Below are 144,179 nucleotides of genomic sequence, written 5' to 3' on the forward strand. Positions count from 1 at the left end.
ATAATCTGCCATTTTACTCATGATTTGTGTGAAAGGGAATAAAAGTAAGTTGTAAAAGAAAACGTTTTTGTAGTGCCTCTATTGTTCATTTCACCAGGAAAGTGCAGTGATACAAACAACAATCAACATAAAAATTATTTAGCAAATGTTGTTATAGTAATGTGGTTATTTGAGACCAAGTTGTTATAAACAGTCCATAAAAATGAGTGAGCTGACCTTTAGACCTTTTCATTTCTGTTCTTCATGGATATCAATTCAGTTCAAGCTGTCATGCACTATGAAAAATTATTTAACAGACCACTGTCATAAAATGCCCATCATCCAATGTGCAAAGACTTTTGTCATAGTGTGATAGTGTCCAGTGTTGTTAAAATGTAGAACAACTATCATATCCCATTATTTAAACCAATTGTTGTCTAATAGCTACCAATTACTCCATCCCAAACCCTTATAAACTGTAACTGCTGTTTCTTTTTTTTTTTTTAGAGTTTCATTGTACCTTCAACAATTTTATGTCAGTCTATTACAGTTCTACAGTTTTGTTTTTGCTACACTATAAATTAATTGGGTACTAACAATAAAAAAAATCAAGGTTATTTCATAGATTGGTTCAACATGGGTATCATATGTTTTATGTAGCTGATATTTTATCTTCACAAGTTCAATTTGATTGTTTGCCTACATACTGGAACCATTATTGTTTTCCACCTCAAGTTTACATTCTTGCAGAATTTCTGCACTGTTGCTGAGCACAGATGGTAGTTTAGAATGAAGCTAGATGTCTTTTGTTGCTGGGTATGATCGGAAAAGAGGTGGAGTTTCTCTTTAGATGCTCAGGCAAAAGGACCCCCTCTCATTGCAAAACAAACAAACTAACAAACAAACAAACTCTTAGATCATCATGGGTTTGTACTACACATTTGGTAGTGGAAACCACCGGACAGTTGTTGTTGTTTACTTTATTTGTACCCGTAGGTAAATTTGTTTTACAGTGCAATGACATTCTATGGCATCCAATACAAAAAACACAAAACACAGGACACTACACTACACATAAGGACAGATAAATAAATACTCATAAACTTAGTGAAGTGCTCTCATAAAAGAAAGAAAGAAAGTGCTCTCAAGAGCATTTCATATGATCTTTTTAACGTCTTAAAATCATAAGACCCCTAGTACATGTCTGAAAAACACCTCTACAATTTGTTAAGCATATCAATCGCATTTGTTACGAAGCTGCATTTATATCTTTTCGTTCTACACCTAGGGACTTTATACCTCCTCGCAGACGGTAATAACTGAAACTCATTTCGCAGAGGGTGAGAGTCATCATTTAAAATTGAAAGGGCCATCCTTTGTAATTGTTTGGCATATAGTGATGCCACTCCTGGTTTTGACTCGCCTATCAAACGGCCAGACCATTTTACTATCTGGTCTAGCTGATTTTTTGCCTTTAAGGATATATGACCGCATCCATACTAAAATGGAAAATGACAAAACAGATTCTATAAAAGCATGATAAAACATCTTCATTATTGTTTTATCAAGATTGAATGCAGATAATCTCCTTAGGCAGTACAAACGCTGGTGCCCCTTTTTGTTCAGAGCCTCACAATTCTCTTCAAATTTTAGTTTCTCATCAATTATGGTCCCAAGGTATTTGTATGATTGTACATACTCTATTTTTTGGCCTTTAATTAAAGTAGGATCACTTGGATGAGTACTTTTCCTAAAATCGATGAGCATATCTTTGGTCTTTAATATATTTAACTGTAAATAAGATTCATCAAACCAGTTGACAAAATGCTCAATAATTGGACCATGTGAGGTCTCATTCTCCTTAAGTAAACTCAAAATTACTGAGTCATCCGCATATTTTATAATAAATCTGTTCTCATACATGCTTTGACACATGTTAGTATATAAAATAAATAAAAGTGGGGACAGCACACATCCTTGAGGAGACCCTGTAGAGGAACTCATCTGTTTAGATAAGACACCATTAACTTTTACTCTTTGTGTTCTATTAGTTAAGAAATTCAAAATCCAACCAATCAAATTATTGCTTAACACAAACTGATCTAAAAGCCTCTTAATTAAAATGTGTGGTTGAATTGTATTGAACGGCGAAGAAAAGTCAACGAATAAAAGTCTAGCATGTGTCCTCTGTCCATCCAAGTGTCCTAATAGCAAATTTAACATTGTGACTGCAGCATCCTGTACTCCTCTGTGAGGTCTATATGCAAACTGCATAGGGTCCAATTGATATTCTGTCCACCTCAAAATCTCAGACCGTACTAATTTCTCAAGGATTTTCATTAAAACGAAGTCAAAGCTGACCGCCTAAAATCATTTATCATCTTAGGGCCTCTACATTTAGGGACAGGAATGACCACCGCATCCTTCCAAAGGATCGGTACATGTTGTGTTTTCAGAGACTTATTATAAATTTCATGAAATACAGGGCTCAATTCTTTTGCACATGACTTTAATAGTCTGCCACAAATGCTATCAGGACCTGGGCTTTTATTTGCCTTAACATGTCTGAAAGCTTTTTCAACATCCTGAAGGTCAATGTTAAAATGCTGATCATCCATTAACTTAACGCTCAATTCCTGGATTTCTTTACTAAAATTCAAATTGTCAAAACGACAGTAAAAATAGTTTAGTGCATTTGCTAGTTCCAAATCAGAACTAAAACCATTTAAAATAATCTGATTCTGATTACTGCAGTTTGAGTTTTGAAGGCCTACTATGGTTTTCGTATTTGCCCATGCTGAGCCAGGATTTTTGGATGCCATCTTATTTTCTAGTTTTTCCTTATAGCTTTGTTTAGCTTTAAGAATTTCAATCTTCAAATCCTTAGTAGCCACATGTAAGTCCATAGTTGTTCCGTGTTTAAATGCAATTTTTTCCTTTGTAAACAGGACTTTACTGATTTAGTAACCCAGGGCTTATTGTTCGAATAGATTTTTACCTTTTTACATGGAATTATCATGTCCCTGCAAAAAGCCATATATGAACATGTAACATCAACCACTGAGTCCAAATCGTCACCACAGTCCTGTTTAAAAATGTTCCAGTCTGTGCAGCTATAACAATCTTGTAGACAGGACACAGCATCTTCTGACCACACTCTGATGTCCTTGGTCACAGTTTTCTCCCTTTTTAAAACAGTCTTATATGTAGGCAGCAAATGTACACAATTGTGATCTGACGAGCCCAAGGGCAGTGGTTGGGATATGCTTGTACATATAATTAGTTAAACCATACTGTTGTCAGTCGTACATATTCACGTTTATACAGATACAGACAAATCACGAAGCATGACATTTCTGCAGGAATTTGCAAGTCTGATTATTTTGATAAGGATGTGTCATGCCTTTTATCCGTCTCACATTCACATTTGTGTATGTACAGGTGTTTTTAAGAAATTCTGTGATGTGATTCTGCAGTTCATTTTGTTTTTTGCAGAATGTTGAATAAATTTGGTTTGATATCAGTTTCATCTGAACACATGAAACTAACGTTTAAAACAGATTGAAATATTCTACTGGATGTTCTTTACAGTCATTAAAAAATAAAAAATAGTTATTTACTTTTTTTTGTAAAAGACACAATCAAGTATTTAAAATTATTAGTTTAATAACACTACATTGCAATGTAACAATGTTACACATGCTACACATTGCTATTATCAATATAAAAAAACATTGTGCAATGAATCACAACAAAATAATTATGTATTAAGTGGACTACATGTTCTCAGATAATCAGATCACTCTAAAGTGTGACTGAAAAATTAATCAATGCACAATTATTAGGCAATACTCTATTGGTTAAATGCATTGTAAAACAAAATAGACAATGACAGAAAATTGTTATATAAAATGTAGTCTATAAAAAGTGCTTCATAGTGTAACAATAGAAGAAATTGCAGCTTTAAAGAGGTTATCATATTTGAAGGGTTTATAACTTAGTGTTTCACAGTGGATTACCTTCATATTTGCTATAAAGTAATACTTTGGTTTTGTTGTGCCTTATGTTCACATCATAAAACAAAAATGTAATCTAATCATATACTACACATACCCATCACCAGTCATATAGGCTTAACTACATACTGTATATACAGTCCTATGTTACAATTATCAACTTATTTTAAGATTGATGCTTTACATCACCATTTATTACACTCTCCATTTGCATGTAGAGGCAAAAGAGTACATGATACCTCCAAAAACATTCATAATGAAAGAATGATCTAAACTTGACCTAGAATGAGCAAAACAGTGATGAGATAATTCACATTCATGCTGTTTCACTGGGATGGACAGTGTTCATAGTTCATTGGCAGGGATCCGGGATGTCGTAGAACAGTCAGATTTACCTGCAAGTAATTTAAGTAACATAATGTAATTTATCTGATTACATTGTCTAAAAAGCATTACTTTGCTACGGCTCATGATCCTACCTTATCCGTGCTCAGCTTTTTTAGGTATGTGTGTATCTCCTCCACTGTGTCTATTAACAGGCCATTGAAGGCCAATATCTGATCCCCCTTGTGGAATGGACATGAGTTGTCAATCTGCTTGCACTCAGACACACTGGAGAGGAAGAGGATGAGAGATGAAAAACATATGTGTAATGCATTTTAATTGGTTGATTTGTACACTGTCAGGATACATAATAGATGGTAAAGTTCTTAATTATGAGAGTTGTACCATGGTTTGCCTTCTTCCTGTGTGAAGATCAAGCTGTTTTTCAGATCATTTTGACTTATGAAGATCTCCTTCTCAACAGGTGTGTGTGTTTCACTACAAAATAAAAATATACAGTACATTCAAAACACATTATATTTTTACAGTTAAAAATTCAAACCACATTTTCTGCAATCAATTCGTAGTTTTAAACATCACTGACAATCAGATTGCACAGTTTAAATTAGGTCAAAGACATAATTACACTGAGAAACTTGTGTGTGTGTGTGTGTGGGTCCATACTCTAAGTCTATACAATGCAAGTGAACTTTGAATCTCCAAAAATCACATAGTATGAATGTATTATAATGTTATAATTGTATTGCATTTAGAGAACCAGTGCAGTGCATTTCATGTTTCACTAGGCCAGTTAAGTGTGAAGAGTCATTATAATGTTAAAATACTTCAATTATCCCAACAAAATACACAGATACAACTATAAACAAGCCATTTGTAAGGAGAATACCCTGAAAAGTATAAATACTGTGGCTCTTTGGCTCTATCAAGAAATTTCTCTGTTTGTTTCAACATCTCAACCAGCCTAGCACCTACTCAAAGTTCTGGCCACCATTCACTTGCATTGTATGGACCTACAGAGCTGAGATATTATCCTTAAAATCTTCATTGAGTTCTGCAGAAGATTGAAAATCATACACATCTGGGATGGCATGAGGGTGAGTAAATGATGAGAATTTTCATTTTTGGGTGAACAATCAATTTAAGAATCAGCCATTCAAAAAGCATAGCGTTTGACCCCTAATCTGAATATCCCATTGTCAATGGTGAATAAAGCTTTAATTGAAATAACTAGTTTTGTATTTTAGTGTGACATATGAATACATATCATTCTTTGTTGCTAAATGATCATTGCAAGTTTTACCATTCTGATTTATCGTTCTTATCCAGGTTGTCTGCAGCATCACACATATCGTGGGAAGAACTGGTGGAAGAGCTGAAAAAACGAAAAAACAAAACAAAGATGAACTTTGTTTTTAAAGTAAAAGGCATCAAGAATCAAGACAATTTTAGTGCTGAACAAGGGTCAAACCACAATATAACACGATATCTCAACTCAAAACAACTCTAGAGAGTGATCATGTTGTCAGTGATGACTGTATCTCTCAGGTATCAGGATGCTAAAACCATGCCAAGTGTTTGCTTTAATCTCAACAATCATCTATGACTACACCAGACCAGTTTAGCAAGACTAGCATTATTGGAATGTCTTTCTCCAAACAACAAAACAGACTGTTCTGCAATGCTAAGATAAAAACAATGTTGTTTTGCAGTCTTTATATAAACAAAGATCATGACTATGTTTAGCAACTGGGGCATGGCAAGGAATAAACGTAACCAGTGAATATGGTAATTACAGAGTAATATGGCTGCGTGCACTGATAACAGGAAGTTTATATTGTTCTGTAGTTCATCATATTTGACCTTTGTTCAGGCGATTTCTGCTCTTCAAAGTCAGTGGATGATATCTGATGAGTCCTCAGATTTTCAGTGCGCTCAGATTCTGTTTTTGTAACACAATCCGACAGCCTGTCCACAGGAGCAGCACAGATCTCTCTGTCCCTTCAGAAACAAATTATTTAAGATGCAGTACAAATCATCTAACACCACACATCTAATAATCAGTCTTTATACATGTTTGATCATGTAGGCTGAAAATGGGGTATCAATGTCAAGTATAATAAGGAAGCAATGATATTTAGCACACATTGATGATTAATGTGTAAAATGTAACAAACTAATAATAGAGAAATCTCATGAGTTAAACAATAGTGTATCAAAGAGTTAAAAATTACTTTGTCTGAAAGCATGCAATGTCCTCCTCCTCCTGGGATTGTTGATATACAAGTTGCCTAACCAAGAAAGAAAAATAATTAAAATTGTATATTTCTTAGTACATTCATCAATAATGTGTCACTAGGCCAATTAAATGTGAAGTGTCATTTTAATGTTAAAATACTCCCATTATCTTAATATGCAGAGACAACTATATACAAGCCATTTGTAAGTTGACTCCATTGAAAAGTGTAAACACTTTGGCTCTGTGGCACCATCAAGACTGGCCCTGTTTTTTGTACATGCTGACCAGCCTAGCACATAAAATTTGGCTTAACTAATAGTGTGAGTTTAAGCAGGGCTATTTGTATGTCCCAGCATAGGTGGTTGTGTCGTAAACGTGCTTAAAAATAAATTCAATTCAGTTTGGTGACTCACACTTCACCTTTAAGGGGACACGTGGTCTCAATACACTGCTACGCAAACAGAGAATAGGCTTACACTAATGACAAAGGCATGTATTCGCTGTTGCCTTCATCCTCATCATCACTCTCTGGAATCTGTAAGATATAGGTTTGAGTTTCTGTTTTATTTGTTTGCATATAGACATTCAAGAGCAATTGCATGCATACAGTATGCGAATGAAACAGTATGTGTGTGCTTGATTGCGTAAAACCTTGATTGATGCTGGCATTGCATCAACGCGTAACTTGCAAGGATAACAGTGGTCGTTCTTTAGTGGCACTGAAGTCCACAAACCTGGAGGTGCAGACTGTCTCACTTGGGGCCAATAGGGGCAATGATTAGTTACAATCTGCAATCATAAAGAGATGTACCATAGTATTCAAATAGATTGATCATGGGATGGTTGAGTATATGCCTTTTTACATTGCCAACATAAATAAACAATATATATTCCTGTATGCAAAATGCAGGATTTCACCTACCTTTCTATTACGAAATTGAGAGTTGGATTCTGAACTGATAGTAGGTGCAGATTTTGATCTAAATCTACTTTGCTGTAAAACAAAAAAGAAAACTACATTAATATAACAAGTGAAAACCAGTCTAAAGTTGTGACGAATGAGAGCGGATCTAGATGCAAACTTACTTTATTGACTTAGACACTCAACAAACACAAAGGAAAACCCTCAATGGGGGACGGACGGACGGACACACACACACACACACACACACACACACACACACACACACACACACACACACACACACACACACACACCAGGCTAACAACATTCAACGATATGATGGAATCACAACAATATGAATTTTATAAAGAGCTACTGTCATCATCCACCAAATTTAGCTAACAGCTTTTTATAAAGCTGGCTAGCTAGCTAACGCCAACATAGGCTATTGTGTAAATGCAGTCAATGTATCATGCAAAGAAAAGTGATTAATTCAAACTACAGTCTTGCATAGTCAGACCTATATCCACACTTTGTTTTAGCCCTGTTCCAGTACTGGAGACTCAAATATAATATACAGTCTCAAAGTTTGTAGTAAAACAATCATAACTGTGTAATTTTAATTATGCTGCCTCATCTGTCAGCATGATGCCATGCCTGCTTCCCTATGGAGTGTGTGTGCGAGCACGAGCAACAGGCTTTAGTTCACTTAATGGCAAAGGTGTCATTAATAACAAGGGTTTCTGAATCTTACATACTGCACCTTTAAATAACACAAATGGAAAAATGATAACAAAATAATAGTTATTATTTATTTATTTCATTTTCAAAGTAGCCACCATTTGCTTTAAGCTCAGCATTCTTAGTATGCACACTACATGAATGAGGTATCCACTTGGGATGCTTTCTTTCTTTCATGAGTCCAAACTTGGTATGGACTGATACTGTGCATGTGTATGAGTTTGTGTTCACGTGTGTGTGTGTGTGTGTGTGTGTGTGTGTGTGTGTGTGTGTGTGTGTGTGTGTGTATGTGTGTGATTGAGAGAGAGATAGATTTCAATGGTTGTTTACCAACTGAAGTATATCTTCTGGTACTCGCAGATTGTATTGTAGTTTCTCGGTCTCCAGAACCTTGACTAAAGCACTGCACAAACCATCCACCTCATCTCTAAATAAAAAATAAATAAATAAATAAATAAATAACAAAAAACAAGAACATTCACAAATCTGGTCATTTTAAAATCAAAATGAATTAGTTTTTTGCCTGCTAGCTGAGTTTCATGGAACTACTATGGTGTGACATCAATGATACAGAATATGCTCAAAATAGTTATGACAAACCTGTTTTCTCCAATGAGGAAATAGTCTCTTGCATATTTTAAAACAATGTCTTCCACCCTCAAGAACAGCACAGAAGATGGAGGACACTTGAAGTTTTTCTGGATCCATTCACACATGTGATGGTTCTCAGGGCCAGTAATGAGGCAGCTGATCCTTTAAAATAGGAAGACTTTCTCATTACACAATGAATATACTTTATATTTTTATGCAATGAGACTTCTATGGCCTTTTACTTACTTTGAAATGTCTATTTCTCCACACTTGGCCCTTCTTTCATGGTTTTTAAAATATGCCAGTTGATAGGTCCCTTCAGCTATCTTGGAGAGCACAAAGAAACGGCGCTTCCATGATTTCTGCTGTGGACAGTAAACTGCTTAAATACACATTTTAAGGGGCTATATAGTCTAAATGCATGACATTAATAATTTTTGTCTTTGAAAATATGCATGAAAATGGCAAAGAAATGTATTAGGCAAATGTATTGCTTGTAAAGTTTGTAAAACTTATTTACACTACAAATGTACATTATATTTAATATATTCATATTTATGTACTGTCGAAAATATAGGTTTTTGAAAATATATTTAATTTTAATAAAAAATATTTATTAGTAAATTTCATTTTTGTGTTGAAATGCAATAGTAAGCGTACCAAGCCTTTTGATAATCTGAACAAATCAGGGGACTTGTGCAGGAAACCAGTGTAAAACTCCTCAACTTTTGCTGGTTCATTGTAAAACTTAGCTGTTGGTGCTGCAGAAATAAGCCATCAACATCAATTATGTCATTAGACTAATCAAAAAGGTTGTTCCTTGATTCTGCAATTTCCCCTAATAGACTCTAGACTTACTTGGTTTACTTCTGAACATTTGAATGCTGTTGCTGTACTGTAGTGCTACAATAGATGTGAAATTGTTTGTAAGTTGTCGTCTTACTATTAGCCACTGATACACATCAGATGCAAACAAATATAAGCAACGATTGACACTCATACAAGAATAATATTCAGTGCAGTGTAAGTGCAATAATTGTAATAAAATAAAGTTATCAGCATAATTTCTTTAGATGTTCCATGCATCATACAGCCATCAAATAAACCACATTATAAATGCATTACCTTAGTAGGTGTCACAGTAAAATCAGTGTCCTCTGTTAAGTTATCCTACACTCACAATGTGCATGTCATGATGATAGTTTAGAAGGAAGCTTGAGGTCATTTGTTTCTTCCAGAGAGCAATGCTGGTAAGAGGAGGAGATGTTTCTCGTTGAGCTCAGGTTTAACGTCCCTACCCTTTGATTGTGTCAATCATTATGTTGTGGAAATTACCAGAAATATTATGCTGGCTTAAATAGTTTGTGAGGTTGTGCAAATGTGTGAAATGTCAAGAAGAGATTTAACTTCTGCACATTAGAAGGAAAAAGCTTTATCTTAATAAATGTTTTGAAGTCCTTTTATAGATACTTTTATTGCTTTTCTTTTGATCAGATTGCAGTGATTTTGCAGTTAAAACCTCTTGGTTTCTGTCAGGAACATAAGACATAAGTGTGTGTGTGTGTGTGTTACTTATTAATTTACCTTGCCTAACATCCTTTTTGTCTTGACATCCAGCTGGGGATTTAAGGGGAAATTCTTGATCCGGATCTATGTAATGTACTCTTTAATAATAATTGTTTTTCCTCAACCCCTTTTCCCTGGATTTGTTCCAAGTGTAACAGTTTTTTAATAGGTATTGTTACATGGCTAGAGATTTCAAACATCAATGATGGCATTTCATTTTGGTGTTTTGTCTCAAAGTCTTAAATAAATAAATGGCTAGCATTTAATATAAAATACAGTCTAATATATTGGTAGCAATTTACAATAAGGTTACATTTATTAACATGATTTATTAACATGACAACATTAGTTAACATGAACTAACAATCAACAATAATTTTACAGCATTTATTAATCTTGGTTAATGTTAATTTCAACATATAGAAATACACTTTTGAAATTAAACGTTCTGTATGTTAACATTAGTTGCACTATGAACTAACATGAACTATAAATTAAAAATTATATTTTGATTAACTAACATTTACAAAGATTAATTAATGCTGTAAACAATATGCAGTATTTTAATTGTTTGATTGACCAATAGATTGGAAGTCCATAAAGGTACTTCAGGGGAAGATCCCAGGGGAGAAAATAAAACACTGTAATTTCTTTTACTAAGCATTACATAATATAATAATGGTATTGTTGGTAGTGAAAGTATTTATAATATTTGAGAAAGTCTAGTTTTTCTATGTTGGGGTTCCTGGGTTGGGTGAATTTGGGTGGTGTCAATGTGTCTGTAACAGTTGAAACTTCTGCTTTAAAAAGTCATTGAAGGTTGTAAACAGTGTGCACTTTGCTCTATATATTTTCATGTCAACACACATATCTCATAGGAAAACAACATAATGTACACTCAATAGGCAGGAGAGTGAGGCTACATTCTTACACCTACCTTTCTGGGAAATATTTTTTCTTTTTTCTTTTTTCTTTTTTGAACTTACATTACTCCTTACTCCTCACTAAATCTTACTCCCATAGAGTGTGCACTAACTCTAAGTGGACTGAACAAGAAGAGCTCTCACATTAAAGGGTTAAATTATTTTACAAATGAAAAGTAATCAACATTTCTAAAATGAGCAAACAAGTTTTTCTGAAGGAAAAGAGGCAGATTGTTTTCAGCTTGTTTGACAAGATTCATACTGTAGCCTATCTTGCATCACCTTTTGTTGGGTCTCCCATTTCCTTGGGTAACTACAAATTATTTTCTAAAATGGTTAGGAAAGTACATTGCACTGCTACTGGATTAAAAAACAGGCCACTGTAACAAATCATAAAACCTGCCCCCTACCACATGCCACCACACCTGGTTAATGTCTGGATTACTGGATTACTGATGTCTCTGAATGTCCCAAACTCCTGCATGAGCGATATTTAATTTAGATTCATCAGAAAGAAACATTGTTACACTATGAATACAACATTAAAGAAACACATTTTCAGCTCTTTTTTCAATGAAAGTGAATGGAGACTGAGGCTGTCAATCCCTAATATTCTGCTTAACGTGTTCAATTGATGAAAGAAATTTGTACGGGTCCAGAACAACATGAGGGTGAGTAAATGATGATGCATTTCTGTAAACGTCACCACAGTCACTTTAAAATTATATTAAGATCCAAAATTGGTAAAGTATTGGCTTAAAAGTAAAGCATTCCTGTCATTAAAAATACAGGCAAACTTCCTTTGCTGATTTGCTGCTGATTTACTGATTTATCTCTTTGTTTCTAATTACATCAAAAAACATTTAGACATTGATTGTTTGTTGAATAGATTCAAAATCTTTTAGGTTTGATTTTGAGAAAAAAAATATGGAACATATCAACAAGTTTTGTTTTTCAAACAGAAAATCTTTTTAATCATTGCATAATGTACAGAATCAAAAGGTTACACATCCACAGGCTACATGCAATATAAAATACACAATTTAAAAAAAAATGTAATTTACAAATAATAGGCTGACATAAACTTAGTAACTTACATGCTTTAAAAAGTCTTGTATATTGAAACCATTAAATGGATGCAATAAATCATTTATCAAAAAGCAAATAATAACATTGAAATTTTTTCCTTTGCTGGCATTTTCATACCAAGGCAATTTACATGAAAGCACATTTGTTTTTGAAACATGTTGTAAAATAGAGTACATACAGTATTTTCATTATGAGGTATTGTTTTAGATTTCTTAAAATAGGCTACATTTTCTGAAATTATAGTCTGCTGGTCAAATGCTTTAATCGATGCCTATTGTGGTTCTTCTAATTATGAAATTCAGTTTTGGTGTCCAATATGATCTATAGTATGTTAAAAAAAACATTATGCTTGTGCCAGTTTAATGCAATTCTATAAAACTGAAAATCACTTGATCTACCGTAGTATATCAAACATAGTATCTTAGAAATTTTATTTAACATATAACTTGATTAACTATATATACAACTTATTTGTTTCCAAACAATTGTAATCTGACAATTACCTCTCAACAAAACAAGGTACAAAGAATCAGAAATTCAGGATTAAAGCTTAACAGTTCTTATTAATTTTGACATTTAATCTGTGTCGATGTAGTCAATGATGCAATCCAGCGATCCTTTGTGTTTTGTTTCTGCAATCTGTTCTGTCTCACTGCCATAAGAACAAAATGAATCAAAAAGTGAGTAAGATCAGATAAGTGTGTGCATGTACATTTGCATTGCCTCTTGTGGTGTTAACATGTATGGCATCTACCTGATTTCTTTTGCAGTTTACAGGACAGGCGTAGACAGGCTCATGGATCACAGATGATGGCAGCTCATGCGTAATACATTTTGTAAGACTCAGCTCCCACTCGGCTCTCTGTCATAAGCACAATACAGATGATAAGCTATCTTTTTACATGATTGCACAGCAACAAATTAAGTCCATTAATAATTCGAAAGTCAAACATCTTATAAAAGGTGGGATCGAGTAATGCCTGTATCTCTAAAAAACGATTTCAGCTGTCACCAGAATGCAATTACATTTAGAAATTAATAAATAAAACAGCATACAATACTGTCAAAGCCAACATGTTAAACAATCTGTGTGCACTTTGAAAACAAGGTTAAAATCTGTGTGTTCTTACAGGAAGTTTTCCCTTGCATTGTTGCCTGGGCTTGATCAATGAGGGTTTTAAGGCACAATTCCTTGTAAAGTTGCTTTTGAACATATATGCAAATAAATTACTCCTCACTAAATCTTACTCCCATAGAGTGTGCACTAACTCTAAGTGGACTGAACAAGAAGAGCTCTCACATTAAAAGGTTAAATTATTTTACAAAAAAAACAAAACAAGTAAGCAACATTTCTAAAATTAGCAAACCAGTTTTTCTGAAGGAAAAGAGGCAGATTGTTTTCAGCTTGTTTGACAAGATTCATACTGTAGCCTATCTTGCATCACCTTTTGTTGGGTCTCCCATTTCCTTGGGTAACTACAAATTATTTTCTAAAATGGTTAGGAAAGTACATTGCACTGCTACTGGATTAAAAAAAACAAAAACAAAAACAAAAACACACCTCATTGCTGTAACAGATCATAAAACCTGCCCCCTACCACATGCCAACACACCTGGTTAATGTCATTTTCCGATTGTGAAGGATTACTGATGTCTCTGAATGTCCCAAACTCCTGCATGAGTGATATTTAATTTAGATTTATCAGAAAGAAAACATTGTTACACTATGAATACAACATTAAAGAAACACATTTTCAGGTAAGAAATGTAAAAACATCACCTTGGGATCCAGTAGCCTGTGTGGACGATTATTTAAGGCATCAAATAAAGTAGTGAACCATTTGTCCATGTCCCCACTGCACAATAACATATATTTCACGTTACAGTATATTGGAGAAAAATATATTTTCAAGCCTGCTTAACACCGCACTGTGCTCAACAACAAACTAACCATTCAGCATTCTTAAAATTAAATAAATTGTCAATATAAACACGTTTAATCAGCCTCATGTTGCTCCAATCACGTATACATTTCTATCTTCCATGGAAAACAAAAGGAGAAATTCAAAAGAATCTTGACACTGCTCTTTTTTCCATACAATGATAGTGAATGGAGACTGAGGCTGTCAATACCTAATATTCTACTTAACGTGTTCAATTGATGAAAGAAAATCGTGCGGGTCCGGAAAAACATGAGGGAGTAAATGATGATGCATTTCTGTAAAAGTCACCACAGCCACTTTAAAATTATTTTAAAATCCAAAATGGCACATGAAATATAACATTTTACACATTTAATTTCACTACATTTCAAGTTTTCCTATTCAGTTTATGGAATGAAAAAAACAACACATCACTTCCACAAAAAAAGTATTTAGGGCAAACCTGTTTTCTCCAATAAGGAAGTAGTCTCTTTCTGGTACTTTAAGAAACAGTACACAAGAAGGAGAACATCTGAAATGATTTTGAATCCATTTCCACATAGAGTGAATCTCAGGGCGCAAGAACATGAAGGTAATCCTGAAAAAAAGAGACAGAAAAAACAACTGTTCTCTTTCTATGCAGCAAGAATGTACAATCATTTATTTATTAATGTGCAATTATTGTGCATACATACGCAGACAAGTCTATGACTCCCAGTGACTTGTTCTTGTTCTCACTTTTGAAGTATTTAAGCTGGAACGTGTGGTCACTGTACTTTAGAAGCACAAAATACCTCCGCTTCCATGATTTCTGCAAAACAATGCGACACACAAGAAATTAACAGAGATTAACAGAGGGATAGTTCATGCAAAAATTTAAAATCTGTCATCATTACTACTGTAACTCTCATATCCTTCCAAACCCATGTGACTTTCTTTCTTCTGTAGTAAACAAAGGTAGATGTCAGGCAGGTAATCTCAACACAATGAAAGTGAATGGTGACTGAGGCTGCAATTTTCGCAACATCTCCTTCCATGTTCCACGGAAAAAAGAAAGTAGGTTTGAATCCAGGTTTGAAACATCATGAAGGTGCTTAATGATGACAGAATTTTCACTTTTGGGTGAACTATCCCTTAAAGAACAGCTATAAAACAGACAAAATCTGTTCTGCTCTGGAAGAGAAACCTACCTGGTTCTTGAACTGATTCCCTGGGGGAGATTTGTAAAGGTATCCAGCACACATTTGCTCCTCAGCCCCATGTATGTAAAATGTATAGTTTGAATCTGCAGAGCCACACCCACAGAAGCCACATGCTAACTTCAACTTCATTTCTAGTTAATGTAAATCATAAAACTTTAAAAAGACTTACCTGCCATTTTACAGTTGTGGTAATTAATGGAACGCTGTGAATGTGAACCTGAGAAAACAACCAGCTGTTTCAATAAATTGAGTGTATTTAAAAAAATGAATACATTTAAATTCAAGAAGCTTGAATCTCAGTTACACTGGGCATCTGTGTCAAAATATTATGTACTTTGCATTCACAGTACATACAAACAACAATGTCTATCAACAAAAACTTGCTAGTCTGCAAGTGACAGCATTCAATGATCCAAACAATAGATACAATTTTGGGCAGTACAATTAAGGAAACAAAAACATTAAAAAGAGAAAAGACACTGAAAAGAAACCTAAATATTGCTTTGTTATTTAAAATGTTACAGTAAATGGATAAATAAGAGTTATTGCTCTATTGTAATTGTAACCCCCACCCCACACACACACACACACACCTACACACACATGCACGTGCAAACACAGGCACTACTTGACACACGTAAATCCCAAACTTGAAATATACTTCATTCCAATAGTAGTCAGAAACCTGTACACACCTAAAACCTGCAAAGTTCAACACCACCAGGAGTTAACTGACAATGAAATAAATTATTAAATATTGCAATTCACTATCATCAACCTTGTCAGTGTGTTACATAATGTAAATCATTCAGCACAATTGCATTACCTCCCTCTGCTACATCAATCACAAGTATGCATATAATTTACATATATAGTTTTAATAATTAAAAAGTATATGTAATATTCCCGTTTGACTGAAAAATATTGTCACTGTACCTGATATGGATGATTTCTGTCTGTAAGGACACAAACTGTAGTTAAAATACAAGGAAGTTTACACCAAAGGTAAAAACCCTTGGAGGTGATGTCAAAAGAAGGGCGGTATTTTAAGACATATTTTGTTATGCACTGCCAGCATCTGTGAGGATTTCACATATATACGTGGGAACTGATCTTGTTGCTTTTTATAAAAATGACGGCAACAACAATAAAATAAAAACACTAATGAATATTTTCATAAATATTTTAATTTAGGCAAGGCAAGTTCATTTCTATAGCACATTTCATACACAATGGCAATTCAAAGTGCTTTACATAAAATGATAAAGAAAACTTTAACCATTTAAGAACAAGAAATACAAATAAAATGTAAAAAAAAACACTTAAAAAAGTGTAGCAAAAAAATTGCATACAGAAATAAATGCAATCAGTGCAGCACAGTGCTCAGTGAATAAATGCACAGCTAAAAAGATGTGTTTTCAATCTGGACTTGTATATTGCTACTGTTGGAGCACACCTGATCTCTTCTGGAAGCTGGTTCCAGCTGCTGGTGGCATACTAACTAAATGCTGTCTCACCTTGTTTTGAGTGAACCCTTGGAATTTCTAACTGACTTGATCCTAATGATCTAAAGAGGTATGTTAGGTTTATATTCAAAAAGCATATCTGAAATGTATTTAGGTCCTAGGCCACTGAGTGATTTATAAATGAGAAATAGTACTTTAAAATCTATTCTAAATGTAACTGGAAGTCAGTTTAAAGTGGACTGGAATAACATACTCAGATTTTTGGTTTGGGTGAGAATCCTGGCAGCAGCATTCTGAATGAGCTGCAGGTGTCTAATGGACTTTTTGGAAGGCCGGTGAGGAATCCATTGCAGTAGTCCACCCTACTGGTGATGAATGCTTGAAAAAGTTTCTCTAAGTCTTAACTGGATAAAAAAAACATAATTCTTTTTATATTTTTGAGATGATAGTAGGCTGATTTAGTTATTGCTTTGATGTACTGAAACTAAGGTCTGAATCCAAAATTAAACCAAGATTATTTGTCAAGGTATGTGTAAACCTTGGAAATTTCGACATTGTTGCCAAATACAATTACCATTCTCTTGTTGTAGTTTAACTGATGGAAGTTTCGGCACATCCAACTGTAAATTGCATCAATGCACTGGGACAGAGAGTCTATGGGGCTGTAGTCATTTGGTGATATGGCTAGGTAAATATGGGTGTCCTCTGCATAGCTTTGGTACCTAAATTGGTTATTTTTCATAATTTGGCATAGTGGGAGCATAATTATACTGATTGAACTGTGTGGTGCAAAAATGTATCTTTTTGAGACTCCACACATCATGGATGTCCACTCAGATTCATAGTTGCCTATGTTTACATACTAACCCCTCCCTTCTAGATATGGCCTGAACCAGCTGTGGACTGTCCCATAAAGCCCTAGTTTTCTGTCTAGGAGAATGTTGTGGTGAACAGTGCCAATGGCAGCACTGAGATCTAATAATAACAGCAGTGATATTTTGCCTGAATCAGTATTTAGCCGAATATCATGAAATATCTTTATAAGCTCTGTTTCTGTGCTGTGATGCAGTCGGAACCAGATTGGAATTTGTCCAAGTAGCCATTCGAGTTTAAGAATGAAAACAACCTTTTCAATGATCTTGCCTATGAAAGGAAGATTTGAGATTGGTCTGTATTTGTTTAATATAGACTTAGTTAATATAGAGAGTCCAGATTGAAGGGGATTGACAACTACAGTTTTCAGGGACTTAGGAAACGTGCCTGAAATGAGTGAGGCATTGACTGTTTCTAACAGATCTTTTTCTAGACAGTTAAACACATTGTTGAAAAATGATGTGGGGAGTGTATCAAGACAGTAGGTCGACATTTTAAGATTTCTTCCAGGAATTTGCCATCAAGTGCCTCAAAATTAGACATAGTGACTAATTTCGGAAGTTTTTCTAGTAGGTGCTGTCAGACCTCAGTGCAACATGAGGACGAGATGATCACTATTCGAATATCATTAATCTTCTTCATGAAAATTGCTGTCAGAGAGCGTTGCACAGGGAACCTGTGTTGGGGTGTTAGTTAGTCTCTCTACAGCAGCAAAGTGCAGGTGTTGTTTATATTGCAGTTTAATAATGATAATAATAGAAATAATGTATATATATATATATATATATATATATATATATATATATATATATATATGGCAGAATATAGCTGCCAGAGAGCTGGGGACAGTTATCCCATTGACGTGCGATACCAGGATGTCTTTCGCAGTTGCGCGTTGCATCCGTGTTTATATCTGCATCTTCCACTGAACACATTTAGATAAGCTGGATAATATGGAATAGCCTTTCTGTGAACCCCCCCAATCTGGGCCCCCATCAGGCCTGGGACAAGTTCCAAGTTCCAACAAGTCCCCCCCTCTACCCTGTCTTCTTTCTGTACTCACAATTTAGGTATTGTGACAGTAATTGAAATATTACACAAGACATCTTTCACAGTAAACAGCAATCATAGATACAGCTCAGCGGATTTACAACACCAAACAATGTTAGTATCAAGTAAATTGCAACATGTAAAATAACCAAGAAGTTAATCTAAAACCAGTTTTACACACTTATCAGCTTCATTATCAGGATTAACATGGCCTATGTGCATTTTTTTGTCTTGCTAGATTTACAATCAGACAATTGATGCATACAAATATATTTGGCTTGTGTACCAACTAAAGAAAGACATATTAAACACCTGCTCTAATTTCAAAACATCTTTCAAATGTCTTGTGTCAATCAAAAAGCCATTAAGCTGCTGGCTCACTTCAGGCTTCCTGCATGCCACCTCACCCAGTGATGTTAAACTTAACAATTGTTGCTCAATGACACTGTGATTGGAACCTGCCAGGGCTGTAGAAAGACAAACAGCAGCTGCATGTGGTTTGGCACAGGACTCAATCCAAGCGTTCCTAAGCACACGCCACGTGCAGAATTTGCATCAGTCATTGCAAGGGCTAACAGGGTCAAGGCTGATGCCTATAATTGGTGCTTCATGCTCCGTAAGTCTTTCTGAAGTATTTAGAATTTGTCCCAGTTGTGACATAGATGTAATTGCGCAGAGGTTGGTCTTTCATAACTCATGAGACTTAAAGGGATAGTTCACCCAAAAATGAAAATTCTGTCATAATTAACTCATCTTCATGTTGTTCCAACCCCTATGAGTTACATTCTTCCATGAAACACAATAGGAGATGATAGGCAGTATGCTAGTCTCAGTGACCATTTAGTTTCATTGCATTGTTTTTATACTATAAAAGTGAACACTGACCAGTTTTGGGTGTAATTTCATTACTCTAATCAAATTACTTTATTTAGTCAAAAATTAGTGTAAGACATATTTTAAATTATAGTAATCAGATTACAGTTACCGCATTTCCGGCAACTGAATTACCTTGGTCATTGTAAGGGAGAAATATGGTGCTGAGTGCGAAAATGAATAAAGTTGGAAATATAGACATTATTTTGAATTCTTTAAGCAAAAAACAAATGTGTTGTAGAAAGTAACTTAAAAGAAAAGGAATTAGTAGTGTGATTGATTTTTCGATGCAGTAATCTGTAAAGTAATCTGAATTCATATTAATATAAATAATTAGTTCTTTGTAGTGGATTGCTTTTAAAAGTTACTTACCCAACAATGATGGTCACCATGGACAGAGCTGCTTGGACATTCTGAGATTATTAGGGTTTTTATTTCAGGAGAAACATCTGAGAAGCAGGAGACTTGATCAAGAACCTCCATTGCTTTCCATTCCATCTAATGGCTGTCTTGTAGAAATATTATAAAGATCTCCGGACCCATTTTATATTATGTGGCCTTAACTATTATGTACTTAAACATTTAATACAATGTACTTATTATGTCCATACATGTTGTTGCATTGTAATTACATTTAAAGTACCTGCATTTAATTACATTTGTTGTTTCATAGTTAAATTTACCCATAACCCTAACCCAACCCTTACCCCAAAACCTAACTCTAAACCCTAATCCTAACCCTAACCCAATCCTTACACCTAAACCTACCCATACCTCAACCTCAGTAGCAGCAAATGTGGATATTTTGCAGAACAATATGTAGTTACACAGTAAATACAGTCTTGTATGTATTTTATGTTAGTACATAGTATTTAAGTCCACCTAATATAAAGTGTGACCAGATCTCCATTTTTATCTTTGTTGCCAATGGGAACGCACACACACACGCACGCATGTACGCACACACACACACACACACACACACACACACACACACACATACACAACCAGACATAAGGTCCTTTTCCAATGAAGGTACTAAAGCCCTTTTAAGCTACTTTTCCCAAAGACTAGAACTGTTCGTCGCTTTCAGTATCACAGTATGACGCACAAGTCGGCAGTCATCATTTGTAAAAAAAAAACTTGTAGCTGCTAGCCTGCTACTCAGAAGATTGTGCTAATTTTTCAATTCCCTTAAAATAAATAACATAAAACCATCCAAAGAGGATAACCAGTTTCACGTGTGTGTGTGCAAGAGGTGAGCAGAGCTGCTGAGACGTGGCTTGAATTTTCATCCCATCTGTACTGTTTGTACTGTGTGAATATAGAGACAATAAAATAATTTCTGGATTACTCCATAACATTTTTCCGGGGATGACGGATATAAATAATAAGATGTTTATCAAATGTGGGTAATTGAACTCTAATACATGTATACTAACCCATCATTAAATCTAGTATACACGAGGGAAGTATTGAGTGCCTGTTAACACGTGGTTCACATGCATCAAGATGTCTTTTTTAAGTAAATGAGTGAGTATTTCAGTACAGTAATTTATGTTGAGTCATAAAAGCCTTTATTGAAAAAAGATTGTATTGACAAATAGGTTTATAGTGCATTTTCAACATGTTGTCCACTAAGTTAAGGGTGTGCTGTGTAGTTAAAGAGCACTCAGCCACCTTGTATCATCTCTCGCTCCGGCTTTATGGACAGCACATGCACGGCTCACGCACCCAGTGTGAACTGTAACCTGAAAACACAGGCTGCATCTGAAAACTGGAAAATGCTGCCTTCTGAGGCTGTATTAGAAGATAGGATGAAATAAGATGCTTTTTAAACTGTTTTGAGGCCAGTTTCCTTAAGAGTTCCATTCATCCAAAAATGCTGTCATTTAAACCATTAACTGATAATTCAGCAAAGCAGCTGCCTAAGTTTTCAGGTGCAACCAAAGTTTGTGTAAAATGTGTAGCTTCGATCCTGGCGTCCTCAGTCTGTGTTGTTGATTTTGTTGTAGTTGTTGCTATTTAATCACGCTTGTGAACAATGGTCGATACTAGATGACGTCACTACGGGGGTTACTTTTGTGAGTGTGAATGCAGGAGAGGAAAAGCATTCTTGGGTGTCCCGTTCCTCTTAATGGTTCTCATCTAGAAGTTACTAAGGAAAAGTAAATGGTCTGTAGATGGGAAAGGGCCTACAGTACTATAAGGACTCAAACACAGTTGAAATGTTCCTCACTGTTTAAACAATTAAACTGAACACCCTTTTTTAAATATCCAAAAATTTGTTGTGACACATGCATTAAAGCTTTCAAAGTCTTTCATGCGAGAGGGGGATATTAATAGAGTGCTGCTTCTCCTCTCTTTTTGGCACATTGTGATCAGACTGCAGCAGGCCCAGAACAGCTCCTTCAGTCCTGAGGTGTCATGCCTTTTCCTGTTCACCCCGGCCAGATTTACAGACACCAGTTGTACACTGTGAATGCTTCCCAGGGCACAGGAACAACAAATAGGCCATAATAGTCACACCAATCCCCATCACCCCTCCCCATACTTTGCATCTTAACACTACAGTATAAAGCCAGAAGTTTGGGAACTGGGCTAGTCGTTTGCTAGTGGAGTAAGAGATTGGAAAGGCAGGAATAGAAGACCACACCTTTTACCGAATCCAGTTAAGAAATGGCATTAGTTCGGATTAGAGTTGGGGAGTCAATCATGAAGACCCAAACCCAGGTAAAGATTAAATGAATATGGATTCTCATCCAGTTTAGCAACTTGTTATTCATTATTTAGCAACTTACATTTTTTAATGATACAGTAGCTTTAGAATTCTCTTTTTAAGTGTGATGATGTGTATGTAATTCATGCTGCAGAACATAATGTGAATATATATATATACAGTATATAATGCTTTTCTAAAGACCCATTGGAACATCTAGAGGGTACCCATGGCTCGAAAATACTAATTATTTTTCGGGTTTTAGGACTACAAACTGAACAGCTCTATTGTAAAATGCATATTTGACCCTAGGAAAACATCACATTCAAGAAGTGCTGTAACTACCCCTTGCAATTTTTAGAATAGTGATTGAACAAAATTGATTTTTAAATGACTAATTCTTTATTATTATTATTATTATTATTTTTGTTTCCTCTAAACTTAAACATTTTGTCACATCTTTGGATACAAGGACACCCCAATAAAACTTCAGGAGACCCTGAAGCGACAAAGAGACATTCTGGCATTCCGAATGAAAAAACTGTCATCAAAACAATCTGACTTTAATGTAAGTTGGCAAACTCCCACAAATGTCTATAGATACAATAAATGCAATGCTTTGAGTGCTACAGAAAACAATCATGATGCACTAATAAAATGGCACATGACTTTGTTGTATTATGTTGCATGTAGATTACTCTTTGCTCATTCCACACAGAGCAAAACTGCAAAACTTAAAGAGAAGATTATGAAGAAATATGATGACATGAAAAGGGTTTTGGATGAAGACTTGCAAATTACACTGTGCCAACTGGACACCGAGGCAGAGGCCATGGAGAGAGCTGTTGAGGACAACATTGAGAAGAGCTACTGCCTCACAAAGGAAATTGACCAACAGTTGGCTGAACTGTCTGCACAGTTGGAGAAGGATAAACAACAGAGCCAAGAGAAGGTGCAACCAAAAAGTTAGAATGAGTCATTCATAAGCTGCCACCATTGTGTATATATACACACACCTGGACACATTATTAGTAACACTATGGTACTACTAAAGTGCCCGACGTTGTCTTCTGCTGTTGTAGCCCATCTGCCTCAAGGTTCGATGTGTTGTGCATTCTGAGATGCTATTCTGTTCATTACCATAGCCTTTCTGCCAGCTCGAACCAGTCTGGTCATTCTCCATTGACCTCTCTCATCCGCAGAACTGCCGCTCGCTGGATGTTTTTGTGTTTGGCTCCATTCGGAGGAAACCTTAGAAATTGTTGTGCGTGAAAATCTAAGGAGATCTGCAGTTACAGAAATACTCAAACCAGCCTGTCTGGCACCAAGAATTAGGCCACGGTCTATCACATTTTTTTCCACATTCTGATGGTTGATTATTAACATCAGATGATCAGAACATTAACAAAAGTTTCTGAACCGTATCTGCATGATTTTAAGCATTGCACTGCTGCAACATGATTGGCTGATTAGATAATCACATGAATACGTAGGTGTACAGCTGTACCTAATAAAAAGCTCAGTGAGTGTATATATATATATTTATGTGGAAGTGTTGTGCAAATATCTTGTATAGGTCTCTTCATTACCCATGACTCTCTCTCTCTCTCTTTCCTTTTCTTACAGATGTCAGAGATGAAGGTAAGGTAAGTCGTGTTGCAGTTAAGTGAACATTTTTATATTTGATGTAAGTACCTTGATGGATTTTCTGTATGTCCAAGATCAGCTTGAGTTTATTAAAGAAGCTTGTGGCAGATCTCTTGCTACTTTGTGAAGGAGGAAGCGAGAGCCGGGTAAACAATCCATGTAAGCTTTTTATTACACACACTTTTTGTCTAATACACACTGTTTGCTTTTCAGCAACACACACACAAGACTCTTCTGCGTGACTCTCTCTATCTCTCCTCCGGTGGTCTGGGCTCCCATTTTATCCCTCTCCAGCTCTCATTGTAACACAAAACAGCAGTTAGTGATAATTTCTCACAGGTGTCAATCCTTACCGTTATTCCTCTGCTGACCTCGCTGTCCACAGATTTCACTCGGCCACTCCTACATCACTACAAAGCTGTAGGTGATTGTTTTTTATGAAATGGCAAGCAGAAAATTCCCTGTTCCCTGAAAGATATAATTTCATTGTCTTACCTGTGACACTAAAATGCTCTCATTCTCCATCTTAAAGTTGTCTCCAAGAGTCTCTAAATGTATATGTGCATGTTTTTTTTTTTGTAAAGGGGTGTGTGTTTTATTCAGTATTGGCGGACATTCTAGAATTAGGCTACTTCTTGCTTGGTGTGCGGCATGAGCCTTTTTGTCCACATCTGCTTCTTTGTCCGTAGGATAATGGAGACACTGAAGAAGACAGATCCAGAGTTAATACAGATGGATGAGTTTAAGAACAAGCAGCTACTCGGTTTAACCATCAACCTGTTGCTGTTCATTCGCTCACAGGTTCCTGTCACCAAGAAACTTTTTCAAAGCTGTAAGCATCTTCACAATTTTACGACTATTGTCCCATTGTGTTTAAGAGATTAGGTTGGAACCAGCCATGCAGAACACCCTAGCAACCACCTAGCAATGTTATAGCAACCTCACAGAATACCCCATTAACCTCCCACAATGCTCTAGAAAACAGCTGGAACACCTTAGCAACTGCCTAGCAACCAGTCAGAACACGCTAGCAACTACCCAACAATGCCTTAGGTATATAATGCAATACAATACAATCAACTGTTTCAGAGCACTTGTGCCAAAATATTAAATATGATCATATATTGTTTTCAATAATCTTTTTATAGTTTGGTTTTAATTAAAATGTATATCTAGCAGTGCCCTAATAAACACACAGAACACCTTCAGAACAATCAAGAACACTCTAGTGACCAGTCAGAACACATTAGCAACAACCTAACAACCACATAAGACACCTAGCAATGCCACAGCAACCAGCCAGAACACACTAGTATCCTCCTAGCAATACTCTAGCAACTAGCTACAAAGACTGCCCCTTAAAGGGGTCAAGAAATGCAGTTTTTTATCATTTGAGATGTTTCAGCAGGGTGCTAACTATAAATGCTCTTTTTAGATTGGGGAGGACGTTTTGAGTTATGAAATTACAGTATATTTTAATAGTACAGTTACCTCTTATATGTCTAAATATCAAGGAAAACTTGATTCTCTATTTCATGACCTTTTTAACAACCACCTTCATCCCTTCAAACAGCCAATGCATTCAAACTATGCAAACTAAACTATTTATATAACATTTTAAAGTGACCTTCATACTGTTGTAAGCTTCCCAGCAAGACAATGTTCAAAGTTTGTCTTCACAAACTTTCCTTTTCACATAACACTTTCTAATTCGATGATGTTTTTGATACTTTCCTTCCCTCAGATGCCCAAGAAGTTGTTCTGGATCCTGACTCAGCTCATCCAAAGCTTATTATATCCCCAGCAGGCGACTCAGTCACTTATACCAACACCTGGCAGGAAGTTCCTGAAAATCCCTCTCGCTTCGACACCACCCTGAACGTGATTAGCCGAAAGTTCTTCCAGAATGTTCGTAACTACTGGGAGGTGCAGGTCACTGGCAAGACATACTGGGAGCTAGGGCTCACATACCCCAACATCCCCAGGAAGGGGCGAGAGGAAAACTGCTGGCTGGGCCGGTGCCCAAAGTCCTGGTGCATTGAGTATTTTAATGGTGATTACACAGCCTGGCACAATGGCATTCCCCATGAGCTCACTCATGTATCTGGAAGAACATTTGAGCGCATTGGCATCTTCTCCAGCTCAGAAGGAGGTTTCGTTTGTTTCTTGGGGGCCGACACCATGATGCCCTTGTATAGCTTTTGTGCAGGAACCTTCACAGATTCATTATACCAAGCTGTCTGTCCTGGTCACGACAACCAGGGTACAAACGGCAAGCCACTATTGATTTGTGATGCTTCGAAATACACCCATATCTTGTGATGGACAACCAATAAGAACAAAAGTCAAAGTCAGGATTACACTTAGATCTGTTTAGCTGTGATGTCAATTTATAGACGAATGGATTTTCATATGAGTTTATATAGCAGGGATTTTCACCTTATGAGTAAAAACATTACTTGACGGTACATGGATTGTTTGTTCTATAACTTATATTACACACTTTCATACCTTAAACGCATTTTTAAGCTACCTTATTTAAAAAAAAAAAAGTATGGAATTCAATATGGCTTCAAAATTCATGTTTGAGGTATGTGTGTTATGTAGGTGTGTTTTGTAGAACAAAATGTCCATGTATCATCAAGAAAAGTTTACCAGACTTTTTTTACTCATAAGTTGAAAAACCCCTTTATAAAAACCCATAGGAAATCCAGAGGGAACTCATGGTGAAATCTCTTTAGGGTTTTTGGACTACAACCTGAACAGCTCTATTGACTGTTTTAGGCACTTATTTCAATAACTTATTTGTTTAAACAGTGCATACTGTAAAGTGGATTTTACTGTATTTATTTCTGTTTTGAGGACTCCAGTGTGAAGTATGAATTGTATGTTTACTAAACGTTTATTCATGTATAACTGACAAAAATGACAGAGTTCAATAAAGTAGTTTAATACAACACAATAAGGCTTACAGATGCATTCATTTGATGCGAAGTAATTTAAACAAAATTCAGCCCCACTTTGTACAATATAATGCTACTACAATACAAAAAACTTTGCACGGCATTTGTGCCAAAAATATCAAATATTATCATATTCTTTTCATTTCAATAATTTGTAATGATTTCAATAAACATTTATATTATCACTGTAAAGCATTTAAAATAATTTACAATAAAATATGAAATATTGTTTCCCCCCTTCAATTCCATTTCAAAACAAGTGGAGCAAACAGTTCCTTTTATATAGTCATAGCACTTCACTAATAATCCATGCAGAGGAGAGAGCCTTATCGGTGCATTTAGTTGGTGCACAGGCTGGAAGATTCAGTGCGTGATTTGGATGAATAGTATACAGTTTATATGAGGATGAAAAATACAAAAACACAACCGGCTCACAAACACAGCCAACACATCAGAGCCTTTCATTAAAGCAATAGTTTACATAAAAAAGAAATTCTGTATTTACTCATCTTCATGTTGCTCCAAACCTATATGCTGTTATTTTTTATGAACACAAAAGGACAAATTTTAAACAATGTTTAAGCAGCTCTTTTCAACTACAACTAGAGAGATCCAGTGTAAGGGAATTTTGTTTTTCAGTGAATTCGGTGAAAAGCTATAGTATTGCTTCAGAAGACCAGAAATATAGTTCACAAGTCATATAGAATACTTTTATTTCTTTATTGGTGTTTTTGGTCCTTTTTGGAGCTTGCCAGCAGTGGTCACTATGCAGTATAGATAACGGCTGCATGAAGATTCTTGAAAATGTTTCCTTTTGTGTTACACGCTAAAAAATAACAGCACACAAGATGAGTCAAATAATTATAGAATTTTCATATTTGGGTGAACTATTTCTTTAAAGTTGAAATAGCAGATCAGGTCAGCTGGGACAGATGATAAATGGTTAAACTGGTCACCAGTGGTACATTAGCTGCCTATGAACTCAATACAAAACATCAGATAAATTTAAAGCTACACTGTGCTTAAAAATTACAAGTTGAATACATGGGGTATTGTTTTTTTTTTTTTGGTGAACGCAAACTAACTAGTGAGGGATGAATGAATAGCCTCTAAAACAGGCAGGTGTCAGCATTACTTCAGTATTTGCCACTCCATTTCCATTCAATCCCTTTCTTTGACCCCCTTTAAAGAGCATTCTGGACTAGGAACCAAGCCAAACCAAACTGAAATGCTACAAATGGCCATTTAGGCTTAGAATTGTATAGCTGAAAATGCAATACAAAAGATATTATGACTGTTATAATTATTAATATAAAAAGGCAGGTGGAATTAACATGTAATATGCATTGACAGAAAAATGTGAAAGAACCATTCAGTACCTTTGCTGGCCAAACTTAAGGACTTATGGAAATTAAAAAAAGGAATCACAGACTGCTTGGCTGAAGCTATGATGAAAAGCAATAAAAATTACCGTTGCTTTTGGTGGCACAGTAAGACAGAAAAATAAAGTTTACTGTAGTGATGAGGTTCAGTCGTTCTATGGATTTTCAAAGAGCATTAATGACAGATGAGATACTGACAACAGATAAACGTTTTTAACAGCTACAAAAATGAATCTTTGAAATGCTGATCATGGCAGGAACTTAATATTAGTAGACTGATTTTCCAAAAGAGCAGACGCCTTTGAGCCATATAAAGCCACTGCCATTTTATTGAGAAAGTTGGCAGCAAACTTTCAAAGTTGGCAAAGTAACATGGATATTTTACACTGCCAGTTGACAATGATCAGATCATATGTGACATCAACATTCCCTGGAATAAAACGAGGAAGTGAATTCGAACCACCAAAACTTGAACATGTAAAAAAAAACTTTTCCGGTGTCCGTATGCCCAGCATATAAAACGTAAAAAATTGCTTTCACACACACACAACAACTCTTCCAGCTGGGTTTAGATTATCCCTGAATTTTGTGACCGATTGGTCGAGTGAAGTCAGTCAGTGAGTCAGTCAGTTGTCAGTCCCACACTGCTTGATAACCAGATATGTAGACCGTTTGACAATTTCTTGCTTAAAATAACTGTAACAAATATTTTGCTCAAGTATTAGATTGAGGTTTCCCTCTGTATGGCGATTAATGACAAAAATAATAAAAATTTGGTGAAAAAGATCACAAATTATATGTGCTACTGTTTAAGACATAGTTCACATTTAGAATTGAAAATTATGCTACTATTTACTCAACCTAATGCCACTCTAAACACGTGGCTTCCTTTCTTCCAATTACCTTTGCTGTGCTTTTATTGTCCTTTTTCAAGACTGACAGACCAGAGTTACTATTCATTACATGGCAAATAAACCCTGAGATGACCTTTTAAAAATTACCCTTTTGTGTTCCACGGAAGAAATACATACAGGTTTGGAGTGACATTAGGGTGAGTATATGATGACGAAATGTTAATTTTTTGGGTGAACTATTTCTTTAAGTCCTTGGCAAGAAAATCTGTGTTCTGAAAAAAGGCAGATGGAGCAAAGCATGTGAAGTGGACTATTCAGCTATTCAGATCAGTTGAAGTAGAGCTCTTTAGTCAACATCGAGACCACACAGGGTATTTGTTTCTTCTCGCTAAAACGAGGGTCCTCTGACCAGGACTCAAAGCTGGTGGCCACCATGTAGTTGACCCGTGTGAGGATCTGCATGATCTCAAGTTGTTTGCCAAACTCATTGAGAACATTACAGAGGGCCTGGACAAACCAGGACCCTCTGCCCGGATTCCTCCAGGAGTAATAACCTGTGAGAGCAAACATGTAAAATTGTTACGATACTGTAAAGTCATATCACTAAGATGACATCATTGTTATATAACAGATAGTTATGATCCTAAACTCTGATTGGAGGAGCTGTGTTTGAAGACGTTGTAAAATAACTATGAACCCACACCTGTGACAGGGTTCCTATACTTCAAAGTTCAAATCAGACATCGCTATGGCTTGTAAGCAAGTTTTACTTCATATCTAGTATTAAAAAAATTCAGAGAGGAAAACGAAAATGTATATTCAGTATAGAAATTTCTTACATTTTTTGAAGATACTATCTATTTCCATTAATTTCTAGATTCTCTGACAGGTTTTCCATGACCATGGTAACCCTGAAGTAAGAGCACATTCTGACACGTAATGAACTATAATGAATTATAATACTTGGTGAAAGAATTGTTTATTCTGATTATCAATATTTTTCCTGGTAAATTTAACTGTTTATTGAACTTTGTGTCTTTTATCATATTGCTGCCACTTTATAAAAGCAATAAGTCCACTTCATGTTATGTACAAACACCCTTTACCCATGGTAAAATCACTGTTAGGCCTCTCGTGTCTTTATGCTGTAATACACCATCAAAGAGCAGTAAGAAAGACCACAGAAATCTCTGGAACAAAACTTCCTAAAGGCCTCATTGCCATAATTAATCCCACAGAAGCAGAAGTTAGCGAGAAAATAATACTGAAGAGTCTACATTACCTGGAACAGTAGAGTATGCAAACAAGAAGTCTGCCTCTACTGGAATCTTGTGACTTGGATTGGCATCTGTCTCTATCGTGTCATTGGGCGGTCCTGAGTCTGTCTGTATGCCATCATCAAACTCTGAACCTCGACAAGCCTGCCAGCAAAAAACCCGTGACCATGTCAACATCCAATTGAAGTGTACCTCATAAGCATTCGACCTCCACAGCGAATTTAATAGCATTAAAAACTATAGACACCGTTGTGTGTAGGTGCTCCTGTCTTTCCTCCTTCTCCTCCTCCTCCTCCTCCTCCTCCTTCTCTCTCCTTCTATAATCCTCCTGTTGCCCTGCTCCTCTTACCTGGATGAAAAAGAGCTTGGGCTTTCCAACAAGGCTCTTGCACATGTCTCCTCTGAAGAGTGAGGTCATGCTCTTGATGGGCATGGCTCCATCCGTGCCGTAAATCATGCCCTCCTCGCCGTGGCTCAACAGGATACAGGCGAAGCAGGAGCTGTCACTGTGGTCCTCTTCTGAGGCTAACAGACATGTATAAAAGACAAGAGGGGAAATAGATAAAAGTTTCAGAGGCTCAAGTAAATAAGTACTGTAAAGTATGTAATAAACTTCAGCTAAACAGCTAGAAAATTCTATTGTTGTGAGGACAAAAAATATATTTTTAAATAAAAATCAGGCAAAAAATATTTCTCTCAATTCAGTCGCCATTGGCAGGTTCATTTTGGACCTTTGACTGAAGGTTTGCAAACAGCAGGGGGTGCAAAAGTACAGCAGACCCTCTAAACAACACAAAAGTAATTTGGGCTTCTAAACTGTAAAGAGACTTAAAGTTAGAACCAGTGACATGAATGTAATGTATGACAAACTGAATAAATTAAGTTGAGACCAATAAAATGACAAAACTTTGCTTCAAGACATTTCTGTTTCCAAGAGGAAAAAACGAAATGTTTTGAACACTTAAAAATTGTCTAACCCCAATATATCCAATACACACAGAAAAATAATAAAAACAACAAATGTCATGATGCAATCTTTTAATAACCACATGCTACAAATGTTCCATGGCATGGTTTTAGATATGTTCCAACTGATATACCAGTACTTTCAGAAACAACAGCCCCTAGCAGATTACTATAAGTCTTATTTGCATGAATCCACGAAATATTTTAATGCTGCGGGTAAAGATAAATATTATTGTCACTCACCCTCTATAAGAAGCCGTTCCATATTCTTACAGGTCTGGTCATTGTAGATGAAAACTTCAAAGCCCAAGTTTTTAAAGCATTTAAACAGCTCTCCTGCATCACGATCTGTGCCATTGCGTACATTCATCCCTTAAACACAGAGCATGAAGCACGCAGCATTAGCCAAACTGAGCATTTAACATCACTGTTATTAATTTTTGTTAACATTGCAAATTTTTTCAAAGTTTAATTAACACAATGACTTCAGACTTACTGTAAGTCAAATAATTTTTCATTGGAGAATGTGAACATTATATGTTATTACACGCAGTGAGCTATTAAAAATACAGCTTGAGCAAATAAATACTGGTTCTGCAATATGATAGACGTATCTCAGAGGAAAATTTGAGTGCTCAAAGTTGACTCTTTTATAGCTTAGGAAGCTTTATGAGTTTTAAATTATATTTTATTTATTGTAAGTAGGCTATTGACGTTGACTCAGTTGATTCTTCTAAAACTGATTATGATAAATAAAAATAGAATTAAATGAAACACATGTTGACATACAGAGATATAAGTCTAGAGCTATAAAATTAAAGGAATATTCAAGGTTCAATACAAGTTTAGTTTAAAAAAGCAAAAATCTTATAATGGAAGTGAATGTGGGTCAATCCGTAAAAATTTAAATACTCGCTGTTTCAAAATTCTAGCCACAAGACATAAACAATATGCATGTAAACATGATTTTAGTGTGATAAAATCATTCACTTACCTTTTCTGAGTAAAATTATAGCCAATTTTACAACTGCAAGAAACCCTAAGAGACTAAAAAGGACTGTAAAATTGACAATATAAACAACTTTACAGCTCAAATAATAATAAGTCTTAATAGCAGAATTAATGGAAGCGCTTTTATAAAATTATAAGCTTCACATTTCTGCCTTTAAACCCTCAATAATTGTCCCCATTCAATTGCATTGTAAGTGCCTCACTGTAACCTCGATTTTTGCTCTTTTTATTTATAAGAAAAGGAGGGACGAATCAAAATAAATCTTTGTGGTAATTAAAATTATGCCACTATAGCTGTTGATTGAGCTTAACTAGCATTGAACCAAGAATATTCCATTAATGTGGATAGTATTGCTGAGATCATTGTTTCATTTGATGAGCAATGTTCCAGTTTGAGACAATGATGAGATCTCTTCTAAACCTAAGACATGTGAGATTACTGGGATCTTTTTCTCAGAAAGCAATATACTAGTTTTTACCCTCCAATTAATGTCATTGCTGTCTAGGAAAAGCAATTGAGATATTAATGCGATCTCACTTCTAATTTTTCTTTCCTATACTCACCTGTCTTTTCATCAAAGTTCTTGTTGTTGATGATGATGCACTTGCCCACGCGCTGGTGGCTCATCTTATACTGGAATGTTGGTGAAACAATCCTGTAATGGCTTTCAGAAGATTGCTTTTTTTCCTGCAACTTGCCATCCTTCTTACTGAGAGACAGAGATGGACAGTTAACCAATCTATTACATGATGACTTTATGACAGAAATGATCTATGATCCCACATTCATCATATACTATCAACAAGTACACAGTATGCAATAAGCAAAATAATGGAAAAAGTTATACTGGGTCTTCTAAGAGACATTTGAACAGAGTAGACATAAGCAGACAGACAATAAAAACTCAATGAAAATACAACCATGCATGTGAGAAAAAAATGATTAAATCCCCTGATCATTCATAATATTTGTTGTTCTAAACCTACATACTGTCCCCAAGAGATAATATTCCACATGCCTGAAGGAAAACTTCTCACAGATGTCTCATATCGTCATTGTCAAATTTCCAAAGAATCTGTCCAGATTGGTAGGCCATTGTGGCCAATGTATGTATATATAATATGTGCCTGTTTTCCAGAAGAGCTTAGTCATCACGTTACTCAACCATAACAATGGGTTCCTGCCTTTACAGAGTCTCTCTCAAACACACTGTTCCACAGATGTCCCATGTGATCTGGGGCAGCAAGCTAACAGAGCCCCCCCCCTCTTTACTAGACACTAGCTTCCCTCCCTACCTCATATCCCATCTGAGCACTCTCCTACCTGGCCTCTTCATTAAATGGTACGCCACTCTGCATTGAAACGTGTTGCTCCTCTCTCTAACTCTGCTGAATTTGTCCCAAATTTTGTTTTTTTGGGTGGATTTTTTCCTTGTCGTGTGATGTGGTGTGTGCTAGGATCCTGGCATGCTCTATACTCTATAAAGAGTGAAGTGGTGGCTCCGCTGGGCAGGGGAGGTACACGCTACCTGAGTCAGCACCCACGCTACCCCCAGGGCTTTCGAAAGGCCTATTCAAACCCCTCCACTAGGGTCATACAGGACATTAGCAGACCTCTACTGACAAACATCCAATTAAGCACAGGCGTAAGATACACACTAGCCCAGTTAGGCAGAGCAAGGTAGTCAAACTGGTCATGAATAATTCTAATATAGTAACAAAAATATAATTTTCATTATGAAGAGCTATAAAGAAAGACATTAAGAGCATCTAAAAACATAAACACTACTGTTAAGCAGATCAGTGAATTTCATTTCAGGCTTTCATTTGAGTACATTCATATATGAAAACACCCATTCCTAGTCACTAATAAATAGGCATATCCTAATGTTTATTATGCACGTTTGGTCTGGCTTACTACAGTTTATTGACTGACCATGTCATATATGATGCGGACTGTGGTGCCATCTAGTGAAGGACAGGTCTGAAGACTAAGCTTGTGTAGTTAATGTGAAATATGATTGTGAAGCTGAACAGTGGCATTCTATACTCTAGCTTAAACAACTTTAAACAGCATTTGGTTTATTCTTTTATCATTATTATGCATGCAACTTACATGACCTTATATTAAAAGAATATTCCGGGTTCAATACAAGTTAAATTCAGTCGATAGCATTTGTGGCACAATGTTGATTACCACAAAAAATGTATCTGACTCATCCCTACTTGACTTAAAAAAAAAAGCTAAATCGAGTTTACAGTGAGACGCTTACAATGAAAGTGAATGGGGCCAAATTTTGGAGGGTTCAAAGGCAGAACTGTGAAGCTTATAATTTTATAAAAGCACTAACATAAATTCTTCTATTAAAACAAATGTATTATTTGAGCTCTAAAGTTGTTTAAATCATAATTTTTACTTTCATTTAAGGGTTTTAGGGTTGACGTTGTCATGGCAACGAAGTTGTAAAATTGGCTATAACTTTACCCAGAAAAGTTCAGTAAGTGATTTTATGACACTGAAATCATGTTCACACATATTGTTTATGTCTTGTGGATATACTTTTGAGTATGTGTATAAGTATGTATAACAGTGAGTATTTTAACATTTACAGACTGGCTTCATTCACTTCCATTGTAAATGCCTCACTGTAACCCAGCTTTGTGCCTTTTTTTAAAGAAATTTTTGTGGTAATCAATATTATGCCACAAATGCTGTCAATTGAGCTTAACTTGAACACAGAATATTTCTTTAATTGAGAGACAATGTTTTATTGTATATTGTATTATTTGTTATGTATGCATTACATTTTTAGTAAACCTGTATATTATAGATGAAAGATGTATAGATGTATTATACAGTCTCACCTGCCAAAAAGGATAAATCTCCCTTTCCGGTCAGGTTTTGCATCTGTCACATCCCCTTCTGCATATTTCTCTTGGTCCTCCTCTGTCACCTGACTCTCAGCGACCAGAGTTTCCTTATCAATTCTGAAGACAAGAATGAAAGCTGTTAATTCACTCAACCTATGCAAATTCCTGAAGCTAAAAGAAACCTAATTCAGGAGGTTACCTTTCATATTCAGATGAACAGGTTATATGTGGCTAAATAAACCCAGTCAGATTGATTGCTAGGTGGGCTGGCTGAGAGTTTGATGGTGTGACCTGATCAGTAACGAGAGGTCTGTAACCCGCACACACAAACACAAGACGAGACAGTCACAATGTCGGAGAAAATTGCTTTCTTCCAACAAAGCAGGCAACAGTACAAAAACAGGGCAAATCCAGTGAAGAATGGTCAGGGTGAGCGTTAAATCGAAGCCGGGGAATCAAGATAGGGTAAAGGGGCAAATCCAGGAGAGAGTGGTCAACGAGAGCGTAGGGGGTCAAAGCCGGGGTAATCAGAATAAGAATAACAAGTGGGAGCAAAAGACAGGGGAACAAGGGGAGCTGGCAAGCTAAGAGGTGAATGAGAGGAGGTCAAAACTAGACGAGACTAGCGGGGGCAAAGACACGGGAAACTAAATACAATAACCAACACCCGTGAAACGGATGTGCTGTGGTATTTATAGGGGAAGGTGCAGGTGTAAACAATGAAAGGTGATGAGACGAGTGCAGGTGAAACGAATAATGGGGTGATTGAGACGAGTGCAGGTGGTCATAATGTTTTGGCCATAGGAGCGTGCATGTGAGCCCGAGGAGAGAGACCTGCTTACGAGCAGGAGATCTCGAGGGAGCAAAACGAGCGTGAGAGCTCGAGGGGGGCGGAACGAGCATGCGAGCTCGAGGGGGCGGAACAAGCGTGCGAGCTTGAGGAGTGAGTGTGTGTGCGACGAAGCGGGGATGGGGCAGAGGAGCGGGGTTCGTGACAGTACTCCACCCTCTAAAACGGACGGCTCCTGACGGCCGCGCTCGGGTGCGAGGAAGTGGTGCTGTACGATCCCAACAAACAAAAAAACCCTGAACAGACAACCCACAAAACACACAAACAAAATTGAGGGCAGTCCAAGGGGCACAGAGGGAAATGAGACAGTCCATGGGGTCAATGGGCAGTTTCAAGGCAAGGTCAGGGGGAACATAGCGGACAGGCGGGTGGTCGGGAGATCTAGGGGGCAGCCATAGGGCAGAGGCTGGGTCAGGAGGTCTGGAAGGCGACTGGAGGACAGGGACTGGGTCCGGGGGTCTGGAAGGTGACCACCGGACAGGAACAGGGTCAGGAGGCCAGGGAAGAGGCCACAGGACAGGGAGAGTGTCAGGAGGCCACCGGACAGGGTCAGGGGGCCAGGGAAGAGCCGTGAAAGGCGGTGCCGTCAGAGGCGGCACTGCAGGCGCCTCTGGAGGTGGGGTTCTGGAAGGCTCTGGAGGTGGAGCCGAAGGAGGCTTTAGGGGCGAAGGCCTGAAAGGCTCAGGAGGTGGAGACAATGGAGGTGGCGCCGTGGGAGGTGGCGCCGTGGGAGGTTCCCGAGGCGACGACCTGGCAGGCTCTGTAGTCTCGGGGGGTAGAGCCACAGGAGGCCCGAGAGGCAGAGCCATAGAAAGCTCTGGAGTCTTTGGGAGCAGAGCTATGAGGGGCTCGGGAGGTGGAGCCGTAGGAGGCTCGGGAGGCGGAGCCCTAGGAAGCTCTGGAGTCTCTGGGAGTAGAGCCGTGAGAGGCTCGGGGAAAAAGGTCGTGGAAGACTCGAGAGGCTCTAGAGGAGGAGCCCTGGAAGACTCGAGAGACGAAGCCCTGAGAGGCTTGGAAGGGGGTGGAGCCCTGAAAGACTCGAGAGGAGAAGCTCTGAGAGGCTTGAGGGGAGGAGGAGCCCTGAGAGACTCGAGAGGTGAAGCCGTGAGAGGCTTAAGGGGTGGAGCCATGAAAGACTCGAGGGACGGAGCCCTGAGAGGCTCGAGGGGTGGAGCCATGAAAGACTCGAGGGACGGAGCCCTGAGAGGCTCGAGGGGAGGAGGAGCCCTGAAAGACTCGAGAGTTGAAGCCCTGAGAGGCTTGAGGGGGGGAGGAGCCCTGAGAGACTCGAGAGGAGAAGCCCTGAGAGGCTTGGGAGGGGGAGCCCTGAAAGACTCGAGAGGAGAAGCCCTGAGAGGCTTGGGAGGGGGAGCCCTGAAAGACTCGAGAGGAGAAGCCCTGAGAGGCTCGAGAGGAGGAGCCCTGGGAGGCTTGGGAGGAGGAGCCTTGGAAGGCTTGAGAAGAGGAGCCCTGGGAGGCTTGGGAGGAGGAGCCTTGAAAGACTCGGGAGGAGAAGCCCTGAGAGGCGGCGCTCTGGGAGGCTCGAGAGACTTGAAAGGCAGAACCCTGGGGGGCTTGGGAGGTAGAGCTCTGGGAGGCTCGAGAGGAGGAGCCTTAGGAGGCTCGAGAGGAAGAGCCCTGGGAGGCTTGAGAGGAGCCCTGGGAGGCTTGGGAGGAGGAGCCTTGGGAGACTCAAGAGGCGGAGGCCGCGAGGGCTCTGAGGGGCAAGCAGAGGCTGGCAGAGCCGTGGAAGACTCTGAGAGCGGAGCAGAACCCGGCAGAGCCGTGGAAGACTCTGGGGGCGGAGCAGAACCTGGCAGAGCCGTGGAAGACTCTGGGGACGGAGCAGAACCCGGCAGAGCCGTGGAAGACTCTGGGGGCGGAGCAGAGGTCGGTAGAGCTGTGGAAGACTCTGAGGGAACCTCTGCGGTCTTGAGCACAAGACGAGACTGGGGAGAAGGGGCCCTCTTCCTTCTCTTGCGTCCTCGGCCAACAGGGGACGTGGCCATGGGGACGGTCGAGGCTACAGGCGCTGGCTCGCCGACCGTGGCGGGCATGGGCGCTGGCTCGTTGGCCGTGGCGGGCATGGGCGCTGGCTCGTTGGCCGTGGCGGGCACGGGCACTGGCTCGTTGGCCATGGCAGGCATGGGCGCTGACTCTCTGGCCGTGGCAGGCATGGGCGTTGACTCTCTGGCCGTGCCAGGCTTCGAGACTGGGGCCGTGACAGGCTTCGGGACTGGGGCCGTGACAGGCCTCAGGACTGGGGCCGTGTCAGGCTTCGGGACTGGGGCCGTGTAAGGCTTCGGGGCTAGGGCCGTTTCAGGCTTCGGGGCTAGGGCCGTGTCAGGCTTCGGGGCTAGGGCCACGACAGGCTTCGGGCTGGCTCATTCAGTCCAAATTGAAAAATGTCTTTCAGAGCCACCTCATCAAAATTCACCTGGTACGCCAGGGCACAAAAATCCATAATATAAGCCTCCAAGGGTTGGCTCCCCTGGCGCAAACCCAAGAGTCGGGCTGCTGGCTCCATAATGTCAAGGACGGGGTTATGAGTTACATAACCACTGCCTTGCACGGAAAACCCTTGGTTCGCGTCCGATGAGCCATAAAACCTCTCCGGGGATGGAGAGCATACGGCGCTCAGCGGATGCGTGGAAAGCATCAACGGGCTCAGGGGCAGACACAGGTGAAACAGGGTGGAAAATTTCAGACATAGAACATAACTGCTGCCCCTGGGCGTGGCGCTTGGTCAAGTTTCCACACCGTAGCTCCTCGGCTGAATGTGACGTGTTCCTCCGCTCTAGTGAGCTCGCGCGAATCCTCAGCGTGACGCATTGTGACTGTCTTCGGTGAGGTTGGTTATTTTGTAACCCGCACACACAAACACAAGACGAGACAGTCACAATGTCGGAGAAAACTGCTTTATTCCAACAAAGCAGGCAACAGTACAAAAACAGGGCAAATCCAGTGAAGAATGGTCAGGGTGAGCGTTAAATCGAAGCCGGGGAATCAAGATAGGGTAAAGGGGCAAATCCAGGAGACAGTGGTCAACGAGAGCGTAGGTGGTCAAAGCCAGGGTAATCAGAATAAGAATAACAAGTGGGAGCAAAAGACAGGGGAACAAGGGGAGCTGGCAAGCTAAGAGGTGAACGAGAGGAGGTCAAAACTAGACGAGACTAGCGGGGGCAAAGACACGGGAAACTAAATACAATAACCAACACCCGTGAAACGGATGTGCTGTGGTATTTATAGGGGAAGGTGCAGGTGTAAACAATGAAAGGTGATGAGACGAGTGCAGGTGAAACGAATAATGGGGTGATTGAGACGAGTGCAGGTGGTCATAATGTTTTGGCCATAGGAGCGTGCATGTGAGCCCGAGGAGAGAGACCTGCTAACGAGCAGGAGATCTCGAGGGAGCAAAACGAGCGTGAGAGCTCGAGGGGGGGCGGAACGAGCGTGCGAGCTCGAGGGGGCGGAACGAGCGTGCGAGCTTGAGGAGTGAGTATGTGTGCGACGAAGCGGGGATGGGGCAGAGGAGCAGGGTTCGTGACAAGGTCACTTTGGAGGAAATAAATCTGAGAAACAATAATGCTGCTTGACAGGGGGGAACCACATCCTTTACTAGGTTATAATAATAATGAACTTGACATGTTGTCACACACATACCCTTACTAAAATGTACCCTGGTAACCATAGTTTCTGCTACAACACCATAGTTAGTTCTTACAACAATACAACAGTGGTTACTTCATTTTGTTTCCCACTGACATACAAATAAGAAATTACAATAACAGAAAGATTCTGAAAGGCTACTACACTCTTTGAAGGTGATCCATATTAATTTATTAGGATTTTACAAAAGTAACAATAAGCAGTATTTTAGAGGAAACTATGATTGGTTGCGTGGTACATTTGTGTAAGGGGCTGCCCTTTCAACTGTCTTAAGTCCTTTTTAAACAGAGCACTTTTCTTTTGCTCGTTACTCTAACGTGTAAATTACCTAAAACCCCACAACTTTTGCTTTCACTTTTTGTAATGCCATTTTAACTGATTATTTATTTATTTATTCATTAAACTCTTTACTTATTTTTTGGCTCAAGGGGGAAATGAAACACCTGTGTTTTTCTATATTTAGTTGAGTCTAAAGGTAGCTGTTAAACTAAAGCCTTACACAGTGTTTTACGAAATCACAAAGGTTCACCACTTCCTCTTTTAACACCCACAGACAACAAGCCTATTGCAATGTTAAATATAACCTACAATTACATTAGCATTAGTAATGAATGATTCTAGTAGCCTATATTATTACAGGGTATTCCACCATAAGAACATGTGTAATGTGTTTTAAAAGTTAAATTGACTAAATGGAGGCGTCTGAAGCTCACGTTTATTTACTGACTGCTTGTTTTGTTGGCATAATTGTTTTTTCGCATTTGAAAATGTTCATTATCCATTTAAACCTGTTTACAACCCTAAATACTTAATCAATAAATAAATGCATTTATTTGAAAAATACAGTAAAGTTGATTTCGTAAACGCTCAATTGCGTGATGTTACCACTACAACACAACATTTGATACAGTTAGTAGCTAATGTAAAATTAAAACGTTTAGCTTAGGTAGATGTTTTCATAACATTACAGTATCTTTACAGTCAAAACTTACATTGCGGACATATCAGCCTATGTTCTGTGAGAAATGTTCTTCCAAGAAACAGCTCTGAATCCTAACATTGAAAACGAAACTACTTCCAAACTGTCTGAGTTTCCGAGTGTGCTGCTTTCTTTAAAGAAACAGAGACACTTAGGAGAGAGGTAAAACAAAAAAAAAAAACGCATTTCCTGTTTATTTATAATATGTAATGGCATTGTTCTTAAACTGAAACACGTTAAATCAGTCAGAATGACTAATGGTTTTCCTGTTCCTGTTTATATATATATATATATATATATATATATATATATATATATATATATATATATATATATATATATATATATATATATATATATATATAATATATTATTATTTATTTTAATATGTATTAGGCTAAATAATATTAATAATTATTATTATTATTATAACTGTATCATAATACAGACGTTATTATTTTCATTATTAACGTGCTATAATATGTAAAATATACATAGAATAATTATTATATTTGTACTATGATTATTCAGTACAATCATATAATGAAACTGAAACATGTGAACATAATCAGTCAGAAATAATTATATAATTCTTTTCCTGGTAAACGTTTTTTTTCCCTCTAGATTTTATAGATATACATTTTTAAATCTAGGTTTAATATTAATTATCAATTTTAAAACGTAGTTCTCTAAATAATAATAATAATAATTATAACTGTATTATAATGCAGACATTTTTATTATCATTATTATGTAATAATATGTATAATATACATAAAATAATTATAATAATTATACAGTATATAATACAATAATTTCATATTTTTGTAAAAAAAAAAAAAATATATATATATATATATATATATATATATATATATATATATATATATATATATATATATATATGCTGTATTCTGTAAATTCTTGGATAACTTTATAACACATTTCTTAATTTTAATAAGTAATCAACAAACATCATTGGATGCTTCTTAAACTTCAGGTCATTTCATATCCCAGGAGTTCATTTTCATCGAGGTGAACAGTTCTAGAACTTTTCTTATATGAGGGTCTCATTAAAGCTGAATCTGAACATTTTTACTAGGCCTTCATCTTTTATATTTTGGTACTTTTCAAATGCCTTATATAAATAGATGTTATTGTTTCAATACTTTCAATATTGAAATTTGAAAATGCATTATAAAAATTTAAATTGTTACATGTCTAAATCGACGATAATCTAAAAAAAAAGAGTGAAATAAGCATAGAACATTTGAATATTTATTGTGTAAAAAACTTTTTTATATATATATTTTTTAAATTACGACTGACCCACAGTTTTGGCATAATTTCCACCACACTAAACAATTTTGGCCCTATTTCTTTTCTTTTCTAAAGTTAGTCTGCTTGTTAATCGAGTCACCAAAAGTGTCAGTGAAGAGCTTGCTTGAGATAAAAAATGAGACAAATGATGTTTGAAGAAAACAAAGAAAGTTCAAGGTACTGTAAATATCACAGTTTTTATAGGCCATTATTTTAAATCAAACAGTATTTTTGCCAATTTACACAACAAGTTTGAAAATACAATGTATTTATTTATAACATAAAATATTATAAGTGTAAAACTAGGGGAAAGAGTAAGTAAGGATGTAATGCATTTCATTATAAGTGCAATGACAAATCTAGCCTTGACTTCATGCACCTATTTAGAGCAAGTTTGAAGCCTCTGACTAATCTACTCAAAGTGAACAACACCATGGTCACAATTTAGTTACATCTCTCTCCCCTTTAAAGTAACAGACAGCTGGACAGCCAGTCAGCTGACTGGCAACAGCCAAAGAGGGGTGGAACACTGCACCCACTGACATGTAAGAGACAGGGTCTCTGTCAGGGACCAGATCTAAGTTTAACACAGGACAGAGACTGAGACACAAGTGGGAACGAGGGACTGTCTGGGATGCCTTGCTTTCCCTGTACTGACTCTCTATATACGTTTTCATTTTTAACTGGAATTGCAGTTTTAATTGGACAAGAACATGAATGTTCAAAAGTGTGCCAGGTGTGGATTCGTGGTTTACCCAGCAGAGAAGATAAATCTTATTAGTCAGGTAAGCTTGTACACTTATAATGTCTCATTGATCTTACACATTTGAACAACAGTCCATAGATAATCACAGTGAGTGTATTTTGTAGTTGTCTAGCAGTATTGTTGTACCTACAGTATGTTGTAAGCAGCACTACTTTGGACCAATTACTGTAGGTTGAACAGATTTTCATGTGTCTCCTCCTACAGTATTTAGAGGAACTGAACTGAGATGCTTTCAAAATCCCTTTTTTCTTCTTCTTAATTTAACACTGTTTGTTTCCCACTCTTTTCTCTTTTAGAACTGGCATAAATCATGTTTTCACTGTGAGGTCTGTAAGATGGTTTTGACGGCGAATAATTATGTCAGCCATCAGAAAATGCCATACTGCCAAGTGTAAGTTTTGGGCAATTTTTGGCTTAGATATATACATTTTTAATAACATTAAGTATTAAAACACATTACCTAAATAAGGCTCAGTGTTTTAGTGGCATTGCATTTCATTGCAATCCAATGCCTCATGGTTAAATGTATCATTTATCAAATTTGGCAACAATGTGTTGAATATATTTTTGTTGTCTCTTATAGGCACAATCCAAAGAACAACACTTTCACTAGTGTCTATGAGACTCCAATCAACATCAATGCGAAGAAGCAGGCTGAGGCAGTCAGTGAGGTGAGTTTTTGATAATGCCACAGACACAAAAACACAACCAAACTTTGCCAGTGCTGTACATCTGTCACAGTACTATAGTAAAGAAAGTAAATACATTCTACACTCAAGATTTTTGCTACTTGTTCAATTTACTTAATTAGAATGAGCTAAAGCAAAACAATTCTAGAACATTTTGTCACACTTGATTTCATTGCGTTCTATCCATTTAAATTTGTTAAAAGGAAGTTTGCTTAATCCATTTGAGTTGAAACTACATGAATCATTTTCAAAAAGTGTAGCATTGATGGGCAGGGGATTTCCATTTCCCATCATGCTTTGCATGCAATTAAATTAAATGTGTCTTTGTGCATGATGAATTTAAAGGGGGGATGTTAGTGTTTAATATTTCATTATGTTGAGATTTAGAAGAGTTTCTGTTATGTTGGAGTTTTGGGGTTAAGTGGATCTTGAGCTAACGATGAGGAAAGGTAAATGTCGCACATGGAATTGATTGCTCACTCCATTGCGCAAATGTTGTGCTAACCATTGCATAGTTACTAAATGACACTCAATAATTAATCCAGCATGTATTTAGCATACTAACATTCACTTGCACTAATTAGTATACAAAGAAATAAAAGTGATTTATTTTGAGTTATATTGACATGTCATATTTTGTTGGGTTTACTCAATTCCACTAGGTTTTTCTACACAACGTGTTTGTGTTGAGATTACAAAGCCATTTTAAGTTACGAAATCTTATTTCAAACAAGTGGAACCACTGTCAATGGCTGAATCAAGTTCAGCCAAAGAGCTATTCGTTTGAGTGTAGAATGAAAAGATGAGGTTAATATCTAAATATCAAGTGGTAGTGGTTTTCTATAACATTATTTGATTATTTTATAAGTTCAAAGAATTTTCAAATGAATGAATGTTCAAAGCTGTTACAACTTTAGTTATGACATTTCGGAGGACATGAACATGGAACGCGGGCATGTGGGTAAAACCTTTTCTTAAAATAAATGATACAGATAGACAAACTTTGATGATGGGCTGTTAAATATGTCTGGTGCTGAACTATAGGATTGATCAGTGTATTTATTGTCTGAAAATAACTAGCTGATTTGCAAGCAAAGTAATTAAATAATTGAACAGGGGTCATTTTCTCTTGTAATATCTCTGTATCCCCCTATATGAGTTAGGTAATAGTGTTGTTTTTGGGAGAGTTCTAAGACTCCAGTGACAGAATACCGGTTTGGAATGAGAACTGCATCTCTCCAAGTTATTTCTGTAGTGTGACATGATACCCCTCTCTAGCCCTCTTTATGCATGTGCTGTTTAAATTTATACCACATCCCACCTATATTCCTTCCTTGCTTCGTTTCCTTCACTCTCTTTCTCTGTATCCTCTCTCTCTCTCTCTCTCTCTCTCTCTCTCTCTCTCTCTCTCTCTCTCTCTCTCTCTCTCTCTGTGGGACCCCCAGCTGCCCCTGTTTGTCAGTGAGCTCTGTAGCTGTCTTCATGGAGGGTGACAGTGTGCAGATCACCTTACTTCAGTTTCACATGTAGAATTTCCTTTCTTGCCAGAAAAATCACCAAAAGACAGAGAAAAAAATAGCACTCATTAGACCTACTTATGTTGCAAACCTTTGGATTTGTATTTCTATGTGGTATTCCATATTATTAATTTCTGCATTGTTAGTGAACTGTATGTTTTTCAATGCACCTCGGAACACTGAAGTGTGAGCTTGGATGGATGTGCTCTGACAGCTCTGTTAACCTCTCTTTGGTTTTTAGAATAAATATCGGGAGGAAGGGGATCGTTTCATGTCCACTTTCCACTATGACATGAGATCAAAAGAAATTGAAATGGCTCAAAAGGCTAGCCAGCTTGCCAGCCAGGTGACAAACTAAACTAAATAATAGTAACCCAAAAACTATTAATAAGTCACACTTAAAAATGTATCAATTTCCCTGGGAAATTGGAATGACATTTTAAAACAATAGATATGCTGTTCAAAATAAAGATGAAAAGAATTATTGTGACACTTTCTGATTGTCAGATGTTCGTAGGATATGTCCATAGTGATGAGCTTATGTGGTTACTCACTTTGGACATCTGTATGGACTTGAGGATGAGTTGACTTAATAAATGCATTCAAAATCACATTGACACCAGTTTTGAAATATGGCAAAATAAAGCTAATTTAAAAAAAAAAAAACCTCTATCATCATTTTCAGACGACACTTGTTTTAATATTTTGTTATCTAATTAGGCGATTTTGAAACTGAATCCTGTTTTGGGGGATTTTGATTGATCTTTGGAATCTGCTCACTAATAAGATTCATTCAGTCACCATTTCAGCATATACCTTTCACCAGTAAATGGAGATAAATGAGTGTTTTTTATATGTGTCATCTGAGTCATTGAATCATTTATTCACTGAAACGACTCATGACACAGTCATTATTGACTGAAACAATAGATAGGAACAGGAATGATTTGTTCACTTAAAAGATTCATTCAAAACACTGATTCATTCACAAGTGAAACTATTGTTTTAGGCAAAAAAGTTTGGTTAAAATTATGGAAGTATAATGAACAGTACAAAAAATATGGATTCACATGTATCATTGTAACGTTTGGTGCCCAAGGAGTGGAAGAGGAGATGCAGGAGTCTTTTAATTACAAACACAGGTGTAGGACATTCACTCGAGTGGAAACAAACGCTTTAACAAACATATCCATTCAAACGTCACAATTCAAGGACTGACAAAACATGAACAAAACTAGAGGGTTTATATACACATGGACACTAATGAGGGAATGGCATACAAGTGTGAATAACAATTAAGTGATTGGGGCAGTGGATTCTGGGAAACATAGTGCTGGGGAAAACTTCAAAATAAGAGTCCTTGAAATCAGTGGAGACAAACTGTGACAGTCATGCTAAATAAAGGACCATGACCACAGAGTGTTATATTTATAGAGTGCAAATGACAGTTTAAAACCTGCAAATCTAATAAGACACAATCAAACCAAAGCTCTACGTTCAGGCTTCCACAGTAGAAAGTCAGTATTGACAAACCAAAAACAATGGCCAGCCAAACCACAGAGTGAAGCAACATTTTCCATACACAAGTATCGTTTACATTTATTGTCAGTGGAGATGGAGTCAGGTATTGAATCAAGGCATTACAGTATGTGCTCTCAAAAAAAGTCTCAATCTTCACACTGAATAATGTAAGATAATGTCTGGATATTTTATGAATGGTATGCGTATAGTGTGCCAATCCTTACTTATAAAATATGTGTCGTGTAGTATGCCAAGAGTGAAAGGTTTAAAACTACTGCTCTAATGTGGCATTCAGACATTTTTAAGTGTGACTTTTGATCCAAATATTTTTGGGGGCCACTGTAGCTGTGTTTATAAAACCAAAGATTGTTTTCCAATTATTAACTGATTTCAAATCCTTCTAAAATCAGCAGGGCTACCAAACTGAGATTGTAGGCCAACAGTCCTGGCACTCGGGCAGTGTTACCAGCCAGGAAATTGTACGTGTGAGCCAGGCACAGAAGACCTTCAGTGATGTGAGTGATCTGGTTTAGAATCTGTTGGGAAATCTTTTTAAGCCTGATGACTTCAAATATCTTTTGCTGCACAAATAATCAAATTAACTGTGTAATAATGGATTACAAAGAATGAGCTGTACTAATATTTGGGCTATAGGTAGAATACAAGCGAGGCCATGAGGAGCGTGTCACACAGTTTACCTCTGTGGTAGACACACCTGAAATCATACATGCCAAGACTGGAGTCTCATTGGCCAGTGATGTAAGAGCACATTCAACATTTGAACACAACACAAACTGAAATGGCATGAATGGCTTTAAATATTCAATCTACAAACAGGCAATAAAATGTTGCTTGCTGTACTGGGCCCCTTGTTTATGTTATAATCAGTTATTGAATACTTATATGGTATCTGATATGCTTCATGTTTGTTTACAGGTGAAATACTCAGAAGAATATCAGCAGTCTAAAGGAAAGGGCAGCTTTCCTGTCATGATAACTCCAGGATATGAGATGGCAAAGAAAGCCAACACATTGGCTAGCAATGTAAGTAAAAAAAGACCCTGTTAAAACGAATGCATTCTCTGTTTAATTACTATTATTGTGACAAACATAACCACATTTAAAATGAGCTTTTATTTTCCATGATTTTCTTCTCAGTTAGAGTATAGGAAAGGACATGAAGAAAGAATGTCAAAGTACACCACTCTGACGGATACTCCTGACGTACTTCTAGCTAAAAACCAAGGGAAGATTGCTAGTGATGTAAGCATTAACTCACAAATAAAGCAATTTGCTCTTTATTTGATCTGAATGTGGCTGAAAATTGTCCATATATGTTGATCCTGCATCTTGTTCACTGAAAACAGTATGTGTACACTGAGGAGTATGAACAGCAAAGGGGCAAAGGCAGTTTCCCAGCACACTTCACTCCTGGATACCAGGTGGCCAAAAAAGCAGGCGAGATGGCCAGCAAAGTAAGTGCATTACTCATACAGTGACCTCCAAAAGCATTTGGACACTGAAGCCACACTTTAAAATGTATGGATGTCATTGCATTAGAAAACAAAATATCAAAGCTGGTGTCAGGTTTTTTCTTTTTAAAGATAGCACAAGCACACTTTTCAAGCTAATAAATGTAGAAAAAGAAGATTTGAAATCATAAAACAGTTATAGGCTACTGTTTACAATGAAAAAAGCTATTAGGACACTTTTTGGATATGAAACGTTAGCGGAAAATTTCCATAGTTAAAATAATGAACTTTACATGTTGTTAGTTACTCAACTAAACGTGTGTGAACCTAAGGAGAACTGATATTATAAATCTACTAAAAATAACCTTAGGACTAATTGGTTAAAAGTCATTGCAAAAATGGTTCAGAAGGTTTTTCTGAGAAAAGTCTAGAATCAAATGTTTGCAGACAATTGCTATAAGGTTTGTGTTCCCATGCAATGACTTTCAGACAGTATTAAGTATGAGTTAAAGAGGTCATGACTTGCCTTTTTATTATTATTATTATTTTATTTCCTTGAGGTTCACTTTTAATATCAGAAATTTTTTTGCTAAAAAAAAAAAGTTTAATATAAAAAAAGTCATATATTTGTAAAACAAGATCATATTCTACCCTCATTCTGACCATCTGTCAGAAACAAACGGTTTTAGTGACACTTCTCTTTTAAGACTTGACAGTAAAAGCCTACTTTTATGACTGGCTCTCTGCTCTTGACTGTCTTGCTCTCTACTTACCATCTAACTGCTCACTGGAACTTGGTGGGCTATGGAAGTGATAAGGTAAAGAAGGTGATGTGTTGCTGTGGAGGTGGTCAGATGCAAATGTCAACCACAGTGTTACAAAAGATTAAGGACATTATATTCTTCATGTCATGACCCCTTTAAAAATTCAATGGCCACTATTTATTAGCTCTACACAACTGGTGGTTATACTGTAAAACCAGTGTTGTTTGTATGCAGGTGAAGTATCAACAGAAATATGAGCAGGAGATTAAGGGGAAGGCCAGCACTAATGCTGGGGCTGCAGAGTCTGCTCTGGCCAAAGAGAACGCAGAGCACTTCAGTCATGTAAGACTGCTGGACACTTTCTGTTTCACATTCATTCAGGGTTTCCACAGTAATCAGTTCCCTGTAAATATTAGGGAATTTAAAAATTGTGATTGACAGGCCTGAAATAGTCATACAAATGAATGACATTTTAAAAACCAATGGTAATTTCTACAGTGAATGTATATTTTTTTATGGTCATACATAAAATATTTTATTGGCTAGAAATTGCTCTTTGTTAGTGCAGTCTCTATAGATTTATCTAAAAAAAGTAGTATCCTGTAATCACAAACAACTGGAAAATGTATAGAAATTCTTTGGTCAAAAGGAGCCCTGTACAGTGGTTGGGATGAATGTAAAATCTAATGTACATTTTTTTATTTACACCAAACAAACATTGAGTCTCTAATTCCTTTAGCATGCCTACACTGAGGAATATGAACAGCAAAAAGGCAAAGGCAGCTTTCCTGCCATGATAACTCCTGGATACCTGATGGCCAAGAAAGCCCATGACATGGCCAGTGATGTAAGCATCAGCACTACTGTGGTCTGTTTTAATTGAACACTGTTATAAATTTGAGATGTTTCATATTTCAGTGTGAGAATTGGAAACAGGTGACTGGAAAGAAAATTATACATGTTAGTCCTGTTGCATGTGTTTTGTAAGCTTAGCCCATCAGCACTGTTATAACATTTACATTTTCCCCCATGACTCCCATGAAGAATCGCATCAAGAGGACATATTTATACACATTGACTGCATGAATTATTGAATGTGTATGGTCTCTCACGCCACAGGAATTCATCCTGACAGATCAGACATCTTGGACAGTACAGTTGATTGAGCACTTTCTTGTATTGTTATGTTTGAATAACACTTACCTTATCCCCCTCCCCATTTTAAACTGTAGCTGAAATATAAGAAGGACCTGAACATGATGAAGGGATCTTCTGCATACCATGCTGTAAACCCTGATGACAACCTGACTCTGAAAAGTGCACGCAAGATCAACAAGCTCATGAGCGAGGTGAGCAGATTTCCTGTACATTAGTTGAGAAATTTTACATTTAAAATAAAAGAGCCTCTCGTTCTGGGATAGTATCAGGCTGATGCTCTCACTGGCTAGTGGTGCAGCTAAAATGCATGATTGCAAATCTGCTGTAAACTGTTGACATTTTTTATTGTTTTTAGGTGTAGTATCACAAATTGTTCCCTAAAACGGCATCTCTTTCTTAGTTACTGTAGTTTACAACCGATAATTTGGGGCAGGGCTGTCCACAGAGTTAAAAAAAAACTGCATACAAAATTATATTTATCTACCTGATTCATTATTAAAGAGTCTAATGGCAGTTGCAAGTGTTCAATGTCTCAGATGTTCTGTTCTAACTGCAGTGCATGTCAGTTGATTTTTATTCCTGAGGACTCTCCATGCAATATTAATAGTAATGATTTCCATAGCAAGACATGCACCAATAAATACGTTTTGTTTTTTTGCCATGTAAAACAATCTTTAAAAAATTGCATTGAAAGTCTGCATTTTGCTATAGTGCAAAGAGAAAGAGATAGACAGTGATAAACACTCATCAGGTCAGCCAGACATAAAGTCTCCACACCTGCATTCTCCATGTCTCTTCAATGAGCTCCCCTGCTGAGTCCAGCCACCCACAGATATAAACAAAGAGAGCATACAAGCCAGGAGGACGACATCATCATTCTATTCTGATCCTGTCTGCATGCCACAGCTTATACCTGATATGCTACAAACAATAATGTATCATCATTCTGCCAAGTATTAAAAGCAACTTTTAAAAAGGCACAGGATAGAGTTTTAAAATTCCAAAATATCACCTGACTAACACTTCCACCGTTTATACAGGTTGAATACAGGAAGGACCATGAAGCCACCAAAGGCCATAGTATCAACTATTGCGAAACACCACAGTTCAAGAATGTGTCAAAGATTGCCAAGTATACCAGCGATGTGAGTGCTTCATCAGTGAATGACTGCTATATGCAAAGAATGACAGCATATTCTATATTTAAGGTGTTACTTTGCAGTGTAACTTGTGTGCAAGCATATTCACTCAATGATGTGAACAATGGGTAAAAAATAGTTGACTTTCTATATACAGTAAATGGAAAACTTGGTCGTGTGAACCTTTCAAGTGAAATGAGAATACTGTTGGTGTGGCATCATTGTTTTCCCTGTATTTTTGTTGGATCACAGAATAAATACAAAGAGAATTACACCAATCACATGAAGGGGCACTATGAGGGGGGAGGCATCGACAAGAAGACCATGCACGCCATGAATGTCAGAAAGCTGGCCAGTAATGTAAGATTAAATCGTTTTTCCAAATATCAAAAATATGCTAAATTCATGTAATAAATATTAATTCATAATTGGTCCCATCTGATTTTAGATTGCATACAAATCAGAGTATGAGCAGGAGAAGAATGTGCAGGGTGAGTACAACTACCCAGCCACCATTACACCATCCTACCAGACACAGAAAAAACTGGAGCCTCTCAAGGATGTAAGTCTGTCATGCTTTTTACTGGTCTTAATCTAAAACCATCTGTATAGGGTTTTCTGTTGTAAAAAAAAAACTTGTGAAAAGTTAATTGTTTTTCAATAATTATGCCAGTCTTAATTGCTTGCATAGTGCTACTTAAGTCCTACAATTTAACTTCACACTTTAAACTTACAAGCTTAGTCTGAAAATGAATGCTCTTTTTTGCTCACACAGAAAAACTATAGACAACATATCGACAGACTGAAATTCTGCCAAGTTACGGACACTCCTGAAATTGTGCAAGCTAGAATCAATGCCCATCAACTCAGTAATGTAAGCAAAAATGTATTTCTCATTGCGTGTTTGTGTGCAATTAAATCTAGCATATCTATATTAACCTAATATATAATATCTCACTATACAGCTGAACTACAAAGCTAACTATGAGAAGACAAAAACACAGTATACAATATCTCAAGATACACCAGAAATAAAGAAGGCCAAAGCCAATGCAGAACTCATCAGTGATGTAAGCCTATACTCACACATACCAGAGCTTTGGCACATTGTTTGTCAATCATATTTATAGTTCACAGGTGTTGATTACATTGTTAAGTGATCTCTCTACACATTCACAGATCAAATACAAAGAGAACTGGGAGAAGAATAAATCCAAAGCATGTGATATCGGCCTGGACACACTAACATTCAAAGCAGCCAAAGCTTCTCGAGATCTTGCTAGTGATGTAAGAATGTGTTCAAATGTAACATTTAATTGACATTCATGTCATTCAACTCTAAAATATGAATTAAAAACATATTTTAAATGATGAGCTGATATGATTACTCAAAATAAATAAATAATATATATATATATATATATATATATATATATATATATATATATATATATATATATATATGTGTGTGTGTGTGTGTATATATATATAAACCGATCAGCCACAAAATTAAAACCACCTGCCTAATAGGTCCACCATTTGCTGCCAAAACAGTGCAAACACACATCTCAGAATAGCCTTCTGAGATGTTATTCTTGTCACCACAATTGTACAGTGCAGTTATCTGAGTTACCATAGACTTTGTCAGTTCAAACCAGTCTGGCCTTTCTATGTTGACCTCTCTCATCAAAAAGGCATGTCCTTCCACAGTCCTGCCACTCACAGGATGTTTTTGTTTTTGGCACCATTCTGAGTAAATTTTAGAGACTGTTGTGTGTGAAAATCCCAGGAAATCTCAGCGGAATCACAGCAGTTACAGAAATACTCAAACCAGCTCATCTGGCACCAACAATCATGCCACGCTCCTAATCACTGAGATCCCCATTCTGATGGTTGATGTGAAAATTAACTGAAGCTCCTGACCTGTATCTGTATGATTATATGCACTGCACTGCTGCCACACAATTGGCTGATTAGATAATCACATGGATGATTGTTGGTGCAAGACGGGCTGGTTTGAGTATTTCTGTAACTTCTGATCTCCGGGGATTTTCACTCATAACAGCCTGTAGAATTTACCAAAAACTGAATGGTGCCAAAAACAAAAAAACATCCCGTGAGTGGCAGTTCTGTGGACAGAAATACCTTGTTGATGAGAGAGGTCAATGAAGAATGGCCAACATGTCCAACCTTGAGGATGGATGGGCTACAAATGCCATGTCAGGAACTTTATTAGGACTATATATACATATATTATTTGTGCAAACATTTGTACAGGAAGCATTTATTTTCTTAGCAGATAACGTTCTGATTTTCTTGTAGCAACAACAGTGTAATCTTAATCATCTTTGATTGTACAGATCAAATACAAGGAGTTATATACAAAGAACAAGGACAAAGCCATTGGAATGGATGTGAGTGACTCCAAAACACTTCATTCCCTTCAGGTGGCCAAGCTGAGCAGTGAGGTAATTCCTTCTACCAAAGTCTGTATAAGATAACCAATCGTGAATTGTTCTCACTAACATAAGAACTCATTCTCAAATTCATAATGTGCAAATACTAGCCAATCACTCTCAGAGCACCAAACTAATCAATCACATTTCTTTGCTATAGGTTGCTTATAAAAAGAGTTCTAAGGAGACTCAATCCAAGTGCCACCTGCCCCTGGACATGGTGAATCTAAGCCATGCTAAGAAGGCTCAAGCCTTGGCCAGTGATTTGGACTACAGGAAGAAGTTGCACGATTATACTGTCCTGCCTGATGACATGAAAGTGCAGCAAGCTAAGAAAGCCTACCAATTGCAGAGTGATGTAAGTGGAAGACAGCATGTGTTATAAGACAAGAATAGAATGATAAGTACACATAATCTCCTTTTATATACTGTATACTATATGGATATTGATTTGGTTCCTTTAGAACCAGTACCGATCAGACCTGACATGGATGAAGGGAGTAGGCTGGGAGGCTGATGGCTGCCTGGATGTGGAACAGGCCAAGAAAGCAGGAGATATTGTCAGTGAGGTTGGTCTTTGGAAAATGTGTATTCTATGCTAAAAAGACTAGAATACAGTGGCTGTGTAGCATGGGATGGTGTTCCTCCAGGCTTCTTAAAGGGATAGTTCACCCTAAATTAAAATTCTGTCAAAATTTACTCGCCCTCATTTTGTTCCAAACCTGTATGAATTTCTTTCTTCCATGGAGCACAAAAGTAAAAGTTAGGCAGCATGTTAGCCTAAGTGACCATTCACTGTAATTGCATCTTTTTTTCCATACAATGAAAGTGAATTGTGACTCAGTCCCAGTCCCTAAAACAACTTCATACAGGTCTTGAACGACATGAGGATGAGTAAATGATGACAGAATTGACTTTTTCTAGTGAACCCCATGGCTATGTTGGTCAATCAGGTAGACCAGCTCCAGACCAGCACTAACCAGCATAAACCTGCCTGGCCAAGCATTGAAATTCATGCTGGTCTAAGATTGCCTTGAGGGTGGGTAAGGGTTTTTGTATATTTGTTTGTTCTTTTAGTCATTATAATTATTTGTTTTGCACTTTATTCAGAAAAAGTATCGTCAAAAAGTGGACCATGTGAAATTCACACAAGTGGCAGACACTCCTTCCATCATACACGCCAAGAAGAGTCAGGAACTACAAAGTGGGGTAAGATATTTCTTCACTTAAGATCCATTTGATCTCATTTTTCTGATGCACACATTTGATTGGTCAGACCCTATCCAACATGTTGATTAATTGGCCTTTTCATGTCCTCAGCTGGCATATAAGGCAGGCACTGAACAGACAATGCACCAGTACACTATGAGCAAAGATGAGCCTCTCTTCAAGCAAGCCAAAGCTAATGCAGAACTTCTCAGTGGGGTATGAACTAGATCAAAGGTTGCACCAATGCATATGCATATGTTGCACCAATAACCTGCACAGTAGTTAACAACCCTCCACCTGGTTTGAGTCAATGTCTTTAATTGGTGCTTTTCAGAAAACATATAAGAGTAGCTGGGACGATGTGAGGGAGAAGGGTTTTGAGCTAGGCATGGACACACTTTCGATTCTCAATGCTAGAACAACAAGAGATCTCGCCAGTAATGTGAGTGACCAAACACCCTGCTAATACACATGACTCACATGGCTCTCAAAGTAGATGCTGGAATCTCAGATATTGTGACGGAGAATGTAATGTAACATTCCTGATTTTCCATTTACATGATCTAGGTGAAGTACAAGCAAGAATATGAGATGGCAAAAGGGAAGATGATTGGTGTGAAGACCGTGTCAGGTGATTCTCAGATGGCGCATTCGGCCCAGGCCACCAAACTCCAGAGTAACAGGCAATATAAGAAAGAATATGAGGATACCAAGACCAAATACAGTGCCTTACTTGATATGATGAACCTCACGCATGCCAAAAAAGCCCAGGAACTGGCTACTGAGACAAACTACAAAACGTTCTTACACAAGTACACCAGCCTACCCACTGATATGAAAATGGAATGGGCCAAGAAGGCCTACGGCCTACAAAGTGATGTAAGACTCAGATATGGGAACTGTCCCAATATGCAATTTAACTGGATAGTTCACCAAAAAATGAAACCTGTCTAATTTAACCTCTTGAGATCTGAGCATGACTGTTGTGGGCATTTCCCTTTTTGATTTGTAACTAGTAGCACCAAATAAACATGCAATAAACAAAATCAATAAATACAAATTCTAGAGAAAACAGTTTTCCAAAAAATGTATGTCAACATATGTGGACAGCGGGACTAAGTTGTGAAATTACCAAGCTACCAATAGTCAGATTTTTTATTTTTTTTTTACAAATAGTTTATTATGTTTCCAGGAGTGTTGGCTATTCGTGATTTTGAGACGTTACAGGCATTACATAAGAAATTAGCATAATTAATTCTGATTCAAAGTAATTGCCAGCATCATCCAATCACTTCCAACCATGTAAAAAAAACTAATATACATAATAAATTCAAAATCTATGTACTGATTATAATTGTTCCATATCCGCCAAACATGTTGAGTGGCCCAAACATTATCTCCAGCCTGAAACTGAACTTTTGATAGGAAGTTTGAACTGAATGCACTTGGCTGCATAGAGAGCTATAGGATGCTCCCTATTTAGTGAATAACTTAACCTCCTGTGCTGTCTGTCTGCACTTGTCTCAGAACAGTTCAAACTGCACCTTATTTTTATCCTAATTATCTCCATAAAAAAGCCTCTTAAAAGCAAAGATTTTCAGCTTTTGGATGAACCCATTGATTCTCAATGTGACATAGTGAAAGTGAATATAGTATTTCTACGGAAAATATGCACCAGTGCACACATTAGTGTACATTGTGTTTAACAGCGTGGCGTTTTGCGATAAATTGCTCAAATTAAAAAAAATGACATATCGGATGAAATTAGAGAGACTCAAAGAGGTTTCAATGCAAAAACTTCCAGTACTCTGGTTACTTACCGGATGTAGTTTTGTTGCCGTTATCCCCAAAGACAAACTTTGCTGTGATCGGAGCTATGTTGTTTGGTCACATGACTCCATGTGTCGAAAGTTTAACTCTTTATTGACAGCAGAGTCAGTAGAGTTCTCCTGAACTAAGATCAATCAGTTAAAATTAATTTAAATTATGCTTTGCGTATAGTGAAGCCAAAATACAACGTCCACGCATGTTTGACCTTCTTTATTCTGCGAAACACAAAATGAGATATTAGAAAGAATGTTGCTATCCCTGATTTTCATAAAAGGAAATTGGATACAGTAGTTAGGCTACTCACTTAAAATATTTTAAAAGGTATCCAAAGGTGTTATAAAAGTAGTCCATAAGACACTTTTAGGTTCTTTTGCAAGCCTAAAAATGAGTCAGCGCTATGTGCGTAAGTAAATAATGACAGAAATTTCATTTTTAGGTGAACCAGCCCATTTATACCATGGCTCCAATTAAACTGTTCACTTCTTACACCAAAAATGCACAAAGTAAGAACATAACATTTTGAATCAGGATTAAACTTGGTTTTCTTTGCAGAAACGTTATCGTTCTGACCTGAATTGGATGAAGGGAGTAGGCTGGGAGACCACCGGATCCCTTGATGTACTACAGGCCAGAAAGGCTACAGATTTAGTCAGTGAGGTACAGATTAAATCTCAAATGAAAACAACATACCACACTGGTATTTGTTTAGTAGATGCCAAAGTAACTTCTATTGCATTCAACTTACACATTTTATCAGTATGTGTATTCCTTGGGATTGAACCCATAACCTTGGCATTGCTAACATCATGCTCTATAAATTAAGCTATCAAAACTCCATATGCTAAATGCCATGGATTTTCATCCTTTCAGCTTTTAAAATTAAGTAATTTGAGGAGTCAACATGATTTTTTTAGGACATCGATGGCATGTCTAGAAATGTCAGGATCAGAGGACCAGTTGCTTGTAAATAGCTTACATGATAGGTTAATGACTGGAGTTTTATTTAGCAGGGATAAGAATAGGTATGAAATATTTGCTCAATTCATCAGCACCTTGTGTAGATTTAACACAGCTGAGAAATGAGTATTATATGTTCAACACATTTTTATTTCAGTTATTTTACTGAGCTAGTTGATGTATATTAAATAGAGAGAGTTCAAACTGTATCATACTATACCATGCATGTTTGTAATTGCATAGATGGCTCATAGATGACAGCCATGACTGCTATTAGATGCACTTCATTTTGAGTACTGATGTTACAAAAAGTAAGCTGAAATAAAAAAGCACATGCCAGGAGTTAACATTTAATTCATGCATTTTTCACATGTTAAAGAGTATGTTTTGAATGTAACAAATGTTTGAATTTATCATCCATGAAATAAAAGTATTTGGGGTGTACATGCATAAATAATCAAGAAAATAAATTCCAATATCTTTCAGCATAGAAAATGGATATATTTGGAATGAAAGTGAGTAAATCTTTGCCATCCCTTGTGTATGTTCCAGAAAAAATACAGACAGGATGCGAGTGCTCTGAAGTTCACCAGCGTGGAGGACACGCCAGAGATGGTTCAGGCCAAAATCAGCAGCAAACTGGTGCTTGATGTACGTAAACTGATTCATTTCATTTTATACATGCATTCATAGAAGGACATTCTGTGGATTAAACTAGATTGTAGAACTAGATCAAAAGCATGAATTGTATCATAATTTACTCACCCTCATGTTGTTCCAACCATGTTTTACTCTTTTTTTTTTTTGGAACAAAAAAGGTGTTAGGCAGAATGAAAGACTCAGTCACCATTCACATTCATTGTATAGAAAAAAGATGCAATGAAAGTGAATAGTGACTGAGAATAACGTACTGCCTTTTGTGTTCCAAGGAAGAAGAAAAGTTCAGTCATGACAACTCTCGGAAAGATTTAGCTATGTTAGTTAATGTGGGTATTAAATATTGTGAACTAGATCTGTTCTAGCTGCCACAGAGCAAGTACAGAGACTTGCAACTGCTAGAACATACACAGAAACACTGAGTTAATCATATGGAAATTCTTCTGCTGCTGCACAATTAGGAAAAAGCAAGACATTCTGCATTAAGCATGTATGACATCCTGCTGCACAAATAGACAATTACAAGCCCTATATATCAGATCTAGACATGTGGAGGTGGAGGGATTTAGAGAAAACTCTTGCAGCATGCTGCAATGAAACTGGCTTTAAATGTTAGGTAAAGAGAGAGAGTACAAGTTGGTTAGCTGCCTGATTCCACGTCAAAGGACCTATCAGTTATGCCATGTGCTCACAGACTAGCTTGACATATCACATGTGAATGAATTGATTGGCTTACAGACAAAGAGCCTATCAGCTTGCAACCATTCAGAGTTTCATTCATGAACTTAGTCTTTCATATGAGTTTGGATTAACATGAGTGTGAGTAAATGATGACAGAATTTTCATTTGGGTGAACTTTCCATTTTTAAGAGAGAGGGGAAAATATTAGTTTGATTGATATACCATATTACTGTCACTGGATGTAATATTTCTTGTAATCTTGATGTTGAACAGAGATTGTACAGAGAGAAAGGAGAGAGTGAAATGCACAAGTACACACTGAAGGGAGATATTCCAGAGCATGTGCAGGCTAAGATCAATGCCACTAACCTCAGTGAGGTGAGAATCAATCACACACACACACACACACACACACACACACACACACACACACACACACACACACACACACACACACACACACACACACACACATGTTGTGTTTCCATGTTTTATGGGGACTTTCCATAGACATAATGGTTTTTATACTGTACAAACTTTATATTCTATCCCCTAAACCTAACCCTACCCCTAAACCTAACCCTCACAGAAAACTTTCTGCATTTTTACATTTTCAAAAAACATAATTTAGTATGATTTATAAGCTGTTTTCCTCATGGGGACCGACAAAATGTCCCCACAAGGTCAAACATTTCGGGCTTTACTATCCTTATGGGGACATTTGGTCCCCACAAAGTGATAAATACACGCTCACACACACACACACACTCAGCCATTTCATTTCAGAAGCTATTAAACACATGCACAGGCAATTTAATTTTCACACCAAATTATTAAAATGAGAACTCTTTTGTGTAAAGTCACGTTACAAAGAGTCCTGGACAAAGATCAGAGATGCTGGCTACAAGTTGCGCTTGGATGCTATTCCATTCCAAGCAGCCAAATCTTCTACAGAAATCCTCAGTAATGTAAGTATATTTAGTATGCTACAGGAACTACAGTTTCTTTTTGTTTATCTGGTTATCTGTCTGATTATCTTTTCTAACTGTATAACTTTTCACCCACAGCAAAAGTACAAGGCACAGTTTGAGAAGACAAAGGGGAAGATGATTGGGCTGAAGGGACTACAGGATGACATAAACATTGCACACTCTGTGTATGCCTCAAAGATACAGAGTGATGTGAGTATTCCTGCGGATCAAAATGGGGTTTGAGGATGTGTAGTTAAATGAAGTACAAAAAGTCTGGGTGAACATGTGATACTCTTTCTCTCTTCTTAGGTGAAATACAAAAAAGAATCTTCTAAGTTGCATTCTGAGTTCCATCTGCCAATGGACATGTTGGAGGTGATTCATGCTAAGAATGCTCAGAATCTGATCAGTGATCAGGACTACAGACTTACGTTGCACAAGTACACAACACTGCCTGATGACCTCAAAGTGCAGGCTGCCAAGAAAGCATATAACCTGCAAAGTGAGGTAAAGCCTTTTCAATACACATGCACTGAACCCCTATGGTTACTTCTACTCATTGCTGAACAGAATACCTCTGAAAGTTGGGTGATCTTTAACTTGCTGTGTTTGTACAACAGAAACTGTACCGTTCTGATCTAAATTACCTCCGTGGTGCAGCCTGGATTGCCACAGGTGCTCTACAGATTGAAGGATCCAAACGAGCCACAGATCTAATCAGTGAGGTATGACTGGTTACTTAACACTTGCTCCGTCCTGGTTATATTTATATTTAATATTGTATATATATATAATTTAACATAAGTATGATATGTTAAAGGAATAGTTCACCCAAAAATAAAACTTCTCTCATCATTTACTCACCCTAATACCAGATGTGTATGACTTTCTCTCTTCTGCTGAACATGTAGAAGAATATCTCAGCTTTGTTGGTCCATTCGATGCAAGTGAATGGATACCAACACTTTTATGCTGCCTTTAAGTGCTTCATGAGCTTCAATGTAATCCATACGACTCCAGAGGTGAAATCCATATTTTGAAAAGCAATATGATGTGTGTGGGTGAGAAACAGATTTACTTCCGCTTTCATTTTTGGCAATTCACATAATTTATACATAACACCACCTACTGGGCAGGGTGGACTTAAATATTGATCCATTTCTCACCTAGACCTATGGTATGGCTTCTGAACATATGTATTTCACCACTGGAGTCTTATGGATTACTTTCATGCTACCTTTATGTGCTATTTGGAGCTTAACTTTTTTTTACCCATTCACTTGCATTATGAGGACCTACAGAAGTTAAATATTCCTCTAAAAATCTTCGTTTGAGCTCAGCAGATGAAACAAAGTCATACACATCTGGGATGGTATTTGGGTGAGTAAATCATTTTCATTTTTGAGTGAACTATCCCTTAATGCAGGTATATATTTATTTTTCCTTACAGAAAAAGTATCGCCAACAACCCTACGCTTTTAAACACACATCCATTACGGATTCTCCAGATATCGTTCATGCTAAGCTCAGTAACAAGATCACTAATGAGGTAAGAGGATATTCCCAACATCATCTCTGTGTTTGTTGATTTGTGTACAAGGATAATGATGTCTTGTGTTCTGCTCTTTTTTTTAGCGCTTGTACAAAGAAAAGGGAGAGAACCTTAGGCACAACTACACCATTACAGCAGAGAGACCTGAAATCACCCAGGCTAAGATTAACGCTGCTAACTTCAGTGATGTAAGATGAGCCTTCCAAGTCTATTTTTGTGTTTACAGATATTGCTACATCATAAAATACAATATTCTAAACTGAAGTTGATAGATTGTTTCCAATATATTCTATAAAGGATGTGATTAAAATTAAATTACATACATGACATTTAGTGAGAATGTTTAAATGCTCAGATTTTGAACATTTGTTGTTAAATTTCAGGTTAAGTACAAGGAGTCATGGCATGTGCTCAGAGCTCAGGGTTACAAACTCACCATGAAGGATATCCCCTTCCAAGCTGCTAAAGCTTCCACCAGCATTGCGAGTGATGTAAGAATACCCTCACAATATTTTTACACATTAACATCTATGGGCAAAAACAAGTCTGATAAACTAATGTCCTAACAGGGATAGTTTGCCCAAAAAAGAAAATTCTCTCACCATTTACTCACCCTCATGCCATCCCTAATGTATTTGACTTTCTTTTTTCTGCTGAACACAAAGAAAGATTTTTAGAAAGATATGTCAGCTCTGAGGCGGCACGGTGGTGCAGCGGTTAGCACTGTCGCCTCACAGCAAGAAGGTTGTGGGTTCAAACCCTGATTGCCCTGGCCTTTCTGTGTGGAGTTTGCATGTTCTCCCCATGTCTGCGTGGGTTCTCTCCGGGTACTCCGGCTTCCTCCCACCATCCAAAAGACATGCAGGCTAGGTTAATTGGTGTCTCCAAAAAAATTGCCCTAGATGTGGATGTGGATGTGGATGTGGATGTGGAGGTGAGTGTGAGTGTATGTCTGTCTATGTGTGGCCCTGCGATGGACTGGTGACCTGTCCAGGGTGTCCCCCGCCTTTCGCCCAATGTTAGCTGGGATAGGCTCCAGCCCCCCGTGACCCTGTACACAGGATAAGCGGTTGACGATGGATGGATGGATGTCAGCTCTGTAAATCATACCGTACAAAGAATGGTGGCCAGACCTTTGATGGTTCAAAATGCGCATAAAAGTAATCCATAGATTTTGATAGGTGTGGGGAAGAAACAGATCAATATTTAAATCCTTATATACAATAAATATTCACTTTCATTTTCACTTTCACTTTTTCTTTTGTTTTTGGCTATTCACATTCTTCATGCATATTGCCACTTATTGGGCAGGGAGGAGGATTTGTAATAAAAAATGACTTAAATATTGATCTCTTTCTCACCTACATGTATCACATATCACTTCTGAAGATATGAATTTAACCACCGGATTCGTATGGATTACTTTTACGCTGCCTTTATATGCTTTTTAGGGCCTTCAAAGTTGTGGCCACCATTCACTTGCAGAGATGAGATATTTTTCATTCGTGTTCAGCAGAAGAATGAAAGTCAAACAAGTTTGAGATTGAGTAAATAATAAGAACATTTAAATTTTTGGGTGAACTATCCCTTTAAACTTTATAGAAGATTCCCTATTTTCCAGTGGATTTTGTTCACCTCCTTTGCTTTGACAGAACCAGTACAAACACAACCATCTGTTGGAGAAGGGAAAGCACATTGGATCTCGCAGTGTCCTGGAGGACTCAAACCTAATGCACTGCATGGAGATGGGTCGTCTACAGAGCAACAAGTACTATCGCAAAGACGCCATGTCTACCAGCGGCCAGTATCACCTGCCTCTGGACATGGTTAACCTTGTTCATGCCAAGAATGCCCAGGCCTTAGCCAGCGACCAGGATTACAAAACCCACATACACTCTTACACGGTCCTACCTGATGATATGAAGGTGCAGTGGGCCAAGAAGGCATACGACCTGCAGAGCCAGGTGAGAAAGAGAGAGACCATAGAGCAGTGATTCTCAACTGGTGGGTCAAGACCCAAAAATGGGTTACATGTCTGTTCTGATAGCGTTGTGGGCTGTAGGTATAAAACAGTGCTAAATGCAAATAATAATAATAATAAACATATAATTGTGCTAAGTTATGATAGCAAAATTAATAGGCTTATCTTTTGGTGTTAATGTCAAAGGCTGTGCATCCTTGGTAGAAGCAACAGTAACCAAGTTAGTCAGATGGCAACATGGACAGGTTGCATGATACACACTTATGCAATTTAAGTGAAAGTATGAACCAGAATACATGGAATATGGTTTAACTTGCAATGAGCACATGCCTTGTGCCATCAGAATTCAATTTTGTGCACCATTGGTACTGTCTAATAATTTTGGTGTCAACAATTTATCAATCTGGCACCTGGAGCAAAACCAGCTAAGAACCACTGCAAAAGAAGATAAAAGATAATACGTTTTGGCTTCATACCATAAAGAAGTGCAATCACAGTGCAATCACTATAATAGTATAGTGTCCCTACATATATTTAGCAATTGTTTCCTCTTCTTCAATTTTTCAAAGAATATATACAAATCAGATCTGAACTTCATGAAGGGGGTGGCCTGGGACTCAGTGGGCGCACCCCAGCTGGAGTCTGCAAAGAAAGCTGGAGAGCTCATTAGTGACGTAAGTAGCATTTAACAGTCATCATTTTTCAGGCATACTGTAATTCATTGTGCTAACACCATTGCAGTCTGACCAGATGTCTATGAATTAATGTTACCTTGGAATTATAATTGTACCACATGAAATCATTGTAATAATAAATGTTTTGCTCTTTTCTTAACTTCTGAAGAAGAAGTACCGTCAACACCCTGACAGCCTGAAGTTCACCCAAGTGGCTGATTCACCAGATATTGTCCATGCAAAGAATAGTTACATGCAGTGTAGTGAGGTAAAGTTTACCAAGCATGCTCATTAATCAATATCTCTTTCAAATATGTGTAGGCAGTGATTGCTTTGCTGATGTGAATGACAAAGCATTTGTCATTTTTTCAGAGGTTGTATAAGTCTGGAGATTCCGAGTCCATGCACAAATTCACTTTGCCACCTGATCATCCTGACTTCATCAGAGCAAAGATCAACGCTCAGCAAATTAGCAATGTAAGACTGGTGTTGTCATATACTATAACAGGAATAAATGTAGTTCTTATGACATCCTCTAAGATTGTCTAACTTCCATTTTTGCTTTCACTTTCACAGAAAGTTTATAAAATGTCAGGTGAGCAGGTGAAGTCAGCAGGCTTCGACCTCAGGTTAGATGCCATTCCCTTCCAGACCGCCAAGGCCTCCAGAGAAATTGCTAGTGATGTAAGCCAAAAGGGATATTTTATTAAATGGATAGTTCACCCAAAAATGAAAATACTTTCATCATTTACTCACCCTCATGCCATCCCAGAAGTGTATGACTTTCTTTCTTCTGCTGAACACAAAGATTTTTAGAAGAATATCTCAGCTCTAATAAAAGCAATCCATCAGACTCCAGTGGTATAATCAATGTCTTCTGAAGCGTTCCAGTTGCTTTTGGGTGAGAACAGACCAAAATATAACTCCTTTTTCACTGTACATTTTGTCATTGCAGTCTCTAGGGATGATTGTGACTTCAAGCTTGATTATACTGCAAGTGCTTGATGCATGCGCAGAGCGCAAGATGGCGCTATAGGAAGTGTAATCGAGCTTGAAATCATGATCGCCAAGGAGACTGCTGTCAAGATGTAGAGTGAAAAAGGAGTCTGTCCTCACCCAAAACCAACTGAATTTCTTCAGAAGACATGGATTAAACCACTGGAGTTTTATGGATCAATTTTATGCTGACTTTATCTCCTTTTGGAGCATTTGGAATTCTGGTCACCATTTACCTGCATTGTATGGACCAACAGAGCTGAGATATTCTTTTAATATAAAAATTGTATTTGTGTTCAGCAGAAGATAGAAAGTCAAACATATCTGGGATGGCAAGAGGGTGCATAAATGATAAGATAATTTTAATTTGTGGGTGAACTAACCCTTTAAAGCTAAAGTGTGTAATTTCTGTGCCACTAGCATCACCAAATAGAATTGCAAAAGTAGATAGTCCTGCCTCAAACTCACACCATTGTTTTTAAAGCAGCACAGAGCCACAGTGTAGGAGAAAGTATTTTAACAGCTGAAAAACAAATTGCACACTTTAGCTTAAATAAAAATATATAGTTTATAACCCTACTTGTACAGCATTTAATGTATTTTGTACCTTCTCAGTTTCGCTATAAGGAGGCATTTGTGAAGGACAAAGGCCACCAGGTGGGCCTCCTTAGCGTTGAGGATGACCCCAAGATGAGACACTCGCTGGCTGTGGGGAAGCTCCAGAGCAATAATGAGTACAGGAAGAAGTTCCAGGAGACATGCTCTCAGTTTAAAATCCATGCTGACCAACCTGAGTTCCTGAATGCAAAAAAGAGCCAGGCTCAACTCAGCAACCTCAACTATCGCCAGCAGATCCATGGCTACACATATCCTGATCAGCTCAATGTCAATCATGCTAAACAGGCCTACCAACTGCATAGTGATGTGAGTTTGAGATTAGTCTTTTATTAAGCAATTTGTTGATACCTTTGTATTCTAATATTTATCAGAGGTATTAAGGATTTTAAGGGACACAGCAACTCTGACAAAAATAATGTGTTAGTGACCAACATATATCTGTTGAAAATAAAATTCTACTATTTGAGTGTGAAAGTGACCTTAAGTGAAAAAGCTTAGACAAGCCTAAGGTGGCTTGATGGACTTACCATGTGTGGGTGGTCTAGCAGGTCTCCCAGTCTAGCCAAGTTGGTGCTTAGCTGGTTGAAAGTGCTCAAAACCCCTCTAAAGCCATAACATCCCAGCTTAACCAGCTGGTCCTTAGACTGATTTTTATTTCAGCTGGGCCAATATTTGCTAAAAGATTCTCAGCAGACATTATTTTGACAAAGGGGCTTGACTGTATGTCTCTGGTTACAGGTGAATTATAAATCAGATCTGAACTGGATTAAAGGTGTGGGCTGGACCCCTCCAGGCTCCCATAAGGTAGAAATGGCCCGCCGGGCAGCAGAACTGGGCCTGGCTGAAGGAGTATCCACCGAAGAGGCTATTGCTCAATACCAGCAACTAATGGTGAGACATAAAATACTACAAATCAAATAATATCTGGATATACCTACTTTAAATATGACTCACTGTTACCAAAAATGTTTGCCAAAAATGTCATAATCCGTTTGATAATTTTCTTTGGTCTCAGATGCTCCAGAGACAGCAGCAGTCTGCCACAGAGCAGATGGATACCACAAAGGAGTTCCAGCAGCCTGGAGTCAATCCTGATGCCATGGAGGTACTCCAAGTCAAGAGGAAGAAGACCATTCACACCACATTCAAGCAGGCCAAGACCACAAAATCCATCACTTCACAGTCTGTTGCATCCCACTCAAACACAAGTCAGTCTATCACTAACCAGTCCACCAAGAAACAATCCATTATGAGCCAATCACATGCTGATGAATCCACAGCGAGGCAGATGCTTGAAAACCAGGCCATTACAGATCAGGCTGCTGCAAAGTCAGGAGGAATGTAATCTGCCATTTTTGTCTTCCTTACTTTCATATTTGTAAGTTAATTTATGAGCATCATGTAGATCTTGGTGTTCTTGACTGTATTTTTATTGATCCATGAATGAGGTACATTTAGATGAAAGATATAGGTAAAATGCGAATGTGAAGATGGTTGAAGTAAGTGCAGAAGGTGAAGGATGAAAAATTAAATGGTTAAATGGTTATTATGAAAATGGTGATTATGGCAATAAGGATATATGGAGGTATCAAACAAAGCTGGAGTGTATACAGTTCATGTAATAAACGAGGGTGAGCATATATATCTCAAAAGTGCCTTCACAATATTGAAAGGTTTTCTCTCTCTCTCTCTCTCTCTCTCTCTCTCTCTCTCTCTCTCTCTCTCTCTCTCTCTCTTCGTTGTTGCTAGAAATAAGATTAGAATGAGCCAGTTGCAACATGTCTGGCTGCTCTGATCAAATTTATGACTTTTGATTTTATGCTCTGGTGGTACTGAAATATTTTAAGATATATTAAAACATGTATTGGATATGCTGTATGTCTGATCACCTGAGCTTTAAAAGAGAAATTATGAAAAAAGAACTCCACTAGCAGAGTTGAAATAGCTGAAATGTGTGAAGTAAATGTGTGAATTATTGCATATTATATAATAAAGATTTTTTTTGGAATGCCCTTCATTAACCATCTAACACACTGGTTTTTTTATTATTATTATTTTTCTTTCTTCAACAATCTTGAGCACTAGAGGGCATTCACAGTCAGTTTTTCTGAGAATTTAAAGGAAAAGTTCACTCTCATAATTTACTCACCATCATACCATCTCAAATGTGTATTACTTTCATTCTTCAGCAGAAATCAAAATAAGTTTTTTAGAAGAATATCTCATCTCTGTAGGTCTATACAGTGCTAAAATTTTAAAGCTCAAAAAAGCACATAAAGGTTTCATAAAATAACCCTTATGACACCAGAGTGTTAATCAATGTCTTCTGAAGCGATCTGATTTTAGGTGACCAAAATGTTACTCCTTTTTTACTATATTTCTTGCCATTGCAGTATTTGAGGCATGTGCAAAATGCTAGATGGCACTATGAAATGTAATTTAGCTTGAAATGATTATAGCCAAGAAGACTGCAGATGCCAAGATTTATAATGGAAAGGGAGCTATATTTTGGTCTGTTCTCAACCAAAATAAATTGGATTGCTTCAAAAGACATGGGTTAAATTATTTTATGCTACCTCTTTATGTGCTTTTTTTTCACTTGCACTGAATGGAACTACAGAGCTGAGTTCTTCTTAAAATATTCATTTGTGTTCTGCAGAAGAAACAAAATCATACACATCTGGTATAGCATGAGGCTGAGTATATGCTGAGAGAATTAACATTTTTGAACTATTCCTTTAATTAATTGTTTAAAGAGACAGACAGACAGGACGGACGGACGGCCAGATGGACAGAACTGACTATAAAAGCTGTAAAAAAGTTTAGTTTTCCTCCAAACAGTTTGTATGAGCTGCTCAGTGGGGCCTCACTGACTATTGCTGAGACATAATGAAAATCAGTTTAAGGAAATAAATCATGTTTATTTTCTTGCTTTTCCAATCCAAGTGTTGACCCGTAATGCCTAAAGCAGAGGTTCTGAGCAACTGGTGATGGCTAGCTCATTGGGACACTGTTGCAAAGGCCTTATCCATGATCCAAGTTCACAGCTGAGTTCTGGGCGCTGGGTTTTAGAAGTCGGTTAGGGTAATCTAGGTGGAAAAACCCTGTCAACAGGAAAAAATAGCAAAGACAAGTACTTTTTAATTACTTCATTGCATTTTAGGGTATATAATTCAAACAGTATGGGACGAGCTGCTTGATGCTTGTATATTTTTATCCTTCAGGCTATTGCAGTATCATATTCCTATATCTATGATTGGAAAAAAATCTAAATAGATCTTTCTAATTGCGTTTTTTTGAGAGCACCAAAAGTACACCATACATACAAAATGACTAATTGTGACAAATTTAGCAAAACTTTAAAGTTTATGCAGATTTATTTACCCATATAAAGGTGGGAATGTCATGCCAAGTATTTTTAAAGGCAAGAATTTGCTGCACAAAGATATATGGAAGAAAAATATCCACCCTATGAGTTTATGTTCATGGCTGATGAAGCTTCACATAACAGTGTTTCTCTATAGAGACAAGAAAAACTCAACGTGTCAGTGAAAATGAAAGCATGTACAGTCATCATTCTACCTTTCTCTGTTTTCTTTGATGTCTAGCCTTATTCCCACAAACCCCCTTGTCACCCAAGCTTCTTTATGTATGGTCTCCCAGGCCCTCACAAAGTAAATTTGTAGTGCCTCTGCTTCCTCCCTATTGAAAAGACCAACATTGCTTGTCACCAACATATGGTGTGTTTTGGATGCTGGTGTCTTCGTAGCTTTACCAGCCAGTCTCCCTTGGTCAACCAGCTTCATCAGAACCAGCATTTCTGTTGGAGAACACCAGCTAGACCACCATAAACTATATAAACCTTGGAGCAGCATGGAAATTCATTTGACTAGACTCTTAGAAGTTGCAACAATCATCAGCCAATACAGTGAGCAGGACTGAAATCTTCTAATGCAAAGCTGATTGAAAGAGATCAACTAGTTCTCAAAAACAAATGTGCACTGACATCTTTGGTATTTATCTGAAATAAAGCACTGATTTCAAATTGTTTGAACAGAAGTTTTATAATCTTTCTTGATGGATATCAATTGATAAATTCATAACATAACTAATGCAACCCAAGGGTACAACTGCTTTCTGGCTCCGCCATTGGTGTGCTTTTTGCAGAAAGCATTTATGTGCCAAAGATCGTAGAGAACACTGCATTCGGAGTATAGTTTACACATGTTGTAAATTTTTTATGTACCTTCAAGCTCGTTTCAAAAGAAAAATACTGGACACTGTATTTTGTACATCCAGTGAACGGGGGGCACAGCGAACACACATTAAACGTGACATGGTGGTCAGTCTGTTCTTTCCAGTTTGAGGTAAACCCTGTCCGGCACATGGCTTGTTTAAAAAAGCCTGACCTAATAAGTTGTATTCCACTGCAGTATTAGCTTTCATGAGTTTGCTTTCCACATGGAAAATAAGGAAATTCCTGAGTCTTTTGAGCTGCATTGCAAACTGTCAGAATTAGATCTTTAGATGGAAAATTTAAGAAATGCTCTCAGCCTAACAACAGTAATGCAACACCAGCTATGCTATTTACAGTCAAGGATCAAAAAGTGATGCAGCTTAACTAATATACCAACTTGGTCCACCACCGTTCCCTTGTGTGTTTGCAGCTAGTTTCTCTCACATTTTCTCTGTGGTGTTGGCAAGGGGGGCAGAATAAAGAAGTGTATATTAGAGCCAGGGACTTGGTTCTGGGTGCCAGGGTAGGGTGACCTAAGTGTGAAAACTAGAACAGGATGCAGGAGAACGGCTGCAATGACAGGCTACAGTTTCATTGGAAATCAACCTTTGTAATGGCCGTTAATCATGAGTACAAATATAAATTGTCGCATGCTGCAATTTTGCATCCTGGTTCCATGACATGACATTTAAAGCTATTTCAATGGCTGCCAGTTTTCACTCCTGCTTTACCACAATGCCCAAGGTGCCTGTATATGACGCATAGGTTCACAGAGCCAGTGGGACCCTGCAGAGGAGAAAACAGGCGTCCTGGGTCTATAAAACTAAACAAGCCACATGAGTGTAATCAATTATCAGTCATTTTTCACTGTGAGTTCACTGATAATTTAACATGCCTTATATTGAGACAGCCTTTGTTAAAGGAATTGTTCACATTAAAATGAAAATTCTTTTATCCAGTTCTCACCCTGATGTTGGTCCAAACCTGTATGAATTTCTTTCTTCCATGGTATACAAAAGGAGATGTTTTAAAGAATGTAGTTGGTTGACCTCTTCCATACGATTACATTGAATGGGACCATTAAAAAGTATCATAAATGTGGCCCATACAACTCATGCACTATATTCTATGTCTTCTGAAATGGTATGATAGCTTTGTGTGACAGATCAAAGTTTAAGTATATATTCACTGATAATCTTCCCCTCCAGTGAGCTGTGAACACTAGAACCACTGAAACCTGATAATTGAGTCAATACGTTCTCAAAAAAACAGATCTGTCTCATTTGTGAACGAATCAATTAGATTTTTTTGTGATCTGGATCAAGAGATTAAGTGAAAAGATCAGACTCATAAGAACGATTCGTTCATAATTTATTTGTAGTAACCTTATTCTATGAGTCTAGGTTTTCAGTGAATAACGACTTAAATATTGGTTTGTTTCTCACAAAAAGCTGTTTGGTTTAAGATGACTTAGACATTTGGTATGTTCACAACAAATGTTTTTGTGCCCATCCGTGATGTTTTCTGTTATTTTCCTACAGAAATATGCACTAGACAAACGTTTTGGACCGTTTAAACTTTACTTTTAGAGTAGGTCTAAATGTGGGTACTTTTTACTCTCTCACTCAAGTAAATTTCTAAAGTTTTTTTATTTTTTACTTTTACTTCTTTACAATGTGTGACGTTACATGTCTGGGTTTTATTTGAGTTAATGTGTAATTTATTGAGAGATTATTAAAAGGGACTTTTACGAGAGCGGAAGTACTCCGAAAAATACGCTCCCACTTATGAGACTGTCACTTTAGTCATCAGTGCAGCTGCATCAAACTCTTCAAAGTGAAAAACATTATTCGCTCCACACAGTGAAAAAAAATATAGCTTCGTCATGCAATGCCTTCATTTAACACCAAGACAAGCTGATATTTCAAGATCAAAATAACAGCTCCAACTTCAGGCAGCATGCTGAGGTAATCTTTGGCTCTAATTCTAACGCGGGCTTTTCTGTGTAATGAGATGGTCATTTTCAGGGTGATTCTGTAATTGGGCTCTTATGACATCCGTTTTTAAGTGTACATTTTTAAATTAGTGCAGCCATATATCAGTGTGCTTTGTCCCGCCTGTCATAAGCAGTATATGCATTTACTCCGCGCCCTCGCGGGGGTACTGGAAACTATCGCAGCTTTACATCAGGCGGATTAACTGTATAAATCCATATAAACATCCAAGTTAATCGCTGAAATTCCCGTGATCGAAAACTGGAGCGCGAACAGACAGCATTTCTGCGCGTGCACAGCGAGGTGCGCGGGGCGCGCGCGTGTGAGATGTTCGGGCATGAGGCGATCGTGGCGACGAGAGGGGCTGTGTCCACTATCGTTAACTCATTAATTGTTTTCTTTAGAGTGAATGGCAGTTAGTGCACTATATCTCAGCAGTAAGTGAACGAAATGAGCGAATTCGGACTTCAGTGTCGGAACTCTGGGGCTGGTGCAGAAACATCACATATGACATTTTTAAATACTTGGGCCTTATTAGTTATTCTTATTAAATAATATATTAATACAATAAATCTTCATTCTGTTTGCCATTTTTAATATATACTGTGTGTTAATACTGAGTAAACACATTTTATCAAATAAAGAGTACATTCTAAAATGTATCTGTTTTGTCTCTCTATATTTTATTATGTTATTTTAATCAAGTAATGATTTGTCAAAAAGTAATTTACTACATTCAGAATAAAATAAAACATTGCAGGAGTGAAGGAAGTAGTAAACTCCTAGCTTGTACATCTTCCCCATGGTGTATTGTGGGAAATGAACCATCATCGAGTGTACTTGAAATGTACAGTTGAAATTAGAGTGCATCGTGTGTAAGAATGAGTGGCTCACCCAGAATTCGGACACTCCTACAAAATAGTGAAAACTCGAAACTGTGCACTATATAGTGGATAGGGGGCGGGTTCAGATACAGCGAGTGTTCCACGATCAGGGTTGGTGCCCTACGTAGGTTGTGTACTCTGGTATTGGTAATTAATGCACATCATCACAGTATTAAGATGTATCTCTGGTGATCCGATCACGTGGTCAGATGAGACACATCACTGTTGGTTGCAGAAATGCATCTCCTGTGAGCACTTGTGACATATAGCATCACTACATCATAAATTAATAAACCGTAAACATGTCACAAAAGACAAAGAAGCATGGAAAAATGGTGCACCAGGTACAGCTAAATTGTAATCTACTTTAAATGCACACTAAGACACTGCAGAATATCCGTAAAGATCTCGTATATGTAAGCTCTTTTTACCTATTTGAACAGTTTAAACTCTTGATTTAGAGCTGTGGTTGATTGACAGATAAATTGTGGCACTTTGCTGCATTGTGCACGGTGTTTACAGCGTTTCACATGTTTTTGACTACCTCCGTATGTGTTTTTTGTGATTCGATCACAAAAGTTTTGCACCCCATTTACACCTGTATATAGTGCTGATTACATCATCGGATCATCCGAATCACATCCTAATACCAGCTGTAAATGGGGTCTAAATGACCGCTGCCTACATTAGCGAATGCTACAGGACGACTTCCGGTGGAAGTTCATCCAACATCCGTTTCCCCAGTAAGACCCCCATGAATAAGGTAGATAGCATATGATCTATTTTCGCTGTGGTATTGTTTTTGAGAATCATGACATTTTACTGTTAATGGTACCAGCTACTGAAATTTTGGTATTGTGACAACCCTAGCATGAGGAGTATGGGGTAATTTGGTAGCAATTTACAAAAAGGTTGTATTCATTAACATTAGTTAACTATGTTAGTTAACAAGAACTATAAACAAGCAAGACTTTTACAACACTTAATCTTCATTTCAACATATATTTTTCATTAAAACTATTTATTTTGATAAATTGACCTGAACCCCGAGATTACTAAATAATTTTGAAATATATTGTTAATTGTTAATTCATGATACCTACTGCATTTACTAATCTTAACAAATATAACCTTATTGAAAAGTGTTACCAGCACTTTTATGACACTTTTAGTGCTTTTGCATCCATTGAACTTGACAGCCCAGTCCTCATTCACTTTCATTATATGGAAAAGAGTGGGCACTTCACTTTTTGAATTAAATGTGACAGAATTTTCATCTTTGGATTAACTATTACTTCAATAGTATTGTCTCTTGTAAAGCAAAGAGAGGGTGCATTGCAGTTGCTTAAACGAGTCATTACCAGATACTTCTGCTCATGCCCACCACATTGCCTGCTGGGGTCACTTCTCAAAATCCCCAAAAAAAGAACCTAATTGGCGAGTTATTTCTCTTGGCTCAAAACCCAAGTCTTTCTGCAACAAATCTGCCTCTGGGGTACAGTTATAGCTTGCTTTAGTGAACTGCATTCTCTCATGAGGTAATACGAAGCATTAGGCTTGGCAGAGAAAGTCATGGAAAATAGATATCTAAAGCTGGTAAGTTTTTCCATACTGTGTACAATTCTATGTACAATGGTCTACATAAAGTCACATAACCTCCACCAGCAAACATTAATTAACAGGTATGAATGCTAAGAGGGCAATGACTGTAATTTACCTTGATGTGATCTTGGCTTACTGGTTGTTTTGACAATTACAGGAATATGTCCAAATATCATATTTTGCTTATTTGATCTATGTTGGATAATTAATGTTTCCCCCTGATGTCATTAACAGTGAGGCAATATGGTTTTTGTTTAATGACCAGATAATTGAGCAGGCACTTTAAAGTACCAGTACATTTTTGTTGGCAAATTACCTCACTAGCTAGCTTTTGACACAACATTTGTTAAATTGCTAGATCTCCTGACGGCATTGTAAAACAAATCTCTGCTAGCGAGTTTGAGGTTAAACACTGGCTGTAATTTGTATCCTTCTTATTAAAATTATATGCAAATTATTAGGTCATAAATGTACTACGCATGAAATGGAAAGTGGGATATGAACTCAACTGTCCAGATGATTTATTATGCAATAACTGGCAATGGTTTGCTATAAGAGTCCCTTATCTTATGCACAGACTGGAAATTGTGCTTCATTTAATGTACACTACTGAGCAAGAGCGTTTACTGTGTGAGTGAGTGTGGAGCGGAGGGGGGCGGGGCCTGGCTGGAATGTCACACGCCCGGTACCCAATCGGCCTGATGGGGGCGCGAGAGGGATAAAGGCGGCCGGTGACGATGGTTCGAGAGAGAGAGAATTACGGGCATGTCCGTCATGTGTGTTTATGTTTGTGCTTTTGGTTTAAGTTTTCATAAAATTATTTATATTGACAAGCCGGTTCTCACCTCCTCCTTGCCCATCTTAACCTCCTTACAGCAGCCCTTTACTTCTTATACAAAGGTTTAAGGATAGTTTATTTTGGGAGCAACTCAAAACTCCATCTGTACAAATCATCCATTTTCCTGGACAAATTGATCTAATATGGAAAATGTCACTCATTTAGTGCTTTCCCTGTAATAGATAAGATGAATATTTACCATAATTACACTGAATAAAACAAAATCAACCTAGTCTCATGGAATAAAGGTTACTACAATTAAATTTGCAAACTAACTTTTTCATAAAACTGTCTAAGAATTCATATAAAAATGTCCAAAAATGGTAAATAAAACCCAACAAACTGACATACCATCAAGTTTTCAGAATGGAACTAGAAACGTAGCCAGACGAACAGCAGAGCGGCATAAATGAATGTAAACCACAACTTATGACTATTTGGGTGCTAATACTCCCAAACCTGGGATTAGCTCTGGAGACAGAGGAGATGAAAAGGAAAACATTTACAGAGAAGAGGGCCTCTGTCAACAGACGGTACTGGAAAATGATTTTAGGTTTGGACTGCAGCGTCAGCACATTCTTTTGCAACTGGCACTATATTTGAAACATCATACTACCTTGTTTCCTCAGCAGATTCATGGATACCTTGGACAGTAGCCTCTCTCAGAAGACTGCTTTATGTTCATTAGTCTGTCCTAGCGTCCTTAGCTAAACTCACATTGCTGGTTTGCTACACCTGGTAGCAGGACCTTGCCACACACTGCATCAATTCACTCAAATGAATGTAATTTCTTATACATCTCAGTGTTCCCCACATCTCTTTGATAAATTGTTCAAGTGCTTTCTAAAAAGGTTCCAAAACTTTCTCACATTTGAGGCAACATTTACATTGATTTCACATCATGCACACAAGCATAATTTTATCAAAACAATGGATTTTGCCAAAAAAAATAAATAAAAAAAACATGGTTGCACATTTATTTAGGGTGACCAGATGTACCTGTTTTCTAGGGACAGTCCCCGGAAATGTCCCTGCTATGTGAAAATACACTATTGAAGCCTACCGGCAAAAAGGTTATTCGCGTGCTGTTTATTTTGACCAACAGAGGGGGCTGCTCACTGTAGCAGTCATTCGTCTTCCTTTCAGATTACTTGTTCACGCCAGTTTTGCCATTAAGAACAGGACCAGTAAGTAAACCTTTGCAGGGTGAACTTCGACAGCGGCGAATGAGAGATCACGGCACATATTTTCATATACACATTTGCTCCAAGACTAAAATAAAAAATCCAATATTATATTTGAATGACTTTCCAGAGTTCAAAAATAGAGAGCGGTGGACAGTGCCAGTCCTATCCCATTTGGCACCCTAGGCGAGCTATGCATTACTTTTACACAAAAAAAGTGCAAATTAACACAATACATCGTAATGAGTATAAACCCAAACTAGCAAAACAAGAAATTTGCAAGTGCATGTTATGGCTTAAATAGGCATCATAAGTAGGGTATCACTATATACAGGAACAACTTTAATGTAAAGTGCACGTAAACCAAGTTAAGTGGTCTAAGATGTTAAATAAAAGGCACACTGCCCTATCTATGATCTATGCACTTTGTACAGTATATTTCACAGCAGACACATTTATAGGCTTTCATCATTACTGGTGAGTCTGGGGCCCATCAAGTACACAATCTATTGTACTATGTAGGGGGGGTTTAAAATAATTTATTTTATTTATTCATTTAGCAAAAACCACCAAATCATATATCATGGGCCTATATCAAGCAGGGGCAGACTGGGAAGAGAAATCAGCTGTGGATTTTACATAGAAAGTTGGAGGCGGGGGCTGTCCTTTTCTGCATATCGCTGCCCCCTTTGGCAAATTGCATCAGGGATCACTTCGATAGTCTATGGCCATGTTCACAATGTCATACTATCCATTCTACTCTCACTTTTTTCCAAACACGGATATAACAGGAACCGTAAAAGTAGTATGGTAGTAAGGCATTTAGTACACTGTCTATTCTACAGTGATCTGTGGGGGGCGCCACTACACATCATTGGAAAACATGGGGTGTATTTTGTTTGACACAGATTGAACATGTACTTATTGGCTCGGTAGATCAGCGCCCTCGAAGCGATGCCGCTCTAGGCGCTCACCTATATCTCCAGATGGGTTGACATGCCCTGGCGGTGGATTAAGACATTCAGATGGGAGAAGATGCTAAATTTACTGTCACTCTCTAAGCAGCTGTAATAGAAACCCCCTCACAGCTGTGGTAATTAATTTTTTAAAACTAATTCCAGGGTAATTTAACACAAAGCATAATGTTATAAATTTACACTCAAAATGTAAAAAACATCAAATATAAAAAAATCAAGAGCTATACACTGATAAATAATGCAGAAACACGTCATCGCAGCCTGTGAAAAAGGTCTATGGTTGTGTCTCGTTTTGAAGGCTGCAGTATACCAACATTTTCCTTTACACAAGTATCGTTTAAACGAGATGGCTTTCATAGGACGAATGGAAAAGGAACGTAACATGGTTGTTATAACAGCACACCACTATTTAACAAGTGTGAGCACTTTGAGTGAGAAGGGAACAAAGTCCCTTTAGAAGGGAATGTATGAGAATTATAAGGATGTAAAGAGAAAAGGAAATAGATTTTTCTGGTGTACTTTTAATCTAATACTTTATTTTAATTATATATTAATATAATTATACATATTATATACTCAGCACCCATCTACTGAGGTACTTCAACTTGGGAATTAGCAAAGGGTTGTGGGTTGTGAGTTGTGAGTGCACACGAAGGATACACCCCATGCATCCACCGTATTCCCGTGAAAGAAGGTCGCATTCGAAGGCTGCATTCAAAGTGTCCTACTCGCTTTAATGAAATGAGACAGCCTCGATGACATATGCAGCCGACAAATGCGACCTCCGGAGGATGCAGCCTCCTAAACGAGACACAGTCTAAATGTGATGCCCCTGTTCTACCCGCTCCTTATGGGACTCGAACCGGCATCTCCAGCATGGGAGGTGGGTGTGCTAACAAGAAGGCTAAAGGCTACATACAGCCTTTTGCGTTAGTCGCTAGTGCACCACTTGAAGTCAGGAGAGTGAGGTTTATACACATGGCACAGATATCTATCAGCAAGCCACCCTTACTTATAGACCTTATTCACGCTAGCGCCATCTTTGATTTTTAATGGGAATGATAACGAGGCTGTGAGGGATGGGCTTGATTTTGGAAAAATCAAAGATGGCGCTAGCATAAATAAGGTCTATTGAAAAGAAGCATCATCCTTAAAAGCTTTGTGGTTCGGCACATACTAGTTATGTTATAAAGAAGTTGTTTTGCTATGTATTATATAAAATGAATGCATTTAAAATAATAATGCAACATTAATAGCATGGAAAATAAATAAAATGTATAATAAAGTATCTGCAAAGAACAACAATAAATTTAAGCCATTACATTACAGCATGAAATACATTGTGCCCTGCTGGGAAACAAGTGACTGAAAAGAAGCATTATAAGGCATAAGATCAGTGGGTAAATCTAAATCTTCAAAAAAGATATGATAGGTGTAGGTGAGAAACAGATCAAATTTGAATTATTTTTTACTATAAATCTCCTCCCTGCCCAATATATGTGATATGGCCGAAGAATGCAAATCATCTGTTACTTTTATGCTTCCTTAATGTGCTTTTGGAGTTACAAAATATTGGTACCCATTTACATGCATTGTGAGGACCTACTGAGTTGAAATATTCTTCTAAAAATATTAATTGTTTGTGTTACGAAGAAAGTCATACACATCTGGGATGGCATGAGGGTGAGTAAATTATGAAAACATTTACATTTTTGGGAGGACTATCCTTTTATCTACTCCACAACACTGGATGAAATAAAAAATAAAAAAATCATTTATAAATGAATATACTTCTTTCAACCACTCCATCAGAAGATATTTGTCCCCCAACCACCATTACCACATGTTTAGTATTGTTGGATTTTGGGCATCATAGTTCGCAAAAGGTACATCTATGTTGCCTTCAAAAAATGACCAGATGAAGGCATCTTAGTAACAGGATGTTATACAAACATTGGTTTTGGACATACCTTGACGCCTTCCTACCTCCGTATACTCCCTAAGAAGGCAGCATTTTTCAGCTTTCAAACACAGCCCATATGTCAAACAACATGCTAACAGTAGTTAAAGTATGGCTGGGTGCCCAGCAGGATCACCTGCTTACTTTGTCATCCCCTTTTGCAGTATCATATAAATTAAAGAGCAAACTTCCCTGCGATGATCTATTACTCTAAATGTTCTGAGGATGAAATTCGTTTTGACGTACTTTTGGAAATGAAATTGATCCACCTCTGGCATTAAAGTTTCTCTTGGCTATCTGTTTGAAAAATATTTTATTACAGCTAATAAAAGTTCTCTTCTTTTTCCCTTCAGTCTTAGTTTGTGATTAGTACCTCTGAAACAGAGCTGTGGTCAGTGGCCCAAACTCACCCTGCTATTATACGGAGCTGCAAAATGCCAAGTAGGCAGCTCACCCTCGCTTTCAATAAGGGGTTATTCTGAGGAGTCATTCTTTAAACACAGACATGTTTATTTCTGAAGTGTATATTTAGAAAGCAAATTTTATATGGTAAGAGCAGATAATTTGTGTAGCCTAGTGAGGTTTTTAAGGGTTAGTTCACCCAAATATTAAAATTCTTTCTTTCTTCCATAGAACACAAGGAAATGTTTGGCAGAAAGTAGGGCACTGACAGCCTTAGTCACCATTCACTTCTATTTTGTTGGAAAAAGATTAAATGATAGAATGGTGATTGTTGACTGAAGCTGTCAGTCCCTGATATTTTGCTTTTCGGTTCCATGGAACAAAAAAAAGTTATTCAGATTTGGAACAACAAGAAGAAACATAATCAATAAATTATAAGTAATACTGTATAAATCATTCATTATTCACAAAAATACAAACAAAAAAACATGACTGGGAAAATAACATAAATTACTTATGACAGTTTTCCTCTTTTACTGGCCTAAACCTTTTGATTAACTCTATGCATTGTCTGATTGGATGAAAGAGCCATTAGCCTTTGACCCCCTTTTTGGCATTTTAGTGTTTTAACAGCCCCCTTATGTGTCTCCAGTGACTGCACGCTATAAATTGGTACCACAAGGCAGCTATCTTACTCCAGGACTACCCACGTTGCATTACTCAAACAGGAAATCTGATCTGAGAAGTTCCAAATCATGATATTTCCTGTTTCAGCCTTTATACCTGTAGCCATTCAAAGGATGGCTTGGTGTTCTGTATGAGTGTATTGTTTTCATCCATCTGAATATTTCCAGATAACTACTGTGACTGTGGATGTATCAGGCAACTTCATGTAGGCCAACTGGGGGAGAGGTGGAAGACTGACAGTGAATTGAGGAATAGACTGGGCTTAAAATGATCCCAAGGCAGTGGTTCCTTAGTCTAACTGTTTAAAGGAGCCAAAGTCTTATAGCAAGTCAGCCCACTCGGCGGCCATCTTTGGAATGCCCTCGTGCAGCTATTTTTATGTGTAAAGAAGCGGCATACAAGAGCAGCTCCCTTTCTTCTTGAATGGGGAAAGATTGAAATCTTCAATACAGTTGGTCAAGATTACGATCAAAAAACATTTTTCAAATCAACAGTAAAATCTGACAACAACGGAATCATAAATTGTGCTTCTTTACTTCAGATTATGGTTAAAAACACAATTTCCCCATCTTATATAGCTAATGTGCATGCGTGTTCTCGAGTTGATTGACAGGCATTGTCTGTATCTGAAAGGTGATTGGCTCTTTTACCTGTTAGGAGGAACTTCCTTTCTAGATACATTGACAGTTGGGTTTTCCAATTTCTCCCATTTATTTAACAGAAGTTATCCGTCTCTGCTAAACAGATTTAAAGAAAAGGAGGGACAAGTCTAAATTAATTGTTGTTGTAACCATTCAATTCATTTTTATTTTATGGAAAAATAGAGTCATACAGGTTTGGAAAGACTAAACAATGACATAATTTACATATCTGGGTGAACTAGCCCTTTAAAAGTCTAATGGGCTGGGTTAACTAAACACCCTAACATGTTGGGTTAGATTTTAACCCATTAAACAGTATGTTTTAAAGCTACCCAGATTGGGTTTTAGAGTGTTGAAATGTTGGAACAGAACAAAAGTATGCAGTCCAATGTGTAATCCATGACAAATGCATCTTTAACTAAACATATCTGTTGAACATATGTAGGAATATGTCATGCAATGCTTGTTTTGATTTTTTTACATTCTATCGGTCTTGGAGATTTGTATTTCTGTGAATAATTCAACTCAGCTGTAATGATTCTTCATTCTCCACATTGAGCTGTGGTCTCTGTTTTATTCATTAATGATACCAAGAGAGTGCGTCCACAGCCTTGCTTGACTCCTTTCCTGGTATGCCAGCTTCTTAGCCATGCATGGTACAACAGTAATTACAAACCCAGATTTTGGACATATGTGATCCCCTTCAAAGTGTGGTTGAGCCAAACCAGATTGATTGCTTTGATATACAGACCAGGTTAGAAAGTCCTAAATGCCAAAAAAAGAAGCATATGTAGGTCATTTTCCTTGGTAATAACTTGACTATGAAAGTAAATGTTCCCTTAAGAGGCCATTTAAAATGGGTTTCACATACTATGAAATATCTGAAAGTGTTCCTTGAGTTCTCCTCTGTGGCCACTATGTATGTAGTGTAACATCACAGGTTTCTTTTTCTAAATTCTTTGCTCTCTCACAATCTTACATCTATAAAAGGTAAAATAAAGAATAGAGTTTGCTTTCTTAAGGCCATGGAAATCATACTGTATATGGGTATGGATAGATGTTACTATTCGTGCAAACTGCCAAACCAAGAAAGATGATTTTCAAGATTTCCACATGAGGTTTGATAGTTCCATGAGATACTGACAGTGTAATTTTAAGTTATCAAGGGATCTCCTATTGGCACAATTCTTTTTTGAGCTGTTTTTCATCATATTTAAAATCATTGCTGCTCACTGTTTCCATATCATTGCTTTCAAAATAGCTCTTGTGGAGACCAGGGTTTCCTGACCACAGAGGTTTCATAGCTACTGCTGCCCTGCTGGATATTCTGGAGAATGTCTGAGATGGTCATTGGACTGGATTTGACAAGATAAAGGCAAGTGTAGCTGACAGAAATGGGGGGGGCTAATGAATATTAATTAGATTGTGCTGATGGTGTGAAGTTATCCTAGACATCCTCAATGAGATATCAAGCCTTAAAGGGATAGTTCACCCAAAAATGAAAATTCTCTCATCATTTACTCACCCCCATGCCATCCCAGATATGTATGACTTTCTTTCTTGGACTTAACACAAACAAAGATTTTTAGAAGAATATTTGTGCTCTGTAGGTCCACACAATGTAAGTGGCCAGAACTTTTAAACTCAAAAAGCATATAAAGGCAGCATAAAAGTTATCCATACGACTCTAGTGGTTAAATCCATATCTTCAAAAGCGATATGATAGGTGTGGGTGAGAAACAGATCTATATTTAGGTCCTTTTTTACTATAAATTCTCCTTCCTGACCAGTAGTTGGCGATATGTATGAAGAATGCAATCGCCAAACACAAAAGAATAAGAATGTGGAAGTAATGGAAATTTATATTTAAAAATAATTTCTCACCCACACCTATAATTTCTGAAGATATGGATTTAACCACTGGAGTTGTTTTGATTACTTTTATGCTGCTTTTTGGACCTTCAAATTTCTGGCCACTCTTCACTTGCATAATGTGGACCTACAGAATTTAAGTAGGCCAAAAGGTTCCATCTCCCATGCTCAAGGCTCAGTCACATTTACCTTTGAACTGCGAAATTCAGCGGTTGAATCACGGTCATCTCAGTGGGAATCAGCATGATCAGGTATTTCACTTGATGGACTTCCAGCCGCGAAGATATTTCCCTATGCAAATTTTGTGTGGTGTTGAAATTTGGTGAAATTTGCTGCAGAAATCATTGCATTGCTTGGTTTGGCAGTGATCTCTGTGAGGGCAGTGCTTCATATATATTAACACTGAATAATCACAATGGATGTGGAAATTAATTTAGCATAGAGTATAAAGTGTAGCATAAAAGGAGGCTGCTTGAAAAGTCATTTTTACCCACGCCTGCAGAATTGCGCTATGCAAAGGATAAATGTGACCGAATGTAATAAGTCCTATTTTATGATCCACTGCAATTAATGCATCATCTCAATGGTTCTGTCATTATAACATATTAGTCTTCTTTGTGACATTCACTGCCTATGCCTCTCTTCTGCGGTTTTGCAGTTTTTGGTGACTGATGGACGTCCCTGTAATGTTTGTGATATGTTATCCTAGTGTCAGATCCAGAATGACGCTGTGTTTAGGGGAGCCAAAATGGAAAACACCTGCGCTGATCCTAGTAAAGCACTGTCTGGTAGAAAAGTCTCAACATCTAATTTCGTCTGACCTCGCCAAAGACTGTGGATGATTCTTAATGCCTTGTCCCTTTCTATCACACTCTAATACCCTTCTTTCCTTGGCCCCCCTTTTTTATTTGAATATCATATGGAAAATATCTCTTTTCCCCACAGTGAGGACAGAAAAAAGAGTCTGGATTCTTCCACAGCAGTAGTGGTGATTGATAGAGATGTAACTGTTTTCATCTTAAAATGTTGGACAAAACAAATAGCTATAAATCTTCCTGTGTGCAAGCAGGGAGACAGTGGCCCGGGAGAAAGCAGGGAAGAACACAGTGAAAACTTTATGGCAGCAACAACGTTAATGGCAGCTCTGGATGATTCCACCGGCCCAGCAGAATCAAACTCAATGTGCTGATGCCAGTAAATGGTGATTTCATTCATCTACCTTAACAGATTGATTTCTCTTTAAGTAACAGCCTTAGTTACCTTCCAATTTGGCATACTATAATGCTTACATATTGCTATAGTTTAACATATGGTTGAAACATCATAACAGTGTTTTATTTATTTTTCCTACATATTCAAACAAGCAACTGTCTAGTCTAAACACGGCCTGGAGTTTGTTTGGTTTGTACCATCTAAGTTTCAGAACAGTGCGTGAGTCATTTACATATGTGTTTCTCTGGAGAGAAGCATCTGAAGTTTACAAAGGAGAAATTCATTTATTTCTGTCTGGAAATGCACACAGAGCTCTGACTTCCACAAGTGCAGAACAGGAAGGCAACAGGGGAACATCGTATTTTTCCTCTATAGCTTCCTAAATTTTATTGTGTACCGAAAGTAAATTGTCATATGGTTGAACCACTTTTGCTAAACCATTTTGTGAAAATCAATGCCAGATCATCCTTGGTCATCAAGACTTATTCTTCCCTTGTGAAAAAGCTGTTGAGACACAACAAGCCTACATCAATGGAATTTTAGGTCTTCTACTTGTCTTGCCAAAATGTGCCTGTAATTGAGATGAAATGTCTGTTGTTGGATGCTTCAAGATCACTCAATCAAGTGAGATTTGTTCCATGAAAAACAACCAGAAGATGATTTTATTGACGCACAAATGTGATTTCTTTCAACAGTCTGTGATTACTCTTTGACAACTAATCACTAAAAACAAGCCAGATTTTAAAAGGAACAATGGATATTTCATGGTCGACTCCTGGAGCTCTCAGCTTCCACTGAGGGCTTAGGTTTTAATGAAATCTCAAGGCCTGTCTCTTGTGCTGTTTAGAAAGAGCTTGGCATGATGAACAAAGTCCTGTGTGATGTCCTCACAGTTTCAAAATAAGTAGCAATCCTTTGTAATGATCTGACCCAAAGGTCCAGGAGAACGGAAAGGACCTTTAATGGGTTTTTATTTATTTTGTTAAGCTCCCACACTCAAAGACAATGACTAGAAAGATGAGATTTCCTTTTGTTTATATCTACAGACTGTAATGACTTACAGATGTGTCCTTTATTCATCTGTGTATTAAAAAAATGGTAACAGAGTCAGAGACATAGTCTGGTGGGCTGTGCATGCACTTGTGTGCGAGTGACCCATGTTTGATTCCAATTTGGGTCATTCCCCCTCATTATACAGGAGAGCTTCACTGAGCTGTATAATTGAAGTAAAAAAGCTTTAAAAATAAAATGTTAAGAGCACACTGAAAAATTAGCTTTTTTCTATTTTCAAATGTTTTAAGCTAAGTGGTTGCGCAAAATTGATTAATCTACATTTGAGATGTATATATTCTCAAATAGTTAACCTACTCAATATCTTTTAGTCATAACAGCTATATAATAAAATCACAACACTTATATTGTGTAAGTAAATCAACCAGGTCTAGTCAAATTCATTCTACACAAATGAGACTCTAAATTACTATATTAATGTGTGAACTCACCAACAAGACACCAACTGCACCACAATTTATAATATACTTACAAATAATTTAAGTAAATAATGAACACAAATTAAAAGGAACACTAATCTCCATGATGGTAACGTCAAATAAAACACCATAATTTATAAAACCATTAAAAACATATTCACAAAACAGCATGGATAGAACTAAACAGAACCGTAATCACAACTACAAGCCTTATTAATTATCATCAACATTTTTTTACCCACACCACATAAGCCACCATACCTTGCATGGGCCAAAATAATTAAATTTTCTTATTGACTTTAAATATTTGACATTCATTCAAAACACACAGGATACATTTAAAAACTATTTATTATTACTGAATAAAATGAAAAACATAATAAAATTAATGAGGTCAATAAAGAGCTAAATCTGATTACATACAAAGTACGAAGGGCAGAGTAATTTTTTCAGTGAATTGAAATGATAAGAAGGAATAAGGTTATTCAGAACCAATATCATATGAATCTAATTACAGTACACACACCAGTTCTAAGTTAGAATCGGAGTTCTTGCTCAATGAATTTGAGGTGGAAAATCTGCAAAATGAATCCAAACAGATCTATCTGTCATGCCATAAATAACCAAAATATGGCAATGCTGAGTTAAATTTGAAAACGGATTGTGCTTACTTGTGCCTGCGTCATGTGGGCAAATGTTCAAAACTAAAATTTAATATAGGAATATATTTCATGGTGCCCATAATTTAGAAGTTATGTAACTGAGTGATAGGTTTAGCTATTTAGTCCTCTTAGAGGACTGGAAAAGATAAAAATTATAAAAACATATCATGTCCGAATGGATGACATGCACGACTGCATAATGATGATGCTAATGTGGTAACCTGACCAGGAAATTGTGAAAAACTTTATATACCCTGAAATCACCCCCATACTGTTGATGTTGAATTACTGACAAGCGCTATCCCCCGTCAGCCTTTTTTTGCATCAGTTCAACTATGATGACCTTTCCCTTTGCCGTAATAAACAACATTCCAGACCTGGGTTCTGTTTAAATAACTAGGAAGTCATTGCATTCGCATTAACAATTTTGACAACGATTTTGAGGTCGCATTTTGCTCTAAAATCTCATTTTTACTCTACTAACGATTAGTTTTAGTTTTGGAGTTTGGGTTAGACAATAGTGTTAATAAAATATGCATTCCTGTTGAATCTATTACATAATTTACTGATACGAATAGAACCTGCTTGTGGGAGACAGAGATTTGTGTTTTGGTAAGCACAGATACTTTCAGCAGCAGAATTTTCAAATTGTGACCTGTCTGAAAATGTTCTAATTGATAGAATATGGCACTAGTAATGCCAATGTCATGGATATGATTTCAAGGGATCACATAATCTGATAAAATGTATACCTAGTATGCACTGTGAGTTGCTTTGGAAAATGCAAATGTAAATCGATAAGCTAAAAATAGAATAGAATAAAAATGAATAATGATTTTTTTACTATGAATCAAGTTAAGAACCTGCTGAATTATAATTCGCTTTGTGGAAGTAGCAAACCAGACCCTTAAAAAAGTAAGCATGGCAGGAGCAAAGAATTGTTAGGTTCTCCTGAGTCATGCTGACCAGTGCCTGACAGATTTTTGCTGTCTTGTTTCTTCTCCTGTACAGGACAAAGTGCTTTTCAAGAGGGGGTTGGGACTCACAGCATGTTAAAGTAATCATATCTCGCTTGTGGACCTTACCACAGCCTTGGGAGTTCTCTCCAGGGCTTTTCCCGAGTTACTGGATCTGGGGCAAAGTTGCAGGCGCTCAACATGCATCTCCATCGTGCCTCTTAAACCTGTCCGCCTGTCAGAAAGATGGGGGGGGAAAAATCACTGCTTGTGTCCTGTTCTAGACTGTTCTGTACTTAGGATAACATGATTACTGCCTTGAATCTTCCTTGTCAAACCACTCAAAGCTTACATCATTTTATAATGCAATAAGCTATGGTTGATTTGAGGGAATAAGGTGAAAACCAAGAGTCTTGGTGCAGGGTTTGGTCTGGTGCACAATAATTTTTCACCCTGTTAAGACATTGAGAGCATGAGATGTTCTGATCATAAGGGGATTGCCTGCAGTGTGTGAATGTGCCAACATGGCTGTCGTCCCCCTCGGTGTGAAAGTTACTCAATATAAATGCAAGCCAAGCCAAATTGATATTTATCCAACAAACACCTCTTCGGATCCAAACAGAAGTCAGTACCAGCTTTTCAGTGGAGGACAAGGCTCTGGAAAGGTTTGTGGATTGGTTTAGTGCATTCGAGTGCATTTTCTATCACTAATATTCTTTTAAATATTCTAGGCTGCATTTACTAAAAAAATTTTTTGCTGAGCTAATGAGCCAATGCAGCAAAATTACTGAGCATGTTGTGAAAACTTTCATTGCATGCAATCCATTTAAAAGTTGACTTAATCCATTCCCATTAGGACAACATAATTTTTGTTTGTAAACGTTGCTGAAATTGGGGGGGGGGGTCCACTTATGTTAAAACTGTTATTTTGAGCAAGATGAGAAAATGGAGAGACTTGTTCTTGTTTAACATTCTGTTATGTTGGGATTTAGGAGAGTTTCTGTTAAATTGAAGTTTAGATGTTGCCATGTTGGTGAAGAGTGGAGCTTTTGTTTAGGTTTAGAATAAGCTATCCTGCATTAAGGTAAATCTGCATATTACTGTATTCTGTTAGTAGTTTCTGGGTTAGTTTGACATTAGAGATTGTCCGATTAATCATGGTCTGATTATGCCACTGAATTAGCACCAAAAGCTGCAAAAATGTTCATTGATAGTAATTAACAATATCAATATATATTTGTATCCTCACTTTAATATACACATTGTTATTTTGATTATATAATCAAGTTAAATGAGGGAATAAAATAATGTAATGCTAATTTAACAAATTTAACACATAGACAAATTAATTGTGTTTTGTGAAAGTTATATGAATGTTTCCAATCACATGAGATGAAGACTGTACTCAAAATAGTTTTCTATAAAAAGTGTTTATTCTACATGGTGCGGGTCACCCCTTCAGTGTATTTTGCCATGTTAAAATGACATGACCAGCGATGTTTCGCTAAACAACAAAGAGAATCCTCACGCTAATTGGCTGCTGCCAGCTACACTTGGCTATACATAGAGCAATGTTGTTTGGTGATGCAAAGAGTGAAGAGAACACAATGTGACATATTTAGTATCGCACTTTAGCAGTGCAGACAATGGGATATTCAGTAGCTGTACTGCTGACGAAGCAAAACAGTTTTGAAGCAAGAAGACAAAAATGCAAAACAATCAGTGTAAACATCCGTACAGCATACACAAGTAGGAAAGATTTGATGATTGATTAAAAACCTAAGTGGTGATGCCAATTTTGCTTATTTTTTGATGGAATCGTAAGGAATTATTAATTGTTTAGACCACTTTCTAAAATAGTATCAGTGGAATTTACAGAAAGCTCATACAATTGTCCCTCTATCTTTTTAAATTATGTGTGAAGTCAATGTATGTTTTAATGGAAAGTTTTCAGCTGTTTACAAACGCAACCGGAAAGCAATGTGTAATTTAATTTTCTTCGTTATCACCGCTTTAGTAAGGGGGACCCATTTGTTTAGTGCAAAGTAGCTTGGCACAGCGATTGTTGTGGAATTTGTGTAAACCATGACTTTGGTTGCTTGGAAACAAAATAAGTTCACCAAATATAGGAATAGGCAATTCTAATCTTTCCTATACCATGACATTCTGTATCGCTAGTTAAGTGAGGTTTATTTTATGCTAAGCAGTTCTCTAAGAGGTAATAACTGTCTTTAGAAATTACCTGACATAGACAGTCTCAATAAATAGGGACAATAATCATCTGCCCTTAAGGGGAGGTACTACAAGTGAATAGGTAAAAAAAACACCTGTTATTCTATCAGAATTTAAAATGACCAGATGAATATAGATATAAAGAATATAAAGATTTTTTTGTATTGACTTTTAGTTCCCCCACCCCCCATGAATATATGCAAATTAAGTATTATCTCATTAAATATGCACCAATTTGCGTATTACGTAAAACACAATATTGACATGATAGATGAAGTCAGAACTTGTTGATTTGTTTTAATGTGATCAATAATTAAGTGGTTGGTAATCTACAGAGGCTTTTGTCAAAATATTGTTCTCTTTTGTTAAAATACACTTGGCACATGTTAAAAAACAAGATTTTCACCTATTTATTTGCATATAATACCACATAAAAGGAAAATGACACAAGATATAAAAAAATCCCTCTGAAGATTTGTAGCTAATCCAAGTAGGAAGCAGTATGTAGAATTATGTGGCTTTACTTATTATAAGACATGAGTTGTCAAGCTCGGCATTTGTGCAAAATGTGATTTTGAGAAAATCGGCATTAAAAACTTTAGAAATGTTTTCCATAAACCGAACAAGTTATATTGTACAATTTTATTTACAATTCAAAGGTTACATATAATATACAAATAAAACATAGCATGTAGTTCTATACATGGGAAGGTCCAAGGTCAGAAATTAATAATTGTATCATTCTGTATTTATCTCCGACTCCTATTTCTTATTTATTTTACTTGGCAAAGGTTGTGTAAAGTTATAGAAGCAAAGAAATATATATATATATATATATATATATATATATATATATATATATATATATATATATATACATACACTCACCTAAAGGATTATTAGGAACACCATACTAATACTGTGTTTGACCCCTTTCGCCTTCAGAACTGCCTTCATTCTACGTGGCATTGATTCAACAAGGTGCTGAAAGCATTCTTTAGAAATGTTGGCCCATATTGATAGGATAGCATCTTGCAGTTGATGGAGATTTGTGGGATGCACATCCAGGGCACGAAGCTCCCGTTCCACCACATCCCAAAGATGCTCTATTGGGTTGAGATCTGGTGATTGTGGGGGCCATTTTATTACAGTGAACTCATTGTCATGTTCAAGAAACCAATTTGAAATGATTCGAACTTTGTGACATGGTGCATTATCCTGCTGGAAGTAGCCATCAGAGGATGGGTACATGGTGGCCATAAAGGGATGGACATGGTCAGAAACAATGCTCAGGTAGGCCGTGGCATTTAAACGATGCCCAATTGGCACTAAGGGGCCTAAAGTGTGCCAAGAAAACATCCCCCACACCATTACACCACCACCACCAGCCTGCACAGTGGTAACAAGGCATGATGGATCCATGTTCTCATTCTGTTTACGCCAAATTCTGACTCTACCATCTGAATGTCTCAACAGAAATTGAGACTCATCAGACCAGGCAACATTTTTCCAGTCTTCAACTGTCCAATTTTGGTGAGCTCTTGCAAATTGTAGCCTCTTTTTCCTATTTGTAGTGGAGATGAGTGGTACCCGGTGGGGTCTTCTGCTGTTGTAGCCCATCTGCCTCAAGGTTGTGCGTGTTGTGGCTTCACAAATGCTTTGCTGCATACCTCGGTTGTAACGAGTGGTTATTTCAGGCAAAGTTGCTCTTCTATCAGCTTGAATCAGTCGGCCCATTCTCCTCTGACCTCTAGCATCAACAAGGCATTTTCGCCCACAGGACTGCCGCATATTGGATGTTTTTCCCTTTTCACACCATTCTTTGTAAACCCTAGAAATGTTTGTGCGTGAAAATCCCAGTAACTGAGCAGATTGTGAAATACTCAGACCGGCCCGTCTGGCACCAACAACCATGCCACGCTGCTCAAAATTGCTTAAATCACTTTCTTTCCCATTCTGACATTCAGTTTGGAGTTCAGGAGATTGTCTTGACCAGGACCACACCCCTAAATGCATTGAAGCAACTGCCATGTGATTGGTTGATTAGATAATTGAACTAATGAGAAATTGAACAGGTGTTCCTAATAATCCTTTAGGTGAGTGTATATATATATATATATATATATATATATATATATATATATATATATATATATATATATATATATATATATATATATATATATATATATATTGACAAACTGAACAAAAATTATTATTTTTTGCCTGTACCTGGCCTTAACTGAAGACGTCTGTTCGCTTGAATTCTGACATTTTTTTTAAGCAAAGCAATTATAATATAGTAGTAATAAATAACTTTATATATTACCTCAAACAAAAAGATTTCCTGATGCAAATCATATTCCAGAGCTGGCGGGGGCAGCAGAAACGATCATGCTGATCCACGTCAATAGATGGCAGTATAGCATCTATCAGCACTGTCAGAAGTGCAACGCTATTTAGAGAATTACTGAATGCCCCTTAAAGTTCATTTTGATTTTGATAGACATTTCCCTAGAGAAAAGGAAAATCTGTTTTAATGATACCAAAATAGCAGACATGTGTGACAAGCAATCGCTTGGTTGTAGATTATTGTAAGAGTGCAAATCTTGTTTCCCTTATCTGTTTGTGTGATCAGCTAGAAGAATTGCCATTTCAAAATAAGAGTTCTGGACGTATTTTGGTGTTGTTTACCCTTAAAATTTCTGTGGTATGCACCAAATCTTATTTTTTTCTGGCTATTATGGGATTTTGTTTGCAAAAACTGCATCTGGGATTTCATTTAATTTGGATTTTCATAGCCTCTATGTTGATGCCCGTCAAAGTAAGGAAAGACTCGGAAAATGTAACATATTCAACATATCGATTTTTACACCACCTTAGTTATCTTTATTTTCAAAATCCAATATCGGTCAACCTATATTTGACATGACTTATTTTATTACGGTTTACTCAGTTTGATTAGGTTTTCTATACACTCAAGTATATTTGAGTAGAGTTCAAATTCATGATAAGAAAACCCACTTCTTATGTTTGGAACCACTTTCAGCCAAATAACTTTTAGTTAGAAAGCAGTTAGATAGATCAACTTAAATTAGATTATTTTGAATTTCAATTATGCTTTCAAATATGTGTCTTAAGTATTTAAAATGATCTAGGATTATCACAACTGGATGACCACATATAAGTATTTTTGGAGAAATATATTCAGGTCACAAGCCTTGATTTAGTTTTTGATTACTGGAGAAGCAGTACTGACTAGCCCATCAAGATGATGTCTTAAAGATGTAAAACCTAAGCCAGGGTTATTAGCGAGATGATTAGAATGTCAAAGCAGATCAAACTTGATTGGTCTTTTTTGCTAATGGGAATGTTTTTGTACAGCTGTGGGATTTTTTTTTTGCCAGGTTTTCCTTCTGACCACACATCTGGGTGATTAAATGAGAAGAGATGGAGAACAAATGGACAATGACCTAAAGCACAAAGTATCTTGCCCAGGCAATCACATGCAACACATTCTCCTGTGGAATTCTGGTTTAAAAAAAAACTTTGCAGATACATTACAAGAGAGCTTTTGTTTGACAGGTGCACCCCATTCCGTTAAGACTTTCTTCAAGGGGTCTCTCATTGGATATTTACAACATCAGACATCAAATGAGAAGCCGGGTAGGCCATACGGATTTCATACTTCATGACTCATACCTGCATTGTGTAAGAAGTTCTGAAGTTATATAACTGGAATTGTAAAGTGAGACTTGGCTTCCCCTTCTTATTTATAATTTACTGTCTACCACTCATAAAAGTAGATTCTCGCCGTTCCAGATTTATGAGGTGCTCAATGAGTTAGTTTTAACCAGTTTAATATGTGAATCTTGACTCAAAGGCTAAACTCTTATATCAGGTAGACTACATCATGTGTTGGCAACATCTATTTTTAATTATGCTATTTGCAGTTCCCTGATTATTTAAGGATGTGAAAGCTCAAAATACTTCTGTGGTAGTAAATCTTTTTAGAATTGTTCATGTACACTAACAGTTTGCAAAGAGTTCTGGAGAAATAACATTATCCACTTTTACACCATCGAAGCGAACAGTTCTCTTTGAAACCGTGCCTTTCTGGGCCACTTGGCATGGTTACGGTTTATTTTTCCACTTTGCACCCACCCAATTAGAACCAAAAAGGGTTCTTCAGCCTGATGCTATAGGTGAAACCTTTTAAGTTCCACAAAGAACCATTATAGCAAAAGTTCTCTTAAAAGCCCCTTAAACCAGTGTTTCCCAACCTTTTTTCTGCCACGGCACACCAATATCCCACCTAGGCTAACCATTGTCAATATTTTTCCTTTTCAAGAACTTGTCCATGTTTTCTGTCCATCTTAGTAGCTTATTTACTTGTAATGTTTGAAATTCGGCTATGTAAAAATGACAAAATCACATAGGTAGGCTATGCTGTGTGAGGTCACAGGTGGCAAGAGAGCTAAATAGGTTATTAAAAAACAAATTTGCTAATCTTCTAATTTGTAGATTTGTTCTTGCAATGCCACAACAAATTACAGGGATGCAAATTCATGAGCTGCGAAAAAGGTAAGAATATCACTGGTCCACAAACCTTTTTTCTGGGGATATTTTTTTTTAAAAGAATAAGCTAAAAGCACCCAGCTATTTTAGTGATTCAAGTTTATCCAAGTTTACAGTTGTGCAGAATTAGCTGCAAAATAAAGAGTATTTTGGTGAGGCTTGCTTCTGTTTCACAAATTTGTGAAATTTTATTAACCGATTAGTTCAGTGACCCCTTCTGGAAATGTCACTAGGTGGCGACAAATGAGCGTCTTATGTGCTATGAGTGAGTCAGTGAATAATTTTGAGTCGTTCATGACCGAAGACTTTATAGTGTTTAAGCATTAAAAGAACAAAGCAGATCTAGAGTCTTCCTTCAGTCTGAGCATTATTTTTCATCCAAAAAGACAACAATAATAGTCTAATAATATTGAGTTTCAATAACGTCCTTACCTTCTCCTTTATTAAAACTCTACTGACTTCAGTATAAGAATTATAAACACAAAGCAGATCTATGGTATCATTTTCCTACAGTAGCCTATTTAAACTGCTGAGCATGACCACAATAATAGACAAATAATAATACATTTGAGTTTTAATAATGTTCTTTCTTTATTGTAAAGCGCAGTAATAAAAGGACTTGTTTTATGTTTCAAGTGTTTTCTGGTGAATTTAAATTAGTTCATTAACTGGGGTCTCTGATATTCTTAAACGATAAGGTCATATTTAATTAAAAGAAATGATGAGACATTCAATGTCTCTTCACAAATTTGGGCAGTTTTTAAATATTTCTTGTCGCTTAATACCCTCAAAGACATTATCGGTGAAGCAAAAACCTGTGTGTGAAAAACACTTTGACGTAAAGTGACGTCAATTTATAGACTTTTCTGCAGCACTGATGCAAGTCATGTGAAAGGCCCTTAACGCATATAAATATCAGTCAATTTTGCACATTAATCATTGCTCTTCACAATCACAAAAGTGTCCGATTATGGTTTCAAAATGGCGAATTTCCCCGAAAGGTGAGGAGTTTGGATCCCTGAAATTATTCTTTTTTTTCATGCATTTATTAATTTTGTGGAATTTGATAATTTTCCGCAGCACACTTGACAATCTTTCACAGCACACTAGTGTGCCGCGGCACATTGCTTGGGAAACACTGCTTTTAACTACTAGTTTTTTGAAGAACCATAGTTCTATCAGAAAGACTAAGATAATGAAAATGTAGAAATACTTATATCATTAGGCATAAGCCCCATCCTACCGTTCAGCTCTCTGATACTCACTTGAACTGTCGGATGCTGCAGGAAGCAAGGACGGCAGGGGAGTGGAGCTTACCCCAAAAGGAAAATAACCTAATTAAAAGCTATTTTTTTTACAGGAATATATTAAGCCTGTATATGACTGTAAAAATATATTACTTTTTTTTTCATACCCTGCATAAGGGTAGGCTAGCTAATGATATTTGCTAAGTGCATGAGCATGTTTGTGCAATATCTTTGCAGATGGGTAAACAATGCTTGAGAATGAGCCATTGCCTTGTGATTGAGCCCTTGCAAAAATGCTTGGGATATTTTGTGCAATACCTCTCCAAATGTACAAACAATAATTGTGTTGAGCCCTCTGATAAGGGCAATGTCGTTTGTGCAAACCCCTGCAGAAGGCAAACAACGTTTTGCAATTGAGCCCTACGATAAGTGTTAAAAAGGCCCTGTTTCTTTACTACATTGACTCTTTAAAGCACCCCCCTCTCTAGCAGAGTTTAGTATGTCCCAAAACTTTCCATGAAGATGGGTTGTTTTAGAGGAGAAAACGATAATGGAAGAACCAGTGTGGCTTTGTTGTAAATATATCTGTCAGTAGATAAGTTTAGTTCTAATAAGTTCAGTTTCGTTTCATCCTTTTACGTGTCTAAACGTAAGTACAATTCACATAATTGCATAATTTAACTGAAAGCGGGTTTGATGTGCACTGTAACGCCATAACGCCATAACGTTACGTTTTGATACTGTTTACACTGTGATCTATTGTTATTGTAATACTGTCAGTTTATTTGAGTAGTTTGCAAGTTTCTTGTCATATATCTCACTATTAGTCTGTAGTTATACTCTGTTAAACATCAAAGCTTATATGCATCACGGGAAACAAGCTCTTGCCTTGTAATGAGCAAAGCCTGCTATGTGTCAATGGGCCTACAGCTACGGATGATCCTTCCCCTGAGGATCAAGGATGTACAAGTCAAGAAAACACGTGATTTAATGTGGATAGAAGTGCCGACAGAATGCGAGAAGCTGCGTCATAACGGATGTAACAGACCCCATACATTGAAGTACATATGCATGATGACGTGCATGAATATTGGAGGCGGATTCCCCCATGGTAGAATGCCCAGGGCTCGGTTACTCACGATCACCTACCATGATCGGTGAGAAATGAGAACTGCAGTAAAATAAAATGTTGCTGCTTGAAAAGCGATATTGATGCAGTAAAAGGTAAATGATGCTCATATAATTGAGAGCATTGATAGTAGAGAGCCTAGAACCTCATCGACCACCAGCTATAGTATGTGCACTGATGATTGTGCCCCCAATGAAGAATAGATGGAGAACTTAGCGTACTTAGACCAACTGCGCTGAGGAGCGTGAGCATCACGGTGAGTAGGCCATGATGTAATCCGACATGAAGCGACTGTTGCTCGGAGAAGCAAGGCATAGCATGTGACTTGAAAGCGATGGAAGTAAGCAACAATGAGAAACACCTGAGCAGCCAGAGGCTATGTTGTGATTGGATGAGATGCCAGATAGAATGAATCCAGAGATCTTCCTGCTAGAACTACATTAATGTTTACATTAAGGTTCTTAAGAGTGATGCCATGAGAACCCTTTTCAGTACCCCAAAGAACCATATATATATTAGAACTCTGAAGAACCATTTACTGCCAAAGGATACATATAACTTTTATTTTTTATTTTTTTTACAAAACAAAAAGGTGTGATTAGTTACATTTTATCTGTTGGCAAATTAACAAGTCTCGAATGATCCTTGCTCTTAAAGAACTAGGCTGTTTTTGAAGTCTCCCTATATACTATGATACGATTGCCTCACCTGTTTAATATCTCCTGTTTCATATCGCCTGGTTATTTGAACTAGTCAAGTTGCTATTAGAATTAAATCACCGCGCTCTCAGCTTTTTTGGAGCGTGTTGCAATCATCTTATTTTAAATTACTGTTTTGATTTGAAATTTAAAAAAAAAAACTATGAAATTCACAAGGAAAACATCATTTAATGTGTAGTTGTTTTGCTTTCAATATAGCAAAGGGTGAATGTAATTTACAAATCACTCATTTTTGTTTTTATTAGCATTTTTCATGAATTGGGGTTGTATGAAAATAGTATATGACAATATATTGATACATTTTGAGTTTTAATGAGATAGTTATCTACTTCCCAGATGGAAAAAAAAAGCTTGTAGAAATATAAATATAGGCTACTGTACTAGTTAAACCATCATCATAAAATCATGAACATACACTAAACATATACTATTTTTTATTCAATTTTATTTACTTCACCCAAACATTAGCAAACTTGGCAAGCTAGAAACCACTAAAAGCGTGATGAGTAACCTTTGCGTTGGTAAATTGACGATCCGAGTTGCCACGTACTGAAGCCATTCCATGTGCATTGTTGAGCTCGTTTGAGTACGGTTAGCTAACTGAGAATTCCGGGCCAGGAATGGTTTGTAAGCGTGCTGTGGAAAAGCATGGAAATAAATGGTGGAAAAGCGGCTATTGCATCATACTTCTGATCTGATTTTTGCTTAACAGTATGGTAAGTTGCAGCATGCAATGTTTCTATATGAATTACTTAATTATGAAATCTGAAATCTCCAAAGTGGTTTGTCAAGATCATGATAAAACAACATACAGTATTTCAAATCCGCAGTAAAAATCTGACAACAATGGTCTCATAAAGTGTGCTTCTTTAGCACAGCTCATGCAAAAAACAAAAATGGCTGGTCCAGCTAATGTGCATTGTTGAGTTAACATTCTTGATTTTACATCAAATAATGATTGGCTCTTTTTACCTGTAATTTAGGACTTCCTTTTTTTTACCCCTGCCTTATTGGGTGTTCTAATTTCTCTCATTCATTTTAATTCAAGTGGTCTGTCTTAGCTAAACATTCTCTGGATAACTGAATTTGAACACAAAGTGACCGATATTGAATATTTCACAGTAAATTACAAAGTGTGGTAATCTCAGCTTCACACCGTTCCACAGAATTCCACAAATGTCCCCCAAAACGGCATGGAAAATGCAACTAGCCAGTATCTTTATACTTTCATCTGGTTTTCTATTCACTTTAAAGCGTTTTGTCTGGTTGAAGTAGAGTCAGTTGCTGGAAAACATAAAAACAATTAGATACAATGTGTGAAATCCCGCTCTGTGTTATAGTAGGTATTTCTCTCCATTGCGTTCAAGCAAATCTTCAAAGCTCACCGGGTAAGTGTGTTAAAGGATTTTACTGGTGCACATTTGTGGAACAAACCGTGGCACAGGGCCTCTGATTTTCATTATTTGTGGTGGAGCCCTGGAGGGAGAGCTGTCAGTCAAAGTACGCTGGTCTGCAGACTTGGGTATCACCACAGGAAGCTGGTGCTGATTATGGGAAATGGAGGCTGATCTCATGTTTGGACTGAGCAGACATGTACTTAAAGAAGATTTTAGAGCAACAGGCCAATGAGAAATGAACTAAAAATTAAGTCTCCCTTGCTTTGTCTATTTTTCTACCTCTGGAAATGTGTGTTTAGGCTTGTGCTATCAATTAACTCACGTAAGTTTAAATATATGATCTGCGGTACCAATAGCCCCTGACGGGAAGATCAAGAACATATTGAAAATTACTTCTCTTTCTTTGTCTATGCAGTCAATTTCCACTCTCTGAACATGCCTATATCACAGTTAGCCATTTGGGTGCGTCAGGCTGTGAAAGCCATGACTCACCATCTCCAGTGCCTCTCCACAAGAATGTTCCTCTACCTCTGTATGAGGCTGAATTCACATCTGGATGTGGGGATGAAGCCTGCCTCCCCATCTCACAGTTACACTGATGCAGTTAATTAGCCTCTTCAGGATGCTTTGATTTGAAATGGGTTAGCAGAATTTTTTAGTATTTATATAGTATTTTTTATAGTATTGTTCTTAAAGTATAGTTCACCCAAAAATGAAACATTCTCTAATCATTTACTCACCCTCATGAAATCCCAGATTTGTATGACTTTCTTTCTTATGCAGAACACAAAAAATATTTTTAGAAGAATATGTAATCTCTATAGGTCTACACAATGCAAATGAATGGTGAGTAGACATTTGAAGCTCCAAAAATCACATAACGGCAGCATAAAAGTAATCTATGTGACTCCAGTGGTTAAATACATATCTTTAGAAGCAATATGATAGGTGTGGATGAGAAACAGATACATCTTTAATTCCTTTTAAATATAAATCTCCACTTTCACATTCTGAAAGTGATAGTGGATATTTATAGTAAAAAAGCATTTAAATATTGATTACCCGTCGCTTCAGAAGACATATATTAAACCTCTGGAGTCATATGGATTACTTTTATGCTGCCTTTTGTGATTTTTGGAGCTTCAAACAGTCTAGACACCATTTAATTGCATTGACAAGACCAACAGAGCTGAAATATTCTTCTATAAATCTTTGTTTGTGTTCAACAGAAGAAAGAAAATCTTACACATCTGGAATGGCAGGAGGGTGAGTAAATGATGAGAGAACTATCCCTTTAAGTCTGCACAACAGAGCAACAATGAATAAACATTGGCTACCCCTAATGAAGCACTAAAACATTGCTGGGTGAAAAACAATCTTTAATCATGTCTAACAGTCACATTAAATCCTCACTGCAAATTGAACTTTTTTAGAATGTCGAATCTTTGTGACACCTGCACTGAAAAAGCTAGATGCTGCACTGCGAATGGAACAGAAAGAAAAAAAAACATTTGAGATGCAGCTCAACAGTCAAAGATGTCTGTCCAGTGAGTGTTTCGAAAGAAAAACAGCAAAGACACAAAAACTCTTTCAAACAGCCCTTAACTCTGTTTGTCAAGTCCCGTCGGGGTCAGTTCGGGTTAAAAACCTCTATTGCACATGTAGAAAAACCAGATTGTATTTTTGGTATTTGAATACAGGCACCTCAAAGGATTAACCGAATAACAAATATCTGTGCAAATAGCTAGTTTTCTTTCTGAAAGTCATATTGAATTGAATGGTCTCATTCACCAAACATCTCCTTTTTTGTTATAAAGAAAAAATAAAGTTATATGGGTTTGGAGCAACACTTTTGCATGATTTTCATTTTTGGATGAACTATCCCTTCAATATGTGTTTATGTTATATAGTTTATTTTAGAAATGTAGAAGTCCCTTGCAGCATGCCAAACTACTTCTAGCAGTAATACTCCCTCATCATTACATAACCTGTTTTATTAAGTTATTTGTTGTATGGGAAGGCAAAAGCTCCAACTGATCCACGTGACCCACTGGGCAAAACTGTTGCTTAAGTAAACTGGCTCTCCAGTGGGTCACGCAGTGTCCTCATAGAAGGTACATGCAGCAGCGATGTAGTTTGGTCTGCTTTTTTGTTGCTTTTTGCTCTCAGAATAATTCTCTATATAAATGAGATGTTACCTCAAGCAATGTTTTAAAAAGAGGATCTCAGAATAATGTGATGTGGCACAGGGATTAACAAGAAAATTAAATATGCCATTTCATGTCAGGTTGAGGTTGCTGACCCCTGCTCTCAGTGCCTTACTCAAAATGTTTTTTGTTGACAAGGGCCAGAAGTACATATCAAACCAAAAAACATTAGAACATGCCAACTAAATAGAAAACAGATAGTTTTAATGGTTCAGTCTGAATACATGTGATAGGAGGCACCCTTAAGAGTTTAAGTACACGTGAGCATCTCAGCTTGATATTCTCCTGGCTGTCCAAATTCTCCACAGAGAACCCTGTATTGGATCTAGTTGATGATAGACCTTCAGAGTACTTTGCTGGGCTCATGGGTGAGTTCCACTTCAAAATAGAAAAGTAGCGTCTGGGTTTGGTTAGCTCCAATAAACCCAATTCAAACTGTCCCCACAGAAAAGAAGAAGCAAGTCCTGGGGCAATACTCTTCCAAACTGGATTTTTTTGTTTTGGATAGGATCCCCATCATACACTGTGAGGGAGGCTAGGGACTTTGAACATATTTCACGTCAGAGAGGAGAAAGGCCTCAGCACAATTAATAAAGGGCACAGCTTACAACAAACTCTAACAGACTCTTGATCCATGGGTTCACTCTTAGGTCTTTTTTGCTGCTAAATATGTTTTTAAGCTTATTCAATTCTAAGATGGATATTGTGCAGTTTGAATTGTGAGGAAAGCCTGTGCTTTATGTCCTATGAATTAAAGGAGTCATAAAGGTACGTTTCTTGAGGGATAAAAGGTTCTGCTTAAGGTCACCTGGTTCAAATTCCTTCATGAGGCCTTTGACAAATGAAAACCCATTTAACTAAATGACTTTTAGTGACCTCATTTACCATTAGAAATGTGATCTTATCATCATGAAAATAATCCCTCGCTGCTTTTCTTACATCGTCAGCCACATGAAAAAACATTCTTAGTTAATTTGCTAGTATATTCAAAATGTTGATATTTCAAAGTATTGCAAAATGTTTTGATGCAAAGAATGTAAATCTGTATTTATATTTTTCACATTAAAGTTATGTTCAGAGTTCAATAGAAGTTAAGCTAAATTGACTGCATTTGTAGCATAATGTTAATTACCACAAAGAGAAAAATAAGTAAATTAGACTCTCGTCCCTCTCATCCCTCATTTATTTGAAAAAAGAACATGATTTTAGTGTGATAAAATAGCTGGCAGAGTTTACTGGCACCTAGTCTTTGTGGCAATGAAGATGTATTATTGGATATAAATTTGCACTGATATGGTAAGCAATTAAATCGCCCTAAAATAATTTAAACACATACTGTATATTGTTTACATAGTGTGTCTATACTTTTGAAACAAAAGTATTGTGCGTTTTAACATTTATGCACTGGCCCCAGTAACTTCCATAGTCAGAATCAAAAGAAGAAACAGAATGAGCTTTATTGCCAAGTATGCTTATATATACAAGGCATTTGCTTCCAGTGCCCAAACAATAGAACAACAAGACAGAGATAATAAAAAAATAGAATAAAGAAAAAAGAATAGGAAATATAAGTATATATAGAAATACACATTAAGACAATATATATATTTTGTTATATATATATATATATATATATATATATATATATATATATATATATATATATATATATATATATATATTGACAACACTACAAAAGAATAAAAGATTCTTGAAGATTAGTCTACAAATCCAATCATAGAAAGCAGAAAAGAATGACAAAACTGTCCCGTTTCATGTGCAAATGGCAAAAAGGCTCAAAACTTTCAGATGAATTTGTGCCTGCCTCAGCTTGTGGATGTGTGCAATTAATGCATAGCAAAATTATTTAAAGTCCTTTGGCTTTCTAAGTTTCTACAAACTTTAAACAAAAGCCTGTTCCTATATTAGTCTCCAATCCATTGCTGAAATTAATTAAATGACTCATCAAATGTTGTTGGGCATGTGTTTCATTGATGTGGAATGATGTTTACACAAATTTTCACAAGATGCTTAGTGTATGACCAAAGAGGGCGTTGTGTTTAAATAAAATGAATAAATATTACAATACAGTGAGCCTTTATTAAATAAAAACCAAGAAACAATCAGAGTCAGAAGCCTGGGGCAAATACCGACTAAACCATTAACCATTTTTGAGAAACTAGGAGCCCAAGGGCAAGGCCAGGACTACAGACACAGTAAGGCTCATCCAGAAGGAGGTAAAATTAGCAAGCATGGAATAATACAATGAAGCGTTTTGCTAAAACAAAATCTGCCTTTTGTCAGTCTCTCTTCTGTTCTGACTATAGAAAATGGTCTCTCCCACCATTTATCCATTTCCTCTTCTGTCTCAGTGGCCATACAGTACATTGTTTATTAGTGGCTCACCCACTGTTCTTGTATTGTTTTCTTCAGTTCAATAGAGTAATCTTATGGCCAGCCAAAAGTTCTAACCAACAATCAGGAGCGGGTTTTTATTGTAGTTGGTAACTAATAAAATAGACCAGTTTATCATTAAAATACATAGTGATTCCTTTGCAACTGCTGATGCAAAATGACTACTTCCTCTTGAATTTAATATGTAAATAATATTTACATTGCTTCATTCGAGATTGTAATATGAGGTTGGCTTGTTTGGATATTAAGATATTTCTCAGACCTAGTCAATTACCATGAGTAAAATAGATGTTGAGAATAACAGTGAAAGAGGTTGTTAAAAGAGAGAAGTTAGAGCAAATTAAATGTTGACTACACCACATCCTTTCAAATGATCTAGACAGAAATGTATTTCAATGACCTACTTAGAAACTATGTGGGAAATCATCTCCATTCACCAAAATGTGTAGACAATGCATTTCTAGAAATTGTAAAAAAAAGAAAAAAACTTTGATTGATTCAATTTAAATATAATATAATTTATGACATGGTTTCTTAACCACTGCTGCAGCACTTTCAAGCTCCTTTGCTAATCAAATCTGCACAATTCAGAAAAGTCTAAATTTAAATAAACCACCACAGGCAAAACTTTCCACTTCAGTGGGAAAATGGGATTTATCTTACTGACTGATCCAATGGCATCATCTCTCTTTTCCTGACAAAGAAATATTACTCATATCCTGATTTATAGATGTTGCCCAGTCACAGAATTTGAACAAGGGAATCAGTTTGTGAAACTGGAGACTCAAAATAATCCAGTGTTTTCTAAAATAATAAGTTGTTAAAAACAATCTATTTACTGGACATCTCAATATTTCAAATGGAAACATAAATTAAACTGAAAAGGTAATTGATCCCCCACTTTAAGTGGAAATTTTCCCAATAAGAAAGTACAGCAAAAGGTTGTTTCTAGCAAATTAGCCTGTGGTGGATGTGATTTAATTGATGATGTCTTGAGGGATTTATCACTGTCTACATTCTTTCTCTTTAAAAGGAAAAGGAAAAAGATTATCTTTAAGTTTAATCACTCAAAGCAAAATTTGAGCAGGCGCCCAAGTGAAGTTCTATAATGTTCAATTCGTACCTCTTTCACTTTGCATTACTCCAAAAAGTTAAATCACACATGCATACCCATTTCTGACTTTTACAAGATTGGAAACTGTGTAAATTGCCCAAGCGGAAAGGAACATAAAAAATGAATTGGTAACAAAGTGAGAGAAAGAAAAAATATATTATAACAATAAAAATAATTTCCCTGGGGTCCAAAGACTTAAAAAGTAAAATAGCTGAGATAAAATGGGAATTCTACAGACTGCGTCTAACATTCTCTCATTGTTAGCTCATAGAGTACAACGACAGTCTGGAAGTCATTAGCCAAATGTTCCATTTTAATAGCAGATATATTAATACTTTAGGAGCTGAAGAGAGGGGAGGGCTATCTCTGCTCATTATGTAATGTGGACATAATGTGTGTGAAGTAAAGAAGATCAGATGCTTTGGGGCTATGTGAACACTATGGCATTATTGGACAATTCTGCAAGGAACGAAGTGCTCACAATACCTTTGCATAGACCTTTGACCATAAGGTTTGAGATGTAGGCGTGGTTCAATTGGGGATATATTAAGCTAAAATATGATTGTCAAAATGAGATAACCAAAATAACCAGGAAGCATTTTTTTAAAAGAAAGATATCGCACAAGCAGCCTTTTCAATAGGGGTTGCATGACTACTGATTTTTAATAGTCAGCCAGTTGAGCCCATTTGTCGAGTCGAATTCAACCTGTCTTGGCATCCCCCATCCCTTACCCCCTACAGAATGTGCACTCCCTTACCCACTGAATTTTACATTACAAAACAAATAGATCTACATATGCTGCAATGTGATGGGATTAAGCTAGTTATATGTCAAAAAAATATGTGTTGTTTTGTATGTGAACAGACTGGATGGAACAAACTTCAACCATTATGTTATCTCATAAGCACCTTTTTTATTAAAAATGTGCAACAATAAAGGCATACATCATGCTGTAAAGTAGTTAAAAGTTAACAATAATGTGTGAATGTATTTTAGTGCAGCCTAGGCTACCTGTAGCTGCAGGAAGTTCCTGCAATCTTCTCTTGCCATTGTGTTTAGGAAATCCGCTACAAGTTTTGTAAATCATGTGGAAAGTGACAGGTCAGGCTGACCCTGTCGAATACATTAGGTCTAGTCGACTAGTCCAATCAACCCTACTTTTCAGCTCCAGTACGCCCTTAGAAGACATTTCTGTTATGTGCATCAGTTTACTATGCTTGCTTTAGTTATGGGTTGTAACGGCAAAATAATTTCCCAGAAAATATGCTCCTTTCTTAGAATTCCACCATTTAATACATGTAAAAGAGGTGGTCAAAACGCAACAAGAAAGAAAACAAGAAATTAATTATTCAGATTGATGGATCTCATAATATTTTGTTTTGTACTTTGAAACATATTGGACAAAAATCAATCCAAAAAAACTTTCCAGTTACCCCATAGGGACAGTCTAGTGGACATACCGTCCTTCTTGAGAGTTATGATTGCATAACAGTCAACTTTGAAGTTTACAAAAAAATTGCAGCTTTCTCTCCAACTAGCAATACATCTAAATGTCAGCAACATTTGTTTATTGAACATATCAGAAAAATATGATTTGCTTCAACTCTTTCTCTTCTGGATATAAAGGAACATCAGGAACATCAAAGGCATCACGTAGATGTTGAGAAACCTTGTCCAAACAATTGCTTTCTAGAACGAGAACACACCCTCCCCCTACAACTTTTCAGGGCATCTGGTTGTGTTCTATTTGGCGCTGATCATGCCTTCACAGGGCACTTTCTAAGGGAGCACAATCCATGCTGTAGGGTTGTTCCAAACAGAATTTCCAATAAGAATCGTTTAAAAAGTCAGTTCTGACTGACCATTATCATTTTTCAGACTTCTGAAGATCTCACAGTGGAGGGTAACTGTCTTCGAAAGGAAAAGGGCTTTGGGATGATTTGGGAAGATGCACCAATCCATAAATTGTTGAAGTTTATTTACATTTTGCACAGGGGGGCATGCTTCCCTATGATTGTTTTTTTTAAATAACTTAGCAACATCTAAATTGTCACTGCTTAATCTCCCTCTGCGTCTCTATCTATCTATCTGAGTTAGTACTAACATTGAGAAATAATGCAAGTTGCATTAATCCTTATGCTATAATTATAACATGACTGCATCATTAGCATTTATAGATACCCTGTCAGTAATCAACACATCCTTGTACTATATTCAGTGTCGGAGATAGGGGTGGCCAGGGGAGGTCGTGGCCACCATGGACCGAAGCCTGGTCACCCCATTGGCCACCATACTCACAATTGCTGTTTTAGTCTTTTTTTTTTTTTTTTTCATTTTTTGCCACAATTTAGTTCTTTAGAGGTGAAATCATCTCTGTACAAATGTACAAACTTAACATGTGTGCACACCAAGATCGCCAAACCTCTCCATCCGGGTGTCATTGTATTTTCTTCCTGCAGGGTACACTTGACGACTCTGAAAACCAAATCTTCAATTCATTCGCATTTACAGTAAATCTCAAAATGTTTTATATCTTATTGGAAACATTTTTACACTGGATAGTATTTTTTTTATAAAAATTGATAATTTTAAGTATGTATACCTGTAAATGGAAATCTGCCTCATCAGTATCTCTAAAAGCATTTTTTAAAAATCCTCATCCAGTAATAATAAAAGAGTCCCCCAACCACAATTCTATGTCAATGCAGATATATACAAGACCTTATGTCATTTCCAGTATGTAGCACTGTAATAAACAATGATGTAATACTTTTAGCCCCCTACTGCAGCCAAATCTTAAGAGAGCACTCCTTGATTTGTTTGACCTAGGGCAAAATCTAAACATGTAAATCATCTGTTTCATCTGCTAGGCGTATCACCACTATATGTGCTTTTGACTGATTTTCCTATTCTACAAAAATTGATGTAATGTCTACCTTTGAAAAAATGCTCCATGCCTTTTCTGAAAACACAAAGGAATGAAAAACTCTTGAGAGAATGGGTCAAATTAAAGTCATACATCTTAATTGGTAAATGCCACATGCTGTGCAGTGTTCATTTATCCAACAGCAATTTGAATGAATAAAGAACAGCTCCCTAAAATGTATTAATTTTAGGTGTTTTAGGGCACTATTTCTTTCCAGTTTGGACTAAATATGAGTTATTTGGTTGTTCTTGTCATCCAGTATTTTTTGAACTCTGTAACTTTGAAAAATGATTATGTTTGTGTTGTAATTTAAGGAAGTATTTTGATAAAAGTTTATCCCAAAGTTTATTATGCTCTGGGCAAGCTCAGGGACTTAAAATGTATTAATTATGATTTGATTATAAGAAAATATTTCCATCATGCTTAAGAGAATGGAGCTTAACAGAGTGGAAGTAAACCCTAAAGTTAGACACTGCAGATGAGGGATACATGAGAGACAGAGAGAGAGAGGGTCAACCTAAAGTTTATTTGTAAATATTTTTAACCATCTAAAATGTTGTTATTATCATATCAAATGTTGTTATTTTATCAAACAGAATAAATTGTTTTGTGAGAGAAAACAGTTTATACCACAGAACAGCACTGAATTCATAAAATACATTCAAAGGAGCCTTTTACCCCAGGGCCTTTAACCCCATTGTACCCTAATATAAAATGTCATGTTTTAACTTTAGAAGTAAGTAAAAATATTTGAAATGAAATGCTATTTTCACTTAATTGTGATATTATTATTATTATTATTAGAAAATGAACTAAGATTTCCATTTTTTTTATTGTGAGTTTTATATTTTTCCAATATATAAAGACAGCCAACAGTATATGATGGAGTCATGAAAATGTTCTGTGTTGTAGGAATGACCCAAATATAAATGTTTTGCACTACATGGTGTACCGTATCTGGAATTTGTCCCAGTACACTCTAAACGTGACCTCAATCTTAACCTTCTCACATACCTATGCTTGTTGTGAGGGCTTCACCCTGATCACAACAGCCCTAGGATTGATTCAAAGCCACTGCATTAGCCAATGAAAACCTCTCCAGTCCAGTGCAACCCGCCTAACCTAGCCTCCAGCCCCCCACCCCCCCCAAACACTCCCCTTTGAAAGCAAATATGCGGTCCCCTCATGATAAAATTCAAGAGAGGTCAGTTATGAAGAGGAAGCGCGCGAGTCCGGCATCATCTGGATTTATCAACTTTGGAACATGAATACATTGCATGCCAAAATTAGGCTACTCCAGAATAACAGTTGATTGTCTGCATCCCTCTTTGTGTAACCCGCTTCGTGCGCGTGGTGCGACCGGCGGCATCTCCAGGTTTTACGCAATTACTTTTTGGTGTTTTTTTGTGCTTATATTGTGGAACTGACTGAGGAGCTGGACGGATAGAATTTTATTTATTTGTCTAAAACAAAAAATTAAACACTCTTTCCATTTTTGTTTTATAATTCACGGAGTCCACCTTTGGTTCGGGTAAGGGGTTTCCCTTTGCTTTAAATGTCATTTGATAGCTTACAGTATATTAGTGATATCGTCGTCAACCTATGTGTAAGTTTCACCACCTGTGATGTACCTGATTGTGTAGAGACACTACAACACAGTGCTTTGTCTTATGATTTAGCTAAATATACACAAATTCATGCACAGAGTTTGGAAAATTTGACATTTTCTCCATTGCGCACGGCGATGCCCAATTAATAGCTTGACAAATTCAGCGGAGTTAGGTGTGTTTTACACCCGTGGTATAAAATCCAATAATGTATTTTTAATGTTAGGTTACCTATCCTGGTTTTCAGCCGAGCAGGGCTACTCGTGAGGAACAGATTATTTTACAAACTTGAACAATCAATATTTGGTTACCATTTTGATCCAAAGAAGAATGATTCTCAGAAGTTGTAACGTCTGGTTGGCGCTTTTGGTTCTGTGCACCTCCGTAAAAACTCAAGGTAATCCTTTATATTTTTCTATACTTTATGCCTTTCATACTGTAAATATATATTCATTTGACTCATCAGAATTTTTGACCATTAGACTGTTTATTTTATTATAGTCTTTGTGCATAAGAACATATTACAAAGATTTGATTTAAAGATTATTATCATATTGTTCTTATTGTTATTTTAATTTTACTCCAATATATATACAGTATATAATAATTATATGATATATTAACATTTTCATAATGGCTACAGCCCCAAACATTTGGTATCAAAGAAAAGCCCAGGGTTTATTCTTTAAAGGGATAGTTCACCCCAAAATGTTGTCATCATTTATTCATCTTCATGTAGTTTTAAACACAGTTGAATTTCTTCTGTGCCCCCACTTCCAGATGCACAGCTGGAAGATGAGACCATTTTCGACTTGTTTGAAACAAGCAGAATCACACGTAAGACTGTCGGTGTGAAACTTTTCAAGGGTCTGGACAGTGATGCTCCAGCATACCGCTTCATCCGTTTCGACCAGCTCCCCTCTGTCAACTCCACTGCGATACAACAACTTCTTTTGCAGATACAAAATAATGAAGGCTTCATTCTGACTGCCACCTTGCGGCAGGACCGCACATCCCGTGGCACCATTCTTGCACTGGAGGGCCCAGGAGAGCGCCGCCAGTTTGAGGTTGTTTCGGATGGCCGAACCAACACCCTAGATTTGGTGTACTGGTGGGCAGATGGCTCACGCAATGTGATCTCTTTTGAGGACGTAGACCTCTCGGATTCGCAGTGGAAGAATATAACGCTTTATGTGCATGGAGAGACTGCAACCTTGTATGTTGGCTGCGGACTCATTGATAGCTTCATTCTTGACGAACCTTTCTATGAGCACCTGAGTGCCACAGGTGGCCGTATGTTTGTGGCCAAAGGGTCCACCCGAGAAAGCCATTTTAGGGTATGTGAATTCACTAATACTGAGTACATTGCTCATAAATGTAAAATGGAGTGCATGAGTTTATGAACAAGGTAGAAATAGGTTAAACTGAAAGAGCATGGTTCTAGAAAGACCAAGTTCAAGTGTTTAGTTCCCAGGAAACACACATACTGATATATTGTATATCTTGAATGCACCATTAAGTTACTTTGGATAAAAGCATCTAACAAATGTGTAAATGAAAAGATAACAAGCTACAAGGTGTACAAATGCAGGATGTCAAGTGTAGTCCATATACAATTTTTATATTTTTCTCACTGTAAGGTAATTTAGCCAGCATTAGTAGTTGCAGAGCATGCCAAGCAAGTTGCTGGAAACTGAATAATAAATTATGGCTGATCCTCCAGTGTTCTGTAAATCCAACTTCCCAGTCATGAGGGATGCATGTGAATGGTTTAAGAAATTGGCAATGCCTGACGGCAGCTGTTGTTTCTTTCAGGGCTTGCTGCAGAATGTACGTTTTATCTTTGACACCCCGCTTGAGGACATTCTGGAGAGCAGGGGATGTGATCTTGGAAACCCAGGTAGGTGGAGCTTGTGAGTCTTAACATTCTCTTAACCAGCCAAAGGAAAAAAAAAAAAAAAGAGTTTTGGAATCAAGATGGAAGTTCCTGTTTAATGGAAACTGCTGCAAAGCACCTACTGCATAACACACAAGTTATACCACACTGACAAGAAGGGTTGTTGTCAGGCTGGACAACTGGGAACGTTGTTACTCCTTTTCTGTGCTATGCAGTCGTGTCTAGTAGGTAACCTCCTGGTTACCTTAAGTCTCACGAGAGCCAATGTGTTTATTGTGTTTATTTGGAGTATTACCAAAACCCTACACCTAAGCTTAAACCAAACCCTAACCTTACCCTACCACTAAATCTAACCTAAACATAACCTGAGTAACAGCAAGACTTAGGTTGCGGGAGATTTATCATCTAGACACAGCCGTGATATATGCCCTGATATAGTATAGGATCTATTCTTGCGCATGACAGCTCTGATTAATTGCTCCTCTCTTGTCACTCTCATTAGATTAAGACTAGTCTCACAAACCAAAGGTTTGACTATTAGCATTATTCTGGCCAAGAACCATTCAAATTATATACAAAAGTCTGTCTGGCATTTAACCACCAATCATATTTTGACAAACACACGGGGAAATCAAATTTCAATGCCATTGAAAGATTTTATGCTGAACCTAAACTTACACTGGCGTCCAAAAGTTTGGAATAATGTAGAGATTTTTCTCTTATAGAAAGAAATTGTTAATTTTATTCACCAAAGTGGCATTCAACTGATCACAAAGTATAGTCTGGACATTAATAACGTGAAAAATGACTCTTAACAATTTGAAAAAAAAGTTCAGAGCTTAAACTACTTCAAATAGTTCTCATCAAAAATCCTCCTCGTGCAGCAATAACAGCTGTCCAGATCCTTGGCATTCTAGCTGTCAGTTTGTCCAGATTCTCAGCCAGTTTTCCTTTGTCTTTGAAGACTGTAGTGTACACCTTTGTATGAAATCTTCCGTTTTTTTGGCAATTTTAAGCATTGTATAGCCTTCATTCCTCAAAACAATGATTGACAAACGAGTTTATAGAGAAAGCTGTTTCTTTTTTGCCATTTCTGACCTAATATTGACCTTAAGACATGCCAGTCTATTGCATACTGCGGCAACTCAAAAACAAACACAAAGACAATGTTAAGCTTCATTTAACAAACCAAACCATGATTACTCAAGGATAAGGTGTTGGATTGATGGCTGCTGGAAATGGGGCCTTTATAGATTTGATCAAAAGTGACTTTTTTCAAATAGTGATGATGCTGTTTTTTTACATCAGTAATGTAAATTAGTTGAATGCCACTTTGGTGAATTAAAGTACCAATTTCCTTCTGAAACACTAAATCTGTACATATTTCCAAACGTTTGGCTGCCAGTGTAGGCAAATCAAGCAAAAAGTTTTAGTAGCAGCCTGGTAGCCTACTTTGTAAACAGACAACAGACCATTGCTTCCCTCAGCAAGCAAACATATATTAGGCTATATATTAGGTCTTTCAACAGATTATATGTACATTAGGGCTATATGCATGCAAACAAACTGAATACCAGCTCCTAGTTTTCCACTTTTAACAGTGCTCTAGTTTGAATATGTTATGCTCAGTTTTTCTTCAATGTCAGCTGAATGTCAGCTTTGAGGTGGCCGTCATAGCTGTGGAAAGAAAGGGAAATGAAGACTAACTGCAGGTTTTTAACATCCCTGACTCAGGGGAAGGTTTTTGGCTCTTGAATTTATAAATAAACATGCTTAGAGGAGCTCACACATGTGGAAACCTGCACACACTCACTAAGATTAGCAACATCAAGCCTGACTGCATAAATTATTAGTTTGGAATTGCAATACTTTGCGTGTATTAGAAGTCTGCTGTATTTGTCTGAACAGGTCATCCATCAATCCAATCTGAATATAAATGAGTTTTCAGGGCAGATCAGTACTCTTGATTTAGGCTTAATATTAGTGTGTTTTTGTATTTGAAATTGTGGTTGTGAGAAGTATGGCATGTCCTTTCTTACATTTATAAAGTGCTTTAATTGTTTTAACTTTTTTGACGCAACAAGATCATGTGTGATATCAGACAGATGAGTCAGTAGGTCATGAGGCCAAAGAGAAAGGAAGAACAGCAATAAAATAAAAGTTAAAGATGAATTCAACCACACACACACACACACACACAGTGTTGTTTTGTCTGGCTTAGTCTTTAGCAATATTCCCATTATACGCCAGCAGTTATATCACACGTTATCATTTAAGGGGAGTATATTATTATGTTTTGCAGTCCTAGTGTAATGTATACTACTGCCCCACCCATACTTTTATACCATGTTCCTTCTGAACTATTTAAAAATAGATTAAGACATTTTTGCTTCAAAAGATTGCAATCAAAAGAGTTGCTGTGATAGGTCTGTGTGCCTAGAAATAGCTTGCGGTTATATGTGTGTTACATCACAAGAACCCATGAAACGTTTTAATTTGGCTTCCTATTACAATCTTTAAGCGCCTGAGTGTCGTGTGTAAAAATGCTTTATTGCAATCAGGTTTAGTTGTCACACTGTGAGAACCCTATAGTCTGCATTCTCCGTCTCCGCATTTGCCTTAAAGGCATGCACAATCTTCCTGTTAGCATGAAGAACATGGTTGACTGCCATCCTATCCCCACTGCAAAGCAGTATAGGAGTTGATTGTGACCGCCCAAGGAGTCCTGCTGATTTCCTTGAATTCATTGCTACTGCAGGCTTGGGATACAATTACCTTTCCAGATCATGTCTAACTGCATGGCTTTTACTACTTTTTCCTAGATCAGTTTTATAAATGTTGTGCTGTGGGTGGGATATTTACTATTCTAGCCTCTTCTTACAGCTGTCATTTATAAAGAATAGATACAGCCACCAATATTAATATTATAAAATATAACATTCTCTCCAAACCAGACGTGATGTGTTAAAGCGTCAAGCGATAAAAGATATTATCTCTTTCATGTTAATCAGATTTTTTGTCCTAACCAGCCATGACCACAACAAGGAACAAGCAACAGAACATTTCTGTGACATTATGCCAGGTAGCCCTGCCCACTGTCAGCTCTCATTGGTCATATAACATTACATTAAACATCAAATATGTTGATTGGATGTGATAGTATCGCATCGTACAGCAGTTGTGGACAGATAGATTGCTTGTCGCTGGAAACATATTGCTTTGCAGATGATAGGACTGTGTAACTTCTGAATTTTTTATTCAATGTCTAGTTTTTATAATGCATGAAATTAGGGAATCATCAAGGACCCTGGCGATCAGATATTATAAATCGATATCTGGATCACAATAAGAAAATATTGTGATACATCGCTTAGTGTATTAAAATTAAAAAAATGGTAGAGCCATAGAAGGATCTTGATGCTAAGGCATGATCTGGAATCTGTAATAGGATCTGTATGGACATCCTAATAAATGGTTAAATAGAAATAACTGAGTGTTCATTGACTTAATAGCACTGTTTGTTTCGTCTTCTCACACTTGACAATTGTTCTTCCCTTTTGCCCTCAAAATATCAATTCTTGTTCCACAGCTTTTGAACCAACCCTCGGAACTCATGTATTAACCCTCTTCTGCAATTCTTCTGTCTTTCCCCAGTGGAGGCGAATGTTGTCAGCGAGAGTGCAGAGGTGGTGGAAGTTCCATCCTCCATTGCCACTAATGTGATTGGCCAGAACACAGATGTTCCAGCAACCAGCTCTTCAGAACTTATGTGTGAACGTTCTTGTGAGGAACTGGCAAACCTCTTCCAGGAGCTCAAGGGTCTTAGAGTTGTCGTTAGCAACCTCATAGACGGTCTGCAAAAAGTGGTGAGTCCTTCACTCTTGTGATGTTGAAATAAAATGTATGTTGCTTTGAGAAATCCAAATGAAACATCCAGATATGACCTACTTTTCCATGTCATTGTAATGCCAAAAAAATTGCTGAAGCGGTATGTTTGTGTGGCAAGCATTACAGTATGAGGTAAAACTGAAAGAAGTTCCAACACTGTGTTGTTTTCCTGCCTTACGCATCTATCAAATTCCAGTCCATTCCAGACATAAACAGGGTTGAGCCACACCTATATTAGCTGGTATGGGACAGGATGGTTTACTAATTATCCAACAACCGACCAATCGATTAGTGAGGTCGGCTAGTTTATATCGATTTTTTTCTTAAGAAGAATTTATTTCTTTAATTAGTATGTTAACATTCTGTTAGATTGTTTACATAGTAAAACCCTTTTGGATAATCTGCATCTTGAAAGGAATCCCCTTTAAAGCACCTCTGCTACAGCCAGACATACACAAAGACTAAAGTCTTTGGCAATAGTGTCATGTCTCATGCTTTTTTTTTGTGTGTTCTGCCATAAGCATTACATTTTTAAGACACAAAAAAATATATTTAAAACTTGCAACTTGAGAAACATGAATTTTGTTTCATGAAGTTGCGCTCCATTTAGCTGTATTTGAACGCATGAAAATGTCTTATGTAAATTCCTCCTAAGAAACGCATTACATTTGGGGCCGGTGAACCGAAAACCAGCCTAAGTAAACGGGGCTTCTTAAGACCGATTACTTGATTAGTCTATTAGTTGTTCAAGCAACCCACTGACTGGAAATATTAAGTTTTGCACATCCCGAATACCTATACTTTGGGTCTTTGCACCCATAAATGCTGTAATGTAAAAAAGACCTGAGAGCTTCCAAAATATATGTGTCCAAAATCTCACATAAAGAATAGGCATGTTGGATTGTGGATGTAAATCTATTTTGTCAGATGTTAAACAAACCAGGGATAATTTTAGCATTGAAATTTCTGTGTGCATAAACAGGGTAATTGGACCATTATTTGGTATCTGCCCACATACCTGTGGCAGAAATGTGAGCTCAGTAAATCACTGTGTTAGAAGTTTTTTTTTTTGTTGCATGCAAAATTTTGCTATTTTTCCTGTTAGTTATGTCTGAGTACATCTAAAGCCTGAATCCCTGTCTTTGAGGAATGACTTCCCATCATTACATGACGAGTTTAAAGAGTAATTCCTTTTAAACTGATATATTTTTTCAGACAGAAGAAAACACAGCAATGAAGGAGGCATTAAATAAGATGCAGAATCCTCTGGAGCAGAGCATGTGTTGGCAAGATGGTCGTTTGTTTGAAGATAAAGAGGACTGGATTGTTGATAGCTGCACTAAATGTACCTGCCAAGAGGGAAAAGTTGTTTGTCGTCAGATCACTTGTCCTCCAGTGGCGTGTGCCAATCCATCCTTCATCGATGGGGAATGTTGTCCAGTTTGCCTTCGTAAGTGCACACCCAAACAAAAACGGTCAAAAACACATACATTTTTAAATTGGTTTATGTTCTTATGATATTGTTTATATTTGTCCAGCAATGGACAGTGAGGACAGCTGGTCTCCATGGTCTGAGTGGACTCAGTGCACAGTTACATGTGGAAGTGGCACCCAGCAGAGGGGACGATCTTGTGATGACATTAGCAACACATGTTCTGGACCCTCAATTCAGACACGCAAGTGCAGTTTGGGAAAATGTGACCGCAGAGGTACAAATAAAAAACTGTATATTTTGTAGCTGTTTTTGTGTGTGTGTATGTGTGTGTGTTGTTGAAAAGAAGTTTCTCCAAAAATAAAAATATCTCATCCTCAACGTCGTTCAAAATCCATATGCTATTATAAAGTAGAAATTGTTGAAGAATTATCATGAAGCTCTTGCCATACAATGACAATTCCTAGTGACCATGTCTGTCAAGACATCTGTCCTCTAAAGCTTTTGTCCTGCCCACATCTGCATCCAAATAAAAAAAAAAATGGTGCATCCATTTTAAATTGGTGCAAAATTGTCATTGGTTCTCATGGATGTAGAAACTCCACATGACACGAAAATGTTTTAATTCCAGACTAAAATGCTTGGGTGAGCTTTGGTGAAGGTGAAGTTTATCAGTAAATAACAACTTACATTTGGGTCTGTTCCTTACACAGAGTGAAGCTTCAAAAAAACTTTTTATAGCACATATAGGAATATAGTGCACAAGTCATATAGACTACTTTTATGGTGTCTTTTTTGTCCTTTTATTGGAATCTCTGTATGTAAAATTGCTGTGTAAAGATTATAAAAAAAATATGCACATGGATTTGGAATGACATGAGGGTTAGAAAATAAAAACAGAATTTTCATTTTTGATTTAACTATTACTTTAAAGAGAACAGTTGAGACTTTTGTAGTAACATTGTGTTTTGCCCTTTCAGTTCGTCAGGATGGTGGCTGGAGCTTGTGGTCTCCCTGGTCGCCCTGTTCAGTGACGTGTGGGGAGGGACTGATCACACATATTCGTCACTGTAATTCCCCTGTTCCACAAAAAGGAGGCAAAGACTGTGAAGGTGAAGGGCGAGAGACACAGAACTGCCACGCAGAGCCCTGCCCGAGTGAGTATTATGTCCCCAAACATGACAAATAAAACTCAACACCAAACTGAGGCCAACCATGCACATGCTCATGTTGAAAACATCTAATTTACCGTGTCGTTCAAATCTTAACTGAAAAACATAGAAAGGGTGATATCATTCTTTCCAGGGCTTATACTATCCTTACAGCAGGGAGGATACACACATTGCTGGTAATTTGATCATCGGTAGATTATGGGATAGACACTTATGACATGCATAATAAATTAGATTTACTTCAGACACAGCACATGACTAGGAACACCCTGAGATTTCTGCAATCAGTGGCTCTGAATGTTTAGGCCGCTGACATCACTTTCACTGAGTAATTAGTTTCGGAGTGAAAAGCTTTACAAGAGAAGGGAAAGCTATGTGCTTTGTCGCCTGCACATTCAGGCGTTTATTTGTTATTTCCATGTTAGTGAGGAATGCGTAAGAGTGCTGTATTTTGTAGATATTATGTAACATAATGTGGGGTCCAGAATCAAATTCATTGATTAAATCATAGCTTTCTGAAAACTGTATTCAACAGTGATTATTTGCCAAGCTTCATTAGTGTAATTAGATCTGTATCAGTTCTTTGAAGTCTGCAGTTAACTATTACTATACTGTGTTCTCTTACAAGTTTGTTGCATTTTTTACAGTGCCATTTGCTTCAGTTGAACAATGAAACAATAAAACTAAATAACGACCAGTTCATTACAACACAAAACATAATAAAAAGCAGATGGACTTTGTCATATTAAAAATCCAGCCTAGAACTTTACATATTACAATTGTACAATTCTATAAACATTCATTTTAAAGGTCAGAAAACAGCTGCTAAAGATGCCCTTGAGGGGCACTCAGTGACTGAGAACAGATATGTGACTGAAAACGTTGGGGTGTGGTCTCTAAAATCGGGACTATAACCCCATGTTGTGTTGGTATGTCTATATAGTTGATGGTGGCTGGGGCCCATGGTCTCCTTGGGCAATGTGCTCGGCAACATGTGGAGGGGGTCTGAAGAGTCGTGTTCGAGAGTGTAACAGTCCTTCTCCGCAGCATGGAGGAAGGAAGTGTCTTGGAGACTCCATTGAGAATGATGTATGCAACCGACAGGAGTGCCCTATTGGTAAGAAAACTGTTTTCACAGTTTCCCAAAGTTGCCCAGATGCCCTTGTTACATGCTTTCTTCCTTATTACGTACTACATTTCTTTATTTTGGTTGGTTTCTTAGTGTTGGAGACTTAAATAAAATGAAAACTGACATAATTTAATCATCCTCATATTTTTATAAACCTGTATGACTTTCTTTTCTCAATGGAAAACAAAAGATTTAGCCTCACTCACCATTCACTTTCATGGTATGGAAAACGATGCAATAAAAAGAATAGTGACTGAAGCTGTCAATCCCTATATAGCCTAACATCTTCTTTTGTGTTCCACGAAAGGAAGAAAGTCAAGAGCGCAACAGTCTGGTTTCTGATGTAAAAATCGTATCCATTTTCCCATAGACTAATTGATTTTCAATGATAACTTATAAAATTTGAAATACATACCTACCTTGAGCTCCATGGTTGTTCATCGATGGTATGCTCCCTTTGAAGTCATCAGTATGCACTATTTCAACTTCAATGTTTAAAAATTGTGTTTGATAGCAGAATTCATGCTTAACAACTGCATTACCCATGGTACAGCAGAGAAAGCTTCACTAATCAGAGAACCAACCAAGCCCTCGTAACATGCCTCAACCGCCCACTCTCATGACACACTGTGATTGATATAATCAAGGTGTCTCTTCACTCTTAAACTACTTATCTAGTAGTGCATATCTGAATATTTTGCAATAAACTTAAATTATATTGTTTCTATACTCATAATCAACAATCTAAAATCAAAAAAAATATTTAATGACTTAATTCGCAATGCTTCATGGGATTGTAGTATGTGCCCTCATGAAAGACGGTAAGTACACAGTCTTGTACCTTTTGTCTTTTTGTTTGATTTTCAAATGCTTTTTTTGGCTGAAACAAAGTCCATGATGTTGTGATTTACCTCGGGGTTGGTTTGGTTAATGGCTTACAACTCTTCTATGAAGGATTTTATGAAAAGTCTTTGGGAAAAATTAATGGGGGAAATACTTCTGGAACCATGTGACAGCTGAATAAGTGGGTGGGCACTGTTGCGCTCTATATGGATTTGGAACAACATGATGAATGATGTAAATTATGACAGAATTTTCATGTTGAGTGAATTATCCCTTTAAGAATAAATAATATGTAATCAATTTTCACATTAAAATCAGTTATAAGAGGTGTTATGTTGATTTCACAGATGGCTGTCTTTCAAATCCATGCTTTTCTGGAGTTGAGTGTAGCACAGCTTCTGATGGATCCTGGGAATGTGGTCCATGCCCCAATGGTTACCGTGGCAATGGAACTTCCTGTGAAGATATCAATGAGGTGAGCAAACTGGCATCAAATTAACTGGATCAGAATAATTAGTGGTGCTTCGTACTTCATACTGGGCATCATACTTGCCCTAACCTTAAGTATTAAACTTCAGTGCCTGACTTGTTCCGCATTGTTCATGCTACGGACATGAATGATAATTAAATTTGTGTGAATCAAATGAAACTTCTAATCATAAACAGAGTTCCTATTTTTACAAAATGGATGATAAAATGGGCAGAAATATTTAATAGATTTACATTGAAGGAGGTATCCAAGCCACATCTTGAGACCAGAATATCATAGATTCTTTGAGGTCAGCTCTTTTAACCTCTGCCAACAAGCAACCACCTTACATAGCAATACACTACAGAACATTCGGATCACTATAACAGCCTTGGCACCATGGTGGTTAGTTTTGCATGGGCAATCACAACTCACACGTATGTAAGCACTGTGTATACAGTGCACTATCTGGCCAATCTTATCATTGTAACTCTTTTCTCTTTGTCTCTCTCTCTTTATTACTTCCTTCGCCCACTGTGTGTGCAGTGCGAAATGGTTTCAGATCTATGTCATAAGGTGGGTGGTCTACAGCAATGTGTGAACACAGACCCAGGATTCCACTGTCTGCCCTGCCCCCCGCGCTACAAAGGGACTCAGCCCTACGGCATGGGAGTGGAGTCAGCTAAAACCAACAAACAGGTCAGTCATACACACATCAGATCACATACCACTCACTGAGCACCTAATTTATGTCCATCCTCCCAGCAAATACATCTGTGTTTAAATAGACAATTTTTTATTTTCTGTTTCTTCCTCATGAATAGGTGTGTGAACCCTACAACCCCTGCAAGGACAACAGCCACAGCTGCCATAAGTATGCGGAATGCATCTTCCTTAGTCACTTCACTGACCCTATGTACAAGTGTGAGTGTCGTATTGGTTATGCTGGAGATGGCATCATCTGTGGAGAGGACTTTGATCTGGATGGATGGCCCAATCAGGATCTTGTGTGTGGAGCAAATGCCACCTACCACTGCAAAAAGGTACTTCATTAACACTAATGTTAATTAGTTATTGTTGTCCCATTGTGGATAAGCCAGTGGTCAGTTTAATAGGACAAATGCATACAACATCCTACTGCATTTAACTGTGAAGTGCCTATTGTTTTCTGTGTTAAACACTTTAAGTATGCCATTTGTAGAACAAATTCCCCAAAATGTATAAACACTGTGGCTCTGTGCCGCTATCAAAACATTGCTTTGTTTGTTTGAACATTCTGACCAGCCTGATACAGCAACATTGGCCCAACCACTGGAGACATATGTCTCTGCAGAACAAAAATGGGCTTTTCCAAATTGGCATTTTCAAAAAGGGATGGGCATTTTTCAGCCACTTTACCCACTTTACACTATTTGATTTGCCTACATCAGTCCCGACTTTCATTGGATAGATTAGAAATGCCCATACTGGTTTGGAAACGCCCATACCGGTTTGAAAACATGATAGATTGGGAAACACCTATTATTGTTCTTCAGAGACCTATGCTTGAACCATTGTGTGAATTTTGGGTGGAACTATCTGTTCCCCTTCTTTCACTCACTCGACGTTGTGTCGATGTAGTGACACTAGGGGTCACTCCTGGGAGCCCCAGACATCTCTGATCTTTGAGAAAAGGCCATTGAAAATAGGCGAGTGGAATTTGCATGCCACTCCTCCAGACATACGGGTATGTAAGGAGCTGGAATGCAACCACTCATTCTGACTTCTTCAGAGCTGAGCGGAACATCCTAAAAGAGTATATTTCCCTTCTAAAAGAGTGGCTCTCACGGCGAGCGTCTTTTTATAGATGTCTTTTCTGTCTGTATATATTTCTTGGTTGCGATTGTTACCTCTCCGCTTCCCATGGCCACAACACATCAAGTGTTGGGCGCTGCCCACATGGGGACAGCGTTCATGGATGGTCACATTCTCATTGTGAGAACATGATTATGGCAATGTTGCAGTTGCGGCTTTCCCCAGGGAAAGCCCCCCCAGAGGCTCCCCGCCATGGTCCTTCTACATATGGGTTCGAGGCCATGTCGGTTAGCATTGGGAGCGATTTGGGGATTTCAATGGGAGCCGCTCTGCCAGGAAACCCCCCGCGGATTCCCCAGCATGCTCGTTTCCCCAGTGAGTTCTGCGATGGGACTGCCGGCTTGTCTCGTGGTGACTGGTGGAGCCGTCTGAGACTCCCATCCAGGGCCTGTAGGTTTACGTCATCACTGATGACTAGGGCCAGCAGTGCCACTGGACAGGCCTCCTGGCACTGCAGCAGCAACACTGGTTCTGCCCCAGTCCGCCCAAGTTGGCTGGCCTCAGCGTGGAGCCACCAGCAGAAAGCAGACGCCACCCGAATCACAGCCGGTCGCCAAGAACCCAAGAAAGGCTTCAAAGCGCTCCCTAAAATGGGCAGTCCAGGAAGTTGGAGACCCGCTGCACAGGAGCTGGTAAGAGCACCATTCCTTCCCCCGGTGGAAGGCCGGGTGGAGGATCCCTGTTTACCTTTTCTTATGATTTCGCCACACGCTCCAAGGGTACCATTTCTCTCTGGCTGGTTCGGCACCCCGGTGGCAGGGTTCCCGCCACCGTGCACCAAGCTGTGGTACAAATCCACCACCGATGTGATGGACTCCACGGGTCATGAGGATGGTCTTCTTCCTCTCCCATCCCAGGCTGTTCCGGAAGTGGTCATAAGGAGCCAGGTAAGTGCTTTGATGTCCCTGGACTCTGCATGGCCACAAGTGGCACCTCAGGCTCCGCCCCATCTCGAGGCCCTGCCCGCCGGTATGTCAGACACGATTGTTCCCTTCGTCCAACTCGGGTCACTGCAGTGAGAGGCGAGAACGCTGCTGCTTTGTGCGCGAAGATCGCCTCCCTCCTATGGAAGGATGCAATAGAGAATGTTCCTCCAGCCAAGATGAAGAAGGGGTTTTTACAGTCCCTACTTCATCGTACCCAAATAAGGTGGCGGGTTGTGGCCAATCTTGGACCTGCGAGTTCTGAAATGGGCTTTGATAAAGACTCCCGTTCAAGATGCTGATGCATAAAACGCATTTTAGTGAGCGTCTGGCATCAAGAATGGTTTGCAGCGGTAGAACTAAGGATTGATACTGCCATGTCTCGGTTTTACCTCGACACAGACACTTCCTGCGGTTTACTTTCGAGAGCCGGTCATACCAGTACAAGGTCCTCCCCTTCAGTCTGTCCCTGTCACTTCACACTTTCACGAAGGTCACAGAGGCAGCCCTTGCCCCGATTAGGGAAGTAGGCATCTGCATTCTCAACTATCTTAATGACTGGCTGATCCTAGCTCACTTCACAGGATTTGTTGTGTGCACACAGGGACCTTGTGCTCAGGCATCTCAGCCAGCTGGGGCTTCGGGTCAACTGTGAAAAGAGCAAGCTCTCCCCTGTTTAGAGTATCTCTTTTCTCGGTATGGAGTTTGACTCGGTCTCAATGAGGGCGTGCCTCACAAACGAGCATGCACAGTTGGTACTGAACTGTCTGATTACATTCATGTCATAACTCGCCCTCCGTCTCCTCCTCTGGAGTCAGAAGCGACTCAAGTCGTTGTGAGCCACTCATACAGCACAACCTCAACAGCACAGTGGACGCGCTGTTGCAGCAGGTCATGCTCAGGGAAGATTGGAGGCTCAACCCTCAGGTGGACCAGCTGAATTTGATTCGATTCGGTCAAGCGCAGGTGGACCTGTTCGCTTCCTGGGAATCCAGGAAGAAGACCCATCCTTGGCATTGCTGTGTCCAGTGCGTGCTTTGCGCATCTACTTCGATTGCACGCTGAGCTTTAGAAGCTCCGAGCAGCTCTTTGTCTGCTTTGGTGGACAGCAGAAAGGAAGCAACAGAGGATCACCCACTGGGTCATTGATACCATTGCTATGGCATATCACACCCAGGACGTGCCTGGGCTGCCACCTGAGTCATGGGCTGCTCTCACTTCGACCACCAGGCAGGCGGTATCGCAGCATCAGGTCCCGCACCAGCCGACTACATGACAGTTTCTTCCCCCAAGCAATCAGACTTTATCTCTCACGATCAACAATCAGCACTACACTTTATTAATCATCATCTTGTACCAAACACTGGACTGTCATATATATTCTCCCCAATTCAACGATGACTGTATATATATTTTTATATACCCTTACCCATATTTTTTATTTTTATTGTATGTGTATTCTATATTGTGTGTATTGTTTACTGTACATTGTATATTGTGTTGTATAAGTATGTGTACATTTGTTATGTAAATTGTGTTGTGTAAATATGTTGTTTATTTTAATTGGTACTGCTATGTTATTTGGAACTTCACACAAGACTTTCACCTACTGTTGCACTTGTGTACACAGTAGTGTGACAATAAAGTGATTCGATTTGATTTGATTCCCCTACGGGGCTGTGCACCCATTCTACCAGGGGTGTAGCGGCCACCTGGGCTCTGACCAACGATGCCTCTTTAGCAGACATCTGTAGAGCAGTGGGCTGGGCAACACCCAACACCTTTGTGAGGTTCCACAACCTCCGGGTTGAGCCGGTTTCATACGGTGTATTGTCAGGATCAAACAGGTAAGTCTAGGGACAGCTGGCCGGGTATACCACTTGCTTAAAGTAGGCACTTCCCCTCCCTTGAGTTTTCAGAGAAACTCGCCGCCGGCCCAGTACGTGTGTCAATTTGGCCCTGTACTGGGGTAGGTGCTCCACATGTGTTGGTTATCCCATTGATAACCCTGTGTGATGTATTTTCCGCAAAAGGGTTTCCCCGTTGGTAAACCACATCTTCCTTGGGCAGAGGCCTCTCTGTCCCCGGTCACCGTGTTTGAAATAACTCCTCCCCCTTCGGGTACCACGGGACCCTTCCAAGTGACTTGCTTCCGCATGTGACGTATTCTCACTCTAAAGGCCCCCCCTCTCCAGGCGGGGTGTGGTCTCTGCCGTGTCCCCCTCTTTTGAGGGACACCCCACGAAGTGGACCTTATATGGCCCCCAGATGAACGATTTCATTCCTTTTGGGGAGAAAAAGAGAAGAGGCCGTGGCTGGGTCAGCCGGTCCTTATTTTTTGAGCAGTCGACTTTTCCCAGAGGTGCTAGGGACAATTTGACACCTGCAAGTGTGTTGGGGTAGTTACGTGACAGCCTGGTATTCTGGCTATGAGGCACACAGAGCTCTGCCCGTCTTGCACCTCCAGTCCACGTAACACAGTTTATTAGTTGTGGTGTTTTCAATAGGGGCCCCTAATGTCACTACATCAACACAACGTCGAGTGAGTGACAGAAGGGGAACGTCATGGTTACTAATGTAACCTCCATTCCCTGATAGAGGGAACAAGACGTTGTGTCCCTCCTGAACACTGAACTACCCACTGAAATGGCCGGGACCTTGTCTCGGCTCCTCAGTGTGAAACCTGAACGAGTGGTTGCATTCCAGCTCCTTACATACCCGTATGTCCAGGGGAGTGGCATGTAAATTCCACTCGCCGATTTTCATTGGCCTTTTCTCATAGATCAGAGATGTCTGGGACTCCCAGGAGCGACCCCTAGTGTCACTACATCAACACAATGTCTCGTTCCCTCCATCAGGGAATGGAGGTTACTTTAGTAACCATGACGTTTTTCTGACCCATTACAGATGGGAGGAGTGTTCAGAAAACATGTTTGAAAACAGAAGTTATGAATTTTGCATTTCTGTTTGGTGATGCTAGTGGTGCAGAAATGATACACTTTAATTATTTTAAGTGTATACACTTATGGGGAAAACAATCTATTAATGGGTTACTTATATCTGTTTTGCAGATTAAGCTGGTATAGAACAATTATTTTAACATTAAAAAAATTATACTCATCAGCTTTAAGACAACAGATTTTCTGTTCCATGCTAATTGTACTCTACTTTGTAGAGTCTGTTTTTTCCAAAAAATATATTTTATTTAATATAAGCCAGACCTTCTAAAGGTTTATCTGCGATCTGGTGACTCTATGAGAAGGTTGCTAAGAAAAATAAAATGGAAAGAAATATAGTTTATCCTTAATAAACCCCACAGGACAATGGCATCATGTCAGGCAGATGGCCCAATGACCATTAACTAGAAGAATGATTTGATTTGGCTCAGTGTTAATTGTGTTGTGCCTTTTGGAATCGTATATTTTATATCCTTAAATGTCTTTGTGGTGAAGTGTTTTGCAAAAGGGAGAAAAAAAGTATTAATTACATCATTCATCTCCTGTAATGGATAATTGCTTGATTGTGTCATGATATTCTGTGGAGAAAAAACAGGACCACAATCTGTAAGACATCATATTTTTGAAGCATGGCAAGCAAAGAGAGCCAAACAAGAAGCTATCAAGAAAGCATAAAATATGTGCGCAAAATAAATAAAGGATAATATTGGTATAGCAGAAAATAACGGAGGAACCTGAAATTCTTACATACTGCAATTCGGCTGATTTGAAGTGGTTAATTTGATATGTTTAACTATTATTATCAGATGATTTCTTGAGTATGTTTCTGCAATAGACTTTAAACTTCTTTTGTAATCTCTGCAGGACAACTGCCCGACTCTTCCCAACTCTGGTCAGGAGGACTTTGACAATGATGGGCAAGGAGATGCTTGTGATAAAGACGATGATAATGATGAAATTATGGATGAAAGGGTGAGCACATTTAGTACACACAGTATGAGGTTTATGTAAAGCAGTGTTTCTCAACTGGTGGGTTTTGACCCAATGAATGAAAAACGTTTCCCATATTTTTTGTTGTTGACATCAAAGGCTCTGCATCCAATCAATATCTACAGGATTTTGGCCTAATAGTCAAAAACCATAAACAAAACAATGCAACGTAAAAGATAAAACAACCCAGATTACATTAAAAACAAAGATAAACAATGTTTGTGCAAACTAAAATGTGTTATTTCTGTGGTGAATTATTGAATGCAGAGAGCATGAAACTATTGAAATTTGAAATCTAGAAAACAAACAAAATATTTGCCTATTGTTGTTATATTAATACATTTCATGTTTGATTGTGAAGACCATTTTGCTTACTTTTGTAATGCAAATTACCAAATTTTACTATTCTAAATTTTGGAAATGTGTTGGGTTTGCCACTTAGGCCACACCCACAACTAATCCACTTTCATTTGAAAAGAGTTTCTTAACATCATTGTTTTCAAGTATGCAGTAATGGAGAGAATTTTAAATATGCTTTCGGTAGAGGAAAAAGCCATTTTAGTGTAGATGAGAGGCGTAAACGTAGCAGAATTAATGCATTTTCAAACTAAAATGTATTAGTGGGGACTAGTGTAAAGTATATGTTCTGAAGCAAATCCATTTGAGAATCATTGAAATCATTAAAGTTGATATAAAATTGTGCAATATCCATATGGACGCATGTACTGTACTTTTATGACATATTTCTTCTAGGACAACTGCCCCTTGATGTATAACCCCAGGCAGTATGATTATGACAAGGATGATGTCGGCGATCGTTGTGATAATTGCCCGTATGAACACAACCCTGCACAGACTGACACCGACAACAATGGAGAAGGAGACACCTGTTCCATTGATATAGATGGAGATGGTATAAAAGATAGCTTTGATAATTCATTAAAAGCCATGTGACTACTTTTGGATTGCAACTGCTGTGTGACTAACAGGTGTGTGATTCACATGTTTTTTTATACTTCTGCTTTCAGAGATTCTAAACGAGCGAGACAACTGCGCTTACATTTACAACACAGACCAGAAAGACACAGATGTAGATGGCGTCGGAGACCAGTGTGATAACTGCCCCTTAGTCCACAACCCACAACAGGTCTGGATGAAACAGAGACTGACTGGTTTTGCAGTGTACATCTTGGGATAGTACATCTTAAAGGGATAGTTCACCCAAAAATGAAATTTCTGTCACTATTTACTCAACCCCAAATTGTTCCAAACCCATATGACTTTCATTTCCTTTGTGGGACACAAAAGGAGATGTTAGGCAGACCATAAGCCTCAGTCACAATTCACTTTCATTGTATGGAGAAAAAATATGCATTGAAAGTAAATGGTGTGGCTAACAGTCTGTATGACTTACAGACAGTAAGTCAAATGGGTTTGGAACATTATGAGGGTCAGTAAATGAAGACTTGATTTCAGGGTGACTGATTTTTTACCAATGTAACCATCTTGTTTTCATAGACGGATACAGATAATGATCTAGTTGGAGACCAGTGTGATGACAACCAGGACATTGATGAAGATGGCCATCAAAATAACATCGATAACTGCCCCTACATAGCCAACTCTAACCAAGCTGACCATGATGGAGATGGAAAAGGAGATGCTTGTGATCATGACGATGACAATGATGGTATTCCTGATGACAGGGATAACTGCAGACTGGTTCCTAACAAGGACCAACTGGACTCTGATGGTGAAAACACAATTATACATACAGCAATATAACAGAAAGTCTGTTGTTAGCCTCTAGTAATAGTATTTGATTATTAATCAATTTTTGAGCATCCAAATCACAAGGAGGAAAATTCACTGTCATTTGTACTCATAGGTGGCATTAGACTACATTTATTGAGATATTGTCAGTCTGTCAGCATGCCCACAGTCAGTTCACTGACCATCTGATGCATATTACACGTATTACTGGGAAGCAGTCGGGAACTACTGTACAGCTAGATTGCCCTGACAGAAACGGAACTTTTGGGAGTCAGGGTGCACAGGTTTTAATTAGGTTGCAGGGTAACACAGTCGTGTTTAAAGGTATTGTGTTGATATTATGAGTGCTTTTATGGAAGAATAAATCACTGGATTTGCCAAAGCTTGACAAATTTGTAGCTTCAAATCTTTAAAAGATGCTTTGAGGCACTCAGTAGCAAGCAATCTAGATATTAATTACTTATTACTATTGTAGGACAGAATTGTTTTTGGCCAGATTAAGCTTAAAAATGGACCAGACTTTATGCTGCAAGTCAAAAGTCTGGGGTTTTGTTGAGAGGGTTTGACTGACTGTCCTTTTGACCCCAGAGTAAGGAATGTGTTCAATGATGTGGCCTTTCTAGACTGCCTATAGTTATGTGTCTGATTAATGATATCTGGCGCTGCGGCATCATGTGAACAGTTTCTCTGCAGATCATCAGAAAACCGTAGAGATAACCGATAAACAACCTCTAAAATTTTCCTCTGGGCTCCCCACACCTGTTTGTCTTAATATGCAAACCTGCCTTCAATTTTATGTCAAGCATGCCTTTATTGTTTTGGACGTTCTTCATATTTCCTATGAGGGTCACCCAAGAATCTGTCCCATAAAAAAAGAAAATCAAAGGAAAGGCATGAAAAGCAGGCTGATAAGAGGTGTGTAAAGTTCTTGCTGGCATCAGAAATGCAGAAGAGTTACATCCCGGGGTAATACTCTGCATGTCTTTATGTTTTACGAGGTATTTCAGACAAAGATATACTCCGCTTGACGTTAAGCCTAAATGCTATAATAATGGAATAAGTTCTTTGTTGTCAGGCCATGCTTACTGATGGGCCTTTCTTTTATAAAGTGGATTTGAAATTTAAGTAGGGTGAAATTTGCCATGGCATTCCAATGGGTGTTCGTTTCAGAGCTTCTCCTTACACTCTCCAAGTGCTAGCTGAAGCTGTCACGGTCTAAGGGGAGATTGGAGATCTTTGAGTTTCTTTTGGCTTAGAACGCAGAGCCTAAAGCTTTGGGAAAAGGCATTGTTTCCCATCTTTCCAAGAGGGAAAGTACATCTTGGCTTGGACTTTACTGTGATGCCATTAGTCTGCAGATCAAATGATTAAATCATGTGAAGCTTAGATTTGAATTATCTAGGTCAATGAGTTTTGAGTATTTTATAAAGCGCTTCTGCCAAGTCTTCACAAAAAGAGGGTATACTGCTTCATATGACCCCATAAGCACATGAGGATTTGTTTGTAAATAATTATTAAAATAAATTGACAATCTTTAACACTATTGCGGCTTTCAAGTGGCATCAGAAATATCGTAACTGCATGAATGATATATTTAATATTTGGAAACTCAGAATTCTCGATGATACCAGACTTATGACAATGGAAGGGACTCTATCTCATGAAAGATAGCGAATTTGTGACATTCTTAATTTCAGTTCTGTATTCCAGAACAGTCTAATGGTGTGTACTGGGTTTGGTGGATGTGGCTTGAAATTTCTGGGAGGAGTTAGTGTTTGAAATTTTTGTCTCAGTTTAGGGATTTTGAAAAAATCGAAACCAAGTTTGTAGAATACCTACATGGCTTTGACAAGCCAACATAATAACGAATACCTGACTTTTACATAGGAGCTTCCCTGCTGCACTTGAAGGCAGCATATATTTAGGAGCAGGTCAAGAAAGAGCTAGGTTTTAGGAGCAGGTCAAGAAAGAGCTAGGTTCAAGCATTGCTGAAACATTCTTAAATCTTCCCCTAGGTGATGGTCGTGGTGACACTTGTGAGAATGATTTCGACAACGACAACGTCCCAGATATCTTTGATGCATGCCCGGAAAACAGTGCCATCAGCATCACAGACTTCCGCAAGTTCCAAATGGTTCACCTAGATCCCAAAGGAACCACGCAAATTGATCCCAACTGGGTGGTCCAAAATCAGGGCAAAGAGCTTGTGCAGACTGCCAACTCTGACCCTGGAATTGCAGTGGGTAAGTAGTACATGGCATTACAAATGTTTCAGAAGCTTGTTTCTCATACATGTCATAGCTCATCTCATAGCTCATGTCATAGCACATATTAAAATGTGGCAATATTGATTTTGTATTCTGACCTTGTTTCTGCACAATAACAGGCTTTGATGAGTTCAGCGCAGTGGATTTCAGTGGAACCTTCTATGTGAATACAGACCGGGATGACGACTATGCGGGCTTTGTTTTTGGATACCAGTCAAGCCGACGATTTTACGTCGTAATGTGGAAACAGATCACGCAGACATATTGGGAAGACAAGCCATCAAAGGCATTTGGCATCTCTGGTGTATCCCTTAAGGTGATCAACTCCACCACAGGCACTGGGGAAAACCTACGTAATGCATTATGGCACACAGGCAACACCAAGCAACAGGTGAACATTCTCTTGATTTTTATCTGTCCTGACAGATTTCTCTTTTCATGCCATTACTAACAATAAACTGCCCCATAAATTTAAATGATTCAAAGCATTACTCTCTGTCTTAGTACTTAAATTGATAGATGGCTTTACAATGCATCTTTTAGGTGCGCACTCTGTGGCATGACCCAAAGAACATCGGATGGAAAGACTTTACTGCATACCGCTGGCATCTCATCCACAGACCAAAGACTGGCTTCATTAGGTAAAGGCTTGGACTCTTGTTCTAGTCATCAACACACTCTACCTGTTTTTCTTAGGACACATACATTTTTGCTTGAACTTTTTGACCAATGACTGTCCATGACCGATGAGACTTTCATGACATTCACATTAGTTATTGTTTTGTTGTTCCTGATTTGTGGATTAGTCCGTTTTTTTAAATAATTTTATAGACTTTGCACTCCTGCAGAGCATTTCTGGCCAATGAAATATCTTACACCCAAGTATAGCTAAACTTAATTCACTATAGAAATTTTTGCCAAACTTTACAAAGTATTTGTTGATATTATTAATGTATTAGTTATCAAGAACTAACAATTGACAATATGTAATACTGCAAATGTAAATGTCCATGTCTTTGGGATCCCTGATCATTCCAGTTAACCAAATGTTAATGTTGGAAAAGTTTATTTGTGGTACCATTTTTGTCTTTTTAAGAAAAGAAAAATGTGAATTTTAAAGAGCTATGTATAACTTAATACTCAATATCTTTTTTCCCTCAGAGTTGTAGTGTATGAAGGCAAGCAGATCATGGCAGACTCGGGTCCCATTTATGACAAGACGTTTGCTGGTGGGAGACTCGGGCTATTCGTTTTCTCCCAAGAGGCCGTCGTCTTCTCTGACCTCAAATATGAATGCCGAGGTGAAAAAAAAAGATTTCTTATAAAAATATAATATTGAATCTCTGATTTCAGTAATTTTGTGATTCTTGTGATCTTCCTCTCTTCTATCATTGTGATTTGTATTTCTTTTTTGCAGATAATTAAGTTTTATTGGAATACCATGGACTTTTTTTTATCAAAGTGAAACCAGATCAGTGCTGTGCTTTAGTGGATGAAAATTTTGACTTTATGCAATGAGTGCCCACATGAGGGCAACACTTACATCCAAGACTAGAAGTGCCTTGAATAGGTGAATATACCTTGCAGTTGATATCAAAAAGTGTGGGAGGATACAAAAGTTTGGTAAGACCACAGCATTCATTTGAATTCTCTGTTAATAGTTGCACAAATAATCTTTGTAATGCTACAATGAGTCCTGCCATCTTGAATATGAACCCAAGACTCTGTGTTGAGGGTTTGTAATTTTTGTTTTGTTTGTTTCAAATCATTTAGTCTTTTAAATGTGCTTTTCTAGTCATTCTTATGGAGAAATTGAATGCAATAGTTTTGTGGTTGTTGCGAACATTTAGGGAGATGTATTATATTCAGTCTTTTACTACTATCTACTGTAACTTATTTGTCTGTTTTTCTGTGCAAATATATTAGTTAACATCACTTTAAAATTTCCTCTTGCTGACAACTTGTAAATACTTATTTATTTGTTTACATTGACACATTTTTACAAATTACATTTAAAAGGATGTTTGCATATGTTTTCAAATTGCGTTCATGGTCATAGTCAGTAAGGCTTTATCATTGGCTATTGCTGTATCTACAGTTAAATTGAAAGTGTTCAGATATAAAGGGGATGAAATAAGGTGTCATATTAGTATTTGATTAATGCTTACAGTTATATATATATATATATATATATATATATATATATATATATATATATATTCCTGAAAGACAACATTTTAGAAATTTCAAGGTATTTCACATTTCTAAATTAAATGAGTCTGAATGAAAATAACCAATGCTTAAAGCGATAGTTCACCCAAAAATTCTGATTTTATCATTCATTTGCATTGCATAATTTTTCCAAAAATGAAAGTGAATAGTGACTAATTCTTTCATTCTGTCTGAAATAAAATCATGCATACATTTGGAACAACATGAAGTTGGGTAGATAATGAAAGAATTTTCATTTTTGAGTAAACTATCCCTTTAACATCTTGTGCCTTAAAGCCATAAATACCTCAGAGATGCAGTTTTTGCAGTTACTTTTCATCCAAAGCACCATGCAACTGCAATAGCAGAGACTTGCCTTGCTCATAGGTACAGTGGTAATAAACCAGAATTGTGATCTCATTAACTAACTAGCCAGTTTCTAGGTCACCCTGTCTTGGGATTGAAAATGCAATTCTTTTAGTTATCCACACTACCACCACCCTCTTTTATATCCCCTTAAATCCAAGGAAATAGATCGTTCAGAAAACACCATAGAGTAAACTAATATTAATCCTATATTAGAATGAAGGGAATATATTTTATGCCTTTTTATGTCATTTACAGTACACACCTCATTTGCATATATCATCTTCATTTCCAGCTGTTCTCAGCAACCATTCAATCCGTTCAACACCACGTGAACCACTTCATTATTCGATTGTACGATTTTAGACTCATCTACAATGTATAGCTTGCTGCTAGTCACATTAAAAATGTATTATAATTGTGAGTATTAAAAGTCGTTCCTGATATTTTTTCCACTCATATCCATTTTCATAACAAACATGTGATGAAATAACTTGTCAATAAAATTATATAGACAAACTACATTGCTCTTGTTTGGATTTATTTATTTCCATTCACATGCACTTCATCCAAATCAGAGTCCGAAGGTATTTTATTACATTTTTTACCATTAAATGGCCTGCACATTTATGCAATAAATTAAATTATTATAGAATATATAAAGCTTTAATTCTAAAATCAAGAAATAATCTGTATTTAAGGGGTCATGAAATGCTCTGTTTTTAAAACAATTTTATTATCTTCCTGAGGTCCACTGATAATTTAAGTAATTTTTTTTTGGCACCAAAATTTAGTAATATATGATCATTTTACGCCCTGTCTCTGGCCCTTTGTCTGAAATCTTAAGTTTTGGCATAAGCGCCTACTTAAAACTTCTAAATAAACGCCCACTGTTCTGATTGGCTAACATGGTGCAGCCCCTCAAATACAGCCATATATATTTAAAACTCAATTGGAAGAGAATGAACAAGCTCCATTTTAATATTAAAAATGTCATGGTTTACACATAACGCACACCCAACACATTGCATCTGAATATTTTAACGGTTCATTTCAAGCAACATTTAACACTCAGCACCATAAATTATCAAACAATCATGACATTAAAAATATTCATGAATGAAACGGTTTACTTACATTTTTTATCTGATCTAAGTGTTATTAAATGCCCAATTCTTCAATAGTTCATTTGCAAGGCTTGAAACGTATCATGAGTGGTTCACAAGCAATCCATGCTGATAGCCAGGAAAACATGAAATCCACGCTGATATGAGCAAAAAAACATGAAATCCACGCTGATATGAGCAAAAAAACATGAAATCCTCGATGATATGAGACGAAAAAACATACAATCCACACTATGAGATGAAAAAAATATACATATACATAGTCCAAAGAACTCTGAAATGAAGCACACACATAGGCACACATCACCAGAAGCACATTAACATGGTCAAAGGTATCCATCTAGTGCATGATTACATACACCAACAGCGCAGATGTATGAAAGAACGTGTCCGTGACACGTTTGTGCTCAAAACAGCAAGACCCAGAGCAGCTAATGAAACCAAATGGCTTCTGCATTTCAGAGTTATAATTTGACACAGCATCTTTTAAAAGCAGTGCATGATAAATGACAGCAGTCACAAATGTCTGTCTAGTGCATGTTTATATATGAAAATAGTTCAAAATAGTCCAGATGGGTCCCCTTTGATGTTCAGGAATAGTTTTGCCACACTAGGCCTGTCTGATCTGCTCTCTATCAGTTTACGAACTGAAGCACCAGTGGGCAGGTTCTTGATTTGATGCTTGGTAACATTGGTATTTGTGTAAACTAGCCTGATAAACTTCTAAACTTTTTAGTTCCCATTTGCTTCAACAGCAAAAAATACAGATTCACTATATGTTTCGACCACTTTCAAGAGGAAAACAATACAGCGAGATGGATTAGAGCAGTTTACAGTCGATACTTCAATAGTTATTTGAAACCCCATTGCAGTAGTGTTGATATTTTTTTTAATTAGGCTTAGTGCCAGGGTAATATAACACAAAGAATAATAGTGTTATAATAATACTAAAGTTATAAATTTACACTTAACAATATAAAACCTGAAAAATCTTTTAAAAGTTTTCCTAGATTTACGCTTCTTAATAAGGCGGAAACGCATCATCACAGTAGCGAGGAGTGTGTTATTTAAATTTGTGGTTTAATTCACGGACCTCTGGAATCTATTCCAAATTTACTAACCATGTCCCATTTTGGTAGTGTTTTTCTCCCTTCCATCCGTTGATCATTTGGGCTCTCTTTTGAGCATTAAGGGGAAAACCGTGCTCGGTAGAATTAAGAAGGCATGCTGTCCTCCAGTAATTCTTCTCTCTGAAAGTGTGCCCACTTTTCACTGCTTTCAGATGCGGCAGTGTGATCTACAAAGTATTCTGAGGCTAATGTGGTAGCAATATGTGTTTGCAAGTGTGTTTTAGTGCATGCAGCTGACACAACAGTGTAATTAAGGGGTGATTAAAGGGGAAGTGCTGCGTTAAATCCAATAATCACGCCACATAGCAACAGGAAAACTGGGGATTGGTAACACAGACACAGAGACATGCATATGGAATATTTTAAGCTGATTCTGTTATCTTTCACGTGGGGAACCTGTGCTTCTTGATAGCAGAGATTTTTTAGATTTGGAGCACATCCTGAAATATGTCATCATTGCTCCTGATGCACTTGAATTAAACGTTTCATTCCCTTCACATTTTTTATCTCTCTAAAACTTGGCTGTTGCCTTACCATTATTTAGTAGACCTATACAGATCCAGCTGTGCTTACGGTACACATCACAGAACATTAGAACATTATGAGTCTGCCACACTATTTATTTGGAGGAAACCGAACAGGGTGTCTCTTGAGGAGATTTCAGACATAGTTCTTGTTCCAGAGACAGGCACAATTTCAGCATCCAAATCTTAGTGCAAACAGTGAAAGAGAGAGAGAGAGAGAGAGAGAGAGAGAGAGAGAGAGAGAGATCTCAGAGGAAGCTTCTAAGAAGTTATTAAATTTAAGCCCCCGTTTCTGGTAAAGCAAAGATATTGCAATATTTTGTTTGAATTAAGCCCAAATAATAAAAATGAAAGGTATGAGATATTGCAGACCAAAGTGTTTTTGACTGTTTTGAACAACATCTCCTGTGTAGCATCGAATTCAAGATTAATTTAACTCAAATTTCATTTGAGTTAAAAGAATAACTCGTAACTCAGAGTTGTTAGGTATTGAGCTGTTCAGTGACTGTCATGGGTATGGTGGGTCTGTGGTATTCTTCCTGTGCGTCTACGTGGCTGATTGTTATCTTCATGTGTTTCCTCTGTTACATGGATGGCGCGATTGACATTCCCATGGGAATGCTCATTTGTGCCATTCATCAGTTAATTGTCTGTCTCGCCTCTCCAGTCATTCTAGTCAAGTCTAGTCTTGTTGCTTAATTTTTCCTGTCTAGTTTTGTTCTGTTGCCCACTCAGTTTCCTGTTTTCCCGTCTGTGGATTTATCGCTGTGCAATCATCTCTACATACCAGGATAACTCACCCTGCTGTTATTCCGTTTCTCCTTGCTCAGATGTCCCAATCTACACTGCTTCCAAGCCACATAGTCATCTCTACTATCTCCTTTGTTGTCATCACTGTCATCATTACTGTTGTCTTCGCTGTCATCTTCGCTGGGTCATCGCTACCACCTTTACTGTTTTCATCGCTGTCATCATCTTAGTGTCATCACTCCCATCATCACTGTCCTCATCACTGCCATCATCGCTGACTATACTGCTGCTCTGTGTTACTACTGTTATCTCTACTGAGTTTTGCCATCTATCTGCCATTTTTCTTATCTCTATTAAAATTTTTTGTGTATCTCTGGTTCCTTCCTTACAAACTCTGATAGAACAATCTGGCCAAACATGGACCCAGCAGAGGACACCTCCCTTCGGGCAGCCATCAGTCAGCAGGGGGTGCTCCTCAGTCGCCAACAGGATCAGCTCAACACCACCAGTCATACCATTGAGAAAATGGCGAGGAGGATAGCCAATCTTACATCCATGCTCCATCGGCTGCAGATCTCTCTCATTGCCGATCCCACCACCGCTGCTGCTCTTCTTCCAGTTGCATCATCCAACAGACAACCCAAGCCTCGATTAAATCCACCAGCTTTCTACTCCGGTGAGCCTAAATCATGTAAATCATTCCTGTCACAATGTTCTCTGGTTTTGCTCTCCAGCCTTCATCATTCCCCACGAAAAACAGCAAAGTGGACTATGCCATCACACCTCTCTCTGGATTGGCTTGGGTAATGGGGAATGCCGTGTGGGACAATCAACACCACTGCTGTTCATCCTTTTGCACATTCTCTGTGGAAATGTGTAAAGTGTTTGGTAAGGAGGTGGCCAGAGTGTTGCCGAACTATCATCAAGGAGAGAGGCCTGTCTCTGATTACTCGATCGAGTTTCACACACTCGCTGTCTCGTGTGGTTGGAATGAGCAGGCATTGTGGGATCAGTTCATGAATGGTCTCTCTGACCAGGTTAAGGATGAGATCTACGTATTGGATCTCCCCAAGAGCCTCGATGACCTAGTCGATTTGGCCCTCTGAGTTGACAACCGTCTCGCCTATTGACAGAGGTATCCTAGAGCTACAACATATTGGGAGACTCCAGTTGCTGCCGCTACTCCCACCTCTACCTCTGTGTCGGAGGAGGAGCCCATGCAGGTTGGGAGAGTTCGGCAATCCTCTAAGGAGTGACAATGATGAACGATCGTCAGTGGTCTGTGCCTGTACTGCGGGCCAGCAAAAGATCAAGCTCTCCAGGAGGACGGGAGATACTGGTGAGCACCACTCCCTTCCTTAAAGCCCCTGGCAGCAGGACACTACTACCAGCCAGAGTAGAGCATGAGTGCTCCAGCCACACCATCATGGCCATCATCGACTTAGGAGCTGAGAGTAACTTTTTGGACTCTGAATTGGTTAACAAATGGTCTATTCCTCTGTCACCTTTTCCACAACCCATACCAGCTAGCACATTGTTACCCATGTCACTGCTCCCATCCAACTCACCATATCAGGCAACCATGTTGAGGAATTGTCATTTTACATCATTCGCTCACCTTCATTTCAAGTGGTCCTGGGACACCCGTGGCTGGTAACACACAACCCTCATATTGACTGGGCCAAGAATTCTGTTTTGTCTTGGAGTTTGTTTTGCCATCTCATTGTCCTGTCTTTGCTCCTCCCCCTGTGTTGTCTTGTTCTGTGTTACAGGAGGAGCCTGCAGATCTCACCACGGTGCCTAAGGTCTGCCATGAAGTCAGGGCTACTTCTCTACCTCCGCACTGCTCATTCTACTGTGTGATGACCTGATGCCTGGCACTTCTCCACCTCGGGGTAGTCCCTACTTGCTCTCTGCTCCAGAGAGGAAGCCCATGGAGAAGTATATTAATAATTCTCTGGCAGCAGGTTTTATTTGTCCCTCTTCTTCTCCAGCCGGGGCAGGGTTCTTCTTTGTTGGCAAGAACGATGGCTCCTTAAAACCATGCATAGATTATCGGGGGCTGAACAATATCCTGTACCGTTGATGTCATCAACTTTTGAACTCTTGCAGGGGGCCACCATCTTCACAAAGTTGGACCTACGGAATGCTTACCACCTGGGTTGAATAAGGGAGGGGGATGAATGTAAGAGGCTTTTAATATTCCTACTGAGCATTTTGAGAATTTGGTCATGCCATTCGGCTTTGCTAATGCCCCAGCTATGGTCAACCAATTTGTTTTGTATACTTAGACAACATCTTGTTTATTTTCTTGCTCATTGAGTGACCATGTCAGCAAATCAGGTAGGTGCTTCAGTGGCTGCTAGAGAATCGTTTTTTAGTCAAGGTGGAGAAGTGCGAGTTTCACGAATGGTCAGTTTTGTTTCTGGGGTTCATTCTCTCATCCAATGGTATATGTATGGATCCCGATAAAGTTAAAGGGTTTGCTGTTTTCCCGTAAGGCGGTCCAGCAGGTTCTGGGGTTCGCCACTTCATGTGGCGAACATTCTGAAAAGTTCATTCTGAACTTTAGCCAAATTGCCACACCTCTGACGAATCTAACCTCCACCATGGAAAATTTCATTTGGTCTCAGCCTGCCTTTTCCAAATTGAAAAGCTGCTTTTTTCAGCTCCCAACATTATCAATCCTGACCCTTCTCATCAGTTTGTGGTGGATGTTGATGCGTCGGAGATCAAGGTCGGATGAGAGATTGCACCCTTGTGCATTCTTTTCACATTGGTTATCTCAAGTGGAACGAAATTATAATATAGGCAATCAAGAGTTGCTGGATGCCAGGCTGGCTTTGGGTGAGTGGTGCCATTGGTTGGAAGGGTCAGGGATTCCCTTTTTGGTCTGGACTGATCCTAGGAATCTAGAATACTCAAAGCATCTAAATTCCCATCAGTCTCTTTGGGCTCTTTTCTTTTGGCCGATTCGATTTTTCCATCTCGTATCGCCCTGTTCTAAGAACGGCAAGCCCGAGGCTTTATCTCACTCTTTTGAAACTGAGAGAAGCTCCTTATCCTTGTATACCATCCTTCCACTGGGTGTGGTAGTGTCAGCGGTGTCTTGGGATCCGTCTGTGGATATATCGCTGTTATCATCTCTACTTACCAGGATTGCTCATGCTGTTCACCCTGCTGTTATTCAGTTCCTCCTCTGTCCCATTCTACACTGCTTCTAAGCCATGCAGTCATCTCTGTGTAAAGGGATTAATGGAAAGGAGGAGGCTAAAACCGGCTTGAAAATATACACTCACCTAAAGGATTATTAGGAACACCATACTAATACTGTGTTTGACCCCCTTTCGCCTTCAGAACTGCCTTAATTCTACGTGGCATTGATTCAACAAGGTGCTGAAAGCATTCTTTAGAAATGTTGGCCCATATTGATAGGATAGCATCTTGCAGTTGATGGAGATTTGTGGGATGCACATCCAGGGCACGAAGCTCCCGTTCCACCACATCCCAAAGATGCTCTATTGGGTTGAGATCTGGTGACTGTGGGGGCCATTTTAGTACAGTGAACTCATTGTCATGTTCAAGAAACCAATTTGAAATGATTCAAGCTTTGTGACATGGTGCATTATCCTGCTGGAAGTAGCCATCAGAGAATGGGTACATGGTGGCCATAAAGGGATGGACATGGTCAGAAACAATCCTCAGGTAGGCCGTGGCATTTAAACGATGCCTAACTGGCACTAAGGGGCCTAAAGTGTCTTCTATCAGCTTGAATCAGTCGGCCCATTCTCCTCTGACCTCTAGCATCAACAAGGCATTTTCGCCCACAGGACTGCCGCATACTGGATGTTTTTCCCTTTTCACACCATTCTTTGTAAACCCTACAATACTCAGACCGGCCCGTCTGGCACCAACAACCATGCCACGCTCAAAATTGCTTAAATCACCTTTCTTTCCCATTCTGACATTCAGTTTGGAGTTCAGGAGATTGTCTTGACCAGGACCACACCCCTAAATGCATTGAAGCATCTGCCACGTGATTGGTTGATTAGATAATTGCATTCATGAGAAATTGAGCAGGTGTTCCTAATAATCCTTTAGGTGAGTGTAGATGATATGTAATTAAGAACTTAAACCAAAAGACACAAACACACACATATGATGGACAGCTGCCCGTAAACGCTCTCTCTCTCTGTCGCACCACTATCCACAGTCTGCCTTTATACCTCACGGAGGCTTGATTAGTCTGATATGGGCAGGGTGTGTAGAATCATGACCCAGCCCTGCCCCCTGCCCTGAATCTCTGGGTTCTTACTTACAAATTCTACAAAACATATTTTAATTCAAAAATATAAGCTTAACATTTCTGCCTTTAAACCCTCCAAAATCCCCCATTCACTTCCATTGTAAGTGTCACACTGTAATCTTTATTTTTGCTTTCATTAAAGGAAAGGGACTAGTCAAAAATATTTTTATGGTAATCAACATTATGCCACAATTGCTGTTGATTAAGCTTAACTTGTGTAAAACTTGGAATATATTTAATTCCTTGAGGTTGCTTTCCTGTTTTGTTCAACAACAATTATGTTAATTATTCCACTGATATTTTAATTGCTAATTATTAATTTAGATTAATAGAATTTGCATTAAAATTCGTATTTTTTGTGGGACAACTGCATGTCATATCCTTTATTTAAGCTATACTAATCATGATTAGTTAATTGCAACAGCCATACTTTTAATCTCATTTAATTTTTCAGTTCATTGTGCAGCCACACATTAATTTAGAAACCTCTTCTTTAAAATCATAAGCTGGAACATGTTTCTACAGTATATAAAGACTTCAGTTCATACTAGTCAATGAGTAGTGATTTTTACATTTATGCTGTCTGATGTGCCTCATTAGTTCAGCACCACGGTAAGATGTTAGGATGGATATAAGCATGGGCAAATTTTCCAATTTTACATCCTATTTTCCCACAATGACAACTACTCTAATTTTCTTTTAGTGTTGTGTTGAGTCTTGTTGACATAAGTAATTTTTATGGCAACCCATATAGATATACTGGATATTGACTATGAACAAACAGATCAGAATTCAGTACTTACAAAATGACAGTGTGAACAGTCAGTCGTAAAGATCGGTTTTGAAAAACACTCTTTTGAAAAGGATCCGTTCCTCCATTTCTATGCACCCATCAATTTTTCGGAAACCAACCCAAAAACAAATAATTGTGGATAGTGTTAGAGGAAGAATAATTAATTTGATTGGCTCAGAAGTTCAGTATCAGGAATAGATAGTTTCATATTATCTCCATTATCTCTTGCAAATCGTGTGACCACAAGGGATTGCGTGACCGAAGGCCGAACTACTCCAGTCCAAAGCCAACTGCAATAATGTCCAAAAATTCACATATAAAACTGGGAAACTGATTTTGGAAAATTGTTGTAGGTCAAAAGTATGGAGAAAGAACGATGAGACGTCTTTTATCACATTGCTGTGTTTTTTAAGTTATTTTGTCTGCTGATTGTTTCAGTCTAGTTCCAGCAGGGGTAGAGTGCCGAAGAGTAATGGAGCATGGTAAATATAGAGCTGGGAGAGATTTCCAATGCAGTTTTTGAATGCTGTCATCTCAACAGTACAAGACCAGAAATGGCAACCTGAAAAGTTAATTTAATATAACACAACCATCCCCAACCTCTTGGTGAACAGTGGGAGAGTTTTGCAGGGGCCAAGTGAATATGAAAACATTTTCCATTTCACATTTCTTCTAAGTTCTCTTCAGGAAAACCAGCTGCGCAAGGATTTGTTGCAGTAAAAGTTATTTTATAGAAATTAAGGGCAAAGTGTAGGGTTTATGAACTACTATATCTTCTGCAGTGAGCACATGAAGAATGCAGGAATTACATAAGTAACAAGACAATATAGTGATGTAATGTGGGCTGCTCCATTATTTTTTAGTGACCTCACTATTTGGCTGATAAACAAACTAATTAATGCACAAATGTTGACACTTTTTCCTTGAAGGAACACGCAACAGATTTATAGGCATTTCAAAGCCCAAATAAATTTGATAGCCATAAGCTCATCTATGGTGAGCATTTGTTCAAATACTAATTGGACATTTTAAAATTGGCAGATATTAGTGACCAATATAGCACACTAAAGATCAAGAACCTGTTTTGTCCTCTGGCTATGTGGGCAAGATTTTCTCAATCATCTAGCAGAAAAGATGCTCTTGTTGTGGTCAAAAAGAACAGCTTGTTTCAATGACAATAGAGGGAGTTGAGGAACTGATTTGTCACAACACTGGCTGTTCTCACTAATCACCCACAATGGTTATTAAGTTCTTAATTGCTTTAGCTTGCACATCTGCATATTTGTCCTACGGCTCCTGCTTCTCCTACCATTTTCTTAGCACTTGCCTGCACATATCTCAACACTTATGCCAGATAAACAAATATCTCCTGACCCAGAAACGTCAAGACTTATTCATGATATTTAAACATCTTTACAAAAAGCAGAGAAAGAAAGACCAGCCATCATTAATTACCTTCATTAATCATATTTAGCTGACAGGCAGACTCGCTGTTTTGAGTTAGACACAGAACAAAGAGGTTTTGGAAAGAGGGAATGACTTTGACCTTGATGTTTTACTTCAATCCAATGGTCAGCTAAATTGATTTCTTATGTTCACACACACAAACAACACTGGCCGTCTTCAAGATTGTGTCAAAATACATGCCGTTGCTTTTTGGAAACCAAGAGAGGTTGCAATGCAAATTGTACCTAAGAACTCCTCAGATCATTAAGAAACCACATGGAGTAACCTAGTCCATTTTTTTCTCATTTACAAATAAAGGTGTACAGTCAGTCATCTGCAGAGGTAACATGCTCATTTTGAATGCGTTTTATGTTAGTGCAAACCACTTTATCAAAGACACCAGTCTGACTACAAATAATGATACATTTATAAGGCAGAGGTGTCAGCTTCAATGTTTTGAATATGGAGAACCCACAGGCCCACATATTCATTTCAGTACTTATTACAGATGCATCCTTTCAGTTGTCATTCAGAGGCATGGCATACTGATGACGTGAGAACATTGCCACTAGCCATAAGATGAGCTCATGAAGGATAATTAGCACATTTTAAACACAAGCCACTGTTTCAGTTTCTGTGTTGAAGTCAGTCATCTTAAAACACCAATTAAGGGTGCTGAGGTCATGAAGGAAGGTGGCAGATTAAATTAAGAAAGCTAAACATGAACCAGAGACCCATATTCCTTGAATTGTAAAGAGGTGTGCATTAACTTCACAAATCTGTGCTTTCGTTTATTTGCATTTAAAAGAGTGTTTCTCCAGATAATGTTTATGGGTCTTTGAGCATTGCATTTTTATTTTATTTTGTCTT

General features: G+C 37.8%; 6 protein-coding genes across 10 annotated transcripts; 3 read left to right on the top strand and 3 right to left on the bottom strand.

Annotated features, from left to right (window-relative positions):
- Nucleotides 1-3,696: 3,696 nt before the first annotated feature.
- Nucleotides 3,697-10,096, bottom strand: LOC127627097 (pleckstrin homology domain-containing family S member 1-like). Of its 2 annotated transcripts, none has more exons than XM_052103343.1 (15): nt 9,938-10,096; nt 9,671-9,715; nt 9,473-9,573; nt 9,059-9,174; nt 8,822-8,974; nt 8,552-8,648; nt 7,499-7,570; nt 7,228-7,365; nt 7,053-7,111; nt 6,572-6,628; nt 6,201-6,338; nt 5,641-5,712; nt 4,725-4,817; nt 4,475-4,607; nt 3,697-4,390 (listed from the first exon to the last, which is right to left on the bottom strand). In XM_052103343.1, exons 2-15 carry the CDS (start codon nt 9,687-9,689, stop codon nt 4,322-4,324), a joined length of 1,317 nt encoding a protein of 438 aa, XP_051959303.1. In that variant the 5' UTR covers nt 9,690-9,715; nt 9,938-10,096; the 3' UTR covers nt 3,697-4,321. The 2 variants fall into 2 exon arrangements, with proteins under 2 accessions (XP_051959303.1, XP_051959302.1); XM_052103342.1 differs by having other exon boundaries at nt 9,059-9,177.
- A 2,183-nt stretch (nt 10,097-12,279) lies between these two features.
- On the bottom strand, nt 12,280-16,527 carry plekhs1.4 (pleckstrin homology domain containing S1, tandem duplicate 4). Its single transcript, XM_052103363.1, has 9 exons — nt 16,451-16,527; nt 15,684-15,731; nt 15,503-15,597; nt 15,008-15,123; nt 14,776-14,910; nt 14,171-14,246; nt 14,004-14,063; nt 13,145-13,252; nt 12,280-13,042 (listed from the first exon to the last, which is right to left on the bottom strand). Exons 2-9 carry the CDS (start codon nt 15,688-15,690, stop codon nt 13,040-13,042), a joined length of 600 nt encoding a protein of 199 aa, XP_051959323.1. The 5' UTR covers nt 15,691-15,731; nt 16,451-16,527; the 3' UTR covers nt 12,280-13,039.
- Nucleotides 16,528-22,391: 5,864 nt separating this feature from the next.
- On the top strand, nt 22,392-26,481 carry si:ch211-28p3.4 (probable E3 ubiquitin-protein ligase TRIML1). The gene is made up of 6 exons (XM_052103132.1): nt 22,392-22,509; nt 22,968-23,063; nt 23,214-23,447; nt 24,122-24,141; nt 24,832-24,974; nt 25,887-26,481. The coding sequence occupies exons 1-6, from the start codon at nt 22,456-22,458 to the stop codon at nt 26,462-26,464; spliced, it is 1,125 nt and encodes a 374-aa protein (XP_051959092.1). The 5' UTR covers nt 22,392-22,455; the 3' UTR covers nt 26,465-26,481.
- Nucleotides 26,482-29,668: 3,187 nt separating this feature from the next.
- LOC127626966 (caspase-7-like) lies at nt 29,669-41,099 on the bottom strand. The gene is made up of 7 exons (XM_052103133.1): nt 40,978-41,099; nt 35,461-35,583; nt 33,160-33,305; nt 31,828-31,956; nt 30,968-31,143; nt 30,624-30,762; nt 29,669-29,895 (listed from the first exon to the last, which is right to left on the bottom strand). The coding sequence occupies exons 1-7, from the start codon at nt 40,986-40,988 to the stop codon at nt 29,669-29,671; spliced, it is 951 nt and encodes a 316-aa protein (XP_051959093.1). The 5' UTR covers nt 40,989-41,099.
- A 1,768-nt stretch (nt 41,100-42,867) lies between these two features.
- On the top strand, nt 42,868-70,159 carry nrap (nebulin-related anchoring protein). Of its 3 annotated transcripts, none has more exons than XM_052103214.1 (43): nt 42,868-43,069; nt 43,347-43,441; nt 43,634-43,721; nt 45,498-45,602; nt 47,191-47,292; nt 47,432-47,536; nt 47,714-47,821; nt 47,936-48,040; nt 48,145-48,252; nt 49,248-49,355; nt 49,753-49,860; nt 50,246-50,362; nt 51,212-51,316; nt 51,563-51,670; nt 51,759-51,872; nt 52,086-52,184; nt 52,276-52,380; nt 52,490-52,597; nt 53,671-53,778; nt 53,927-54,124; nt 54,231-54,335; nt 54,877-54,975; nt 55,087-55,191; nt 55,310-55,417; nt 55,543-55,854; nt 57,358-57,462; nt 58,315-58,413; nt 59,374-59,478; nt 59,961-60,068; nt 60,168-60,281; nt 60,381-60,578; nt 60,692-60,796; nt 61,522-61,620; nt 61,707-61,811; nt 62,007-62,114; nt 63,276-63,587; nt 64,174-64,278; nt 64,448-64,546; nt 64,651-64,755; nt 64,855-64,962; nt 65,890-66,198; nt 66,631-66,783; nt 66,908-70,159. In XM_052103214.1, exons 1-43 carry the CDS (start codon nt 42,998-43,000, stop codon nt 67,235-67,237), a joined length of 5,562 nt encoding a protein of 1,853 aa, XP_051959174.1. In that variant the 5' UTR covers nt 42,868-42,997; the 3' UTR covers nt 67,238-70,159. The 3 variants fall into 3 exon arrangements, with proteins under 3 accessions (XP_051959174.1, XP_051959173.1, XP_051959175.1); XM_052103213.1 differs by having other exon boundaries at nt 47,188-47,292; nt 66,908-70,158; XM_052103215.1 differs by lacking the exon at nt 45,498-45,602 and having other exon boundaries at nt 47,188-47,292; nt 66,908-70,158.
- Nucleotides 70,160-108,650: 38,491 nt separating this feature from the next.
- Nucleotides 108,651-133,750, top strand: thbs2b (thrombospondin 2b). 2 transcript variants are annotated; one of them, XM_052102157.1, is made up of 21 exons: nt 108,651-108,986; nt 109,289-109,459; nt 109,843-110,399; nt 110,878-110,962; nt 114,614-114,825; nt 116,063-116,297; nt 116,386-116,556; nt 117,260-117,436; nt 118,395-118,568; nt 119,771-119,898; nt 120,439-120,591; nt 120,717-120,935; nt 126,491-126,598; nt 127,370-127,529; nt 127,645-127,763; nt 128,135-128,369; nt 130,405-130,632; nt 130,776-131,047; nt 131,200-131,297; nt 131,818-131,957; nt 132,074-133,750. In XM_052102157.1, the coding sequence occupies exons 2-21, from the start codon at nt 109,393-109,395 to the stop codon at nt 132,079-132,081; spliced, it is 3,546 nt and encodes a 1,181-aa protein (XP_051958117.1). In that variant the 5' UTR covers nt 108,651-108,986; nt 109,289-109,392; the 3' UTR covers nt 132,082-133,750. The 2 variants fall into 2 exon arrangements, with proteins under 2 accessions (XP_051958117.1, XP_051958118.1); XM_052102158.1 differs by having other exon boundaries at nt 109,318-109,459.
- The last annotated feature ends 10,429 nt before the right edge of the window (nt 133,751-144,179 follow it).

The sequence above is a fragment of the Xyrauchen texanus genome, chromosome 33 (genome assembly GCF_025860055.1).
Source record: "Xyrauchen texanus isolate HMW12.3.18 chromosome 33, RBS_HiC_50CHRs, whole genome shotgun sequence".
NCBI classification, from domain to species: Eukaryota; Metazoa; Chordata; class Actinopteri; order Cypriniformes; family Catostomidae; genus Xyrauchen; species Xyrauchen texanus.

Coding starts and splice junctions, on each gene's coding strand:
- LOC127627097 (XM_052103342.1), bottom strand. Junction 8,649..8,821: donor TTCCTCATTGGAGAAAACAG/GTTTGTCATAAC, acceptor TTTTTTATTTAG/AGATGAGGTGGATGGTTTGT. Junction 4,818..5,640: donor AAGAACGATAAATCAGAATG/GTAAAACTTGCA, acceptor TTTATTTTGTAG/TGAAACACACACACCTGTTG.
- plekhs1.4 (XM_052103363.1), bottom strand. Junction 15,124..15,502: donor GGAATCAGTTCAAGAACCAG/GTAGGTTTCTCT, acceptor ATTGTTTTGCAG/AAATCATGGAAGCGGAGGTA. Junction 14,911..15,007: donor GGAGTCATAGACTTGTCTGC/GTATGTATGCAC, acceptor TCTTTTTTTCAG/GATTACCTTCATGTTCTTGC.
- si:ch211-28p3.4 (XM_052103132.1), top strand. CDS start 22,456: ATGGCATTAGTTCGGATTAGAGTTGGGGAGTCAATCATGAAGACCCAA. Junction 22,510..22,967: donor TCATGAAGACCCAAACCCAG/GTAAAGATTAAA, acceptor TTTGGATACAAG/GACACCCCAATAAAACTTCA. Junction 24,142..24,831: donor ATGTCAGAGATGAAGGTAAG/GTAAGTCGTGTT, acceptor CTTTGTCCGTAG/GATAATGGAGACACTGAAGA.
- LOC127626966 (XM_052103133.1), bottom strand. Junction 31,144..31,827: donor GGAACGGCTTCTTATAGAGG/GTGAGTGACAAT, acceptor CATGTCTGTTAG/CCTCAGAAGAGGACCACAGT. Junction 29,896..30,623: donor TGCATACTCTACTGTTCCAG/GTAATGTAGACT, acceptor TTGCTCTCACAG/GTTATTACTCCTGGAGGAAT.
- nrap (XM_052103213.1), top strand. CDS start 42,998: ATGAATGTTCAAAAGTGTGCCAGGTGTGGATTCGTGGTTTACCCAGCA. Junction 55,418..55,542: donor CAAGAGATCTCGCCAGTAAT/GTGAGTGACCAA, acceptor TACATGATCTAG/GTGAAGTACAAGCAAGAATA. Junction 59,479..59,960: donor ATGCCACTAACCTCAGTGAG/GTGAGAATCAAT, acceptor TTTTGTGTAAAG/TCACGTTACAAAGAGTCCTG.
- thbs2b (XM_052102157.1), top strand. CDS start 109,393: ATGATTCTCAGAAGTTGTAACGTCTGGTTGGCGCTTTTGGTTCTGTGC. Junction 118,569..119,770: donor CCGACAGGAGTGCCCTATTG/GTAAGAAAACTG, acceptor TTGATTTCACAG/ATGGCTGTCTTTCAAATCCA. Junction 130,633..130,775: donor TGACCCTGGAATTGCAGTGG/GTAAGTAGTACA, acceptor GCACAATAACAG/GCTTTGATGAGTTCAGCGCA.